Source organism: Peromyscus maniculatus, chromosome 2, assembly GCF_049852395.1.
Source record: "Peromyscus maniculatus bairdii isolate BWxNUB_F1_BW_parent chromosome 2, HU_Pman_BW_mat_3.1, whole genome shotgun sequence".
NCBI lineage: Eukaryota > Metazoa > Chordata > Mammalia > Rodentia > Cricetidae > Peromyscus > Peromyscus maniculatus.
Window position 1 is genome coordinate 119,270,572 of NC_134853.1, and position 144,179 is coordinate 119,414,750.

Genomic DNA, 144,179 nt, shown 5'->3' on the forward strand with positions numbered 1-144,179 from the left:
CTGTGGTCGGAGAGCATGGAGTTGAGAAAATCACTAGGACTGGTGAGATTAGTTTAATTAGTTTGATAGTAGATTCTGAATCAGAAGAAGAAGGAAATGTAAAGACGACTAAGAAAAAGGAGACCTTCCATGGACTTAAAGAACTTGCCTTTAGCTACTTGGTTTGGGACTCTAAAAAGAAAAAACTGGTCAAGTGCCAGCAGGGAGGAGCCACCGCCATGACCAGTCAGGGGATCAGGACGCCCTGCCTAACCTTGTACTTGGCTTCTCCATCAGAATTCCTAGAGGCAGGCAGTGATGGTCCCAAAAGCCATTCACGTACAAACCCCAGTGTCCCGTCACAAGTCACTCCACTGTTAATGAACATGAAGAAAGGGAGATACAAGACCCCGCAAACAGAAGAGCTCACAGCCAAGGAAGCGGACTTGATTCGTGAAACCGAGGAGAACTTCAGAAAAAGTGTGGTCGGTACTATCAGGAAGATGCAAAGGGAGGTGGAAAACATCAAGAAACTTTACTTTTTCGATGTCTTAAATATGAAGAGCTCCATGGATGATCTGTATTCCTTAGCGTGCATGATTGAAGCAAGAGTGAATGAGCAGGAAGATGCAGTGGAGGGGCTGACTAAGGAGACCGTGGAGTTGGCCAAGGAGATTGTGGATAAAGAAAGGTTGAGAGAGAGAGAGGATAGACTGCGGAGCTCCAACCTCCGAGTGATAGGAATCCCAGAGAAAGAAAACCGAGAGAATGGCGCAGAGGACATAATTAAGGAAATAATGGAAGAAAACTTTGCCGAGCTAGAAGACCAGGGTCTCGAGATTGTCTGCGCTCATCGAATCCCTAATGCGGTGGATGAGCACAGACTCACACCTAGACACATCTTGGTGAAGTTTTGGAGTGCTGGTGATAAACAGAAAATCCTAAAAGCTTCTAGAGCAAAAAAAGAAATAACCTACAGAGGGTCAAAAATCAGACTGACAGCCGACTTATCACCTGGCACGATAGATGCGAGAAGTCAGTGGTCCGGGATCATTAAAATTCTGCAAGAGGAAGGCTTTCAACCGAGAATCCTTTATCCTGCCAAGCTGGCATTTGATTTTAAGGGTAAAACCAAGATATTTTTTGATATTGAAGAATTTAAGAAGTTTATTTCTGATATCCCCTTTCTGAAAGAGCTGTTGAACAATATAGTTTAGCAATCTGGAGTACTTTCTATCCACCAGAATACATCCAAAAACCAAGTAAAATTGGATGCTGGACCATCACATCTCCGTCCAAAAGGACAGACAGCTGGCTTTTTTTTTTTTTTTTTCTTTTCCCCAGGGACAGGAGAAAGCAATTCACTATCTGAATGTTGGTTGAGTTAACGTATGTAGCATTTTAAAATGGCTATCCACCCTGGTGAGGAGGCATCTTCTGAGTGTAAACACACATGGGGAAAAGAACTGGAGGCCACGGTGGGGTGGGAAATGGCAGATAGGTTAGACTAGAGTAGCTGTGCAGCCCGGCTGAATCAACACATTACATTACTTTACCATTTGCCATGATGTGGATTTTCATATTAAAACTTGAAGTTTGAATGTGTCGTTTGCTTACGTAATATTCCTACTCACATTTTCAAAAGTGCCTCGCCATTACTGTATATTGTTTAAGAATTTCTACACTTCATTGCTTCAGCCCATCCATTGGTGGAGTCTTTCCCTGAATGTGTGACAGTGTGTGTATGTAGATATAGTCCTTCATTTGAAATTAATCCAAAGTCTTTAGTGGGGAGGCACTAAAATCGGGGAGGGTAAAACAGAAGGCTTGGTTTTGTTTTACAATGAGCTCCAGTGGTCCCAGTTGCCTTTGAATCCTGTGTAGCTAGGACTACCCTCCTGCTTCAGCCTGCCGAATGTTGGAATTACGGACTTTTTTTTTTTTTTTTTTTGTGGGGTGTCATGGGGTGGATTTCTATGCAGTAAAAACTGTGTCTAATCCTGGGCCAAGTTAAGACAAACTGATCGAGTCCTACCATCTCTGTGAGGTTGGGAAGTCAACAGAAGATGGTGCCATTGTCACTCGGGGGATGGGACCAAGGGCTACCAGCTCTCTTACTTTGCCTCCACTCAGACCTGACCTGAATGTCAGGTGTAAGATGGACACAGCCATCCTTGCTGCTGTGTCGGCTCGTCTCTCTCTCTTTAAAATGTTTTATCTTACATGTGGGGATGTGTAGTCTGCGTGTGTGTGTGTGTGTGTGTGTGTGTGTGTGTGTGTGTGTGTGTGTGTGTGTGGGCACCATGTGCATGCCTGGTGCCCTTGGATGCCCTGGGGTTGGGGTTACAAAAGATTGCAAGCCACTGGTCAGGTGCCGGGACTTGAACCGAGGTCCTCTGGAAGAGGCAACCACTGAGCCATCCCTCCTGCCCTGTGTTGTTTCTTGCTATGTTGCTTCACTTTGAGTGGCTGCCAGGAAATTATACATAACAAATTACCACAAAGTTGATGGTGAGTAACAGATTTAGGGACTGGAGAGGATGGCCTCGTGGTTAGAGCACTGGATGCTCTTCCAGAGGACCACTCACATGGCTGTTCACAACCATCTGTTAACTCCAGTTCCAGGAGATCCAGTGCTCTTCCAGAGGTACCGGGCACACGTATGGTGCATAGATGACAAATGCAGGCAAAGCACCCATACATGTTAATACTCTTAAAAACAAGCTTGAGCCCAGGGATCAGAAACCAGCCTGGGTGCCACAAGGAGACTGTCTTACACACAAACCATAGCAGGGCCTTCCAGCTATAAAACTGGACTAAGTGCATAGGCCTGTGGTCCCCAACCTTATGTCCAAAGCCAGTCTGGGCTACAGGTGACACCCCATCTCCCACAACAGTGAAAGGAAACAAGACGTGCTCCAGTGTGAGTCTTTGTTTTGTCCATGAATTGAAAAGCAATTTTATGCTGGGCTTTAAAAGGTATTTAGTTGTATCATCTTGGTGAGAGTTCTACCAGTGTTGGCTCCACCCTGGGCTCCAGGTTTAAAATTGGTGGTAAAGCACCCACTTATATAATGCATACCTGGGACAATCCCAGCACCAGGAAATAGGTGCTCACGAGAGTTCATCCTTGAACCATCAATATGATCTGAACGTGAAAGCAGGAGAAACGCCTTGATCTCCACAGCCTACTGCAATGTCACCCCTGGGGAGTTGGGAGTTGCTTCTGGCGACCTTGGGTTTGCCAGCCACCCTTCCCGTCCTTACTTAGGGCCTTGTTGTCCACAGAAGCCTATGCAGTGCAAGTTGCTTGGCTGTTCTCCCCTCCCCTGAAATCTCGCTGTTTGAGTGAAACTGTAGTCTTTAAAAGCTCTTGGCTCTGTAGATGAAGAAAGGACTTTCTGCAACCCAATCCTAGAAGAGTGGACTCGGTATCTGGCTGCCTTGCTGGCCCAGGACAGGCTATTTGGAACTGACTCACAGTCACACAAGGTAATAAAAGTCACAAAAGGGTGGGCAATGCTCTGAGCTTAGTTTCTGGTGGAAATTCACTGACCCTCTCTGGGGACCAGCCACATGTGCGTTCGAGCCTCCAGAGAGAGACACCTTTCACCCTTGGGGTTTGGAAAATGTGATCTCCCAGACCAGAGCGCATGCAAAGCAAAAGTCAGACTAAAGACCTGCAGACTCCAGTGTAGGAAGTGAGGCTGAGCAGAGATGGTCCCCGGTCCTTGGTCCATGGAGATGTTTTGGGGGCCACAGGAGTGGTATTGGGGACTCCTGTTAGTTTGACCATTTTAGATACTCAGCAAACAACCTTCAGGGGCTTACATGGATAGATAGAAACATTTCAATCTGAATTCTTTTTTTTTTAAACGATTTATTATGTATACAGTGTTCTGTTTGCATGTATGTCTACAAGCCAGGAGAGGGCACCAGATCTCATTACAGATGGTTGTAAGCCACCATGTGGGTACTGGGAATTGAACTCAGGACCTCTGGAAGAGCAGCCAGTGCTCTTAACCGCTGAGCCATCTCTCCACCCCCCTCAATCTGAATTCTTAATGTGGTGCTTTCTTTTAAAGGCCATTAGTTGGAAGACATGGCCATATTTGTTTTCTTTTGGTCTTTTTTGTTTTTAAATCTGCAGTGATCCTCGTCAAACCAGCTTTACCAGTGAGATGCATCTCTAGTCCCAAAGGCCAAGTGTTGAGCTCAAAAGGAAGGCTCCCAGATACGAGAAAGATTTTTAAATTTTTAGTTTTTAGGGTTTTGTTTGTATGAATAATTTTATTATCAACTTGCCACTGATAGAAGTGAAAACCCAACAGGTCCCTTACAAGCAAGTTGAAAAGCATTAAGAAAACAGCTAACTAGGGCAAAGCAGGACCTGAAACTGCCTCAAAGGTGGGGGTAGGACACGGCCCCCACTCCACCCCCACCTCTGCAAAAAAAAAAAAAAAAGTCTCCACACGGGCTGGGAAGAAAAGGCTCCAAATCCCAGGCCAGAAACGAAACGACAAAACAAAAATCCAAAATGGATGTGGTGAGCCGGGCAGTGGTGGCGCACGCCTTTAATCCCAGCACTCGGGAGGCAGAGCCAGGTGGATCTCTGTGAGTTCGAGGCCAGCCTGGGCTACCAAGTGAGTCCCAGGAAGGGCGCAAAGCTACACAGAGAAACCCTGTCTCAAAAAAAAAAAAAAAAAAAAAAGGATGTGGTGGAGGCAGAGGGATTAGGTCTTCCATCTCAGGTGCTATGAGTTGAAGGCAGCCTGGGGCACGTGAGCCCCCTCAGGAAAGAAAACTAAAAGCTGCAACCAAGCACTTGCAGATGTCGCCCTGTGGGGTCTCCAGGAACCTCCCTATGGTTAGGAGCCCTGTGACACGCCATCTCTGCTTCGGTACCCAGGTACCCATTTCTGGAGGTACGTAGTGTAAGCCTCCTCAAGGCTTTCAGAGCTTCAGGGACTGGGGGCGGCGGTGTCCCGGGGGAATTCCTCCGGCGGTGCCAGGTTCTCCAACCTTGCAGTGACGGTAAGCACCATGCATTGGTAGCACGGAGGCTGGCAGGCCGAGAAAGGGGCTTTGCAGGGCGAAGTCCAGCCTGCGCTTGCCGGTGCGCTGCTGCCTTTGCTTCTGCTTGTCCCGGCAGGCACGCGAGGAACCAAGTCCCAACTTCCTCTTTTCATGTGGAGTCTGGCAGCCAGGACCTCACATGCCTCCTGGTTAGGATTGGGGTGCATCTTAAGTGTTTCTGCAGAGCCTAGTGCCCCTCCCTAGGTGTGCAGGTGGAGGAGGCGCTCCCATCCTGACTGCAGCTCCTGCGCTCAGTTCATGAGTTTTTGAGGCTGACCTGGAACTCAGTGAGATCTGCCTGGCTCTGTCTCTTGAGTACTGGGATCAAAGGTGTGCGCCACTGTGCTGGGCCTAATATGTTCAATTAAAAGATGGTTTTCTGTGGTGATATATTGTGTACCCTAATAAACTTATCTGAGGATCAGACGACAGAGCCAGCCACCGAATTAGACATAGAGGTCAGGCAGTGAATGCACACACCTTAAATCTTATCACTCAGGAAAGCAGAGATCCATCTGGATCTCTGTGAGTTCAAGGCCACACTGGGAACAGAGCCAGGTGCGGTGGCACACACCTTTAATCCCAGCACTTGAGAGCTCATGTCTTTGCTTGGGAAGGACACACGACTTTAAATCCCAGGAAGTAATATGGCAGGACACAGAAAGGTATATAAGGCGCGAGGAAACAGGAACTTATGGTCTTTTTAGACTGAGGATTTTGTAGAGGTGAGCTACTGGCTAAAGCTGTTCAACTGAGACCCTCGGGTGAGGACTCAGAGGCTTTCAGTCAGAGGATTTGTGGAGTTGGCGAGGTGAGGTTAGCTGAGGCTTGCTCAGCTTCTCCAGTCTTTCAGCCTTCACCCCAGATTCTGGCTCCGGGTTTTCTATTAATAAGACTGATTAGCAATTCGTGTTACAGTTTTCTTGTGTGTGTGTGTGTGTGTGTGTGTGTGTGTGTGTGTGTGTGTGTGTGCGTGTGCGCACACGCGCGTGCGCACCGTGGTGTGCATGTTGAGGTCAGAGGATAAGTTTAATCTTTCTACTTTCCCATGGGTTCAGGGGCTCGAACTCACGGTCGGGCTCGTACAGTAAACACCATTACTCCTGGGCCATCTCACCAGCAAGTCCTAGGAAAGGCTTTTGATGAATGGCGTTTGTTGCACCTGTATGTATTTCTAAAAGGAGAATGTATTTCTAAAAGCTTTAATTAGCAAAGGGTTAATTAAGGAAAATACCTGAGAACAAAACATGTTGAGATATTTCTAAAACTTTCCATGCAAGCCGGGCGGTGGTGGTGCATGCCTTTGATCCCGGCACTCAGGAAGCAGAGGTAGGTGGATCTTTATGAGTTCAGGCCAGCCTGGGCTACAGAGTGAGATCCAGGACAGGCACCAAAATTACACAGAGAAACCCTGTGTCAAGAAAACAAAACAAAACCTTCCCATGCAACATTGGAAACTCCTAAAACCCTTCTACCAATGCCCTCCTGTGGCCTCTGCAGATGCTCATGCACGTGTACAGCGCACACACACACACACACACACACACACACACACACACACAAGAAAGGTGAGTGTGGGCTTCTCACAAGACAGGATTGAGTTTACACTCCTTACCAATAGCCATATATATGATTTGAGGGTTTGGGAGTGATGTTGCTCTCAATGGATCTTAAAAGATAAAATAAAAAATATGTGCCTTAAAGAAATGATCTTTAATGAGTGAGATGATAAGCTGGCTTATGAGGTGTGTTGCACAAATTCACAGGCTCATAAGATAAAAACGTTGGCCACAGAAGAGGTCAAACGATATCCAATTATACATATCTCAAGGCATGTGTTTTTATTGTGAATTTGTTTATAATCTTGTGAAATTTCCACAGGAAAGTACGAGTTCCCCGATGAGGAAGGAAATGTTAAATTCAAATGTCTGCATTCGGATGTCAGCACGATTCACTCTACTTTCGTGTTCTTATTTGAAATCCCTTTTTTCTATACAAGAAACCACCATAGTGATTTTTGTTAGCTGTGTCAAAAAAAAAGTTTTTTTTTCTTCTCCTTCAGGGGTGTTTATTTACCAGTCAGAAAAGAATCAGGGACAGGCTCCTCTGCCTGTCAAGGCCTGGGCTTGAGGAACATCACATGGTGACCAGGACTATGATTTGGCCCACATGGAGTCAAAAGAATACTGACAGGCCAGATACAAGGTTCCAGGCCACAGGGCCCAGGTGAGACACATAAGACTCTGCCATTGGCTTTGTGTGCAGGAGCTCTCTGTGGGGACCAGGGTTCTGAGTACTGCCTATAAGGACAGAGACGGCAGAGGAGTTAGGCCCCCTATCCTGCCCTCTAGATGGGGCCAGAAGCATTGAGTTTTGGCAATTTGACCCACCCCTAGCTACCAGAGCCACCCTAAGCCCTGGCCATGGCGAAGAGCTGGCCAACCCTGTAGGAAGCAACAGCGGCAGACCCCAGGCCTCCCTGACTGGGCCACTAGGGTGGGGATGTCAGACAAGCCGAGGAGAGGGGACATGACATGCTCGTGCAGACAAGTGAGTAAGCGACGGCCCCCAGTACGTGCTCCACATGCTAAGATATCACGGTTAAACAGTGACTGACGGTGACCTGGCCAGAGAGTGAGGTGCTGAAGGACAGCCCAGTCTTCGGCCCCGTGCTGGGGCAGAGACACAATGGGCTGGGCAACCCCCAATAGTTTACTACCTTCTAGAAGTCAGGGCCCAACCAGGGCCTGAGGAAGGGAAGACAGGGAACCTGGAGGGACCCAGTGGTTTGGAGGCCTGGGCTGGAACCCTTCCTCCATGGCAGAAGCAGCATTGTGACACTAGAGACCACAGGAGCCTGTGGGCGGAAGGAGGAGAAGATCGGGGAGGAGCCTGTCAGCACTTTGGTTTGGGGTGGGGAGAGATATGTTGGCCTTCTGTTTGTCTGTCATCCCCAACTCCCAGCCAGGCCGCCCTTCCATTCTGTTCCCATGGTGACGTTTCATTCCCATGGCAGGTAGTCTGTCTTGTCATCATCTGTGAAGTGGGACTTGATATTGTAGCTGCCCCAAGCAAACATGTCTCTGGGGGCCACCTCCATGGTGGTCAGGAACTCGTGCTCCTCAGCCCGGAGCCCAGAGCCTGGACCACGTAGTCAGTCCTGTCAATCTCACGGCCTGTCCTGTATGTGTGCTGGGTGTACGCCATGCCTGACACAATCTCCGTTCACCTGGGAAGCGATGTTCCCCCTTCTTTTGGCACAAATGACTGTTTCGTGAAGCTCTCCAGACCGTCTGTCCCATGCGGTACCAGAGGACCTGGAGAGGTCGGTTGGGTCGCAGTGATGTTGGAGACGTTGGGGGTCTGCAGAGACAGCTGCTTGGGCCAATAGGGCCTCCGTGTACTCGAGCAGGAGTTCATCATCCTTGTCCAGTTCCTGGATCTCTTGGACTGGGGGCCCTCATCCTCTGCTGCTGTCTGGGCCAGCTGCTCAGTGGGGGGCTCCTGTTCTGTGTTGTTCTCCTCTGGCCTGGGACACCAGAGACTCGGCCACCACACTTGTGCTCCTTCTCCTGTCTCAAAAGTCTTGACTCTCAACTAGCAAGAAATAAAAACCCTAATCCAGGGTGAGGTACCCTTTTTCTTTCCCGTGTCTTAATTTTCCCAGTCTTTCTATTCTACCTCACTTTCCCCATTTGGGACTTTGATTTTAGGGGTTAGTGGTGGCTGAAGTTTCATTTTCTTCTTCTTCTTTTTTTTTAATTTAAGATTTAAATTAAGGTTTGTCTTCTCTTTTTATGTGTATGTGTGCATGTGTGTGTCAGTGCCTTGAGACGCCAGAAGAGGGCATCGGATCCCCTGGTGTTGGTGATATAGGCAGCCACCTGATGTGGGTGCTGGGACGTGAACTCAAATCCTCAGCAAGATCAGCAAGCACTCAATCCTGGAGCCATCCCTCCAGCCTTGAAGTTCCATTTTCTGAATCTTCGTGGTGGACAAGAGTCAAAGTCTGATTCCAGGGGGACCTGAGAGCTCAGAGGATGCTGCGTTCACTTGCTGATGAGAGCCTCCCGTTTTTAACCAAGAATTGTGACTATTCCAATGAAGCTCTTATGCAATTATAACAGAAAACAGATTTATGCTGAGCTGCAGAGGAAGCAACAGCAATAAAAATCCAACGCACTAATGTAGCCTCATTCACGATCTTGTTTTGCTGGAATTTAATACTTGCACACAGCAGGGTATGGTCCTGGCTGTTCTGAATGCTTCCTGCCTCCCAGAGACCCAGTCTCTGCAAGAATTTGTCTCCTGAAAACAATAGGCAGTTCCGGCAGTGGGAAGCAATGCTAGAATATGCCAGCAGTAATACTCTCTTCTCATCCTCCCCAAATTAAAACACACAATTCAGTTGTGTCTGGGAACATATGGGCTCTCCCCAAATCTATTGTTTGAAGTGTTTTTAGTCGTAGCTAATTGCTGAGAAATTACCATGAAAACAACCTAAGACAACACTCACAAATTCCCAAGGCAAGAGCTTGAAGGTCACCCAAGGTGAGGGGGTTGAGATGGATTGAGGTCACTCTCTCCTTCACCCACATATGCCATTGTCAATCAGAGCGCCTCTTACCTCTCTGCCCCAACCTTAGAGGTGGAGGGAGGCCTCTGTGCTCAGAGCAGAGCCCAGGCACACCACGAGCAGAAAACGCAGGAGCTTTTAGGGAGACGGTGATTTGTCCATGTCCATCTAATGCTAAATTGGGGCCATGGGAGAGAAGGGCCTGTTCTTTCCGGAGCCTTCTTCCCAGCAGCACTTGAGTCCTGCTCCTGACATTCTCCCCTGGGTGTCAGGAGTGCAGGACTGTGTTAGAAGGAGGTTTTCACGCATGCTCAGTCTTGCTTTTCCTTCCTCTGCACAGTGATTTCCCCAGCTCAGCACAGCCTTGCCTTGGCTACTTGCCTGGATGTCCTCCATGTCTCTCCTTTCCCAGGGTTCCATCTTCTCCAGGGTTCCAGTCCTTGAGTCTCTTTAAAAGGTTTCTTCTCTCTCTCTCTCTCTCTCTCTCTCTCTCTCTCTCTCTCTCTCTCTCTCTCTCTCTCTCTCTCTCTCTCCTTTCTCTTATACCTAGAACCATCAAGGCTTCTAGGAACCCTTTGATCCCAATAACTTCGACACTTTGTCGCTTAAATCTCCCCACAGATCCAGTGCATGCTGACTTTGTTGTTAAATTCCAACTCAACGACCAACCCAAAACAATTTTTTTTTTTTTTTTTTTTTTTTTTTTTTTTTTTTTTTGGAGCTGAGGATTGAACCCAGGGCCTTGTGCTTGCTAGGCAAATGCTCTACCACTGAGCTAAATCCCCAACCCATCCCAAAACATTTTTAATAGAAGTCTAAATATCACTTAGTCTAAATAATTTGCATGTCAGTATTTATTTGATTTGGGTACACTTTTCTAAATATCAGGGACTGGCAAGAAATAAAAATTTAAATTTGTCGTTATCATCATCATATTTTTTAGTTTTTTGAGACAGGGTCTCACTGTGTAGTTCTGGCTGTCCTGGAACTCCCCATGTAGAGACCAGGTTGGCCTCAAACTCACAGAACTTCTGTGTCTGCCTCGTCTGTGCTGGGATTAAGTGTGCATCACCATGCCCAGCTTATTAATTTTTTTTTCTTTTATGTTCTAGAAAGGCTATCTCCTAAAAGCTAAAAAGTTTAGGTTGCCTTGGTGGGGCACACTCGTAATCCCAGCTGGCAAATGGGAGGTGAAGGATCGAGAGTTCAACATTGGTCGTTCTCAGCTATATTAAGTTCAAGACCAGTCCAACCTGGGGCTCCAGAAGACCCCAGTTCAAACAATAACAAATAAAACATCTGTAAGATAGAACACTTCAGACTGGAGGCAATCAATGGCACATGCTGATGTGGAGAACTCTGTCTCTGTTCTCTCCATCAGCAGCAGGCCCCGGGTTCTGCAAGCTAAGCCATTGTGCTGGAAGCCCTTCCTAACTAACCTCTCATAACCAACTATGGCTAGGCTGCCCCTCTCCCTGAGTCCCTCGGAACTGGACTCCGTGTGTTCTAGTGGCCCGCCGGCTCCCCTTTGGCCCCAGGGTGCTGCACAGCCCACCCTGCCCGACCTCTCTAGTGCACAGGAGCACCCATCCAGTCCACAGTGAGGCTCTCTGCAGCCCTGAGAGGGGCAGGGCTGGGAAAGGCTACCTGTGACTTCCTCTCTCTCCTGAGGCTGCTTCCTTCCTTCCTGAGTTGAAATTGGTGCTAAAGAGGTGATGGTAGAAGCAGGCAGGATCAGGGATCAAAAGCCATCGCTCAAGAGACCGAGCACTCCTGAAACAGGGTTTGCATTTAGATTTCCCTCCCCCGCCACGGGGAAATCAGATTAGGAGTGCAGAGGGGTTGGCTTTTCATTTTCAGAAATCTGATTTCTAAAGTGCTTGTCTAGGACACAGTAGCTTGTCCTTGTCAAATACCGGCTTGACTCAGAGTGTTTCGAGGTGGCAGTCCACTCTCTCCTGCCGCCTCAGCAGTCGGCCAGGAGGGGGCCGGTCCTCACAGACAGCAATGATTATGAAGCTCTGGCCAGTGTGCAGCTGCCTCTGAGGGACTGCCAATCTTCCAGGTCTTACTAATGCAGCTTTTCAGTGACTGAGGGCCTAGCCACCAAGAGGGACAACTTCCTGGAGGAGATGGCAGATGATATGAGCAATTCTCAGATAGATGGAAATCACACACACACACACACACACACACACACACACACACACACACACACACACATATTTTACATATATGGGTATTTTGCCTGTGTATATGTCTGTGTACCATGTATATGTGTGGTGCCCAAGGAAGCCCGAAGATGGCTTAGGATCCCTTGGGACTGGAGTTAGAGTGCTCATACTCTCTGAGCATCTCTCCAGACCCAGGCCCTGGGTTAAACAATCTCCTTTGCCTTGATTTTACAACTTGCTTTGGCTAGGCTTGTGCACACATGACTCTGTGCACTGGAATCTCCCTGGTTGGATCATGACAACTCTTGGTCTTCAGCCTTGTTCTTGCCGGCATTAGGTAATGCACGCACTTCATTCACAGCTAACAGACATTTTTAGAGAACTTTTTTGTTGCTGGGAAGTTCAGTTTCTTTTTAGCTGACTGGCTAGTGCACATTAAGTGAAAAATATTGGCCAATGCCTCCTTCTGAGTAATAGACTTAGTCAGAGGTATCCAGATGTGTGAGAAGCAGGAGCAGAGCCCGTGGGCTTTGTTTTAGAGAGTTGCCACAGGTTTCCTGTAAACAGATGTCTCTCCGAAGTACTAAAAATGTGTTCTACTTGTGAAGATCATGTTTATGCACCTTGACATGGTAGGTGGCACATGCCTGTAATCCCAGCAAGTAGCAGGTTGAGGCAGAACTTTGTGGCTAGCCTGGACTTCAGAGTGAGACCCTATCGTGTCTGAACTTTATAATACAAAGGTCTAAAAATGTCCTTGCAGACTCTCTACAGATCTTAATCTTTAAACTTCCCACTGACCCTGCCCACGGGAAATAGTTTTTAGGCAAATCATTTCATCCCAGGGAGCTTAGTTTATTCTTGATTGGAAATGAGATCATGTCTTTTACAGCTAGTGGCCCTGGGCTCCTGGACATGGTGACCTTTCCCAGTACATCGGTATTCTCCCCTGCTAAGGCTGCTATGATCTTCAACAGTATAACCACTGTGAACTGCAGGGCAAGTGACAGACTAGGAGGGCTAAGAAAAAGTTGCCAGCGTCATCAGACATGACCAGCAAATACCCATTAACTATGGAGGGACCTGGGAGATGAGAGTTCATTTGATCTTGACTGTCTCCTCTAGGCCATCATGGAGGCAAGGCTAGACCAGCATGGGCTATAGAGTGATAACCTGTTTCAAAAATCAAAACAAAACGAACAACAGTTTCTCTGACAAAGCCACTAGGAGCTAGGGCAGAGGCGAGGCTGCAGAGCAGTTCAAGGGCCTGTATCCCTAGAGGTAGGCTTTCTCTCAGAAAGAACCAGTTGCCAGGGAAACAGGTGTAGCGGGCACTGAAGGCCTTCAGTGGTAGAGCCAATGGTTCAACTTGATTCTAGAATTAGTGGCTTCAGAATTTGCAGTTTCCTGAAATGGGGTACAGTGGCTTGTGGGGGTGGTTGTCTGTGCTTTACCCTGAAGCACCGCCCTTAGTAGGCAGCAGGTACCTACTAGGTACCTACCCCCCCCCACCCCTGGGCATGGCCAAAGGGGGACCCCTTAAGACCTGGAATGTGTAAGTGCTCATTCTCTTGGCTACCTCGTGGTCTTGGATGCTGGTACTGCGGACCAAGGCAGAGTTCTCCAGAGAACTGCATTGGACTTCGTCCCACCCCTCCTGGATCCTGCGACCAACTCCCTTATACATATTGTGAGTTAACTCAGAATAAATCCCTTTTGACTATCAGGCAGACTCTCTGGAACTGCCACTTTAGTGGCTCACCTCTGACATCACAGCCCTTGGGAGGTAGAGACAGGAGGATCAGGAGTTCAAGGTCATCCTTGGCTACTTAGAGAGTTCCAGGCCAGCTTTGACTACTCAAAAATTGGTGGTGGTGGTTGGTGTGAGCTAACAAATAAAGCTTGCCTGAAGATCAGAGTGCTGAGCTAAGCCACTAGTTAGCCATAGAGGCCAGGCAGTGGTGGTACACACCTTTAATCCCAGCACTCGGGAGGTAGAGGCAGGAAGTGATATGACTGGGTGGAGAAAAGAATATAAAGTGGGAGGAGACAGGAGCTCAGCCTCCTTTCGGCTGAGGATTTCATAGAGGTAAGAACTAGCGGCTGGCTTGCTCTGCTTCTCTGATCTTTCCGCTTTCACCCTGATATCTGACTCCGGGTTTTTATTATTGAGACCAGTTAGGATTCATGCTACAGAAATTGTCCCTGTCCCCACCCTCAGAGATGTTTCTTGACTAAATGGAATATGCATACAGTTACAAAAAATTCATGAGATCTCAAATAGTGCGCAGTGAAGTCTCTCACTCCCCTCCCCCATTCTCCCTGTCACCTCCTCAGAGAGGACACCATTCCAGCTTGGATGCCTCTCCCCTTGCTTTCCACTGTAGATGTAACCAACCGTCTTATTAAATAAGAAACACAGAAACAATGTAAAAGAGAAAGCCGAGAGGTCAGAGCTCAGAGCTAAAATCTCACCCTTCCTCCTGCTGTCCCAGCTTCTCGAAAAGAGACCTACTTCCTCTCGGTTCGTATTTTTAAAGTATGTTGTTCTGCCTTCTCATTGGTTGTAAACCCAAACACATGACTGCCTCGTCACTGTCTGAATGTACAGCCCCCTAGGTCTTAAAGGCATATGTCTCCAATGCTGGCTGTATCCCTGAACACACAGAGATCTTATGGGATCAAAGGCGTGTGCCACCACCGCCACACTCTTGCTATGGCTCTAATAGCTCTGACCCTGAACACACAGATATCTATGGGATTAAAGGCGTGTGCCACCACCGCCACACTCTTGCTATGGCTCTAATAGCTCTGACCCCCAGACAACTTTATTTATTAACATACAATCAAATTAATATTTCAGTACAAATCAAAATAATATTTCAATACAATTAGATTACCACCACATTTCCCCTTTTCTATTTTAATAAAAAGAAAAAAGCAAAAGGTTATGACTAACAAAAGAAAAACTATATACAAAAGTACAATAACTATATACAATATATACAAGTAATAAATACCTAAACAGGTATTTGACGAATCAGAGAAAATAATTCCATTATCTATCCTATTTTGATAATTCCAAGATGTATCTAATGTACTTTCTATCCTAATTAATTTTCAACTATAACTAACTAATCTTCAACCATAACTAACTAATCTTCAACTCCCTCAGAGACCCAAGAAGGGAATAATATTAGCTAACAAAAATAAAAACAGGAAGTGCATGCAAGCAACTTCCAAAAAAATTTTGTGAGTTGACAGAAACAGCCAGCTGCCTGGGCAGTCACCTGAGGTTTCTCCGCAGTGTTGGGGCATCATCTTCAGCCTATAGGCTTAGTGTATCTGACAGACTCATTTGTGAAGTAGGATGTACACAAGGTCAACAGTTCAACCTCACATTGGGTGAGAGCAGTCCACGTACCAGAAACACCTGAATTCCATTAGTGTCCTGTCATGATTCAGGATTTTAAATTCTGGAAATTGTTGACAGTTTTTTAATTCAGCTGTCCATTCTTCTTGGCTGTGTATATATGGCTTCATCTCAGCATCCCCTTCTTCTCCACATCCCTCTATTAAATGCCAGTCTACTTTTGAGAGGCATGAGCTTTCAGCTGCTGTTCCATTGTACAACAGAATCCATCGGCCCTCTGCCTGTTAAGCTGCCTTCGAAGAAAAGGGCACCGTACCTTTTCCGGATGCGAAGGCCACTTCAGGGATGGGGCCATATTGTCCTGGCCTCAGAAGATGCCTTTTGATAAAGCCATAACCACACTTGTTTTGGCAAGAATCAGTAGTCCCTTGTTTCGTGATCTGTCTGTCCATTTTGTCCTGTTGATTCGAGGATACTTTGTTGTCCAGTGGCTAACTTTTGCCAGAATGAAAGTTGACTCCATATGCAGTTTCTTCAATGCCCATATTTTCTCTAAAGTAGATTGGTACTGCCAGGAGCCGACATGTCTCAAAAAAGAAAAATTTTCTAAGTTATTAAAACATTTTAAATGCCATATTCTGTAGATCTCTGAAGGGTTTGAAGATGACCTGTCTAAAACATCTCTGCTCAATTTTTAAAACATATCCAATATGACTACAAGTTCTATGATAATGTCTAACTACTAGCTTTCATTTCTTTATATCCTAATAGTTGATAATAATAACATTCAAGGATCAGAAATTTGCATTACATTGTTAAATGGATGGAATAAATACAATTAGAAATATACATATAGCATTTTCTAACAATATCAGTTTCAAATTTGTGTACAATATAAAACAATTCAATCCAATGTAAAGTATTTAAAACTAGTAATTGTCTTTCTCTTTTCTTTCTTTTTTTTTCTTTCTTTCTTTCTTTCCTTCTTTCTTTCTTTCTTTTTTTTTTTTAAACAAGAACCTTAAATCTAATCTCCTTTGCTTAGCCTTTTTCCTAACCCTTGACAATAACTTGTAACCAACCCCCCTAAATACTGAAAATTATCCCAGACCCAGAACCCATTAAAAAGACCAAAAAACCACCTGCCCCACACCACCTCTTTGGGAATGTGGGCGTCGTATTCTTAAAATTGCTTCCTGCTGGGTATGGGCGAAGTTTTCTTTATCCTGAAAGAAAAATTTTAGGTTAATTGTCAAATTCTAAGAGAGGTAACTATATCCTTCACTATCCAGTCTGTGTATAATGCCAAAGTTCAGGGTTTATCTCAAGTCCTTATTCAAGTAGTCTTTGAGACTGGATCATCTCAGCTAGTCATCTCAAAATTGCTCTGAGCACCTTGTAGTTCAAAGCTGATCTGTGGATGATGTTTGTCAGCTTAATGATATTATTATTGTCCACGTGGAATTGTTGTTGTTGTGGGGCCCCATCTTCTTTCTGGAGACTTCAGTTGATATTAGGCCTGGCCGTGATTTCCTGCAGAAAACTGATAAGAGACTCGAACACAAAAACATATATATGCAGCTAGCCTTTTTTCTAGAATTAGTTAGTACTCTATGTGACCATTCATATCTTAACAAAGTTTAAAATGTATATATATATATTAATCTTGTAAATTTTGATATAAAATTTATACTTTGAGAAAAGTTTAAAGAATCAGAATAGAATCAAAGAGTTGAGATTAGTAATAGAATAGTCCCTTAATTAATTTTGCTTTTGTCCTGTACCATAGCAGAAGATGGCTCTTATTCTGGCATGATACAGGGAGTTTGCATTTTCCTTTTAACAACATGCTTGATTTTAAAGAAGGAGAGAGCCATTCTCCAACTCCAAAGTCAGCTTTAAATTTTAATTGAACTGGGACTGTTAGAAGACCAATAGTGTTAAATCTTTAGAGAAAAGCAGAAACAAACATTTAGGAAGACATAAAATTTTTTTTTAGATAATATATACCCATACACCGTTTCACTCTGTTTCTTGGGATAGATGATTTGTCCCTTTTCTTCAGTTGTCTCATTTGTCCAGTGTTCTTCAGATTCCTTAACCTTCATTCTCCTAAAAGACAAAAACAAAAACCTTTCCCCAAGACTAATTTTGGGGATGTTCCTTTTTGGCAAGTTATTATCTGATGAAATGAAAAGGCATGTTTTATTGATACAAGTTAGTTTAAATTGGATGTTCATGCTGGTTGATGAACTATCACCTCCTCTAATTAAGAGGTCTCTCTTGTTCAAATCGAACCTTTATCAATTTTGATGGTACCCACAGCTTATCTTCTCCTGTAGAAACAAAAGCAAAACCACGTCCCCAATGTAATACATACCCTGGTTTCCATTCTGAGGTCAGCACATCCTTAAAGTATATAGGCTGATTTAATTCTGTAGTTTTTTCTATTATCCAATGTCTCTCTGCAGCTGTTGTTCCTTTCTCATTGGCATTCAGAAAATTCAAAGTTAGAAGAGCATTATGCAGTCTATTTCTGGGGGTTTTTGTTACCCATTTCTGTTTATTTAGCATATCCTTTAGAGTTCTGTTTGATCTTTCTATAACTGCTTGACCTGTAGGATTATGTGGTATGCCTGTAATATGCTTTATATTGTAATAAGCAAAAAACTGTTTCATTTTAACAGAGACATATGATGGAGCATTGTCAGTTTTGATTTGTGCAGGTATACCCATGATGGCCATAACTTCTAGCAAATGAGTGATTACAGAATCAGCTTTTTCAGAGCTCAAAGCAGTTGCCCATTGAAATCCTGAATAAGTATCGATAGTGTGGTGTACATATTTCAATTTTCCAAATTCTGCAAAGTGAAACACGTCCATCTGCCAGATTTCATTTCTCTGAGTACCCTTTGGGTTACATCCTGCTGGTAATGGTGTCTGATTGTAGAAGGAACAAGTAGGACATTTCTTTATTATTTCTTTGGCTTGTTGCCAGGTTATGGAAAAATCCTTTTTTAAACCTTTACTATTAACGTGATGTTTTTTATGAAATTCTGAGGCCTCCAGCACATTTCCTATCAATAATTTATCAATCTCTTCATTGCCTTGTGCTAGAGGGCCTGGCAGACCAGTATGGGATCGAATGTGAGTTATATATAAAGGATGATTCCTTTTCCTGATTGTATCTTGTAATTGAATAAATAGTGAAGTTAATTCTGAAGCATCAGGGATAAATTCTGCAGTCTCAATATGTAACACCACTCTTTCAGCATACTGAGAGTCAGTTACTATGTTGAGAGGTTCTGAAAAATCCATTAATACCAACAGAATAGCATACAATTCTGATTTTTGCACTGAATTATACGGACTTTGAACCACTTTACTTAAATTTTCTGATTTGTAACCTGCCTTTCCTTCTTTGTTGGCATCTGTATAAAATGTACGAACTCCAGATATGGGTTTTTGCCGTACAATTCGAGGCAAGATCCATTCAGCTCTCTTTATAAGATCAATTCTATTGCTTTTGGGATATTTGCTGTTAATTTCTCCCAAAAAATTACTGCAAGCTCTTTGCCAAGGTTCACTTTCTGTCCATAATTTTTCAATGTCCTCCTTAGTTAATGGTACGACAATTTCTGCTGGGTCTATGCCTGCTAATTGACGAAGTCTCAATTTTCCTTTGTAAATCAAGTCAGAGATTTTTTCCACATAAGTTTTTAATTTTTTATTTGGTTTATTTGGTAAAAATATCCATTCCAATATAATATCTTCCCTCTGCATTAATATTCCAGTAGGAGAACGCCTAGAAGGTAAGATAACCAAAATGCAATCCAGCTTTGGATCAATACGATTCACGTGTCCTTCATGCACTTTCTTTTCTACCAATGCTAATTCTTTCTCAGCTTCAGGTGATAATTCTCTTGGACTATTTAAGTCCTTGTCACCTTCTAAGGTTTTGAACAAATTAGTCAGTTCATCATTTTTTACCCCAACAATAGTTCGTAGATGAGAAATATCTCCAAATAATCTTTGAAAGTCATTAAGAGTCTGTAGTCTATCTCTCCGAATTTGCACCTTTTGGGGTCTAATTTTTTGTAGCTCTATTTTATATCCTAAATAATTAATAGAATCTCCTCTTTGTATCTTTTCAGGAGCAATTTGTAATCCCCAGCGAGGCAAAATTTTCTTTACTTCTTCAAACATTATTTCTAAAGTATCTGCATTTGAGTCAGCTAGTAAAATATCGTCCATATAATGATAAATTATAGATTTAGGAAATTTTTTACGTATCACTTCCAATGGCTGTTGTACAAAATATTGGCACAGAGTTGGGCTATTCAACATTCCCTGTGGGAGGACCCTCCATTGAAATCTTTTAACCGGTTGAGAATTATTATAAGTAGGCACTGTAAAAGCAAATCTTTCTCTGTCTTTTTCTTGTAAGGGTATTGAAAAGAAACAGTCTTTTAAATCAATAACTATGAGAGGCCATCCTTTTGGTAACAGAGTAGGCAAAGGCATCCCAGATTGTAGAGAACCCATTGGCTGAATTACTTTGTTAATTGCCCTAAGGTCTGTTACCATTCTCCATTTACCAGATTTCTTTTTAATAACAAATACAGGAGAATTCCAAGGGCTGGTTGATTCTTCAATATGCTGAGCATTTAACTGTTCTTCTACCAGCTCTTCTAAAGCCTGGAGTTTCTCTGTTGTTAAAGGCCATTGCTGGACCCATACAGGCTTGTCTGTTAACCATTTTAAAGGTAGAGCTGTTGGTGTCTTTGGAAGATCATCAGTTATTGTGCCCTGTTCTTGTATAATATGGATGGCTGGTGACCACTCATTAGAACAATATCTTCTAATATTTCTCTCAGTAACATGTGCTAGTTTATGATTTGTTTCTGAGATTGGAGGGATGTTAATCTGAGTATTCCATTGTTGCAACAAGTCTCGACCCCACAGGTTCATAGTTATGTTAGCCACATATGGTTTTAATTTTCCTCTCTGTCCTTCTGGACCTATACATTCGAGCCATCTTGCACTCTGTTTCACCTGAGATAATGTCCCAATTCCTAACAGTTGAACGTTTACCTCCTGAAGAGGCCAAGTTGGATGCCAAAATTCTGGTGCAATTATGGTAACGTCCGCACCTGTGTCTACCAGACCAGACAACAAAACACCATTTATTTTTATCGTTAATTTTGGTCTTTGTTCATTAATAGAAGTTTGCCAAAAAATTTTCTTTATGTTTTCTCCTGAATTTTCTATTCTCTCTGTATCATTATTCTGACCAGCATGATTTATTCCAATAGGCATTTGGTTATTTAATCGCTCTCCAGAGCAGGCATTTCCTCTATGGCTGCCGGAAAGGTTTGAACTGGATTTGCACTGGGGGCCTGCCTGAGGCCCCTCTGGGAGTTTCCCGAAGACTGAGGCAAAGGATTACCCTGTCTGTCCTTTGTTGATCTACATTCGTTGGTCCAGTGTTTTCCCTTACCACACCTTCTGCATACTCCAGAAGGAAGGGGCATTCTGTTGCCATTGTTCCTTGAAGAAACATTGTTTCTGGAAATGACCTGTCTACAGTCCCTTTTCAAATGTCCTTGCTTTCCACATCCAAAACATCTAACACTCCTCAAACCTTTTGAAATTACTTCTCCTACCCATGTATCATCATGCTCATCAGCTTCAACATTAATTGTTTCTCTAATCCAATCTTCCATAGGTGCAGATCTTGCCCTTAATGGCCTGATTATTCTTTTGCATGCTGCATTCGCATTCTCAAAGGCCAAAGATTCAATTATTGCCTTACCAGCTTCTGAATCCGAGACCGTTCTCTTTACTGCTGAAGCCAGTCTTTGTAAAAAATCTGTAAAAGACTCTTTTGGGCCTTGCTTCACCTTTGTAAATGACTCAGATTTTTTTCCTGGTTCCTCAACTTTGTCCCATGCATTCAAGGCTGCCGTTCGACATAAAATTAGGGTTTGGACATCATATAAACATTGTGCTTGTGCTGAAGCATATTGGCCTTCGCCCATAAGCTGATCCTGGCAAACTTGTACTCCTTTATCCCTCCATTGTTTTTCTATGTTTTTAGCCTCCTCCTTAAACCAAGTCAGAAATTGAAGTCTCTGGCTGGGTTCCAGAACACCTTGTGCGAGGTCCCGCCAGTCCTGTGGTACTATCCTATTATATGTTGACCAAGTGTTTAACATTTGCTTTACATATGGGGAATGCATGCCATAAGATACTATTGCCTCCTTAAACCTTTTTAAATCCAACATTTCAATTGGAGCCCAAGTATTTTGTGTAGCCATTTGATCAGGCATCTGCTGTACTGTTACAGGATAAATTAAGGGTGACTGTGTGAAAACAGGCTTTCTTTCTGCAACCTTATGATCCCGACTTGAAACAACTTCACTGTTAATTTCTTCTGTCTGAATTTTTACAGGTTTAACAAGTTCTTCTAACGCTGTTATCCTGGCACTTAAATTGACTATCTTTTTAAATATTAAAATGTGGATTATTATAGTGATGAGGTGCATAATTCCACCAATACTAATATTATATAGTTGTTCCATTGCCAGACTGCCTAAAATTTCGAACAAAAACCAATTTTCTTCCAATGTACACATAAAACCCATTTGTTTTTTAATGTGGAAAAAAATTCTCTTTTAGATAGTTTCCTTTAAAATATCTGATATATTATGACTTACCAAATCTGCGTAGAACAGTAGAAATCCGAGGGGATTTTCAAAGCAGCCACCTAGTGTCCCAGGTGTAAATCCAGAGAGAGAGAGAGAGAGAGAGAGAGAGAGAGAGAGAGAACGCACAAGAAAGCGTAGCCGGCTAAAGCTTAAATGCAGCCACGTGTTCCCTCTTGTGCCGAGTCAAGGCTTGGGTCTGGCTTCCTTAAGCTCCGACCACGTGCGTTGGCTTTACAGGCAGGGCCCTGTTCGGCAGGGCAGGTCTGAGTTGTTTGTAGCACCAGCTTTAGGCAAGCTGCTCACAGACCTAGGCCCGGGCTAGAAGTTGCTACCCGGACTAGGACGCCAGCAGCTCGGACTAAGAAGCCGATCGCCGCCGGCCGCCGTGTGCCGCCGCTGCCGCCGCCGCCGCCGCCGCCGGGGCCGCCTGCCGCCCTTGCGGGAAAGCGGACCTGCCGCCAAGCCAAGCAGTTTTTAATGGATTCTTGTCACGTTGGGCGCCAGATGTAGATGTAACCAACCGTCTTATTAAATAAGAAACACAGAAACAATGTAAAAGAGAAAGCCGAGAGGTCAGAGCTCAGAGCTAAAATCTCACCCTTCCTCCTGCTGTCCCAGCTTCTCGAAAAGAGACCTACTTCCTCTCGGTTCGTATTTTTAAAGTATGTTGTTCTGCCTTCTCATTGGTTGTAAACCCAAACACATGACTGCCTCGTCACTGTCTGAATGTACAGCCCCCTAGGTCTTAAAGGCATATGTCTCCAATGCTGGCTGTATCCCTGAACACACAGAGATCTTATGGGATCAAAGGCGTGTGCCACCACCGCCACACTCTTGCTATGGCTCTAATAGCTCTGACCCTGAACACACAGATATCTATGGGATTAAAGGCGTGTGCCACCACCGCCACACTCTTGCTATGGCTCTAATAGCTCTGACCCCCAGACAACTTTATTTATTAACATACAATCAAATTAATATTTCAGTACAAATCAAAATAATATTTCAATACAATTAGATTACCACCACATTCCACGGTGAGTTATTCTCCAGCAGCATTGGGAGCTTGCTGGAATGCATCATCTCAAGCCCAATCCAGACTTGAGAACAGGGATCTGCGTTTTAACAAGACTTCCTGATGCTCTATGTGGACATTAGACCTCAAGATGCAGTTACCACCACTGTGGTAGTCAGTGAGGGAGGCCATGCCTGTTAAGATGCCCAAGGACCCAGGAGTGACGGGGCACGTCTATAGTGCCAGCATTTGAGAGGGAGAGGCAAGAAGAGTGCTGTGAGTTTGAGGCGAGCTAGGAGGACCACACAATAAGGGAAAAAAGAAAAGAAAAATAATAATGTATTCTTTAAATGCCTGAGAAATTTTCTGTGGATCTTAAGAGAACCCTGCCCCTTCTGTGGGAAGGCTGCATTGGAGTCCAGGGGTTTGTGTCTAGTTAGTGAAGTCACGGTGCTGAAGATCCAACCCAGGGTCCCAGGAGAAACTCCCTTCCTCCAGCCATTGAGGCAACACAGGGCTCGGACATCTGTGCCCTGAACAGAGGCCCCTTTCTTCCCAGAAATGCTGACACGTAGGCATTCTGACAACACAACTGTCCCAGTCTTAAACGCTCTGTCCTAAGGGGTGGCCCTGACAAACACGCAGGCCAGACACTGTCTTCAGCCCCCGGAGCAGCTTTGTACCTTAAGTCCTGGCCATCTTCTGCAGCCAGGCACCCTATCCCTAGCCTGGGACACTCAGGGGTCAAGAAGGGATCTGAAGGTACAGCGGTGGAATTTTGTCAAAGGGCCTGTCTTAGTCAAGGTTACTATTGCTATGGAGAAACACCATGACCAAAAGCAAGTTGGGAAGGGAAGGGTTCATCGGGCTTACACTTCCATATCATAGCCTGTCATTGAAAGAAGCCAGGGTGGGAACTCAAACGGGGCAAGAACTTTGGAGGCAGGAGCTGATGCACAGGCCAAGGAGGAGTGCTGCTTACTGGCTTGTTCCTCATGGCTCCCTCAGCCTGCTTTCTTTATTGTTGTTGTTTGGTTGGTTTGGGGGTTTTGTTGTTGTTGTTTTGCTTTTCAAGACAGGGTTTCCCTGTGTAGCCTTGGCTGTCCTGGAACTCGGACTTACAGAGATCCACCACCCAAGTAAAGACCTGCACCACCACACCCAGCGCAAGCTGCTGCTGCTGTTGGAGGCAGGGTCCAGAGAGAGCAGTTCATGCTGTTATCGAGGCTGCCCACTGCTGTGGATTACTATTTTAGCTAGGCAAAGATGTGTTACATTTGTTTGTGCTGGAGAACAGTGCTTTAGCTGTGCAAAGGTGTGCTACTTTTGTTTATGTTGTATTTGTTTAATTATGTAAAGATGTGTTGCATTTGTTTCACCTTGCCTGCCCAAGACACACGGTTGGTCTAATAAAGAGCTGAATGGCCAATAGGTAGGCAGAAGAAAGGATAGGTGGGGTTAGTGGTCAGGGAGAATAAATAGGTGGAGAAATCTAGAAAGAGAAAGGGGAGAAAAGAAGGAGGAGAGAATGAGGGACAGGCCCAGGGACAGAAGCCAGGTAGACGCCAGCCGGGCAGATACAAGAAGCAGTGAAAACAAGACATACAGAAGTAAGGGAGGTAAAAGGCCCCAGGGCAAAAGGTAGATAAAGAGAAACAGATTAATTTTTTAATTTTTTGTTTTTAAGATTTATTTATTTATTATGTATACAGTACTCTACCTGCAAGTATGTCTGCATGTCAGAAGAGGGCATCAGGTCTCATTATAGGTGGTTGTGAGCCACCATGTGGTTGCTGGGAATTGAACTCAGGACCTCTGGAAAAGCAGCCATTGCTTTTAACCTCTCCGCCATCTCTCAAGCTTGAAACGGGCTAATTTAAGTTAAAAGAGCTAGCCAAAAAAAAAAAAAAAAAAAAAAAAAAAAACATGCCTAAGCTAGGTTGAGTATTCAAAACACTATAATAAGTCTATGTCATGAGAGCTGGTTGGTGGTCCAAAAGGAAAAGCCTGGTACAGACCCACTGTGTGCCTATGTGACCAGCTGCTTCTAGGACCAAGGGAGTTCCGGTCCCCACGTTGCAGATCATAACCAAGCAGCAAGTGGTCCAGCTAGGATTGAACCACAGATTGTCCCATTGGCACCAGCCTTCCCTGCTTCCTGTCATAGTGCTGTGCACCTACAGGGTGTAGGTGAAGAAATACCAGCAGGAAGTTCCCATATTTGAGGGTAGGTATCTACAGGGATCTTCCCATAGGAGCACAGGTTGTCCTGGCCTTCTTGTGTTGCTAGGCTCTGAACGTCTGCTCCAAGCACACGGCTGATGCTCGACCAGGAGCTTCAGAGCTCTGCATGTTACAACCCAGATACCAGGAGGGCTGGAGCTACACCAGTTTCAGAGTTCTTAGCAGACAGCTGACTGCTCACGTGGTGCCTGGGGTCCATGCTTTACTGGGGAGGAGGGAGTCCCTGTGATGCAGGTTAGGATGACTGGCCTCCTCCTGCCCCCCATCTACACCACCAGCATACTTTGCCTGTCTGTTCTCTGACTATGGCTCCTTGCTCCTCCCTTCAACCCATCTTGACCTCTACTCTTGTAAATTCACCTTCTCCCAGAATCCCACTCGCCTCTGGCTTCCCTCCCTTCTCACAAACTAAACACTACCATTGCAGGAGACTGTGTTCTCTCAAGTTGCTCAAACAATCCAGATTTCCACCGGCAGCTGCCCAGGCATGAACAGCTCATATCCTGGAATCTGCCAGGGTGGCATAGGCTATACTTTCTGCATGGCTGGGCTGGCAATTCCATCATCACTGTGGACCAGGGACTAGTATCATAGACATCCATGACACTCAGTTGGGAGACAAGCTTTTCTTTTTCTTTTCTTTCTCCCGGGACAGGGTTTCTCTGTGTGGCCCTGGCTGTCCTGGAACTCATTCTGTAGACCAGGCTAGACTCAAACTCACAGAGATCCACCTGCCTCTGCTACATCCCGAGTGCTGGGATTAAAGGTATCTGCCCGGCATCAGAAAGGCTTTGCTCTCCTGACACCCTTGGATTGCCGTGAGGTCTCAAGGATGTAGTCTATTTCAGGCGGGGTCCCAGTGGACAATGGTTTACACAAATGAGAAGGCTTTTGTGTAAGCAGATGTGACAGGACCCCCGCCCCTCCTGACTCCTGTCCTGTTTTGGGGGCCATTAGCCTTATCTTTATGGATCAAGCTAGATGGCTACAGCATCCCAGCCAGTGAGAAAGGGTTGGTCCCTTCCCTTTGCCTGAAGTCTGTGTACATCACTTCACACATATCTCATCCACATGTAGTTAAGAAGCCATAGCAAACTGCGAGGGAGGCTGGGAAGGAGAGTCTCTGTCCTTGGTAGTGAGCTGGAGAGCTTAGAAGTCTGGAAGCACAGTAAAGTGGTATTGGGGATAATGGTGACACCAACAAGAGTTTGTGACCATATCCTGGTACACCTCATCCCAGGCGCCTTTGCCAGCAATGCTTAATTTTAGCTCCACTCTTTTTTTTTTTTTTTTTTTTTTTGGTTTTTTGAGACAGGGTTTCTCTGTGTAGCTTTGTGCCTTTCCTGGAACTCACTTTGTAGACCAGGCTGGCCTCGAACTCACAGAGATTCGTCTGCCTCTGCCTCCCGAGTGCTGGGATTAAAGGCATGTGCCACCACTGCCCGGCTAGCTCCACTCTTTATACCTCACAAGAGGCTCCCAACTGACCCCTGGCTTCTAGCCTCACCTCTGATTGGCTGCTTTCAGTGTGTAGAGATTCTCCAGTGGCTCCCATCCCCTATAGTAACGCCTCTTCCTCCCCTGCCGGGATTGAACCCAAGAGCCTCAAACATACACGTGTTTGTCTATCCCTCAGCTACATTTCCAGCCGAGCAGTGCTTAAAAATATTTTAAAATTACATTTATTTATTCCTTCAGTGTGTGCAGTGTTCATGTGGAGGACAACTTGCCAAAACTGGTTCTCATCTTCTACCACGTGAGTCCTGGAGAACAAACTCAGGTCATCGGGCTTGGCAGCAAGCACCTTTACCTGCTGAACCTCCTCCCCACCCCCGCAGTAGGATTTTAAGAGAAGAGCTTAGCACACGTGTGTTTTTCTGAAAGGCATTTGGATCCTTAAAGTAGTCTGTGAGATAGCCCCCTCAAGTTTGGGCTCCAGTCCAAATCTCTAACATCAAAATACAATAAACAAGGCCATATGCCTTCCTCTCTCTCCAATCTCCTCTCCCATGGACTGAAACTGAACTCATCTGAAGTCCCATGGCTGTGGGGCCACAAGCCTTTATTCATGCCACATCTTCAACCCTACTGCTCTCTAGAACACCTTGGCTCACTCCTTAGTTCCGCTCAAAGACTCTTCCATGAGGTTTCTCTGACCCTCTCTGGCTGTGACAGTCTCCACAGCATTTCATTCCCCTACCCCAGTACTGGGAAGTGTTAAGCTTTAAGGGTCAAATGGGGGCACACTGTCACAGTAAGTAAGGTAGGTATCTCTCCTGGGACCCGGATCGGCTGTCACAAGAGGATTGTCCAAAACCCCGACTTCACCTCACTCTTGAGCTTCCTGTATCCAGCTGTAATCCCTTCCTCCTCCTCAACAGGCTCCTGCCATCTGTCATAGGGCCTCCCTAGACCTCAAACCATACTAGATGACTCCCAAACTGGGGGCTAATAAATACCCTCTTTTTCTTCATATCCTTCCTTGGATATTTTTTCATAACAAAAAGAAATGAGCTAATATAGTCCTGTATTGCAAATTCCCAAGAATCAAGAGCAAAGAAATTTTGAGACCCATTGAGAGGCAACGTTTTAATTTATATACAGGAAGGACAGGCCAGAGCTGTGCTACTCCAAGCTTGGTTGTGGCCTGACTGCTTTGGCATCCTCTGGGCCTAGTCGGATACATAGAAACTAGGCCTCATTTCAGACCCACTGCATAACAAGATCCCGGGGGCTGGATACACATGAGCCTTTGCAAAGCATGGAGCTAACCTTTGTTAATGTATGTGTTTGCTTTTACATTGTGTTTTGATGTGGCTTTTTTTTTTTTCTTCTAAAGCTCCTCTTTTCACTGATCTTTCCATCTCTGAGCAGCATCCACACATGGGACTTTGGGCATCTCTCACCAATCGCGCTGTGGGGAGAAGTTTGCTGCAGAGTTTCTGAAGGCCGTCTTTCTGGGTTATATCTGGATTCCGAAACTTCCACATGCAGTTTCTTATGGAGAACCCCAGAGGGAGGGTGTATGATCACCTCCATTCTGAAGATGACAGAGCCATCACCTATGAAGGCTTGGTGACTCACCCAAGGGGTAGCAAGCACATAGGCAGTCTAGCCCAAATGAGAGTTCTTGCTTTGAGTTTTCACTGTTCACATCTCCAATTCTGATACTCTTCCTTTTATAGAAAGATGATTTTTGCATGAGACTTTCAGAGCTTTCATGTACAGGCCCCAGGGGATATGGAAGCCTAGGAAAGAACTGTCCCTGGGAGAGATGTTGGTACAGACAGAGCTCTGTCTTGCCCTGGCTGGCTGCCACTGGAGCCCAGACTGGACTTCTGTGCATCCAGGAGCTCAGAAGTTTATCAGAGCCAGTACCTGCTCATAGAGGCCCTGTGCTTCCAGCAATGACCATGCTGACGTCTACAATGACTCATTCCCAGCAAGAAGCTAGCCAACTCATTTGTTTCTTCATAGGTTGGGAACAGCTGAAATGACCGGACTCCGCCAACATGTACCTAGTGTTACCCATTGGACTGGATTTTCTGCTTGCTTCCGTAGAGGAAACTGGAGCCACTGGAGGACTCCGAAGTGCCATGCCTTGGCATTGACATCACTGGGCTTCGTCCTACCTTGCCTAAATTTAGATTCCTCTCCCATTCTCTCTAGACATGCATATTCAGTGGGATATATTTGTGTATATATACTTGATTCAAAACAAAAAAGACTGCACTTTAAAACTCCATGTGAATAGTATTGCTTTTCTACTGTGTGAGTGTGCCCGTACCCACCTGCTTGCTACACAGGACTGCAAAAGCAGCCACGAGGAATCCAAGGCTGAAGAGGTCTTGAATCTCTGGACAACCCCGCTGCACTGTGCACTCTCTGCACCTCGGACCTGCTCTGAAGCCCGTGTAGTTTGGGGGGCTTGGCCTAAGGCAAAAAAACTACTAAGCATCCTAATGAGCAGCATTAGATGAGGGGAATGTATTGTGCATATTTGACATAGCTGCTTCTTTTGAATGGTGGCCCTCTGCCTGTGACCCCCGGCCCCCTCTAAGGGCAAAGGAGATCAGAAAAGGGGCCTTTTGTTCCTGGCTGCTAGCTCTTCTGTAGCCTCTCCGGCCCCAGGGACCTGCCCTGCTCCGAGTGGGCCTGCAGAAGCTCCGCGATTTCCACGTGGGCAGGTGAATTCAGCACAATGGACAACGCTGTTTGGCCAGCCTGTAGAGAAGAAAGAAAAAGTTCATCCTAGCTGCCTCTTGTCCCAGTGAGAAGGGGGGGGGGGCATGTTGAGAAAGGATGATACAAAGGTCAGGTGATGCAGGAGGGATGTGACCCAAATGGCATGAGGACCATGAGACACAGGATCATGAGACATGAGGGTCCCTTCCCCAGGAGCTGTCCTCAGTCCTGCGGAGTCTGTGCCAGTGGGAACAGAGAAGGGGTTGCCAGAGCCTCAACACTTAAGACAATTGGAAAATATAGGAAAGAAAATAACCTTTCTTATCCCAACACACAGATCTATGTGACAGTTAGCATTTTGGTGTGTTTCCTTTCTCTTTTTGTGCAAGTCTATTGCTGGAGTTCAAGTAGAGAAATGGAAGCATGCATCTGTCTTGAATGACCCTTTTATTGCAACTTCCCATGGTATGCTGGGAGATGTTTCCCCACTGTTAGTCTTCATAACTCATCATATTCTGCTTTAACAGGCCATACTATACTAGCGGTTTCCCACCTGTTGGAAGCTTGTTTGATGCTCTATGCCTACAAGTCATAAACTCACTGAAAAAGCATTGTCTCACGTGCATGTCAGCATGCATGTTCATCTGTGCATGTGCACATGTATGCCTGTGCACATAGAGGCCAGGGCCCAACCCCGGGTGGTGTTCCTCAGGGGCTGCCTGCCTCGTTCATTTTGAGATGTAGTCTCTCAATGGTCTGGACCGAGCAGGCAAGGCTGGCTAGCCAGTGAGCCCTTCTTACAAGCATGTGCAACAATGTCCAGATTTTTTTTTATAGCTGTGGGTTCTGGGGATTGAACTCAGGTCCTCACGATTGCATTGCAAACACTTCATGGACTGAGCTTTCTCCCAGTGAGCGCCCTCCCATCATTAACTGCCTCCTTAGGAGCAGACGTGAGCCCCCAGCACTTGTACATGTTGACGATTCCTGACTTGAAGTCGAGGTAGCACCTTCTCCCCCGCACGGCCCACCCTGCAAAGAGCTGGAGCTGAAGAAGCTGGACCGGTGGCGTCCTCCTTAGGCGGGGCTGCTGCTGACTGTCTAGAGATGGAGGGAAAGCCTACACACCCGGATGTTGGAGGGTGAGCTCCACAGGGCAGCCAGTCTCTAACGAGGGAGCACAGTCCTACAGCCAGAGTTCTGAAAGCTAAAGGGCTTTGAAAACGACACTGACCTTGGTGACTGATTTAGAGGTAAAACCCGGGCTGAGGCTGCCTGTGATGCTTACTATATATTTTGTTCTCACTGGAACTGTAGGTATGCAGAATTAACTTCCTGAAATGTGGCACATCCTTCAGAGGAGCAGGTGGGACGTATTAACATGTCAAGCTCTTTGGGCTTCCCCCTTTGCAGCTGGATGGGACCCAGCTGCCACTGAGGCTCCACAACCAATTGTTCTGCAGCGGAGTGGGAGGGGCTCCGACGGAGGAAGACACTGCTCTTGTTTTGGGGCCGGGTCTCGTGTACAGCCCACATTGGCCAGGAACTAGTTGAGGTCAAGGATAACCCTGGACTCCTGTTCTTCCTGCTTCCACCTCTCGAGTGCTAGGAGTCCAGGCCTACATGCCACCACCCAGTTTAGTGTGTGCTGGGGCTCAAACACAGTGGTGGCTGAGGCTGACCTGCTAGGTCAGTTCTCTACCAACTGAGCTACACGCTCCCCTCTTTTGCTTTCTCTCATTTTTAAGATTTTCAGTGTGTGTGTGTGTGTGTGTGTGTGTGTGTGTGTGTGTGTGTGTGTAGGTGCTCACAGAGAGGGAGCCCCTCGGGCTTATAGGAATTGTGAGACACTTAATGTGAGTCCTAAGAGCTAAACTGAGATCCTTTGCAAGAGAAGTATACGCACTTAGCCTCGAAGCCATCTCTTGCTTTCTTTTGAAACTGTGGTGATAGATTGTGCACCCTAATAAAGCTTGCCCGAGGATCGGAGGACAGAGCCAGCCACTAGATTAGACATAGAGGTCAGGCAGTGGTAGCACACACCCTTAATCCTATTACTGGGAAGCACACAGGCATTTAATCCCAGGAAGTGACCGCAGGGCAGAGAAAGGTACATAAGGCAAGAGGAAACAAGAACTCAGGTAGTTCAGCTGGGACCCTTTCGGGTGAAGACTCAGAAGATTTCAGTCAGAGGATTTGTGGAGTTGGTGATGTGAGGTTGGCTGTGGCTTGCTCTGCTTCTCTGATCTTTCAGCTTTCACCCCAATATCTGGCTCTGGATTTTTATTATAAGACCTTTTAAGATTGGTGTTATTTGAAACAGTGATTTGCTATGTACCCCAGGCTAGCCTTGAATTTGCTGGGCCACCCTCCCTGCACTTTTCTATTTAGGCTGGAATCTAGGTCATCACTTCAGTTCTGGTCTCTGTAAGCTCAAGAGCTCAGTCTGGCCTGCTCACTGCTGCATCCTGACCTTGCTCAGTCCTAAGCATTGTTGAAAGCCGGACTGTGCAGGCAGAGGTGTGTGGTTCAAGTTGATACAGAAGCCAAACAACCCTAAGGGGTCTTCTGCTGAGCAAACCTGGAACAAGGCACAGCTTTTAAACCTCAGAGTCCCCCGCACTGTTGAGGGAGGGGGGTGTTCAGCAGAGAGATCTGCATTGTCCCGGGCCAGGGGGAGGGCTGTCCTCACTCTGTGCTCCACGCTGCCCTTTGCTGTGCAGAGCTTTATGTAAACAGGTTGTGTGATGACTGTTACCATGGGAAAGTGCCACAGGCCCGGTCCCAGAGGCTATGCATTTTCTGACAGACTCCATCTGGAGGTGACAGCCTCCATCTGTGGGCTTCTCAGCTGAAGATGTGGAGGATGGGAAGTGGAGAAAAAGAGACCACCTACGAAGGGAGAGCGTCCCTTAAAAGTAAATGCCTCCTGCAGAGTCTGCTGAAGGAAGGATGCACGGAGGTCCATGCATCATAGCTGGGTCTAGGGAGCCCTACTTATCAACACTACAGGCTGGGCGTGCACTTGACCGTGAGCTGAAGAGTGGAGGGTTTGCACAGACAGCCTGTGTGTGTGTGTGTGTGTGTGTGTGTGTGTGTGTGTGTGTGTGTGTGTGTGTATGTGTGTGTGTGTGTACATGTGCCTTCCTGTGTGTGCTGTGGTATGTCAACCTGCAGGACCCACTACATATCAGGTAAAGATGAGCAAGGCATAATCTCTGTCTCAAAAATGTTCCCATTTGATGGATGTTCTGAAACATCTTCCAAATAAGCCCTTCCCAGGGAAAGGCTGGCAGCTGGTGCTCAGGTTTCACTACCCCAGCTTGTCATGTTCAGGGTCCCCAGAGAAAGCGTAGCAATTCCCCCACCCCAATTTGCCTCCTATGCCTGGGGAAAGCACCTGCAGCTCTGTATTTTTATCAAACTTTGTTGATGAGAGCTGTTAAGTTCAGAACATGATTCTCCCTCCCAGTGAGTCTCCAGGCGATCTGTGCTGTGGACATCTGCATCTCCAAGGAGAGGTAACTGTTGGAACGACAGTGTCACGTGGGAACTGGCACAGGGTACCTGCCTTGGTCCTCGGTGGGTCCCAGCAATAGTTCTCTTCTCACTCTGCTGGAAACCCTGTGCTCCCCCTTGCCCTGAGGAAGCTGTAGTGGGACTCCTCAGTCACGCCTTACTCGGGCAGATGGAATGTGATTGGACCCTGGGGGACTTCTGCCTAAAACCACATTGGCTGGCTTTTCCCTTCAGCTAACCTCTACATCCAGCGCCCAGCCCTGCCATTCCAGACCCTGACCTGCAGTGACCTGCTCCTCAGTGCTGACTTGACCCTCTGCACCAACCCTTGACCAAGCCTTTTGAGATAAGGTTTCTCTGAGTAGCCCTGGGTGTCCTGGAACTCTCTCTGTAGACCAGATTAGCTTTGAACTCAGAGATCTGCCTGCCTCTGCTTCCCAAGTGCTGGGATTAAAGGCGTGCACCACCATGTCTGGCTTGGTCCAGGTAATTCAGAATTCGTTATTGATCCTGTGCACTGCAGATCTTTATCAATATTCCTAGCCTTAGATGACAGGAGCACTCCCTTCTCTACTTGTGACCAATAAAAATGTCTCTAGACACTGCCAGACCTCTTCTGGATGTCAACATCACCTCCCCGAGGAATACAAGACTGAGTCAAGACTGGTGGTCAGTGGGCTTCTCAGTTGGGGGCGGTCTCTCTCCTCTGGCTCCCCCGACTTCAGATCTTCATCCCCCTTGCTCCCTGCAGACACTAGCAAATGCCAAGGCCCCCACCCGATGCTGTACTGGGACTTTGCTCTAGGTGTCACAGTTCCAGCCAGCAGGTATGGCTTATAAACACTAAGCATTCAGGTAGCTCGTCACTCTACCCATTTTACAGGGGTTCACCTACCGGAAGGCACAGAGTCCCTGACCTCAGATTCAAACCCACGAATGCTGGGTTTAAAGCCAGCTCTAACAATTGTATTTGAGCTGTCTCCTCCATCATTTTCCTCCATCTCCAGAAAGCCGGGTAGTTCTCTCTTATTCGTGACCACCGTGTGGGCCCAGGAAGGGATCCCATTCCATGACTTATTTATTATTCTGGCCAGCTAGGGACCTCCAAGGCTCAAGCCTTCTTGGCCTGTCCCATAAGTGTCTCAGGTTTCTTCCAGGCAAGGGCAGTGGTCACTTCTAAGTGGCTCTGGGCTACTATTGTTCAGGCTTCCTCCAGAAAAGGTAGCCCACAGAGGACTCCCCAACACAGAACCTATCTTACTACACTTTTGGAAAAGGAGGCTCCACTCCCAGGTCCCCTACTCCCAATCCCATGGGAAGGCAGGAGGGCCCATGCTCTCTGAAGTGCTCGGAAATGGCCCCGGGAAAGGCAGGGTGTACAGGAACTATGACTGGAGGGTTCAGCCTGACGTGCTGGTGGGATGTTCTCTGTGGCTCCAACAGGGTCCAGGAAGAGGTGCTAGCCCCTGATAGCAATGGGCTCTCTTTGCCTCCCCAGACTTTCATTCCCTTTGAACTGTGGGTTTTAAGTACAAAGATGCCTGTTTATAGCATTAAATTATGATGCCAACATTAATGACGCTAAGTCTGGTCTGGGCTTGAATCTCCGTTCTGAGAACTTAAGGCTGTAACCTTAGGACAGGAGCGTAACCTCCCTTGGCCTGATTCCCTATCTGTAAACCACAGGGTGTGGAGTACGCACGCAGCTTGCTGTACTCTTGAGCAGATCAGGGATAATGTGCAGGTGGAGACTGGCTCCCACAAGTGCTCTAGAAATGCACCCCACCGTAATGATCAGCAATGGGGTCACTTACTTATGACGGAACCCCTAAGTGTAGGGGTCATCCATTCAATTGTTGGTAGGTCACTGACCTGTGGCAAGCGATTCAACAGCAAGGCTGGGCCCCTTCAGTGGGACAGTAGAGAGCTGGTGTGTCCGTCATGGGCATGAGCCTCGGGCTTGATGGAGTGGGATCCTACCAGCTGGGCAATGTGGGCACGTACCTAACCATGTGGTGATTCGACTTCCTCCAGCAAAATGACGGCAGCAGTGGAGCCGACCTTACAGGGTTGTCATGAGATTCACATGCTTCGATCCATGATTAGTTATCTTCTTCTCCTAGTGGCCCTCATCTTACAAGGTGGTTTATTTAAGGGGACTGTCTTTGACTGTGCGACACTGGGCAGGCTCGCTGGGTAGAATGGACCACCCCACAAAGTAGATTTGTGTCATGGAGGTATTGTTAACTCAATGACTACAGAGTTGTTTCTATAAACTTTGTGCCATCATCTGGCTGCCCAGAGTCTCGCCTGGACACAGAGCTCAGCTGCTGCCTCAAAGCCACATACTAGCATCACCAGAGGAGGCTCAGGGCCAAGCCAGGCCTGGACACATTTCCCAAGCATAGTGTTTTAATCTTGTGAGTTTCACAGCACCAAGGGTATGAGCATTTAACATCCATTATCTAATTGAAACCCTACACCAGCCTTACGAGGTCAACTTTATTGCTACGGCCATATGGTTTCTTGAATTCTGACGGCTAGCAAGACACTTTTCCAGACAGGTGTTAAATACTTACTGGTTAACTGCCTGTACGTCTTACCTTGTCAGTCAGGCTGCTGTTGCAGGCCGGGTGTGCCAGGAGTAGTCGTACCAAGTCGGCGTTGCCTTGGTGACAGGCCAGCATGAGGGCCGACGATCCATCATGGTCCTGCAGGTTGACATCCGCCTGGCAGCTCAGCAGCGCTTGGACCATGTCCTCCCGATCATGGCTAACTCCCAACATCAGTGCCGTCTGGCCTCCCTGCACAGAGTGACCAGCAAAGGCTGAAGCTGGGTGTGGCCAGCAAAACTTCTCAAGGAAAGGGCCATTGATCGGATCCTCCCTCTGCCTGTGGCCACATCCTTTTCTTTCTGGCTAACTTCTGCTTTTCATGACTCCAGTTAAATCCTGTAACCTTTCCCAAGCGGTGCTGTGGGCTTCCCAGCACTTACTGATGGCATTTCAATTTCCCTTCATGCTTAGGGGCTAAGAAGTTGACAGCAGAGACTGTTCTTATTTTTTTGATTTTACCTTTTGTAGTACAGAGGATTAACTTCAGGGTCCCACACATGCTAGACAGGTGCTCTGCTACTGGGTTCCCCCTAGGGACCTTGTTTTTGTGCCAGTCTCCCCAAGGCCTAGCACCAAGCATGTGATGGAATGTGTTGGAGTATGAAGGCTGTGGCTTCAGCGGCCGGAGCCGCCTTTCCCTGGGAAGCCTCAGTCTGCTCAGTGACCCCTGGGTTTTGTTGATTGATACCTGGAACCCTCTGGTCTAAACAAGACCTCTTTTTGCAGGTCCCACATCGTTCCTAACCCCTCACCAGTGACAGGGTGGTTATCTTTTGTATCCTCATGGTCCCCAGTGGACACAGCAATGGGTTAGACTCAGAGAACCAACCCAAGTTTTGTCTCTGCTCTTTAATGGTTGATGATGCCAGATTCTCGTTTTCCCTAAATCTTGGGTTTCCTTGGCTTGAAAATTAATCTTACAATTATTTTTTCCTGCCGTGCAGTGGTGGCACATGCCTTTAATCCCAGTACTCGGGAGGTAGAAGCAGGTGGATCTCTGTGAGTTCGAGGCCAGACAGGCCAGGCAGGGCTACACAGAGAAACCCTGTCTCAAAAACAAAACAAAACAAAATTTTTTTCCCCGTGTGCCTTATGTGGCTCTTGTGGAAATCAAATGAGATAAAGAGTATAAATACAGTAACATGAATGGTAATTTTTCTGATTATAAAGTGACAATTATTTCTTATTTACATAGGTCTGCTACATGTTCCTATATTTTCTTATAGCCTTCCCCTATGACTTAATGTATTGTGTCAGCTCTTTTTGGGTTTGAAGATCAGGCTTGTCTCTCCAATGGAATATTAGGTTGCCAAGAATAAGACAAGGTCTATTCCTTCTCTCCCTCCAGAACCCACTGGAGGGTTCTCAACCTCCTCAATCTGCGACCCTTTAATACACTTCCTCATATTGTGGTGACCCCCGACCACATAATTATTTTTGTTGCTACTTTATAACTGTAATCGTGTTACTGTTATGAATCATAATAGAAATATCTGTGTTTTCCAATGGTCTTAGGCAACCCCTGTGTAAGGGTCACTTGACCTTAAAGGGGTGGCGACCCAGAGGTTGAGAGCTGCTGCTCTAAATCATGTCGTTCATGTCAAAAGCACTGAGGACATATTGCTAGTGTAGTTTCAGTAACTACATAAGAAAAGGGATTTGCAGTCAGAAATTTCCTGGCCCTGCCCCTCAGCGCTTGTGTGGACTAGATACTTGCAAGTTCATCTCTGCACCCCTGCCTCCTGGAGCCGCACAGAGACCCAAGGGCGGAGCAAGTTAGTAAGTGTCAGTTGTCATTATCTCTAAGAGGGTTAGGGACCGTACGTGGCAGTTGTTCAGCAGGTGAGTAGGAGTAACTAAGTGCTTTGAGTCCCCACTTTTCTGGAACCCTGGCAGATCTTTCCCAGTTTGCCTTTGAGAGGGTGATTGCTCAGCCTCGAGGTAATGGTTGCTCACTAGATTAACTAGTCCTGGGGTTTCCTCTCCCCCACCACCATGAAAGCCAGGAGAGACGGCAGACAGCCCTCCTGACACCCTGGGGCTCTTCCTCCTTACCTTCCTTCTGGTTTAGATTAATACAACTTAGTTTAGTTCAGTAGTTGGTCATTTCCAGAGTGGCACTGTGCACCAGCCCCTGCAGCAACCTTGGAGACATGCAGATAGATGTATCCCTCAGAGACTCCCAGCTCACTCCCATCCTGCTGGGCATGGCCACCCCTCTCCAGAGTCCCAGGGGAGCCAAGGAGAACAGCTACAGCTGTGGATCCCAGCTTTTTCTTGGTGACCCGGACAAGACTCAGACCCTCCTAGAACCCATTGCACCTCAGGAAAGAGGAGGGACTGGCTTTGATCATGGTGAGCATCCCCTTTTCCTATTTAAAAACAAACCAACATGCTTGTTAGGATAATACTACTTAAAATAAAAATACTGTATAGAGTCTTCTAGAATAGGAGTTGTATGTGGGTGAGAATCCTTTGAAAACCAGAAAGTGAGTTACAAATACCTGTGTGCTGCCATCAGCAGGAAGCTATCAGACAACAGCAACATCTTCCCAAATGATGCTTCCGTGTGTGTGTGTGTGTGTGTGTGTGTGTGTGTGTGTGTGCGTGCGTGCGTGCGTGCGTGTGTGTGTGTGTGTGTGTGTGTGTGTGTGTGTGCAAGTTGTGCATGCAGGTGTATGACAGTCAGGCTCTACAAATGTCCATCTTATTTCTTTGCTGGCAGCCAGCAGCTTCAGAAATCTCCCTGTCTCCGCCACCCACAGACCCGGGGTTACAGATGTGGGCAGATCCACACCTGCCTTTTTAATAGGAGTATGGGGATCCAAATGCTTGCGCAGCAAATGTCCTAACCACTGAACTATCTCCTGAATCCCTGAAAGCTCTTGGATGAGGTATGCAAAGTGACTTCTTTGTAGCCACCCAGGGTACTGTCGGCAATTTTGGAGAGTGCAGAAGAGCGGAGCTCAACACAAATATTTAAATTTTTTAGTTTATTATTTTATGTGTATGTGTGTATATTTGCCTGCACGTATGTCTGGGTTGTGGAATAATCTTTTTGTACACTGTAAAGATGCCATTCTGACTAGTCTAATAAAAAGCTGAATGGCCAATAGCTAGGCAGGATTTCCAGGCACAGAGGATGCTGGGAAGAAGGGCAGCGTTGCAGTCAGGCACAGAGGAAGCAGGAAAGCAGCATGGGCAGCAGTACAGAGTAAAGGTGATAGAGCCAGGAGGCAGAAAGTAAATGAATAGAAATGAGTTCATTTAAATTATAAGAGCTTGTCAGGCAGTGGTGGCACATGCCTTTAATCCCAGTACTTGGGAGGCAGAGGCAGGCTGTGAGTTCGAGGCCAGCCTGGACTACAGAGTGAGTTCCAGGACAGGTTCCAAAGCTACACAGAGAAACCCTGTCTCAAAAAACCAGAAAAAAAAATTATAAGAGCCAGTAGGACAAGCCTAAGCTATAGGCAGAGCTTTCATAATTAATAATAAGTTTCCATGTTGTGATTTGGGAGCTGGCTGGTGGGCCAGAAAAATTCGACTACATGTCTGTGCCCAAGGAGGTCAGAAGAGGGCATCAGATCCCCTGGAACTGGAGTTACAGACAGTTGTGAACAGTCAGGTGAGTGCTGGGAATCGAACCTGGGTCCTCTGGAAGAGCAGCCAGGGCTCTTAACCACTGAACCACATATCAAGTCCCCAGATGAGCTTTCAAAGTATGTTTACACAGCAAACAGCTTTTGAAGAGGCGGTATCTCCTAAGACAGGTCAGTCTTGCTTGTTGCCTATTATAAAAGATTCAGGCTCTCCAAATTCAGGGTTTCTCTTCTATAATACAGCTGCTATGGCTTGCTAACAAGTGTCCTCGTGTGTTAAGGGTTGGCTACCTAGCCTCTCCCCTTCCTTCCTTCCTCCCTCTTCACTTTTTCTCTCAGCAAGAGGCAGCAGATTCCTCTACCGTGAGTTCCTGCCACGACATCCTGTCTCACTGCGGGCAAAAAGGCAACAGGACTAAGCAGTTGGAGATGGGCGCCTCTGAAATCAGGAGACAAACCTTTCCTTTGTGTAAGTCCCTGGGAATGACCCAGACCCAGGCCTTCAAACATAGAAGGCAAGCTCCCACTGCCACTAGCTACACCCTTTCATTAGAAGTGACTATTCTCAGGTGTCACTCACTCTGGTTGGGGGAAGGGGGAAGTGGGTGGGTAAGGAAAGACAGGAGTTTAAGGACCGAAGAAGCATGTCAGCCATATTGCTCAGTTCCAGCAGAATTCTACAGTAACCTTGTGGGTGAGAAGAGGCCTGGGAGGCAGGGATCCTCATAGCCCCTGAGAGTGAGGGACTGGTGACAGTTCCTGCCTGTCCTGCTCTCCACACTCTCTCTCTCCCCGCCCCGTCTAATGGAGATGTGTGACTTCATTAAAATGGCTTTGGGGAGATGGCTGAGAGATGGCTCAGTGACTAAGAGTATGTGTTGCTCAGACATAGGACATGAATTTGGTTTCCAGCACCCATGTGGGGCAGCCCATAACTGCCTGTAAATCCAATTCCTAGGGGATCTGACACCTCTGGCCTCCACAGGCACCTGCATATACCTGGTAGACACACACACCCGTGCACGTGCGTGCGCGTGTGCACACACACACACTTAAAAATAATAAAATAGCTCAGTGTGGTGGCACATGCCTTTATCCCCACTTTCGAGGCAGAGGCAGGCAGATCTCTGAGTTCGAGGCCAGCCTGGTCTATAGAGCAAGTTCCAAGGCAGCCAGGGCTATACACAGAAACCCTGTCTCAAAATAACAACAACAAAATCTTTTTGTAAAAGGCTTTAGAGAGGAGATAATCAGCAATAACTCTAAAGTACTGATCTTCCTAAATGTGTCCTGGGTCAAGCTCTGGTGAGTCACAGAGGTGAGGGGCTGCAGCAGCCAGACAGCAAAGTCCTTCCCAAGAGGCTGACATTAGGAATTTGGTTGGAAAAGTTAAGTCCAGGGGGAATTTTCCCTGTTTTAGTTTGGAACAGAAACCAGATGACTCAGTGACCCCTGAGCCAGCCTGTCGAGGTCCCCAAGAGTCTTTAAGGAAAATCAAATATTAGGGTTTTGGACAGATGCCATCTGATGGCCCCAGCATTTTGGAGGGGAAAAGACTCATGGATCTAAATGGAACCGGTCCCACTGGCAGAATAAAACTAGAGGGTGTCACGTTTGTCAAGAAGCAGAGATCAAGTGCCCTCCACCTACCTGAGTGGCTTGGATGTTTACATTCCCTTCTCGCAAGAGCTTCCAGACCACGGCCATGTCTTCTTTCGTCTCCGCAGAAGCCAAGGGAGTGATCATCACAGCCGTGTAGCCAGCCTTGTTCTGATGATCCACGTCGCAGACGCCTAAAAGGGAAGGTATGGGTGCTGGAACAGCCTGGGCTGGAGCCAGACTGCACTTCAACAGTTCAACAGGACACTGCTGGCTAGCTAAACACCACCGACTAGTGTTTCCACGGTAAAGTCACTGGCTTACATTTTCAGCAGCCATTACAACTGGCGAATTTTCTTTTTTTTTTAAAATTAATTATTTTTTCATTTTACATACCATCCCCAGTTCCCCTTCCCTCCCCTTTCCCCACTCCCCACCCCACCTACCCCCCATTCCACCCCCATCCACTCCTCAGAGGGGTTAAGGCCTCCCTTGGGTTGAGGCGGGGCCTAGCATCCAGCATCAAGGCTGAGCAAGGTATCCCACCATGGAGGATGGGCTCCAAAAAGCCAAGAACTGGCTGGTTTTCTCTACAGGTGTTCTGAGGATCCCCGGCAAGGAAGGACCATCAAAGGGCCAGAGACAGACAAAGGGTCAATGACAATGACTTTATTTCGAAAACCTGGGCATGACAGAGGACACTTGAGGACCTTCAAAGCCAGAGAGGTCACGTAAACTATCCACATGATGGAGGAGGTTCGGCCAGGATTTGGACGGCCTGGCACCAGATCTGATCCCTCTTCCAACCATACCACACTCACAGGTGTGCCCACAGGCTCAGTCTTGCTAGCTCATCTTGTGTGGAGCTCAGAATGGTGGTCAAGCCTGTAGGGCCCACCCAAGGGCTCACGTCCCGTGTTCCAGGGGCATGAAAATAACACAGGACAAACAGAACATCTTTGAGGGAGAGAAAGGACTTGCTAATTCTTGTACTGGAACAATGGAGAATATACCTTTCATGATAAACTAAGATAAATTTTTTAAAGATTTATTTATTTATTATGTATACAGTATGTATGACTGCAGGCCAGAAGAGGGCACCAGATCTTCTTACAGATGGTTGTGAGCCACATGTGGTTGCTGGGGATTGAACTCAGGACCTCTGGAAGAACAGTCAGTGCTCTTAACCTCTGAGCCATCTCCCCAGCCCAAACTAAGATATTTTTAAGATGAGGTGGTAAATGATAATTTAGAAGAAACTCCTGAGCCCCAAGGGTATGCTTTCATGTCCTTCTGCATCAAAGAGGCACACAGACTGAGACCCGGGGTCCAAATGACCCCACGCCAGGACAGTTTTGGGTGTAAATTCAAAGCTGTTGCTCACTGCAGAAAGTTCTGTGGCTGAGGCAAAATTAAACCTGTCTCATTAGATCAGGACAGCACAGCCTTTAATCCTAGTACTCAGGAGGCAGGGGCAGGTGGATCTCTGTGAGTTCAAGGCCAGCCTGGGCTACAGAGTGAGTTCCAGGAAAGGCTCCAAAGCTACACAGAGAAACCCTGTCTCAAAAAACCAAAAAAAAAAAAAAAAAAAAAAAAATAGCCGGGCGGTGGTGGCACATGCCTTTAATTCTAGCACTTGGGAGGCAGAGCCAGGTGAATCTCTGTGAGTTCGAGGCCAGCCTGGTCTACAGAGCGAGATCCAGGACAGCCACCAAAACAACACAGAGAAACCCTGTCTTGAAAAATCAACAAAACAAAACAAACAAACAAACAAAAAAACCCAAAACCAAACATTATGGGTCTTAGGAATCAAACTCAGGCTGTCAGGTTGGCAGCAAGCACCTTTATCCACTGAGCCATCTCCTCAGATCCTTGATCTAGAATTTTTTCTTTTTAATATTTTATTTTTATTTTATGTGTATGAGTATTTTGAGCGTATATTTGTATGTATACCAGGTGCATGCAGTGCCCGTGGCAGCCAGAAGAGGGCATCAGATTCCCCCTGGAACTAGAGTTACAGATGGCTGTGATCCTTCAGGTATGTGCTGGGAACTGAATTTGTGTCTTCTGCAAGAGAATATTTTGTAGTATTCTTAACCACTGAGCCATCAAAATAGCCCCAGATCCAGATAGCAGTAGCTGCTGCCTCTGCCTTTTTTCTCCTCCTCCTCCTCCTCTTCTTCCTCCTTCTATTCTTTTTCTCTGAAAGAAGATCTCACTATGTAGCCTTGGCCAGCCTAGAAGTCATTATGTAGACCAAGCTGGCCTTGAACTCACAGAGAACTCACTTTCTGTCTTCCAAGTGCTGGGATTAAAGGTGCACTCCGCCCTGCGCAGCAGATCTGGATTTCTTAATAGCCTTGTGAACATTCCGCTTGAATGAACCATCGTTACCTTGAAACCCTCTCCAAGTGGAACACGGCCTTTCCCACACTTGGTCCTTCCTGTCTACAGTATCACCACTTTCTCAGGCACCTGAGCTTCACAGGTCATGCCACTCTCCTCACGCCTCACAGCTAACTGGTCCCTTCTACCCTTCGGATGCAATCATCTCCACCTACGGAAGGCCTGCGCTGTCTCTCTGTGGACCCCTTCGACGCACTCCAGTCTGCCTGCCACCTCCTCACCTGTGGCTAATCCGGTCCTACCATGAGGTCACACTTCCTAAAGGATTTATTGGCCATGTGCTTCCTACACAAAAGCCTGCTCCGCTTCCCAGCACCTTCCACAGAGGGTTCAAATACCATCAGTATCCAAGGGCCTGCAAGTGCAGATCCGGCTTAGCTTCCCAACCTCCATCCATCTACTGTGCAAACCAGACACCTTTTGACTCCAGGGGGGTTTCTTTTCTCATGTTCCGTAGTGTTCCCTTCTCCTAGGACATACCACAGGTTGCTCTAATGACTATTTTAGCATTTTATCTGTATAGGTGTTTTGCCTTCATGCATGTATGTGTACCACATGCATCCTTGGTATCTGCAGAGGCCAGAAAAGGGTATCACTGGAGTTACAGACACAGGTGTGGTGGTCTGAAAGAAAAAGGCCCCCCAAAGGGTGTGGCACTATTAGGAGGTGTGGCGTTGTTGGAGTAGGTGTGGTCTTGTTAGAAGAAGTGTGTCACTGCGGAGATGGGCTTTGAGGTCTCAGATATGCTCAAGCCACCCCCAGTGTCACAGTCTACTTCCTGCTGCCTGCATATTGACATGTAGCAGCTACCTCTCCAGCACCATGTCTGCCTGCATGCTGCCATGTCCTGCCATGATGATAATGGACTGAATCTCCGAACTGTAAGTGAGCCACCACAATTAAATGTTTTCTTTGTAAGTGTTGCCGTGGTCGTGGTGTCTCTTCAGAACAATAGAAACCCTAACTCAGAAGAGCTGTGAGCCTCCATGTGGGTGCTGGGAAATGAACCTGGTCCTCTGGAGGTGCAGGCTGTTCTTAACTGATGAGCCATCTTTCTAGGCCCCAACTCTGGTTTAAGCTATAAGTTTCTAGAAACAGAGGGCTCACTCCTGGCTCACCTTTGCACCCCTGATTCATAAGTCATAAGAAATCAACAGATACTTAATGAAAGATACATGAGTCGGTTAATTGGAGCCATGCTTTTGTCAATAGTGTTTTATGGAGACAAGAGACGGTGGCCTTTCCTAAGATGTGGCACAGCTCTGGAGGTGGACAGACCAAATGCAAACCTGCTTTATGACCTGAGCAAATTCTATAACCCCAAGTCTCAGCTGCTCATCTGCAACATGAGAGGGATCATACTGATGACGCCACACCATAGCGGGGAGAAATACTGTGAAGAATAATGGCAGAGGACAGGCAATGGGGACTTGCTTCTGTGGTGCATATACTAAGAGAGGATGCTACAGAGGGTAGCCTGGGCCCTGTGTAAGAAAGACATGCAAACTTGTGAAGATTTCCCGAATTAAGAAACAAAACAACAAAACATGCCTTTAATCCCAGCACTTGGGAGGCAGAGGCAGGTGAAGCTCTATGAGTTCAAAGCCAGCCTGAGCTACCCAGTGAAACACTGCTTTGAAAAACAAACAAACAAACAAACAAACAAACAAACAAACAAACAAGCAGGCAAATGGTCTGGCCCCATTCTTGGACTACAAGAGGAACCAGAAGATGAGAAAGGAGTGTGATACAAGTGGGCCCCTTACTCTAGTCCCAGATACTCAGAAAGCTGAGGTAGGAAGATGATTTAAGTCCAGGATAGCTTGGGCAACATAAAAGATCCCATCTTACAGGAACAAAGGGGTGGCTCTTTAGAGAGAGACACAGATGTCGCGGGGCCGCTTCTGACCTGTGTCCAGCAGCAGCTTCACAATGGCGAAGTTGGAGTGTGACACACTGTAGTGGAGGGCTGTGTTCCCACTTCGGTCAGCCAAGTTGACAAGCAGCTTCAGCAGATGTGAGGAATAAGGCTGGACCTCGAGGAGGTAGGCGGCCACTACTGCAGGGCTAGATAACTTCCGGCTGGACACACGGAACCACTCTTGACTGATGGTATTCAAGCTTTGCCTCTGAGATGGCAGAAATTCTGATTACAAGAGAGTCCCTGGCCTAGGTACCCTAGTTAGAGCCCCAGTGACACTTGGATAGGTCAGCTTTTGGATGCTTCTAACTCTCTCACACTTCCCTGCAGCTTCTCCTGTGTTTTATCTGGGGGATCTGAGACGGCAGGACCAAGAATCCTGCAGCACACTCAATGCCGGTGTGTTTCTCCCCACCCTCTACTTCCTACCCACTGGCAACCACATACAAAACAACCACATACAAAACAAATATCAAGCAGAGGCATCAGCTCTGTGTGTGACAAGCCCAAATGTTTAAGGCCACATGCTTAGAATATTTATCTAAAGGGCAAGAGATACTATTGGGATGTGGTTATTATAAATGATTTTATGTCCATTCTGGAAGGAGCGCCAGGATTTAGTCATTAAATCCACATAACCAGACACAAGCTCTGACTCAGGCAAGTGATTATATACCCTCATGGAATATTTCTTGTCCCTGTGATAAAATGGGGCCAGCTTTCTTGTTTCCATGGTTCTATAGGAGAACCATGAGGTAGTTTTAAAACCTATTCTGTGTCTTGGGCAGGGGTAAGGTGGCAGAGATGAAGGGGATTTGCATCCTACGGTTTGATGGAATGTGGGGTGGTGCCAAGCTTGCCTGCACGTGACCTTGTGCATGCACATTTCCAGAGTGGAAATATCAGAGTCACGTGTGGCTGAACCATTTCTCTATATCAGAGTATCTTCTCTATCTAGGGCATCGAGAAATCCTGGAGGAAAGCCATGGTGTTATGGAATATGGTGGTGGATTTTAAACCAGGAGCTGAAGCTGGTAGAGTCCTTGCTGAGCATGCATCCCATTCTTAGCACCATCTAAAAGCAGGCACAGTGGCAGCTGGAGGCAGCAGGATCAGAAAGTTCAAGGTCACGCTTGGCTATATGATGAGTTTGAGATCAGGCTGGACTGTATGAGACCTTATCTCAAAATGAATGAATGAATGAACAAATAGTTAACACCCCCCCCCCAGCTTAGTTATGTAATCTGAGTATCAGGGGCCTCCATCAACATTCGTCCATCAACATTCGTCTCACGTATCAGCTCCTTAACAATCTGGGGAATGTCATTTGCCAAATCAGCTAAGATTAAAAAGAAAAAAAAAAACCCAAAAAATGGGTTGGGTGAGTAACAAACACTGCTGAATTGATCGTTTTTAATCTCTGGGCTGCTCTGCTGGCGGAGTAAATGAGCTTTGAAAGTGCTTCCAGGTTTTTCCACTTTGGGTCTGACAGCTGTCTCCTGGCTCAGGCCAGTAGCCCTTGATTAAAAATAGAACACAAGAAGTACAGGTTCTAATCTCCATGGGACATAAGCGTGGGCCAGATCAAATGGAGGGATGTTCTTATTTTTGGTCTCCTGACCCATCAATACAAGTTAAGCAAAACAGTGATGCGGTAGAATCAAGTGTGAGGATTCGAGGTGATGGAGACAGGCTACCACCTGTCATTTACTGATGAGGAGACCAGGCCCTGAGCATTGAATTAACTTAACTGCCTTCGGAAGAGATCCCGGAAGTAAAACCCAGGTCACATTCCACATGCCTTTTCTACTTTACCCATGGTTTTTTTTGGACTGCAAGGCACTTTGAAGCCTAGTCACAGAGTTTAGTGGTAGTTACAACTTCTAGAAACACTTGGTACAATGCCTCTGACCCTATGGCTAGCTTTCTTGTGCATTAATCCTTCTGTTCCCTCAGCCTAGCCCATCTCCTGAGGGGACAGCATTTGGGTAAATCACAGAATGCCTGAGGAGTGAGACTCTGTGTGCACACACACTCTGCTGCCTCAGAATAAGGGACCAAAGCCACCCCGTTGGAAACCTCCATGAGACAGTGGAAAGTCCAAGTACCAGGAGCTGCTGGGTGGTGGCACCGGTTTCTGGCAGGTGCTGGCTCAGTGCCCGGCATGCGGTAAGAAATTCCTCTGAGGGTTTACATCTAAAGACAACAGAGAGATTATATCGTTCAATTTGCTGACAAAAAAAGACATTCACTGTCCACCTGCAGCAGCTGAAATGCGCAAAGCTGGGAGACTACTCCACAAGAGGGACATTCCTAAAAAACATGGCTGCTCATAGTTCTATGTGGCTTGGCAGCTGAGTGCTTCTTGCTTTTGGCAGGGGCTGGCGCAGATAAGGAAGGCATGGGGACAAACTCCCACACTAGTCATTGTCATGCCAGGAAGGAAAGCAGTCCCTTCCTGCCTGGGTGCCCAGAAAAGCCAAAGAACCTAATGCATAGGAGCCGACTCTTCTGGTTAGTCCCCCATGAGAAGCTGTGAGGCTGGGGTGTCCCAGTGACAGGCACTTGTCCCATTACTGGGAGGCCCTCCTCTCTCGTGGAGATTTAAAAGAATGGTCTGCTTGGGCTGTTGTAACAGAGCTGCCCCGAGGGTCTGCTCACAGTCAGCTCTGGTCTTCCATCCTCCACACCCAGGCTCAGGGTGGCAGAGGTGACGTCAGTGGTTCTAGCTGGCCTATTTCTATGTATCGAGGGCCGACCCTGTGCTGGGCAGTTGACAGCATTTCTTCATAGAGTCCTCAGATCCAACCTATCCGACTGCTTCTCAGATGAGGACACTGAAGGGGCTGTAGGTTAAAGACCCCGATAGTCAAAGTGTGGAACTACAAGTGTGGCCGCTGTCACCAGCCGCATGAAATCCCAGCCCTCGGGCTATGACAGAAGAGACTGTGTAAGACTCAGAAGGCCCGGGGCCCAAATCCTTGCTCTACTTGGGGCCATCACCTCATCTCCCAATGCCTTTGTTTCCACATCTATAAAGCAAGTGTTGCAGTAAGTTCTAAATTCTAGGACGGCTAAGAGGGTTCCTAAAGTATGTGTCAAGTCTGCCCTATTTACAGTGCCAACGGATGCTGGTTTTCCATGGAGAACCTGGGCCATTTGGAGTGTTCCTCATGGAGGCAGGGGTCACATTTGTTTGGTTCACTCAGCACAGGGGTTGGCACAAAATAGGACCTCCGAAAACACTGCTGAACGGATGGGTAAAAGTGCACACACACAATGGGACTAGATGGAGGAGAAATATGCCCTTATCTCTCTTTAGAGGGACCTGTGTCTCATTTCTACCTATGTGACTCACCTCTCAGGCCTCAGATGAGAGCCTTCCTCCCCAGGCCCACTTGTCTGGCCTGAGTTACTGGTGCCTTCAGGGACACCCTGCTCAGCCTCACAGGCAGCATGCATGTCTCTCTCCTGTGTGGGCTCTGAGCAATCTCGTTTCTTCTCGGTCTCACTGTCAGACACGTCCTCAGGAGAGCTGTCCTCCCCGCTGGTCTCCTCACTGGAAGTGGTCTCATAGCTGGGAAAGGACACAAAGGTCATTTGGTCCATGCTTCGTGACCAGGGCCAGTGGTTCATGTCAACATCAGTACGTGCTTCTGGAACCCTATGCTCAAGAGAGGAGCCCAAGTCTAGGCTAACATCCCTACACCCACCTTCAGTTCCTGAACTGCCTCACTTCTCTGTGTGGCCAGGAATCCTTTAGCCTCCTGCTCCAGCCTGGATTACATCTGACAGTGGTGAACCCCTCAATACCTGCTCCACGCAGGCTCTGATGTGATAACAGCCACAAATTAAATGGCAGTGGAGGGAGGAAGACTTACTTCAAGTTGAACGAAGGTTGGGCATACCTGCAAGTTCATCACTCAGGGGGACTGAGGCAGGAGAACCGAGAGTGTGGCTATCCTGGGCTGCATAGTAGACTCTGTCTCAAAAGTAAAATGTGTGTGTGTGTGTGTGTGTGTGTGTGTGTGTGTGTGTGTGTGTGTGTGTGTGTGTGTGTTATAGGCTCTTAACCTTGGCCGAACAGCAGAACCTTTGGAGTGTTTAGCATTCTCAGTGTGTGAACCCAAGCTAACTACACCAGTCTCCATGATCGCAATCAAGAATTTCCAAAGCTTGGTGTCCCTGGGGTGTAGCCACACTGAGCACCATGGTTCTAGAGCTCCAAATACTGAGAAATGGCCAGGCCAAGACTCTCTGGGCAGGGCAAGCAAAGAGAAGAAAGGAAGGTGGCCAAGCCATCAGGCCCCTTCCAGGGCTGGCCTAGAACCCCTTCAGGCTTCTGTAGCACCCGGTACCTCTTCACCAAGAAAACAGCCAATCAGCAGTTCCCCCTTCCTTATTTTTTAAAAGGATTTATTTATTTATTATGTATACAGTGTTCTGCTTGCATGTATGCCTACAGGTCAGAAGAGGGAAGGAACTAGATCTCATAATAGATGGTTGTGAGCTACCATGTGGTTGCTGGGACTTGAACTCAGGACCTCTGGAAGAGCAGCCAGTGCTCTTAACCTCTGAGCCATCTCTCCAGCGCCACCCCCCCTTTGTCTTTTCAAGACAGAGTTTCTCTGTGTAGCTTTGTGCCTTTCCTGGATCTCGCTCTGTAGACCAGGCTGGCCTCGAACTCACAGAGATCCATCTGGCTCTGCCTCCCAAGTGCTGGGATTAAAGGTGTGCACCACCACAGTCCCCACTTACTTATTTTTTAAAAATTATATTACATCTATGTATTCATTTGTGTTTGTTCTCTCTCTCTCTCTCTCTCTCTCTCTCTCTCTCTCTCTCTCTCTCTCTCTCTCTCACACACACACACACACACAAACACACACACAACATCCGCTCTCTCCTTCCACCTTGCAGGTCCTGGGGATTGAACTCAGGTCCTCAGGCTTGGTGGCAAGCACGTTTACCAGCTGCGCCATCTCACTGGGCTCTCTGATTCTTGACTTACCTGTGAGCTAAAGGTAGCAACCAGGATTTACCTGCCTTTTTTAAAAAAACCCTGTCACCTAGCTTATAGCTGTCTTTTAATGACCATTTGTGAAGTGACCCATTTAGGTATAATTTAAGAGCAAACCACTCAACCACACACTGCATACACCCCAGATTACAGTGCTTCGTGACGTCACCGATGTCTTAGCGTGTGCAGTACTCTGATGTTCACACGGTGATGGAATCCCCAACTATGCCTTTCTCAGAATGCGTTCTTACTGCTTGATGACACGTGACCATACGTAATGCTCAGTCTCCCAGTCTAGAGAAGGCTTGGCTCCTGTTCTCTATCCACAGACTAGTTGTTTTTGGTTTGATTTGCAGAAGGAAAAAAAAATGGATTGGGTTTGGGGGTGTAGTGGTAGATAGAGTACCCACTATTGTGTGCAAGACCTAGGTTCAAGTCCCAGCACCAGAAATAAACAGAGATCAAACTTGAAGTTCAACAAATCAGCCAAGCTCGTGCTAGTTTCAGTGTTGTGTTCAAGTCAGAGGCCTTCCTCAAAGGGCCCAGAGACCCTGAAACTCCCACCATCCCCCTGGAGGTGGGCCCTGAGGAGACCAGGGCAAACCATTAAAAGTAGAGGTTCTAGCAGACCAGCACAGCTGACAAGGAGTCAGACATGGGCCGACCCAACAGTCCACAGGGATGGAATCCCTGCCGAACACTGAGACGCGGCTGTGTCCCCCAGGACAAGGGTGCTAAGGACAGCGGTAGGTTAGGTAGCAGGGAAGGCAGTCTGAGCTTCACAAGCGATGCTTACCCACCGTTAACCCCAACAAACTGAAGGTTCTTTTTGGTCCCATTACCTCCTGCACGGAAGCCATAGTCTTTCTTTTTCATTATGGACTTAAGGCTGGTCGACGGAGAGATCTCTAGGCAGACACAATATCACAGGTTAGAATGACCTTAGGGCAGCCAGACTAGGATTCTTGCTTTAATAGGTATATGAAAAGAAGGAAGGAGGAGCAGGGGGCAGATAACACAGACTGGGTGTTTTAGGGCTGTTAGTCAGAGGCCCTTGGGTTCAATGATTGTAGAACTGTCCCTGGGAATGATGTCACTCTTTGTATGACAGAGTAGCTATTGGAACACTTCTCAGAACATGTGTGTGGTGTCAGCATTGTCTTTATCTCAGGGCTGGGAAATGTGGCGCTCAGATTTGCCCACGGGATGGTATGGCAGAACTCAGGTCTTTGGATGCTGGTCAATACCCATCTCTACTCAAAGGCATCTCAATACTCCTTCCTGGAGAGTGTGCAAGTTACCACCTGGGATGACACTGGACTCGTGACTGATATGGGAACCAGGTCCCAAATCTTGTGCTATGTAATGGCATGGAAGACAGTTCCCCGTAGGCAAATCTAGAAGTAGCTGAAAAGTGAGAAAGTAGCAGGTTTGTGACCTGGGGCAGGGAGCCGACTTGCATTCTGGAAGGCATTCTGTGGTCCAGCGTCGTTCAACCGTGAAGAGTGCGTGTGATGTCTCGGCCATTCCTGCTCAGCTAAGGGGTAACCTCTGTACATGGGCATCCCTTCCTCCCCTCTTCCGTTCCTCCTCCTTGCCCTCACTCCTTCCACCCATTCCTCCCTCTTCCTTATCTCCCTACACCCCAAGTATTAAATGAACAATTTTAGGTCTCTTTATAATGTGCCTTCGAATTGAAGCTAGAGAAAACCTCTGATGTGAAAAGCAAGAAAGGAAGGTGGGGATTGTCAGAGTCCAGGAAGCACAAAGGAAGGCCCAGGAGGAGTGCATAGGTAGTGTTCTTGGTCTTTGACATGGCCTATACATAATGCATCGCAGACAAGGTACCCTCTGGGCAGACTCATTGCTGCAGGCTTATGGCTTGGCAAATGGCTTTCCCTCCATGCTGGGTATCTTGCGGCCTGTGCTATCTCTTTAGCTGTATGTGGAAGTCCTGAAGCTAGACATAGTCCAGCAACAAGGCTTCCACTGATCAGCTTTTATTCCCCTGAGTGCCTGGGTGTGTTAAAATCTTTTTCAAAAACATACTCATAACTAAAACCCCCAGTCCCCACAATTTGTCATGTAAAGGAGAAGTAGGTCGCAGGCATCAGTACTTACCCGGTGGCGGTGGAGGGGTGGATGAGGGCGGGGCAGGTGGCTCCTTCTGCTCTGGGGCCTGGGCTGAGTAGGCAGAGAGCAACAGGTTGAGGGAACTGAGCAGCTGGTTCTGGATGCTGCTGAGCTTGGAGGCAGGCTGCTTGATGGCGCTGGCCAGCTCCGGGTACCCATGCTCCAGGCAGTTCCACTGCTCATGAAGAAGTTCTTGGATCTTCTTAACATACTGGCCGATTGTGGCATCCTGTGGGGAACTGGCGGGCCTTCCAGGTAGCTCAGCCCCTGGGAATTCTGAGCTGGCCTCCTCCCTGATCACTGAGGCAGACTCTCTGCCGCTGCTCCAGGGAGAGGCTCCTGTTACCCTGCCTAAGTCCTCAGCCCCCACCTGTGGGCCTCTCTCCTGCTCAGAGACATCTTCTTTGATCCTGAGCTCCATGGAGAGGCAGCTACATAAGGACGAGGCAAGGACCTGCTCAGGTCCCCTTGACAGGGACAGCTGGGGTGGCAGCACAGGCTCTTCAGGACTCTGATGGCCTTGCTTGTGACTACTTTGGACCCATGGGAAGCCATTCTTCTCTGCTCCAGATGCCCAGCATTCAGGATCTGGGATTCTCATCAGGTTGACTCCAATGTTCTTGTCACACGAGTCCTTGGGGATGAGTTCAAGAAGAGGATCAGTGTTCACTGTGGCATCAGTCTGGTCCAGAGCATTACTGGCCTTCTCTTGACTAAGCTTTTCTTCTAATTGGGCTACAGTGCACTCCAACTCTTGGATCCTCCGTTCCCTTGCCTTGGTCTCCTCTTGCTGCCTCGTGAGGGCAGCTCTGATGTGGGCAAGCTCCTCTGTTCTCCCTGACAACTTGTCCTCAAGGGCCAAGACCTGATTCCTCAGGCTGGAAATACTGTTGGTATCTGTTCCCACCAGGCCCAAGCTCTCCTCTGTTACCCGGATACCAATGCTCCTCACATCCAACTCTATGGGTGGAGGAGGCGGGATCTCACTGATGTTGAGCTCAATTTCCTCCAGGGAGAGTTCACTCTCAGGGATGGGGGATGGCAGAGGGGGTGGGCTGGGTGTGGAAGAGCCAGGAGTTAGCACTGCCTCTGCCTTTCTGGCTTGTTGCTGAATTTCCACATCCCCTACAACCATGGGTACATTCTGGACTGAGGAGGGAGGACCTGGCTGAGAAAGGTGAATGGAAGCCTTTATGGCACCTTCTTCAGGCTCAGCTCCCTCCATGACCAGCTCTGGAATTGCTGGTTCCAGCTCTCCCAACTCCCTGTCTGTTGATTGGGTTGATGCTTGGAAAGCTGTGAACCCTTCCGCAGGGTCAAAGGTATCATCACAAACACTGCCTTCACCCTGGAGCAGTGTGGAAGGAACCGGGGTCAGGCTGGACTCATCGGGGGCCCGGTTTTGTAGCAGCGTAGCAGGCATGCTGGATGCTCTCAAAAGCAGGGGCCGTCCACTCCCACCATCCTCCAGAGCACCAGCCTCTGCCTGCCCGGTATCCTCTGCCAACAGGGCCTTCCTGTGATAGCTCAGCTCACTACCATACACTGAGGCCTGGGGGACGTCAGCCCGTGGCAGTGACCGGGATTGCTCCTGGGTCCCCAGGGATATCTTTCTGGGCACCACAGGAGACCAGTTTTGCTGGGGACGAGCAGCATGGATGCGAGCCCCACTGTCAGGAAGGCTGAAGTTTCGGGGCAAAGTACTAAACTTCGCCTGCTTGGCTCTTCTGTGGATAGGAATCCTTTTGATGGTGTGTCCCTTCTCAATATCATCCACATATTTGAGGAAATCCAGGTCCAAATGAAAGCCATATGGGGTCTCCACAGAGTAAGGGTGGCTCTTTGCAGGATCTTTCTCTTCATCCCCCCGAGAGGACTGGTCCTTGGCTGGGAGACATGAGACATAAAGAAATCAGCACAAAGTTAAAATGAGGCTGAATGTCTGTGACTTTGACCTCACCTTACTGTATGAGCCTTCCCTCTGATGCTCTAGCCTTCGAAGGATGCTGTGGAACCTATATACTTGATTCCTGTGCTGGGATATCGTCTTACCAAACCAATGTGTATTTAGCCAATGTCTGTGCTTTCTTATTTTCAATATGCCATTTCAGTTGTTATCATGAACCTACCCGCAGACCAGGAAAACAAATTTGCCTCACACTGTTTTTCTGGGTTGCATTGCGTAACGGCTGAACTGAAGTCCAGCAATTTGTCAAAGGAGGGTACCAACTGATAATTATAGACTCGGAAGATTCTGCAGGATGAGATACACAATTTTCTCAGCATTCAAAAAGAAACTGGTATGCCTCAAATAGGTTCCAGCAAATCTTGCAAAAGGCTAAGATATTGATAATTTATGACTCCCACATTTCTTAAACTCCTGGGGTACGTAAGCCTCTGGTTACCTAAAGACCAACAGGAACTAGAGCAGGTGATCATGGATGCCCAGTTTTCCTTCCCCCTGAAAACTGAGTAGGATGATAAACATGCTCACTATTATAGTTACTATTTTTGTGGAAGCCCAAAATGTAGAGAACTGAGGTCCCATGATGGAAGTCAACGTATGTGACTCACCACTGGGAATGAAGGAGGGCTTGCACACGTTTGCTGGGACTACTCGATTGCTGGGTTTTAGTGCAAGAATATATAAAACATCAGCAATTCAATCTGTATACCTCAGCTACTATTTACCGAGTGTCAGTTGCTGAGCTATACATTCTAGAGACACAAAGATAAGTCAGTAACAGCCATTTCTCTCATAGGATTTATGATCAGATACCGCAGCAGCAAACACAATGCAATGTGCTGGGTAACTGGACATTGTATACAGTAGTCTTTTTCACTGACTTATTTTCCCCCTTTCTCTGGAAGTCTTTTCTTGGATATGGAGGAAAAAATTTGCCTTGCTAATGGAGGGAGACTTTACAAGAATGACATAAGATGGCAGATTCTATGAACAAATAGAAATTTGCCAGAACAAGACAGCAAAAGACTTTGTAGCAGTTAATCCCCAAGATGGCTCTGTCAACTCTTAGCCCCTTTAGACAAGCAAGCTAATTCCACTAAGAAAGGGAAATCTATTTCTTCACCACTCTGAATCTCTGCTGGCTTGCAATGCTTTGGCCAAAAGAATATGGCAGGGATGATGCTAAGAGAACTCTAAAGTTAGACCATAAGGAGACTGGTAGTTTCTATCAGGGCCTCTCAGAATGCACCTATGTTGGGAAGCTAGCTACCATATAAGAACTCTCTGAGGTTGTCATAATGTGAGGACAGGAAGGACCCAAGCGAGGAGCTCTCAAGCTAAATCTGGACCAGTAATCAATTCCTGTGGGAAGCCATTAAGTTTCAGGGAGGTCCGCCCTGCAGCAGCAGGCGGTCATTCTCTAGGTGGAAGGCAGGGCAATGGCAAAGGCACAGAGTTGTGAGCTCACAAAGCACGCCAGGGCTGGGTAAAAGTTTACATGGCCACAACTTAAAGTGTGGGGTTGAAGAGTTAGGAGAGAAATTCAGGATGGGGAAAGTGAAGAAAAGCCGGATCCTGAAGCAACCTGTATGCATGACAACCATGTGGCTTACTGTCTAGGTCACAGGATTCCCTAACAGGCTTTAAGTAAGTACACTGGTCACATTTCAAGGAGAGGTGTTTTGGGGTTTTTGTTTGTTTGTTTGTTCTTGTAGTTGCTTTGGCTTAGTTTGGTTTTGAGATAGGGTCTCACTGTGTAGCCCAGGCTGGCTCTGAACTGTCAATCTTTCTACCTCACTCAGCCTCTGAATCACTGGGATTATAATTGTGTGACATCCTGCACAGCTCAAAACGAACATTCTTGCAAAGGACTGAAAGAAAGATAAATCAGAGGCCTGGCCTGGGACCAGTAGACAGACTGTTGACATGGCCAAGGTGAGAGAAACTGGAAGTCATTTGGAGGGAAAGAGACGGGCTTTAAGACGGCATAATGGTGAGATCGCTGGGGGCGACAGCCTGGGGCTGTGCACCTGACGGCTCCTCCTCCTAGCAGCGCTACATGCCTGCCCAGTGACTCTGCTTAGGTGTCTCTAGAGAAGGGGATGAAGCCAACTCGACACATGAAGTCTCTGCACCACTATTGCTAAATAGATCTACAGAGCCGTGGGTGATTGTTACAACCACAGCAGAGGGCAGGGTGAGCGTCTCCTGAGTCACACCGTGGTCCCTGTTGGGCTTCAGACTTCCAGTAGACAAGGAGGCAATGTGCCTCCGGCGCCCAAATCTCCACATAACCACATAACTTCCCATCTACCCACACAACTTTCTCTCCCAACTTGCCCACTTGCCAAGGAGACACACTGCAATTACAGTAGTGTGGCTGGCCATTTTCTGTTATTGCCTGTGTTGGTTTCCTAAGCTGTGCTCTGACGCCTACTGGCCCACTCAGCAGAACCCTGGATTAGGAGGACAAGTCAAGTCAGAGAGATGGCTGTCCAAAGTGAAGCGGGGAGATTCACCACCCAGAGCAGAGACTTCTCCTAAAGGAGAGGCCGTACTGTTTATTGCATCCTTCTATTGCCTCTACAGTAGAAATGCTCTGATTTTCCCAGGGGCCTCTGGGAGCAGATCTGGAGCATGAAGACATGGCATCAAGTGTTGAAAGGCAGAGAGAGCCAAGGGGAGCCAAAGGAGCCCGAGACTGAGAAGACATCAAAAGAAAGAGGTTCATGGGTCTGGAGTGATGGCTCAGCAATTAAGAGTACTTGTTGCTCTTCCAGACGACCTGAGTTCCATTCTCAGCACCTTTATCAGGCAGCTCACAACTGCCTGAAACTCTAGCCGGCCTCCAAGCGCACCCAAAGAGCATAGGCAAACCCAGACAGATGCACATAAATAAATATATCATTTTTAAGAGGTGAGACATTTAAGAGGCAGCTTCCTACATATACACACATACCCATACTCACATATCAATTTGGTGGTCCTCATGTTACCCTGCATGCCACCCATCTCCCTGTATTCTTCCTTTTCTCCCAGGGCAAGAGTCATGCTGGAGCTTGAGCATTGTACATAAGACCCAACCTCGCATTAAGATGGGCTCTTGTTAGTTCTGTCTGGCATGCAGGAGCTTGGACAGGGGGTCAAGGCCAGAAGTACTTAGATCAGTCTCTGGTCAAAATAAAAGTTAGATCAGGTAAACCAACCTTTCTACTTATGTGGCTCTGGAAAAAGAATCTCATTTCTTTATGCCTCAGTTTCTCCCTCTGTAAAGTAGAGAAAATATTGCCTGACTTGTAGACTGACTATGTGGGGTCTTACTGAGGCTCTTATAGGCAGAGATGGGGAGGGTCTGATGGGAGAGGACTGGCTGTGGATTCTCTCCCTGGGTTAATTAACTCTGCGAGCATCAGAGCTTGACAGTGTGTGTGTGTGTGTGTGTGTGTGTGTGTGTGTGTGTGTGTGTGTGTGTAAGTCTCCCCAGAAAACTGGAGAAACCGGGGCAATGAATCAGGGGGAGAAGAAAAAGAAAACCATGAGAGATTCAGAGCTACTGGGAACTGTTTTGCTCTAAAAGCAAAGTTGGTTGGTAGGCACTTGGAAAAGCCTGCAAACACAACCATTAGACAGACAGACAGACAGACACACACACACAGCTGAATTTTCTCCAGTCCTGCCAGGGCCCTATAACCCGGTAGTCCTGCAGCCACTCAGACCCAAGTAAACACACAGAGGCTTATATTAATTAAAACTACTTGGCCATTTAGCTCAGGCCTAATGCTGACTAGCTCTTACACTTAAACTCAGCCCATTTCTGCTAATCTATGTGTTTCCACATGTTCCATGGCTTTACCTGTATGCCATTACATGCTGTTCCCTGGACAGCGAACTGGCATCTCCTGACTCAGCCTTCCACTTCCCAGAATCCTCCTTTCTGCTTATCCCACCTATACTATACTTTCTGCCTGGCTACTGGCCAATCAGCCTTTTATTTATCAACCAAATCAAAGCAACACATTCACAGCACACAGAGCCATATCCACAGTACACACACACACACACACACACACACACACACAGGATGGGGGCAGATAGGAAAGGGACAGAGAAGGAAGGAGTGACAGTCCTTGCCTCAAAGGCTAAGTGGATGAAGGCTAGCAGGTGAATGAATGAATCAGAGGTAAAGAGCAAAAGCAAGGCTCCAACGTCTGTCATCAGTTTCTGAAGGAAATGGAGAAAACAGAACTAAGAGAAAGTGACCAAAAGTGATGCCGGGAAGAAAGGATATTAAGTGAACTTCTTTGAAAAGCCAAGCTAGTGCAGGCCTTGTTATTCAGGCTTTGAATCCCAGCCCTCAGGAGGCAGAGGTAGGAGGCAGGCAGATCAGTCTGATCTATATATAGCAAGGTTCCAGCCAGCCAGAGATACATGATGAGACCCTGTCTAAAACAAAAGAAGTCAAGATCCAGAGGATGTACCCAAAAGGAGGGGCACCTTCCTTGAATTCCTGGAGGTGGGTGTCCTTGAATAACTGAAAGGGAGTGATACCGAGGAGGTGGAGCAGGGACCATTTCCAGGAAGCACTGGAAAAGCAGCTCTCTGCAGGAAGTGGAAATGCATTTGGAAACAAGCAGGAGGGAAGAGCAGCTCTCTGCAGGAAGTGGCAGGCTCCTGAAACACAGGGAAATGCGTTTGGAAACAAGCAGGAGTCAGGACTGCAGCTGACATCTAGTCCTAGGTCCTGCCACCAGTAAGGGCCACCAGTAAGGGCCATGTGACTGAAAGATTGGGAGCTCTCCTATTTCCTGATACTGGGGGGTTTGGAAAATGGCATCTCATCAGAGTCGGGAGCCCGGGCTCCAGGCTGTGGCCTGCAGCGTGTTTCCTGGGAGGGAACGTTCACTATGCTCGAGGGCTATTACTCAGTGATTTTATGTGCAGCATTTTGCTTCCTTCCGTATGTGAGAGCCAAAGTCACATTTTAAGTTTTAATTACTATGCCTGAGGGATCCATGAAGCAAAAATGCCTCTGATCTGCAAGCCCCTTGCCCAAGGACAGACAGTTTCTGAAATGCTGGAGGCGATTGTTTATGCACAGGAGATAACAAGCCATGTGTTTTCACTCCACTACACAAGTTTGTTTGACCCATCTGAAACAGTTGTGCTTGAACGCATGTGGGCGGGAGGGCTCATAGGCAGAGCATACATCAGGATGTGTGCTTGCCCCTGATTGGATGTAGGCTGGATGTACATCAGGATGTATGCTTGCCCCTGATTGGACCCAATGGGAAATGCAATGGATTACGGGTTTTCCTTCTTAGGCCTCAGCTAACCATGAACCTGGGTATGGACCTGGCCAGAGCCCATCCACCTGGCCAGGATTTAATTAAAGCTTGCTTCAAATTTGGCTTTAGATTATGGTAGTGGTCTTATTCTTGATCCGTGAGATTAACATGTACCAAGCCTGGGAGATACTTTATTAAAATCCATTTATAGCCGGGCGGTGGTGGCGCACGCCTTTAATCCCAGCACTCGGGAGGCAGAGCCAGGTGGATCTCTGTGAGTTCGAGGCCAGCCTGGACTACCAAGTGAGTCCCAGGAAAGGCGCAAAGCTACACAGAGAAACCCTGTCTCGAAAAACCAAAAAAAAAAAAAAAAAAAAAAAAAATCCATTTATAGATGAGACATGACAGACAGTTTGGAAAAAATGCCCAATATTATACCACCTATGAGTTGCTCTTCTACCACACGGCCAAAGTATCATCCTTGTGACTGGCTTTGGCTCAGGGTTAGGGGCCAACAATCTTGACAGAGACAGAAACATGAACACTGACTGCCTATTGAGATTTGTCTGCTCTTCCTGTGCTTGGCTCCTCTCCCTCCACGTGGGACTCTGCCCTGCTAGCCTCCTGGATGACGAGTGACATGTGGTTAAGTCATTGCTGACGGCCCAGGAGTTAAACGATCAGACACACAAACAGGCCGTTTTAAACCATCCAGCCCCCACCCAGCCATCTAGGAGATCCCATGAACAGGGCCAAGAGAGATCAGCCACACCAGCCTAAACCAGAATGCTGGCCCCCCACACAACTAACTTCCACAATCTTCTGAGAAATAATAAATGTTTTTTAAGTCACAAACCTTTTTATCCCCTCATCTGTTAAAAAAAAAAAAAGGTGACGAGGGAAAAGGAGAACCTATTGTATTCTTGGTAGGTGAATGAGAGGAAAAAAAATTATCCATATTTAATGTTTTTACTTCACAAGACTTCACTATCAACAGGTGGTGGTGGTGGTGGCGCACATCTTTAATCCCAGCACTTGGGAGGCAGTCAGATCTCTGTGAGTTTGAGGCCAGCCTGGTCTACAAAGCGAATTCCAGGACAGCCAGGGCTGTTACAGAGAGAAACCCTGTTTTCAACCCCCCTCCCCCAAAAGACTTCAGTCTCATTCTCTATCCCCCCGCCATGGTTCACTGCTGAAGTAGGTGCTCTGGACCCCCACATTGCCTGTTTGGAGACCGCTTCCTACAGACCTCTCCAAAGTCATTCCAGGTACTGGTGGTGATTAACCCTTTGTAAACCAACTAACCCTTTAAACCGGGGAACAGAACACCGCCTGCCTACCATCAGCCTTCTCCATCATATGAGTACAGCTCTCAGTCTCTCGGGCACCTCTCAGCCACTGAGTCTGTGCAGTCCGTGGGGTGTTCTGAAAGAAAAGGAACAGAAACAGTTAACCCTGCCAGAGCTGGACTAGGTGAAAGCTGAGAAATGGCACAAAGAAAGTGACACTCAGTTCAGCCTTTCTCCCAGGGGTGCTCACACACTAGCTTTCCCAAGTGGGAGGTGAAAAGCCAGACACATTCCAGAGCTCCTCCATTTTGGTTGTGTCCTCATGGAACGCTAACGGTAAAGCTGCCACTGAAGACATTTGGCAAATGAGAGAACTGAGGCTAGATAAACTGTTCCAAGGCCCCCCAGCAGACTAGTGATGGAGATAGAAGAAGCCCAAGGTGTCTGGCAATGAGTATGGGGCTCTTCCTGGACCTGGTAAGAGAATAGAATCCATCTTGTGAAAACTCTAGAATGGAGTACCTATAGATGATGTAAGGCATTCCCATCGAATTCAAGACAAAGATGAGATAACGTCAAGACTGACAAGGAGCTGATACTTGAGGGTGATTTATAACCATGGGCAGAAAGGACAAGGGGAGGGTCAACCCATTGGCCAGGAGACATCAGGGACTTCCCAAGCAGAATGCTGTCCTTACTCTGAACTGGTCAACCTCGAGATCTGACCGTCAGTCCTCAAAGCTTTAATCCATTCCCAGGCCCCTTTCTAGCTCCTATCCCGTTACAATAAATCACCCAGAAACTGGCTTTGTATGATTATCAGTCAGTTTCCATTAGAATAGTGGATTACCTACAGCAGAGGCAGCAGAGTTGTTTTAGGAATTTTAATGTGCCTGGCAATCGCCAGGACAGAGAACCGTGTGCTAGTGAAGAGGGGAGGGTCTGGGAATGAGGAACAACCCTCCAGGACACACACACACACACACACACACACACACACCAGAGGGTGGGAAACTGAAAACCAGTAACATTACTTCCCGCCGGGTAATTCAGGACTGCCCAATATTAAGTGTGACATGAACTCTGTGAGCGCTGTCGTGTCTCCCAAGCCTGGTCCCTGCTTTCTCCCTGGGATCCTTCACACAGTCTACACACACTTGTCACAGGACGTCTCCCTCGGATGTCTAGCTGAGCTTCAAAGGGCATCCACGTTTTGCGGAAGCAGAGGCCTCCCGGCAAAAATGCCTGTGCTGACTGACCACTGCACTTGGTTTGGAGTTCAAGAGCTCTTGACCATCAAGTATTTGACTCTGGAAGGGAAGAGAGCTGGTGCGGTGGGATGTCTTTCTGTGTGCTGTGAACATGTGTGCCTCCCATTGGATAATAAATAAAGCTGTTTTGGCCTATGGCAAGAAAGCTTACAGCCAGGTGGGAAATCCAAGCAGAGATAGAGAGAGAAGGGCGGAGCCGGGAGAGGTACGAGCGTGCGAGCCCACTGCGGAAGGAGCAACAATATGTCAGCAAACTGGTAACACCACGGAACTATGGGAATGGGTTAATTTAAGATGAAATTAGCTAGCAAGAAGCTGAAGCCATAGGCCATATGGTTTGTAATTAGCACAAGCCTCCGTGTGATTATTTTATAAGCGGCTGTGGGGCCACGGGTGGGAGAGAGACTGCTCGGCAAGCAGGGACCTGGGAGACGCCTGGCTACAAGCTGGAGCAGACAGACCAGGGATAAGCCAGGTCACAGCGGTGGCGGGTCTCGGAGCTAAGAGTGGCCTGCAAGGGGAACCATGGAAAAGCATGGAAGGTTCTAACCTGGGGCTGAGGGAGGGCTGGCCCTGTGGTAAAGGGGGGACTCTTCAGCAAAGGACTCTCCTGCCTCGCCCGCCCATGATCCCTTATCCGCAGTCTCTGGGGGTGAGATGGCAAGCAGGGGTGGGTGGGCCATGGGAAGTGACTTTTGACCCTCCACCATCTTAATGTTTCTTTCTTTCTGCCTCCTGCTCGCCTACATCCTGAGGCCCCAAGCCCCAGGTGGGGTCAGAAGCACTTAATACACTGAATTGTCTCATACGGTTCTCGCCTTAACCCCGGAGGATGATTACTCTCCTTGTTCAGATAGGGGAGACTGAGGCTGAGATTGAAGGTCATAACCAGCAGGGGATGCAGCGTGACAGAGGCCCAGCCTAGCCAACCCTGTGCTAGAGCTACCGTGGCCCGAAACACCTGTCCGTCCTGTGGGCCGGCCCAGTTCGCAGCTGTGGCTGTCCCTTGTCCCCCGGGAAGGGGAACCGTTCTGATAACAATTCTTCCTTCCTTACTCAGTTCATGAAAAGGAGGGGGCCTGCTTGAGCCTTCCTGGGGCAGCTTCTCTGAGGCAGGATGCCACCCACCATGTGTAGCCGGACTCGTGGCTGCAAACCCTAACTAACCGGCACCCGGGGACATTAGTTACCGACTTTGGCTGGGATTCTGAATGCGGCCCATCAAACACGGGATCAGATGACTTCAAGGGATTCTTCCACACGCAAAAGGTCCGATTTCAGGATGAAAAACTCCATGGAGGCCTCTAAGGTTTACCTCCACTCGCATTTTACGAAAACTAATCACCTCAAGGCTACAGATATTAAGTGGAGTTGAAAGCCAGCTCTCGGAGGAAGGGCCCCCGTAAAGGGCTCAGAACACGGAAAGGAAATGAAGGAATTTACCCTTTCCTCCCCCACCCCCGACCCGAGCTGGGTCCACTCTCCTCCATGATTCTTCCAGCACCCATGGTGGAGTTTGGCTCAGGAGGCTTCCCTGGAGTTGGGCGGGTGTTTGGAGGTTAGGTAAATAGGAAAGGATAACTACCACACCATCACATGCTACTCTGTGCGAACACAACGTGAATAGAGGATAGCTTTGCCGGATGTAACGCCCCTTTAAATCCCACAACCATCTGGAGCATTTAAAGCTTTGATACCCAGCATTTTAAAACCAGCCTGCGAGGCTGTATCCACAGTCGGAAGACCTTTTAGCATCTGTCGCTGTTGTCCGTGGTCTGCCCCAGTCTCAAGGATCCCCCCTCAGAACCTAGCCTTTCTCGCTAGCTCATTACAGCCCCAACCTTTTGAGAGCACATAGCTTTATCTCTTTCCAGCGCGTCTCTCCTTTATCAGCAAGCCTCTAAAGGTCAGGATTCTCCCAAGGCGCACCCCTGTTATCACCCGACCCTCCACATTTAAAACGTGTTGGACATTGCTGTGCATGGTGTTTAAACAGGTAAGAGGGAGCGAGCTTATCTTCAAACGGAACCCAGGGAGAGAAAGGAACAGGTGCGGAGCCCCGAGTGTCACTTCCCCAATGCAAGCAAGCCTGGGAGCTGGCTCTGCATTATAGATGAGGACAGAGGCAGCCAGAGGCTACATGGCCAACCCGAAGGTCCCTAGTTAATTGGGGGCAGGATGGCAAGTGTCCCTCCAAACGTAAGGGACAGTGAGGGGGGAAGGGGCTAAGACAGTCAGTGTCAGCAACGATGGTCCCTGTGCAGCCAGGCCATGTTAGAAATAGTTTCCTCAGGTCAGCCCGACTCCTGGGCGTCTTCACCCACCCCCTACTCCCTCCCCCATCCACATTTACTCCTTTTAGGATGCCATTTTCAAACCTCATTTAACCTCACGTCGAAGTATAAAGAAAGCCTCTTCCTTCGTCCTGAAACTGAGACTCGTGTCTGCATTTTCGTTCCCCGTCAACCCCCTCTTTCTTCTGCAATAATAAAAATGCCGCTTTTCATCGCAAAATAGGCTGCGTGCCAAAATAAATAGCACCTTGGATTTCCTTGAAAAGAGAGCCTCCCTGCCACAGAATTCTTGGACAATTCAACCTTACCAAGTCAAATATTTAGCATGGGAGCACACCAAAATAGCAGCCCCCTGGGCCCTCCATGATCACCTGGCGGAGACAAAGCCCTCTTTCCGAAAGAGAAAAGAATGCCTCCCATACCTGGGGCGACCCTGCAGATGAGACAAGAGCTTTCATTCTCCATCCTAGGACCCCAGTTTTCCAAGTGGTACTGGAGGCATCTGAAGGCCCAGCTCATCCATGGGGCGCTGAAGCTGGGGCACCAAAGAAGTGTGATGCACTCCTAAAAGATTCTACCTGCTGAGTTCTTAGCCAGGCTCGCTTCCCACTCACCAGGAAATGGGGTGCTAGGGCTCTGGTTTAGCAAGGCGCACATTAACACAATTGCATCAATTCCATTTCCACATGTTTCTTCATGTGTTTCTCTTAGTTAGCTCACATGCAGCTGCTGGATCTGGGCCTTCTTGGAGAAGCCAGGTCAGTTGGGAAGCAAGCTGTGTACACATCACCCTCCTTAAGTACCCCGCCATTCTTCTGCACAGCCCTGGCCGGAAGGACCCGCCTCTCAGGAGGCCGGCTTCAAGCTGCAGAGATGGAGCTGAGCTGGCACAGCCCAGTCCGCTTCCCAGCTGTTTGTTAAAGGACTCGTGGTCAGGTGACCTGTGACCTTGTTGAAGAAGCAAATACTGACTTCCTTTTTGCTCTATGGAATAAGCAAGCTGGCTCAGAAACGAATTTACTGCTCAGTAAGTTAATACTGGATCAGACAGGAAAATGGAGAATGCTCAGGTCCCTCAGGTGCAAATTTGTTCTTGGGGAACCGCCACTGTTTTAGAGGGGTACACCTAAAGACACTTCCCCCCACACACACACAACACACACAACACACACTCTTCTTTTCCGTGATGCCTCCAAATCTGGGAACTCAGGAGAAGGAGCTCCCACCTTCCCACGCCAGCTTCCCACGCCAGCTTCCCACGCCAGCTTCCCACGCCAGCTCGTCAATGAAAATGCCTGTAATAGTGATGCGGCCTCCTAAGGACTGGGAACCTGGTGGGCTTCTTGGCTGTCATCCTGGCTCTGCTTTAGAAGCACCCTCCCCTCCCCCACACCCCAAGGCTGGGATAATTAAGTGAATGAAAGTCAGCTGTCAAGGTCAATAGAGTAATGTCTCGTGAATTCCCGGGGCCAGACTGGCAGTTCCCACTTCCTGCTGCCCACCAGTCTGATGCCCTAGGACCCCAAGATGTGCCCCATCTGGCAGGAAAAAAAAAAAACAAAAAAAAAACCGCAAGTACCTACAGTGACAAGCAAACTCCTCTTCCATGGCTCCTGCCCCCAGCAGGATTTCTAACTGCTGGAAGGTCCAGCAATCTGGAGTCCAACCTGGAGTTGCTACAGCTCTCAAAGCAGAGGCAGGAGTGAGGTGGGGTCCAAGCTCTCCAAACCTGACACTGCTCCTGTTCCTACTGAAGACAGACGGGGTGACCTGCTCCAACAGAGGTCCCAAGAGTCTTATGCTTCGTGTATACAGGCTGAATACAACAGTATTGGAGAGACATGGGCCCCTGTTATCAACCACCAGGGCGCTAACTGGACCTGTAAGACATGTCACAGGCAGCTCTCTGTCATAGACACTAACTATTGAGGTTCTTTCCAGCTCAGCCCAGGCTCATTCACATCAAACTTGCCCTGAACTTGATGCTGGCACTACGTGTCATCTCACCCTGAACTGCTGCTGCCTGCCTCTCCCTAATGCACATAGAAAGCACTTCCTTTCCATTCTGTGCCCCTTTTCTCCCCACACCAGTGCTTAGTGCAGACTGGCCAAGGTCTAGTGTTCCTGTTATACAGGTAAGGAAAAAAAAAAAAAAGACAGACAGTCTAAATGAATTCCCTTGGATCTCCCAGGAGTCAAATTCCTGGGGTGGAATTGTGTTCTTCTCAGTCTTTTTCTTGGAAGATTCCCAAGCATCTTGCTTTACCTCGAGATGAACAGACTTTCTGAAGGGCACAGAGTGATGCGTATGGCTGTAGACAAAGCTATAGGATTGGCATGTATGCTTTTCAATTGTTAGAAGGGTGTGCCACTCAAGAACCAGTCAGCTAGAAAAGGATCCGCAAGGTAGTCTGAATGCTAAGGTTATATGGAAAAGGCACTGAGGAGCAAATCCCCTCTGAGATACATTGGAAAGGCCACTCACTGCCCATGGTTGTAGACTATTAGTTTAAGATGTGTTACATTCGTTTATGCTGTGGAATATTTGTTAAGTGATGCAAAGATGTATGGCATTCTTTTATGTTGCATTTGTTTAACTCTCTGAAGCTGTGTTACTATGCCTGTCTGAAACACCTGATTGGTCTAATAAAGAGCTGAACATCCAATAGCAAGGCAGCAGAAAGAGGAATAGGCAAGGCTGCCAGGCAGAGAGAATAAATAGGAGGAGAAATCTAGGCTTGAAAAAAAAGAGGAGAAAGGAGAGAGAAAAGGAGGAGAGGAGGACGCCAGGGGTCAGCCACTCAGACACACAGTCAGTCACAGAGTAAGAAGTAAAGAAAGATATGTTGAATAGAGAAAGGTAGAAAGCCCAGAGGCAAATCATAGTTAAAGAGAAATGGGATAATTTAAGTTAGAAAAGCTGGCTAGAAGCAATCCAAGCTAGGGCCAGGCATTCATAAGTAAAAATAAATTTCTGTGTACTTATTTGGGAGCTGGGTAGCGGGCCCCAAAGACTAAAAAAAATTTAGCTATAGCCCATTACTTCTGAACTGTCCAGAGGACAGCTAGAAATACAAAACACTTCTGTGGAAGGGGATAAAAAAGGCCCTCCATTTGTCCCATGCCTCTCCAGTTAGATACCCTCCCCTCTGCTCTGGGTGCCTAAGACAGACACAGTCTTTCCCTCTCTCAGGACGGAGTCCTTCATGCCCACCCTTGAGTCTCAAAGGCTCTGCCACCTTCTTGGCCTGTCTGTCCTCTGAGCCTCACACATCTTTCCCCATGCAATGGTCACCATGCCACGGCACTCTGCCCGTCTGTCCTCTGCCACGGTGGCGGCCCCTGGGTCTGTGTCCCTGACCCCCACCACAGTCTCCAGAAAACATGTGAAATGAATTTATCCACGGCTCCTATAGAGAGACATTCCCTACGTGCCTGGAGAGCATCTCTACCTCAGGCCTCTCACCAGAGTAAACCGGTAGATCTCAAAGATAAGGGAGGGCAGAAAGGAGGGGGGAGGTCCCTCAAGGGAGCAATGTCATGGTTAGATGTTCTGTGGTAAAAGTATAATCTGACGGATGGGCTAATCTCCCTGAGTTGACCACTTCCTGATAAATATACAAATCATGCTGGGGCCTTAAGATGGCTGAGTGGGTAAAGGTGCCTGCGGCCAAACCTGACAAACTCTGTTCCATTCCCATCAACCCACGGGATGGAAAGAGGTAACTCCCACAAGGTGTCCTCTGACCACCACCTAGATTGAGTGTGCGTGTACACACACACACACACACACACACACACACACACACACACACACAAGTAAAAATAGAATAAATCACACTGTACTCACAAGTATGTACAAGTACTATGTGTAACTCAAATATGGGGTTTGGCAGTGAAGAACACTTCCTGCTCTTCCAGAGGACCTGAATTTAGTTCCCAGCATCCACATCAGGTGACTCACCATCAACTGTAACTCCAGCCTCACTGTCTTCTGGTCACCAGGAGTGTACGCGCACCAGTGCTCTTGCACGCACGCACGCACGCACGCACGCACGCACGCACAATTTAAATCTCTTTTTAAAAAATCAAATATTAAAAGTTAGAAAAAGGGGGTGCTTAAGAGATGGCTCTCAATGAAACATCTCACTATTAAGATAAGAATACATACTCTATCAAGATGATAATAGAAAAATAAATAAATAGATTAATTTTAAACAAAAAATAAATAAAAATAGAAAAATTTGAGAAAAAAAAAAGAGAGATGGCTCAGCAGTTAAGAGCACTTCTGAGCCATCCTGAGGACTGGAGTTTGCATCCCACACTGAGGTGACAAGCGGGGAGTTATGCAGACGTCTCCAGCCTCACATTAACATCGGCTCTTAAGGATCCGAAGCGCCTCTTGGCCTTTGCATGTACCTGTGCACACCCTTCCATACACCTACATACGACATAAAACTACAATAAAGCTTAAACTAACAAGCAAAAACAAAAACCCAAAACAGAAAACAACAGCAACAAAAGAAAAAACAAACAAACAGTAGGAAGGAAGTACGAGGCCCCTGGCAGTGCCACTAATTGGCTTGCCGTAGACATCAGGATAAAAGACACAGGTAACTGGGCCTGGTGGCACACAGAATGCAATCCAGCATTTGGGAGGAGAATCAGAGCTTGGGAACAGACAAGGCTTAACATCAAAGATACTGTGTATGCACAGGTCCTTCTACTTCCTCTCTGGAGCAAAATGGTACTCAGTTCTGGCCCTGAGAGAGGTACCATCCAGGCAGGCCCTGGGCTGAATGGCTGCAACTCACAAAAGAGAAGTTCTCTGGCATCTCTATAACCCACCAAGTGCCCTCTCTCAAACTCCAAGAGGCAAGGTGTTATGTGTCCGATTGTGTCTCCGCCCCCAGCCCCCCAGATGGGGAAGCTAAGTGTATTGCCAGCGTTCCAGAGCTAAAACAAGACTCAGCAGCTGCAATCCAATCCAGATTTCCTCTTTCCACTAAACAACACAGCCTAAACTGTGTGCCACCTTGAGGGGAGATCTTCCAGGGCACTCCAGCCACTTTCTCACGGTGGTGTGTGTGTGTGTGTGTGTGTGTGTGTGTGTGTGTGAGAGAGAGAGAGAGAGAGAGAGAGAGAGAGAGAGAGAGAGAGAGAGAGAGAGAGAGATCTGGGCTGCTTTGGAAAGATGACTCTACAATCAGGCAGTGTCCCCCACCTCTGGGCTGCACTCTTCAGACTTACAGCTAATCTTGTTACCTCTGAGTCACCAGAGAATCCCCGGGACTGAGCACATTTCTCTTCAATGACTTTTCTGCTGAGAGTTATTACCAAGAGAGAGGTTTGATTCTTTTTGCAATAGAGGAATACTCAACTTCTATGGCCAATGTTCCTTCTATTTCATCATAGAAAAATTGAACTGTCCATCTCCACTGAAATGGGGCTTGGCAACATTCAGCCCCCAGGCTTGTGGCCTAAGGGGTCTCTTAGGCTTCTACACTTTCTTCAAAAAGGGCAACCACTTGTCAGGCCCACTATGACACAGACTGGGAGGAGGCATCTGCCAGTGTACCAGGTACACACTGACCAAAACTGCCTCTCAGAGCAGACTGGTCTTGGCCACAGTCTCCCACGGCATGAAACTAAATGGGAAAGGAAAGAAATCCTCAGTGGGAAGTCATGGGTAGAGCAATCCAGGCAGGTGAGTCACTCAAAAGATGGATTCTCTAAAGCAAGGGAAAGTGTGAAGTCAGTAAGGCGGCATAAGCCACGTGGATTAGGATGGAGGGGGCACAGACTTTCATCTACATCTCTCTTGCCTTCTATAATGAACTTAATCTTTGACTGAAACACACTGTAAAACCAAGATGCAAATAAGCAAGGAAAAGAGACAGAAGAGACAACTCAACAAAGAAAATATGCAAATAGCCCAAATCTTGAAATATTTAATTTTATAAGTTCGTCATGAAAAAGATACTATTGAAAAAAAATTTTTTTTCTACTTCTGGGGATTGAACTTAGGGCCTCATGCATGTAAAGCAAACGCCCTACCATTGAGCTAATGCCCCAGCCTCAGTATCACTCTGGTTTATGCTAGGCACTGTAGGTCCAACCCCAAATACTGTCTGCTGTTATTTTTGCAATAGAAGCACAAAGCTGAGGTTCTGAGACTATCAGACACAAAATTAGAACCTCTGTTTTCCTAATGCTAACACACCGTTGTAAGTCATGAAACGCAGTCTCTTACACATTATATTAAAGCAGATAAACAACAACAGAAACGCTTTCAAGAGAAGATCCTGAGTGTTAGCAAGTATGTGATGAGACATCCTCCCACCTCAGCGGATGACAGCAGAAGCTGCCCCTGGTGGCAGTGCCCAGACACAGTGCGTGGTCTCCTAGCACCTGGCCTGTATGCTTGGGAGCACTGGTTAGCTGGTTTGGGTGTACAGGGAAATTAAAAACCAAATGCAGTGGAAGTGTTCTAAGGGCAAGCAGAACAGAGTCTGGCATACAGTCTCTTCAGGAAATAAGTACACTAGTAATTACTACAATGCAAATTCAATTGTGACTTCAATATTGTGTTTAAAATCTAGTCATATAGGCACTTGAAAATGTAGTTGTGGTTGCTTTACAGTAATCACTGTATGTGCCTTGTTTTGCAAACCTACTCCCTGCTGGAAGATATTCTGTCTCACATTTACTCTGCTTGCACATCAGCCAGCCTGCCGGTGGTCCTCCAGGAAAGTGTCCAGGGAAAACCTCAGTTTCAGAAGGCTGCGGTACAATTGCATGTGCTTTGAAGAAAGATGTGTTACAAGTCCTACTGTATGAACCTCAGACCTGCGACCATTCTCCTGCCTCTGCCTGCTGCATGCTGGGGTTACAGCATTACATGCACCATCATGTCCAGTTTATATTATTCTAAATATTAACTTCTTATCAGATATATTTGAAAATTATTTACAATACTCTGCTGGAATGCTTTCATGCATGCTAGATATACACTGCCATCTTTTCTTTTTTGTCCTTGTACTATTATTTAATTCCTTTTGGTGGGCTGGAAGCTCCTTGATGGCAAGAACTAAGTCTTCTTGCTCATGTGAGTCATCTGTAGTGTCCATGTTTTTGTTTGGTTTTGGACAGGGTCTCGTGCAGCCCAGGCTGACCTCAAAGTTGCTTTGTAGCCAAGGATGACTTGAACACTCAATCTTCCTCCCAAGTGCTGGTATTATAGGCATGTGTGACCACTCTTAACTTCTGGAGCTCTTAAAAAGCATCCTGGAAGTTGGGTGGTAGTGGTGCATGCCTTTAATCCTAGCACTTGAGAAGGAGAGACAGGCAGGTCTCTGAGTTCAAGGCCAGCCTGGTCTACAGAGCAAGTTCCAGGACAGCCAGTAATACACAGAGAAACACTGTCTTGAAAAATCAAAAATTAAAAATATAAAAATAAATGAACAAACAAACAAACAAATATTTTTTTAAAAAGGATCCTGGAAACATCCTACTTCTAAAATCTATAATTTCCACAGCAAAGACCCTGCTCCAATGGAACAGGGTAAGAGTTTCCAAAGAGCTGTAAGTGAACCCAAAATTCTGATTCTTTTTTTTTTTTTTTTTCTTTCCAAGACAGGGTTTCTCTGTGCAGTTTTGCACCTTTCCTGGAACTCACTTGGTAGACCAGGCTGGCCTCAAACTCACAGAGATCTGCCTGCTTCTGCCTCCCAAGTGCTGGGACTAAAGGCATGCGCCACCACCGCCCGGCCCAAAATTCTTATTCTTAAAGGTAAGTAACATAGCAATGTGATTTTATTGTTATAAAGAATTAGGAACAAAACACATTAATTAATTAAATGCTGGCATTAACAAACAAAAATTGTCTGTTACAAGAGTGCTAAGAACACTAATTGCATAGTCTGCAAGGAAGAATGGTTCCCAACACCACCAAACAATACTGCAAAACTCCTGAGCAGTCACCCAGCTGAGGTCTGGCATTCCTGCCATTCTCAAAAAGGGCGTTGTGTTATTAGTGGAGAAGATATTTGTGCTTTTCCCAGCAAGGCAGAACTTTGTGAACGCCCTTCCTATGCCTGGGACTCCCTCCTTAGGAGTCCCAAGTCTCCAAGGTTGGAACTGGAATTTGTAGTACCAACCCACTTCATTCAGGACCCAGCCAAAGAGTATCCGGGGACATGCAGGCCAGACTCCCAAATGAAAGGCAGCACCCCGGAAGAAGACAGATTACTGGGTAGTGACTCTGGGAGGCCAGCAGAGTAACATCCGGCTACTTGACATCCTTTTATGAGCTCCTCCTCTGCAAACTTGCTAGAGTGGGTTAAAAGTTTGCAACTATGACCTTCGCCTGCTCTAAGTCTTGGATGCTATTTATTCTTATTCTTTTAACTTCTATTACTCATAAAATCATTTTTGGAAATTTTTGTTGATTGGTATCTTGAGAATTTACTTTATTACCACTTTATTTTTCTCTTCCCCTTTAATCCTTTATTACCACTCCCACCCCTCCTGGAACCTGGGAGTGAGTGGGCTCAGCAGACCACAAGGATTTGTACTCTAATGCTGTAGGCTGCTGTCTAGATAGTTTGGAAACCACAACTTGGAGTAAATGTTTCCCAGGAATCCAGCTCCCCTCCTCCTTCCTGGGTCCTTCAGTGGAAGCATCCCATGGGCAGAGACTGACATCCTCTGTGTGGTGGGGGGTGGGAGGCACCCCTGCATCTCTATGGGCAGTTGCTATACCAAGCATTATTGTCCTTGGTCAGAATCCAGCTGAAACCTTCTGAGGCACCAGCATGCATGCTTAGCATGAGCCCCAGGTGCAGACTGCTCAGAGCTTTCATGGGCTGTGGCTTCTACCTCCGGGGTTGGGAGGAAGGTTTTTCTTGGATCAAATACACACAGCCTGCCCACTCAGGAATCGGTTTAAACAAAACTAAAGATGAAAAGTGATCCCCAGATATCTGGGTGGAACCAATATTGTTTTTTTTTTCCTTTAATTGCACAATACCCTATCTAGTCTTCTACTAGCCCAGTGTGCAGTGTATCCAGTATGTCATGTGCGCCAAACAAGGATGATGGACACTTAGTCTCAGCAGCGTGCTAGCTGAAGGATGGATGGCTATCCTCCGAGACGAACCAAAGAGATGGGGGCTCTAGAAACATCTATCATCTGAATGTTTTCCGGAAGCAGATGGGACTCTTTGGGTATGCTATCTGGCAGTACACGGGAAAGTTGTGTACTGTTGCGATCTGGGTTGTTTTGTTGTGCTTAATGTGGATGCTATGGTTTCATCTATCTCTCAAAGTTTGTGTGTCGGGATTTAAACCATGGCAACGATGTTGGGAAGTGGGACCTAACAAGAGGTGATGGGGTCACCAGGGGTGTGCCCCATGAGTAGATGAATGAGTGGGTTAGCTGTGGAGAGAGTGGGCTCACTTATAAAAAGCGAGTTGGGTCTTCACTCGCTCAGTTGCTCTTTCCCTTTCTTTCCTCTCTGCTTTCTCCCACAGGGTACGACACAAAGTCCCTCTGCAGAGGCCAGCACCACACTCTTGGACTTTACAGCCTTTGGTACGATGAGTCAAGCAAATTCCTGTTTGTGATACATTACTCAGCTTCAGATATTCTTACCTAGACTTATCTTAGAAAGCAGAGCAAATAGTAGGCAAAATCACTAGGAAAACATGTTTCTGGAAGTCGCACCCCAGGTTTAAACCACCGGACAGCAGCTCAGAGGTATCACACATTGGCTGGGCAAACAGAACGCAGTACAGGCTGACTTTCACTAGGCCTCTCCTTACATCGTCCCTCCAGCCACACTGGGGCCCCTTTCAAGTCAAGACCTGTCTCCCTGCTTCTGCAAACCTTTCACAGCTCCAGCCCAGGGTTTTGCAAGTAGTGAGTGTCCATCCAGTCATTTTCGTTGATTTTACTGCCGAGAGAAGAGAAAGCTAACAGGACCTTGGACATCATCTCCATGTGCTACTGGGGATACTGAGGCCCCATGACGTGTGTTTGTCATACATCACAGCCAAGGTCAGATTTTGCTTTCTCGGTGTCATGACTAGCGCTATTAGGAGCTCATGCTATGGTGCCTGCCTGCCTTACACTTTGGAGGATACTGACTTGATGGCTTCTGGAAAAACAACATGGCTGCTATTCCCAGTTTACATAGAGAATAATGGAGCTTTCATTGCAGTGACTGCTTGCCAGAAAACTGCTCATACTCCCACTGGTGACCTTTGCTGGCAGCCTCTGGCTACAGAGACAGTACCAAACACAATAATAAAAACAGTTGCCAACGTCAATTAAGCACCTTCTCTGTATTCATCCTTTACTCGTCCCTCCTCAGCACCTGGGGCCGACTCCTCTGCAAATGAGATAAAGATGGCTGCCTCGTGACCCAGTCTGAGCTCAGTGCTGTGTTCAAAGAAACAGCAGCTAAGCAGATAAAAAATTAATTGGAAGCAATCCAAACCTTCACTGCGGTCTCCAGAGAAAACACCGAAGGGGAAGAGCGTTCTTAGTGCAAAGCCAAACTTCACCTCTCCTCTCTGCTATTCTGGGCGCCTTGCTCCAGCAGAGCAGCTGCTCCTGCAGCAGAGAGCGTTGTTCCCAGCATGCTTTGCACAGATACATCCCCTGGCGCCTCCACCACCCTCTTCCCCACCTGGCACAATTCACCTCCATCAGATTCTCTCTGCCCTCTCCCCAGGAATTCCAGTGGGTGCTGGTTCCACTGTCCAGGCCTTTATTCTCTCTGGATAACCCAGTCTACATAGAAACAGAGCAATAATGAAGCAGGCTGTGCCTGACGTTTCCTCAGAAAAGAATTACTCAGAAGGCGTCACAGGTAAAGTTATGAATACTCACTAATAGTTTTATTCTCCGTTGTAACTATTTTATGGTGAGAAAACTAGGGCTTACATAAATACAGATACTTACATTGTTACAATAATAGTTGTTATGTGCACACTGCTCTGTGCAAATGCTAAGGATGCTTACTTAACTGGCTGATGGTCATATTAGGTAGTTTATAGCCTTCTCATGGACAACAGGTTCAAGAGCACAGATCTAATAAGAGGGGGTTTGTCCAGCTTCATGGAGTTAAGCACAGAGTGGACCCTTTTCTCTAGTTTCTGCAACTGTCTGTGAAACAAGTTGCTTGGAGCCTAAACAGAAAGAGAAGAAGCCAGACATTAGCAAGGTGGCTGGAGAGATGGCTCAGTGGCTAAGAGCACTGGCTGCTCCTCCAGAGGACCCGGGTTCAATCCCAAGCACCTACATGGAGCTTCCTAATTGTCTGCAACTCCAGTTCCTGGGGAGCTGACATCCTCTTTTGGCCTCCTTGGGCATGTGGTACACTGACATCTGTACAGTCAAAACACCTATACACATAAAATAATAAATTGTTTTTAATTTAAAAAGATCAGCGAAGGAAGGAGTCTAGGCTTGGATGTCGTCATAGCCATGCTCACGGGGTATCAAGTGACTATTAAAATGTAAGTATTTTCAGGGGATGCAATAGGTCCATAAATAAATTTATTTGCCAAGGAATAGAGTTGGAAAAATGCAGTCTTAATCAATAAAAACACAACTAGGTTTCAAATAACCTTCAAGGAGACTCGGGGCGTTTAAGAGCTAGTCAACCGACAGCAGCAGCTGAGTTCCATGCTCATCAATTTTGTATACAATGTTATTTGCAGCTGTCAACATTTCCATTTCATAGACATATTTTTGAGCCAGAAACAAGGGTTTGGGGGTGCCCATTAATTTTGCTTTCCTGTCATTCACTGGGTTGTATAGAACTGGCCTGACAACCATGGATCCTGCCTTGTATAACTAGGGAGATGTAGTATCTCCCTGCCAATGGGGCATTTCCCCACAAAGTCAGAGGGATCCAACTACCGTAGTCCTGGGCAGAGGGCCTGTGTCCAACGCACCCACCCCAAGGGCAGATAAAAACCATGAGCTACCCCAAGGCCAAGACTTGAATTGGAAGCCTGTCCTGGTCCTGCTCTCAACCCTACATCCCCTATGGGAACCTGTGGCATGAGAGTGGTGGGCTTGGGGGATCAAAGGACACAGGATGGGAATCTGTCTGAACCAGCCCTCCAGGTGATGCCCCTGCGCCCTTCGCCTGGCTGGCTTGTTTGTGACAGGGCTTGCTTCATATTCATAGCCCAGGCTGGCCTCAAGTGTTCTATCTTTTCACCTCAGTGTTCTTACTGCTATGATTATAGGCGTACGTCACCATGCCCCCTCTTACCTGCTTTACATCTGTTTTTTTATATAATAAAGAGAATATTTATTTACTGTACTTATATTAATATTTATTTTGTGTAAGTTAAATCTAGGTCCCACATTTGAAAGAAAATAAGGAATTTTGTTTTTCTGAGTCTGCCTTATTTCACTTAACATAATGATTTCCAGGTGCATCCATTTTTCTTCATGATTTCATTTTTATGGCTGTATAAAATCCCATTGTGTATACATGCACATTTTCTTTATTCATTCATCTTTTGATAAGCAACTAGGCTGGTTCTGTTTCTTGAGTACTGAAATTAGTATAGGAACAAACATGTTGTTTATTGCTTTATATTTCTTTGGGTGTATACCCAGAAGTGGTATCGATAGGTCATAATGGTGCATCTATTTTTAGTTTTTGAGAAATTCCACACTGATTTCCACATTGGCTGCACAAGAGGACATTCCCACTTGCAATGAGTAAGTGATCTTTCACTAGACTCTCATTAGCATATACTGTCTGACTGGGGGGAGATAGAACCTTAAAACTTTAAATTTGCATTTCTCTGATAGCTCCCCAAAGAAGAAATAAAAATAGCTAATAAAAACTTGAAAAGGTGTTCAAATTCCTTAGCCATGTATTCAGTTCATTATCCCATTTATTGTCCAGATGGTGCGTCTGTGTTTAATGTTTGTGGTTCTTTATATATACTGGATTGTGGTGATATTTTATCTGTGTACCCCAATAAAACTTATCAGAGGATTGGAGGAAAAAGCCAGCCATTAGAGCAAACATAGAAGTCAGGCAATGGTAACACATGCCTTTAATCCTATCATTTGGGAGGCAGAGATCCATCCGATCTCTGTGAGTTCAAGGACACACTGAGAACAGAGCCAGGCATGTTGGCACATGCCTTTAATCCCAGCACTAACCATGAAGGTCTAGAGGTCTGTACAGACAGACAGGAAGTGATAGAGCTGGGCAGAAAGAGGAAGTGATGTAACTGGGCGGAGAGAGGAAGAGGGCAGGGACAGAAAGGCATATAGGCATGAGTATACAGGAAGTGTCTCTCTCTTTGCCTGAGGATTTCTAAGTGGTAAAAATATGGCTGGCTTCTTTCTGCTTTCCTGATCTCTCAGCTTTTTACCCCAATATCTGGCTCCGGGTTTTTTATTAACAAGACCGTTTAGCAATTTGTCTTACACTGGATATAATTCCCTGTCTAACGAGTAGTTGACAACACTCTGCCCCGTTCTGTAGGATGTCTCTTTACTCTGGTGATTGTTGTCTTTGCTGTACAGAAGTGTCTTGGTTTCCTTTAGTCTCATTTGTCAATCCTCGGGATCATTACACGTAGTATTGGCTTCCTTTTCAGAAAGTTCTTGCCCATACATATATCTTAAAGTCTTTTTCCTTTATTTTCCTCTAGCAATTTCAAAGTTTCAGATCTTACATTAACGTCATTGATCCATTGTGAACTGATTTTTGTGCAGCGTGAGAGATGGATCTGCCTTTGCTTTCCCGGCACCATTTGCCGACTTTAAAAATATTTTATAAACTCCCATTCGGTGCTTTGCAAACCATAGTCTGCTGAGATCTCCTGAAGAGTTGTTGATGTGTACGTGCCGGTTCCATGGACTGGTGTGAGTGTGCAATAAAGGAAGAGACGCTTGTGCCGCAGCACTAAGGAGCACAGGTATGATGGGGTGTCTGCTTTGGAGGTGGCGGGAAGGGGCTCTGCAGACCTCAGCAAAACTCAGTGCCCCAGAGTTAGCAAACTTCTGACCCAGCTCCCCCAGCTATAAAGGGGAGCTATAAATAACTACTTATTACCTGCGACTGTCTGTATGGCTCCACGGCTGTCTGTTCTTGCTGGGTTGTGTATCCACGTGTAAATGTGCGTGTGCACGGGCATGTGGAGGAGAGAGAGCCACGCCAGGTTTCCCTCTGACACGCTCCACCTTGTGTTTGAGACAAGCTGTCTCACTGAACCTGGAGCACACCAATTTGGCAAGACTGGCTGGCCAGCGAACCTCGGGGATCCTCTTGTCTCTGTCTCCCCAGTGCTAAGACTACAGACCTGCATCGCCATACCCAGCTTTTTAGCATGGTGCTTGGGGTCCAGATTCAGGCGTCACACTTGCATAACAGCTACCTTCCCAGCTGAGCCATCTCTCCAGGCTGTTTTTATTGTTTGCTTACTAGACTGACTATCTATCTATCTATCTATCTATCTATCTATCTATCTATCTATCTATCTATCTATCTATCATCTATCTATATCATATGTGTGTGTGTTTACATAGATTCTCAATATGTAACCTAGACTTGCCAGGAACTCACTCTGTAGCCCACACAGACCTCAAATTCAAGGTAACTCCTTGCCTCAGCCTCCCAAGTGCTCGGATTCCAAGCATGAGCTACACGTCTAGCGGCATACCCATTCTTAGCGCTGTATTGGGTGTGTAGAGAACACTGTTCTGGGGAGGGAGGGAAACAGCAGGTGCTCAGCAGGAGTTGGTTGCTTTGCTCTTGTTTATGGAGAGCTGTGCACCGGCCTAGAGATAAACCATCATCCCTTCCATTTGCCTGGCACTCTCCTCTGGGCCAGCACCTTATGTCTTTTTCCTGTTTGGAGATTTGGAAGCCGAAGTGCAGACAGGCTCACTAAGTCAGACGTAGTCATAGTCACAAAGCCCGCATGGGGCGGAACTGGTGTCCCAGTCAGCATTCCTGATGAGGCTTTACCAGCCAAATTGAGGCAGGCTTCAGCCCACAACTGTCCAAAAGGCCTGGGGTGAGGGGAGCTAGTGGCTGAGCATGGAGAGTGGGCAGGAAGCAAACTTCAGATGCAGAAGTGGGAAACAGGCAAGGGCAAGGCTTCAAAGCAGGAATAGCAGTTAAGCCCAAGAGAAGGAACAAGGCTGCGTTCCCAAAGGTCTTCAAACCCCTGGCTACCAGGACTGGAGCTAAAGTAATGCAGTCTGCATCTTCTCCTGTCAACTCCAGGGCTGAACCACAGCCTTGCCCCATAAGGATGCAGCGGTTGGATCAAGTGATTATTCACATGATTCATTTTGAGGGCAGCAAGTGATTTGAAATTTGGTCTGTGGGATGGATTAGAACCTGTGAGAGATTTTCTCTTGGGGGTTGTTCTTCTTTAAAAGAAGGAGCTATGCTCAACACAGAAGAACAACTGAACTACTTCCCTTGGAACTCCGCCAGCACACACAAGGCCTCCTATTCTTTGCAGTCAGCAGACGTTTGGTATGGGCGTGAAGCCTGGAGCCTGCCCAGCATACTTACCCACTTCTGGAGCATGGAGACCTCAGCCTACAAAGCCAAATATAAAGGCTGCCTTCACCATAGGCCCTTGGAGCATGTGGTTTCTGCAAGTCCCTCCACTGAGCCAGGGAGGCCCTAAGGGCCAGGTCTCCCCACCACTGTTGGAGATGGTGACGATCATCATCATCATCATCATCAGGAGCCTGGAGTCACACAGTCTGGAGTCCAGCAGCAGCAGGAGGAGGAAGAGGAGCCTCTTCCTTTCAAAGGCCAATCTCCCAGATGTGCCCATGCACCTGTCCATCTCAAGCAATGGCTCAGACACAGAGCCAGGTTCTGTAGGTTTACAGAAGAATAAGACAGAGTTCTTTCCTTTAATTAACTCACTATCCCAAATGGGAAATAGAGGTCTAAATAAGGACTTCTGGTGTGAGAAAGGAGCAGGTAAAGCTTCAGAGAGATTCAGGAGAGCATACGGACATCACAAACTTGAACTGGCTTTCGAATGATGAGTAAGAGTTCACCAAGCAAATGGGGCAGAGAAGAAAACATGTGATAAGAGAGAGAAGAAAAGAAAGAGAGAGAGAGACAGACAGACAGACAGAGAACAGCAATACATTTAATTTCATTTATTGTTATTGTGTGCATGTATATGTGAATGCAGTTATGAGCCTACCATAGCACATGTGCGGAGGTAACTTTTGGGAGTCAGTTTTCTCCTGCCCCTGTCGGGGCTCTGGGGTGAAACCCAGGTTGTCAGGCTTGTACAGTGAGCACTTTTACCCACCGACCTTCCCAACAACCCAACAGCAGCTACAGTCTGAAATGCAGGCACGGGCATATAACGTCTCGCGCAGTTGGTAGTCTCCCGTGTGTTGGCATTGCCTTCCTGAATTGTGTTGAGCTTTGTGACAGCTAGGAAAATGCCTCCTGTGCTCTCCCTGCCTTGCCAAGCAGCCTTTGTCATGTACAGAGAGCACAGTAGGGCCTGAGTAAGAACAGACAGAATCTGATTCGTGGAGCCTAAGAACTGGGCCAGCCTATGCGGTTAACTGGCCCATCCCCCTCATTCCACTGAAACACAGAGGAAGGGATGATATGCCCAGTCCAAATGTAGCATTGGACACCCACTAAAGAAAAACTTATCTCCTTCTAGTCAAGAGAATGTAACCCACCTCTGAGTGGAGACCTGTCATCGTCCCCTCCATTAAGACCAATCACCTAGCCAAGGGACCACCCCTCAGGAAAGCAGAGTCACCTAGCACTATGCTAGAGAGATGGGAGGAACGTTTATTCCTTTAATGAGATAACGAACTTTTCCTTCCCTGAAACTCTGCCCCTAGAACATACAGTCCCCCCAGAGCTGCTGTGACATTCTGTTCCGTCTGTTCACCTTTCTGTGATCTTTCTCTTTTGGATGCTGGCCAGAGCTTAAGTGTGCTTTCCCTGGTACTTTGGACTTTAAAAAATAATAATTTATTTACTTTTATTTTATTTGCATTGGTATTTTGCCTGTAAAATGTCAGATCTTAGAGTTAGAGACAGTTGTTAGCTGCCATGTGGGTGCTGGGAATTGAACCCGGGTCCTCTGGAAGAACAGTCAGTGTAACCGCTGAGCCATCCTCTCTGTCTTTTAAACTCTTGTCTCTGAAGCTCTCTTCCCCGCCATGTACCCACTTACATATGGTATGCTTTCGCTCTTCTGATTCTCCGTCTTCAACCCCCAGCCCCCACCTCAAGGCAGCTGAGGATTCCATCTTGCCTGCCTTTTATTTTTGAGGTTTTATTTTTAAACACTAATAAAATTGTCTCTGTGCTTTCTTCTGAGTTCACTCTTAAATTCCTTTATTGATTCCCCCCCCCCTCCTTGGTTTTTTCAAGACAGGGTTTCTCTGTATAGCCCTGGCTGTCCGGCAACTCACTCTGTAGACCAGGCTGGCCTTGAACTCACAGAGATCCACCTGCCTCTGCCTCCTGAGTGCTTGGGATTAAAGGCGTGTGCCACCGCCGCCGCCCTGCTAAATTCCTTTATTGAGATGAAGACCCCGCAGCAGCCAGCTGTTTTAGTCAGTTTGTTCCAATTTTTTTCAAAGAAGAAACTACACATGGGGAAAAGGTTGTAGATGAAGGTTTGTGCCCCAGTTCATTTTAAATCCGCCCTGGGTGTGACGGTCTCAGGAATGGAGCTCTGGTGGGCACAGTGACATTAGGTCTCCTACAAGAATTTCCAGAATGCTGCCTTGTCCCTACCACCAGGTCAACACACTAAGATGACGTCTCAGAGCCAGGAAGCGTCCAACCAAACCTTCGATCTAGGGTCCTGGCCTCTTCAGCTGTGAGGAGCAAACTAGTTTTGAAGCTACTCAGTGTATGGCCATCTGGAACAGCAGCCCAAGTGGACCCAGCCAGAGGTTAAGTGATTTCCATACATCAGCAGCTGGAGGAACAAAGGCTTGAAGCCAGAGGCTCTAGTCACTGCGTCCGCGGCTTTTACCCAAAGGCCAGGGAAGGGTTTCTGGAGGTGGGGAAGGAAAATTCTAAAAGTTTGTCTCTGGCAAGGAAAAGCAAGGCGGAGAGACCCCGAGGTGGAGATGAGGGCATCTAAGCCACATGATACCCACTTTCTCTTCTCAGGAGAGCCGAAGGCAGGGTGTGCAGGGGCTGGTAGGATCTGGGAACTTGGGGAAGCAGCTGAGGTTTGTATCAGGCCGTGAGGAGAAGGGCATGAGAGGTCATTGGGACAAACATGGTTGGGGGGTGGGGTGGGGGGTCATCAAGTAGCAGATGCAGCCAGAGGCCGTGGATTCCACGTAGACCTTGTCCTGAGTTAGGGAAATGGGATGGTGAAGTTTAACCTAAAAGGAGTCAAAGCGTTGGGGGGAGGGGGGGTATACAAAAGAGGATACACACGGCAAATGATGGAATTGGGAAAGGGGGTGTTTTAGTATCCTGCCATCCATGTAGCAAGCACAGTGGAAAGGACAAGCATGTAGCTGTGGCGTGTGACAGCTGAGGTCTGTTGACTGGCCCCCCATCCCTCATTAAAAAGGGGCCCCAAGGCTTTCTAACACTCATGGGTTTCCCTGGTTTAATAGTGGAGGCCCATAATTCTCCACCAACTTCCTGTGCCTACCGCACTAGAACAGGGCTAAACAAAACGCTCTGCAGGCGGGCTTCAAAAGCTTGGTGTGAAACATTAACGCAAATCTCTCTTTCTCTCTCTTAATACTGAGTACTTGCTGATGCATCTTGGATATGTTGGCCTAAATAAGATATATTTACAATTAATTCTACCTGCTGTTATTTTGTGTTCTATCAAATGCTTCAAATGAGACCCAAACTATATGGCTATTGGTAAACACTGGTCTTTAAGGCAACAGTGGTATTAAGTTCAGGCTGAAAGTACAAGGTCAGTGTGACCATTTAAGCAAGGAGCTTCTGTGAACAGAACTCTGCTCTTCTGAGAGAGGGGGATAGAGCTGGGAGGGTTTGGTAGGAAATGGAAATGAAGGGCCAAAAAGGCATGGCCTGAATAAAGGAGTCCTCTTTGGGCTATGTGAAGACGATATGACGTGCCACTGAATGGGGCAAGAAAGGCCCCAAACATCTGAAGTAAATTCAAATGTCTAGAAGGTCCACAGACTCCAGTGACCACGAGGACTGACCCTGGATCCACTTCTGATCTAAAATCCCCTTTGGTGTCCTGGCTGTGTACCAGGCTATTCACAACCAACTTCCTCCACCCCATCCCCATTCCCATCCCCATGCGTTCTGCTTCCTCCACTGACCCGAGCGCTGTCCGATCCACCAGTTTCCATCAGCCTCTCCCAGAACACCAATGCCAAACACATCCTGCCTTCCAAAGAGTTTGCCACCAGCCTGAAGACCCGAGTTTGGGTCTCGGAACCCACAGGGTGGAAGGAGCAAACCTGTTCCCTCAAACTGTCCCCTCAACCTCTGCACGTGTGCCGTCCTATACCTCCCTGTGAACACACCTCATGTACACACACAATTAAAACATGTCTCCAGCCTCCCACTGCTGAGGGCTAGGGCTGACCCCCGCCCCCATGCCCTGCAGGGCAAGTCTGGTAGCAATTAGGAAGGCAGCAACAGCAGCCAGCCAGCCAGTGTGGCCTGCAGTCGAGATCCTAACCCAACCTTGCCTGACGTTTGTTGTTGTTGTGTTGTTTGTTTGAGTTTAGGCACATCAAAACTTCTCTGGGCTTTAGCTTCCTCACGTTTTTGGCCTCACAGTCCTGACTTAATCTATAGTCTTGGCGGGTGGTATTAATGAGGTAATGGGAGCAGGGGTGCTTTGCTAAGGGAGGGTCACAGAAAAGAAAGGGGCTGGGCTAGAGAAATGGCCCAGTGCTTCAGAGTCTGTTCTTAAAGAGGGACTGCATGTGGTTCCCACTCATTCAGCTCACAAGCACCTGGAACTCCAGCTCCAGGCGATCATGGCCACCAGGGGCACTTGCGCTCACACGCACATACCCACATCTCCATGCACAAACACTAATTAAACACCATAAAAATAAATCTTAACAGGAAGGAAGGAAGGGTACAGTTGGAATCTAGCTGTGGAAATGAGGGGGTGTGGAAGGAGAAAGTTGGGGTGCAGGACAAGGTGGTGTAGAGACAGCGCATGCGTTCTGTGTTCTGCTAAGGGGCTGACTTCCCCCGCTAGCAGAAAAGCACCCCACCCCCACTCCCGAGGGACAGTAAAGGCAGGACACAGCCTTTCCATCAGAGAACACATACCTGGCTTTGGGACTTTTCCTTCCATTGAATAAAAAAAGGATGTTCTAGGGAAGACACCCCAGACAAAACCTGGATTCTGCTGCTAATGAACTGCTTGAGATTTTAAGACTATCCAGCACCAAAAACAAGATTTTACAGAGTGAAAAGTGATAATTCATCCCAGACTGGCTCTCCCTCCGAGCCCTCCCCCCAATGTGGTGAAGAGTGGAGAATGTGGAATCCCAGGAATGGAGGCTGTAGGCAGGGTTTGTGCTCGTCCATTGTTCAGTGGGCTGCGATCACGGAGCCCCCAGAACTGCACTGAGGGCAGTTCACTGTGGCCCTTTGAATTGCTATCCCCATTTTATAGAGGAGGAAAACCGAGGCTTTGGAGGGGCACAGTTCAAAGTCTGCTCTTCTCAGCCAGAAGTGTTTCCTGGAAGACTCTCTTTATACACGCCTGAACATGAGTGACCTGCCATTTGCTTAAGGTAAAGCATCAAAGGATACATGGACCGGGACAGTAAAGTCCTGTTTCGATTTATAAAATGTCCATTTACAGATCAACAACTACCTTTTTATCCATCCAGCCATTCATCACTTATCTACGTAAAGACATACAGTTTTATACAGAGATCCTATATGGACAGTCCTAAGTCTAGAACAGCACACTCCAAACTTTCCCATACCCCCACCCACCAGCTCTTTATAGTTTGGAATTTTCTCCATTATTTGAAATACTTTTTGTGAACTGATATGAACAAAAGGGTTCCCCCTCGGGCCCCACCGTTTGCATCCTTCCTGGTGTGGTCCACCCTTTCACTTCCTGTCCGCCCAGGCCACAAGGCATCCATCTACCTCGGATGCTTACTTCTTTATTGACAATGAAACTTTCTCCAAAGAGTGGCAGCATTCCGTGCCCAATCTGATAAAGGGATCACAATGCCCATCCTCTGGAATTTCCTTTCTCCTCCCCTGTAATGAACTACTTGGTACTTTCTGGGCTCGTGGCATTGGTTCTGGAGTGATAGTGTGGTGAAGATTTCAGGCAAACTTAAACCACAGCTTCAATTACCTGAAGCCTCACTGCTCACCTCCGGGATACAGTGGCCATCTGGAGATTAACTCAAGGCTGGCATTTCCACACCAGACTTTTCTTTCCTCAGAAGACAGGAGTGTGGACTTATGTAAAATCTGGTTTTTTAAATGTTGACTGAACTCCTCTTTAAAATACCGCAAAGATCAAAATACATTGCATGAGATTCTAAGGGAATTAATAAAAATAGTTTTAAAAATACCATACAGGCAAAACAGACAGACGGCACCATGTGAGGCGGTGTCTGCAGCGAGACAGGGAATGTCTCGGGCCCCAGTTCTGGCCTGACCTCCACCTTCTCTGCCATGAGCACAGCCTGTGCCTCACGTGGACCTGGGCAGCCTCAGCCTCTGCCGGTGTGGTCTCCACGACTCCACTAGGGTATCCTTCAGAGATCTGCCTCAGTAGCCCATCTATTTAACTCCTAATCCCAACCTCAGTTAACCCTGCCTTTCCCAGGGTCCCTTGGAAACTCCTCCTCTGCTCCCGTTTGTACTTCTCACACTCTGACCGCTGCTGTCTCTCCACGTTGAAATCTTTCCGTTAGATCACACATTGGAAGAAAGAAAGACAGGCTCTTGCTGCCAGTTACGACTCTGGGTGAGTCTGGGACATTGTGGCCATCGTCAGCCTTCTGTGTCTGCAAAGCCATAGCTTTGCATGACTTGTAGACCCTCTTCTCAGGAGAATTCCCTCAACTGGAATTCTCCTCCTTTCTTAGTCTGTGACCCCTATCCAGCCCTGTGGACAGCTTTACCTGTCAGCACCTGCTTTACCCCACACATCACACATCACTGGTCCCCTCCCTCTGCCTGTGCCCAACAGCACTTGCAGTCTGTCAGTCCCCACGAGAAGCGGGGTAACTCCGTCTCGATCTATCAGAACAGATTACTCCTCTGAACATCATCGAGAACTCCTTGCCTAGTGGAGTGCCTAGTCCCGTGCCCGTCATCAGGCGACATTTACTGGCTGTTAGGAAGCAAGGAGGAGAGGGGCAGGAAGGAAAAGACACCGAGAGAAAGAGGAAAGAAAGAAAAAATGAAGCCACAGGCCACCGAGAAACGTGAGATCTGGGGTTCAGCAGTTAAGAGGAGACCCAAGTTTGGTTCCCCGTACCCCATGGTGACTCACAACAGCCTGTTACTCCACTTCAAGGGCATCCTACACCTCTTCTATCCCCCTTGGGCACTAGGCACACACATGGTACAACACATACACACACACACACACACACACACACACACACACACACATATTCAGGCAAAATAATCATATATATATACATATATATATATATATGTTAAGAGAGCCAGCTACTAGGCTGACATTAAAGCCACTATACTATGCTGCAGGCGAAAACTCCCAGCCACTGTCCCTACCCCAGCAAGTTCCTCACCCCAGCATAGCAGGAAGCTCTTGGCTTCTGGGCCCGGGAACCAGCATTCACCCCCATGAACTCTTTGCTCCTGGTCTCAAGCTCTAGGGTCAGAGATCTTCCACCTCACTCAGGCCCTGCTTGGGAAAGCCAGCTGCAGTTAAGATTTGGTAGGCAAGAGCCTCCCAACGGCTGATGAGAAGCGAGCCACAGAGGCTCAGAGCGGACCATGTTCATGAAGAACTGGGCACATTCCTGATGCCCAGGCAGCTGTCTGTCCAGAGAGCGGGCTTTCCTGAGTCAGGACAAGTTGGGGACTCTCTCAGACACCCCAAGAAATGAGGCCCCATGGGTCTAGAACAACTCGGAAAGCAACACTCATGCCTTCCTTCCCTTTAACTAGCTGGTGGAGGGCCAGGCTACTCCTCTCCTGGACCCACTCTAGGACCTTGGCAGGAGACAGCCATCCTGTCCCAGGGAACCACAGAGAAACTGGCCCTGCCTGTGTTCTCCCAAGCCCGAGTGTCTCTCAAATCATTGATCCCCATGGATTCTCACCCTGCTATCAATGTGAAGGGAGACTGGTCTCCTCACCCCAGTCACCAGGGAGGAGCAGCAGGGCAGTATACCAGAGAATTCAGAGAAAGGAGGCCAGCCTGCCTCACCCAGACTTCACCTCGGCAGCTAGGAGAAGGAGGAGGAACAGGAGGAAGAAGAAGAGGAGGAGAAAAAGGAGGAAGAGGAGGAGGAAGGAGGAGAGGGAAAGGAGGAGAAAAATGAGGAGGAGGAAGAGCAGGGAGAAAAGGAGGAGGAAAAAGATGAGGAAAAGGAGGAGGAGGAAGAGGAGGAGAAAAGTGAAGAGGAGGAAGAGGAAGAGGAGGAGGAAGAGCAGGAAGAAGAGGAGCAGGAAGAAGAGGAGGAAAAGAAGGAGGAGAAAAATGAGGAGGAGGAAGGGGAGGAGGGAGAGGAGGGTCTATCACTCCAGCTTCTCCCCGCCCGCTTTCCTCTTCCTTGCTGACCACCAGGACTACCTATAGGATAACTCTGAGTACCACTGTAACAGAGACAGGGTGGCTCATATGGTTGACGCTTCCTTCCCACAGTTATGACGCTGGAAGGCTGCACCCAGGATGCCAGCCCGGACTAGCTCTGGCGAGGCCTGCTTCCAGTGCCCAGGCTGGCAACTGCTTGCTGTATGCCCACAAAGGATAAGAAATAAGAAAGCTCTCTGGGTCCTTTGATAAGGAGCAGTCTCCTGCACCAGGGCTCTACCCTCATGCTCTATCTGCCTTCCAGAAGCCTGGATCCTAACGCCATCGCCCTGGGGGGTTGGATCTCAAAATGAACTAGGGAGACAAAAACACCCATATGGCTGCATGAGACCATATTGAGAGTCGTGGGTAGGCCAGGTGTCCACAGGAGGTTCAGCTCAGCAAATCCTCAGTGAAAAGAGTGAGGTATGATTTCAGACCAACCTTACAGGCAAGAAAATGGAGTTCAAGACCATTTTACAATCAGAATTTTAAAAAAATTTTAAAAAGAGCCCCAAATGAAGAGGCCACATCTCTTAAATAGGTAAAATACTTTCTAAAAACCTAGAAGAAAACTGGGCGGTAGTGAAGCACCTGTGTTTAATCCAGCACCCAGGAGGCAAATGCAGGCAGATCTCTGTGAGTTCGAGGCCAGCATGGTCTACAGAGCAAGTTTCAGGACAGCTAGGGCTGTTGCACAGAGAAATCCTGTCTTGAAAAAAACAAAACCACAAACAAACAAACAAACCTAGAAGAGCTCAGCCCGATGGTAGACGCCTTTAATCCCAGCACTCGGGAGGCAGAGGCCAGCCCATCTCTGTGAGTTTGAGGCCAGCCTGGTCCACATAGTAAGTTCCAGACCAGCCAGGGCTACATAATGAGACCCTACCTCAAATAAATAAATAAACACATAACCTAGTAGAATAAGAAACTCACTAACAATCTTGATGGTTTGGAAAAGGTGAGGGAATAGCCAATTTTAATGGCTACATATGGGCCAAACGTCTTGGGTGCCCTGCATAAATCTGTTACCCATTTTACAGGTAGGACCCTGACTAACAGGGGGAGTGCTCTTCCACCCTTCTAGAACCACGCTGTGGTGCTCTGGCAGACTGCATCTGAACAATAGTTCTCTGAAAGGCACAGTAGTCCAAAGGAATGGTCCCAATGTGGGGAATGTCCGGCCTCAGCTCTGGCCGTGGGCGGAGCTACTGGGCAGGAGCCTTTTGGCACCACTGGTCATCATCCATGAGTCTAGCTAACACAGGACTCCATTCAGTGACTGGAAACGCTGAGAGGCAGGGGTAAGGATACGGAAGAAGGTTAGGCCAGAGATGGCTAGCCTTAGGCCAGGGTATAAGGGACATAAGTCTGTTTCTGCGGGGGGGGGGGGGGGGGGGGGGAATGTGTTCCTTGAATGTCCCCCTATCCAAAATATCACTTTACTCCACAGTATGGAAGACACACTGTCACCCCAGAAGGTAGGGCACGGAGCTGGAACCAGAGGCATGGTGCTCTCCTCTAGGTCAGCCACTCAGTCCCTGTGCCACTCAGGCCTATACCTGCCCTCCCTGGTCCTCAGTATCCTCATGGGATGAAGAGGTAGTCTAGGCAACCAGGGAGGTTTGCTGGAGCGCTGTGAGCCCCGAATGTGGATGGCAGCACCTCTGGACAAGAGAGGCAGGACTGTGTGGAGGGAGGAAGAAGCAGAGTTCAAAAGGAGGGAGAAAACGAGCCCTGGGTGAGATAGAGCCCTGACCAGGTGTCTACCTCAGGGAAGGGAGGGTGCAGGTGTGTTCCAGCAATGAGCAGGAGCTCCGTCAAGAGGGGGGAAGGTCACCAGCTAGTCACGTGTATCTACTGGGAGGATGTTTTAGTGAGAAGGCTCCAGGTGAGGCTGAGCACCGGGACCGGGCGAGGAGACAGGAACACACGGTAATACTGACCGGATTCTTCCCAGAGGCCACGGCAGCTGCCGTGAGGTGTGAGGCCCTGCTGCCACGGGCTAGGTTTGAGGGGTTCCCAGAAGCCTTGTCACAGAGCCCGAGTGACCAGGGAGGAGGTAAATGGCCAGTCTAAAAAGAGAGCGGAGTTGCACCCGGATGAAAGAAAGGCCTGGGAGCACTGGAGAGAAATCGCGGATGTGAGGAAGGAAGCATTTGTATTCCCGTCTCTCAGATGGTCAGAGGCAGGGGACCAAGGCGGAATTAGAACCCAGTCCTGCCCAACTCCAGGGCATCGGTAATTTTTGACCTGTCCTTAGTCTCACAAAGTCTACGTGGTTTTGCTTAAGGGTGAGGGAGGAAAGGACGGCGTCTGAAAACAGAGAAAAGACTGAAAAGACAGAAAAAAAGAAAAAAAGACAAAGAGAATGGACAGTAAGCGCTTTCCTACTGAGACAAGATGGCAGCTGGGTTTTCCAAGTGGATTTTCCCCTGGTTGCTTTAAAGAGATTTTGGCTCATTTGGCTCACCAACATCATGTGAACGGTCACAATTCTATCTTGTTAGTTAGCTGGTCAAGACAAATGATTTTTATTTACGGTCTTGGTAGGACGTGTCTGAAACGCATTAACATTCCATAGAAGGGGGCACAAAGTGGGCACCATGGTGATGCCTGGGGCCCAGCCCTCAGGAGGCTGAAACTGGATAACTGAGTGTTTGAGGCTTGCCCGGGTTCCATAGTGAGACCCAGCCTCTAAATAAGTAAATAAAAACTAGCAAAAATCCAACCATTCCTCTAAGGCTGCTGGAGGGAGTCTCCCCTCTCCTGGCCCCTCAAAGTCAACATCTGGCCACTGTCCTGCCCCTCCACGCTGCCTCCTTCATTCCGTCCATTCCGGGACCACTTCCAAGATGCTTCTCCCTTCGCATGTCTTCCTGGGGCTGGAGAGTACCTTTGATCAAGCAGGTTGTTAGTTCCTCTGCACAGAATCTTTAAGGCTCAGGCAGACAGACATCCAGTGGTTGACTGTTTCAATGGCCTGGTTTGCCTGAGATCAGCAGAGCCATCTCAGCTGGTGGGTCTTCGGGTTGCCGGGAATGACCTAACAGGTTTCCCGTGTGTCCAGGAATGACCTAACAGGTTTCCCATGTGTCCAGGAATGACCTAACAGGTTTCCCGTGTGCGCCTGCGTTTTGTAAGTTAACTTCGGGATGTACATCAAAGCCTTCTACCCAAACCACAAACCGAGCCTTTGACAAGTTGCCAACTATCAAGTGGGATTTACTACCACTGAGGAATGCCTCCCACTGACTAGAGAGAGATAGACGAGTCTGTGAAAGCTCAGGATGGGAAACTGCAAATGAAGTGTACTGACTTCCCGTCAGGACTCCTAACTGCTCCTTTACCCCGGTGCTGAAGCCTAGGGACCCTTTCTCGGGATGTTTGAAAATGCATAAAAGAAAAGACATAACTCCCCTACAAAGAAAACCAGTATAAGTAAAATATGATTATTACAATTTGAAAAACCAAGTGTATAATGCAGCAATATGTGTTGTACTTTATTAACACATTAAATTACCTGTTTTGGAAGCTGGTGTAGTAACTACTGGCGCCTCAACACAACCGACATAAGTAACATTTCAAGGTATCTGTAGCAATTAAAATGCAACATGAAGCAATCTATTATTTTGATCGTGACACGATTACTCCACACAAACTGTGGTTTGTTGCCAACACTGACAACTGAAAACAAAACATCAAGCAAAGATGTCACCCCTTACCCCGCCCCCCCAAGTTCACAGATTCCTCTTAAATTCTGTCAAGAGGAGTTTGGGGTTGTTGACCCTGGTTAAACATCCATGTTCGAGCCTACTCTTAACTGTCTTGAAGAGTCTTCGCTGTGCCCTTTCTACCCCAAAGGCCCAGTTCTACAGATACAACCTTTCTAGGCTCTCCCGTGCCCAGGCTGCCTGACCCCTGCCAGGTCCTGGGAAAGAGAAGTCCTCGGTTCCCAGGAAAAAGGATCAGTGACTAGGTGATCTCTGAAACTCAAGGAAGGAGAGGCCAGGGCTGGGGTGCACAGTGCTGGACTGGGCCCATGGTGGGTCCCGCATCACAGCATCACCTGGCTCAAGCCTAGGCTTAGATGTTAACATCGCTGTGCCTGGCTCCTCTCTTTCTCTCTCCGGGCTTACCAGTGTCTCTGCCTTCCGAGTGAGAAGAGCCCTACCTCAGTGTACTCAGCACTGATGGAGGAGTCCGGTTCATAGGCACTGGTAACTGGTAAAGCCATTTGTCCTCTCTTCCCCTCCACACCCCCACAGGTGGGTCATGACTTTCAAAATTTATTTATTGAAAGATCGTATGACTGTAATATGAAAATAATGTGTTAAAAATTCAAACACTAGCAAGGCAAAGGCACCTGCCATCAAGCTTGACAACCTAAGTTTAGGAACCAGGAGTAGGAGGAGAGAACATGCCATGGTACCAGAGAACACACACACACACACTCACTAAATGAGTCAGTTAAAATGGGAACAATAAAATTAATGAAAACTAAATAAAAATTAATTAATTAAAACTAAATAAAGTCAGCTAAAAGTCAAACAATAATGATAAAACTTCATTAACAATAATAAAATGCCCTTCCTCTGCAATGATAAAATGCTCTCCCTCCACATCATAACTGGTAAATGTAGACCCGATCAAACTATCTAGTCAACTGCCACCCTGTTGGAAACTGCATCTAACTTTCTCCCAAGTTGGGGGGTGCTACATCCTCCAGGGTGGAAGGGACTTGAGGCAAGGAACAGACAATGACCAGTGTCCCGTGAGGAACAGTGGATGCTTTCACTCAGAGCTGTTGCTGACGTACAGCCATGAGAGGGAAGTGGCACCAGGGGCTACTCTTCATCTTTAGGGAACAAACTCTCCCCATGCCGCATCTCTCTGCCCGCATGTCACTTGATGTCAGAGCCCCAACCCACAAATACATACCAGAGGAAACCCAGCAGACATAAAGACACACACACACACACACACACATGTTCACACACACGTATATGCACACTCACAATACACTCACACACTCCCATATATAATCGGCAACCAACAAGTTTTATCTATTCTAGGAAAAAATTGAGGAGGGAGCCTCCATTTTTGTTCTTCCCCACATTGCCTATGGCCCCAGAAAGCTCTTTGTGGGCTAGGAGCAGGCAAGACATTGGGGTCCGTGCTCCTGGGGGAAAATCTAGTGGGTACTTCTTCCTTGAAGCAGGAATGTGTTTCTCTAGGATCAATGAGTTACAGCTGTCTGAGTATCACATAGCCCACCTACTTGAAATCCTGGGACCACATTTCCTTTATTGGGAAATGTGACGGGTCTATTTTTAGATGAGGACCCTTCTTCCCTTTCATCTCTAGAGACCAGAAGTCATTTCCAGCTAAGCCTAGCAAAAGCCTTTTTTTTTTTTTTTTTTTTTTTTTTTTTTTTTTTTAGCAAAAGCCTTTTAGTCCAACCTTCATCTATGAGACTAGCGTCCTGAGACCCAGAGAAGTTAGGCTAGCTGTAAATCACACGGCGAGTCCAGGCTCCCATTCCAGACTCCTTGGCCCTCAAGCCTCCTCCCAGGTGCTCTACCCCAAGAAGAGCACAGAGTGGTTCTCTGCCTGAGCTCAGGGCTAGACAGCTCTGTCCAATCCTATCGTTACTTCCAAGATCCCAAGCACAGAGGCAAACTTCCTGCCCTTTCTTTACTCATCTGTGCACTGGAGATTTTGAGTAAGCCACCCAAGCATGGCGGTAAGGACTGAGTGTGCCCGGCTGGACACACATTTGCACTATTCCTTTATCTTACTGCTCCTGTTTCACACCCAGAATTGAGTGGATCTTCAACAGCTGTGCCAGCACCGTCTCCCAGATATAGGAGAGAAAGGGCTATCATCAAATCCATTCACCACAAAGAGAGTCGGGCCCCCTTGAGACAACAGAACAGGCACAAGGTCAGTTTTCCTAGGTCTTATTCTCCATTTCCACGCAGTGCTGGGAATGAACCACTAGGCCGGCCAGCCCTGAGATCTGAGTATTGTAAGTCAGCGTATTTTTGGATCCAGAAGCCCTAACTATCTATCCCATACCTCCTTAGGTATGAAGCAGTGGAGTTACCTCTTCCTCTTGGCTAGAGAGCAGAACCACGTGCCCTGGCACACATTCTTCGAGACTGGAACCAGCACGGTGCCAGGTACATCAGAGAGGCAGGATGCGGTTTTGTTGACGGAATTAAAACAAGTGAAGATGTGCATAGCAATGGGAAAGCCTGAAGCAGGTGTCCTGCTGCAAAATGCATGGGGTGGCAGGCCAGACTCCAGCAGCAGCAAGCAAGCACTCCATCATCATCTTAGCCAGCTCTGTGGGGAAGAAGCCTTTGACAAGGCCAATAGCTGAGCCTCGGTCTAGCCCATCAGATCCAATCCAGGGCTCAGAAGAAACCTGAAGTACGTGTGCTCCTCCTCCAATGGAAACAGTTTCAATAACAAATGATGTGGGCCAGGGGAGGCGAACAGGACAGGGAGATGACTCATCTATCTTCTTAATTGTCAGCTTTGCCCCTAATAAGATTTTTCTCCCTGTTCCACCTTAGGCTGATGCTGAACTAAGACAAACCAAGATATCCATCTTGTAGTCATGAACAGTGGCCTTCACAAAATGCCAGGGATGAAATGAGGCTGCTGTGTGGCTCAGAGAGGCTGAGTACCAATACCAGGAGGAGCCTGATCCCTTATAGTCAGTAGCTTGAAATCTTTGCTCTTAACTAGCTGTGGGAGCTCAGCAGTTAACTGCACCTCTGTTTTCTGGAAAATTACAGCCCAAAGTTTGGGAAATGGGGTGAACCATGTAAGAACAATATGCATGATACTGTAAAGTTATATGCATGGGAGAAGAGTATCCATAATTTTCACCATATTCTCAAAGATAAATGCATGTTACTCTTCCCCATTAAAAAGCTGAGAAATACTGAATGATTTCCATCTAAAAATAATCTGTTGAGTACTTCCTATGTGTCTTTGCTCTGTACCAGGCACTTGAGACTCAAATCTGACAGGAGAGCCCTGCTTATGGGGTACCCAGCGCCACTGATGCTCAGCACTACAGGAACATGTCCCAAGGCCATTGGAAACAAAGAAAAGGCAGCATTTAACTCTATGTTAAACGTCTGTGGAGAAGTTTAAGCTCTGTGTTGAAGTTGACAGCAGAACGTGCATTCACTGGGTAAGGAAGTAGAGAGTATTTTAGACAGGACGCCGGGGCAAAGGCAACGTGTGGTCTAGGAACTGCCTCAATTGTAATCTGGAGTGGAACGCAGCAGTTGCAGAAACTGTGGCAGTGATAGAAGGCAGACATAAGGCTTGAGAGGTTGGCAGGGGGCAGGGCAGGTAATGTCGTGAGGGCATCCCCCCCCCACACACACAACAACCCCCCCACACACACACAACAACCCTCCCCCCCACACAACATGGGTCTAATTGCACAGGACTGGATGAGCCACCACTCCAGCATATTTTTCCTTGAGTGCTGAGCAAAGGCTTTTGTCAGCTGTGAGTTGAATGTGGCAGCAGGAAACAGCAGGGGAAAGAACCGTTACTCCCGACCCCACGGGTTTTTAAACAAAGGTGTAGGTAGAAAGCTCCTGGCAAGCTGTTGTTTCTCCCTGTAAACTTGACCTAGCCAGGGGCTTCTAATAGTCCAACATCATGGCTGAGAAGGGAAGACACGGATTAGCCCAGTCAGTGGAATGCAGGGCTAAGGGGCATGTCCATGGGGTCCTTGGACCTCACCCAGCAAACAAAGGCTTCCAGTTCCTGGGCAGAACGCTGCTGCTGAGCAGGGCCCTTTCACAGGCTGCTTCTGTCTGAAAGTCTTTCTACCGCCTAACCAGTCAGCCTTCAGGATGACACTCAACCCATCACCTGTTCTCAGGGCACCCAAGTTTAGACTCAAAGAACCCAGCTATGCAGAATCCTATGCCCAATCGATGTGATTCACTGCCATCATGGTCATTGGACTGCAAGCCCCTTGAGACTAGTGTACAGTTCTGTTTACTTTTGTATCTGAAAACCTTGCCCAATGCCTGGTTCTGAACTTTTGTGCTTTTGATCTGGACCTTGCATCATTCCCACAACTCATTCATTGTCCCTGGGACACATTACGGCGCCCTGAGGTAGAGGCTGTACTTGCAAGGCAATGTCAGAGTGGACTCGACTTCTGCTTCCGTGGGTAGGTAGCCACATGCTTTTCTATGCCCAGTCCTGAGAGGCTAAGGAACCCTGTTTGGTTTCCTCAGGTAAAAAAAGCCTTTGGGATTGCACTTTAAACTAGAGATGCCTTCTCTCCTGGCTGCAGGAGATCCTGCCACGGCCCTCTTCGGTGTGTAGGGCTTTGCACAAGCCTCAGAGGTCATCCTTGAAATGGAACAGCCTCTCTCTCCTGGAAAACGCCCATCTCATCCTACAAGTCTGCTTCCCAGGGTAGTTGAGAAGTAGTAGACTGTGGATTTCTGCAGCCCAGGCTAGTGCATGAGGCGAGAGTAGGTTCTGACCAGGTGTAGAACACGTGGACTTTCCAGCTCCCGTCTGCAATTGGCCAGTCTGCAGCGACAAAGTACTAGGGTCAAAGATTTGACCTTAAAGGAAATGGGAAGGGGAGGTGAGCTAACCAGGGGGCACGCGGGCTCAACAAAGTATCCTCACCCGGCACCTAGCACACGGATCCAGGGCCACCCTCCTCCCTCTGCCCAAGGTCGCATCCCATCGTAGCTCTAGAAACTTCAGCCAGGAGCAGAGAGGTGCGGACTGGGAACCAGGCGCGATGTTTTGCAAAAGGAAAGAGACTCGGGGTTTTGCAGGTAGTCCCGGAAGCCAGCGGGGAGGCGCCCCCATGTCCCGCAAGCTGCATCCAGTCCGCAGCGTCCCTCTGAGGACAGCTGCGAGGGTCTGCACCATCTGAGTCTCAAGGACGACGCGGCCCCCCTTTTACCATCGCCCCAGTCCCCAGAGCTGAAAAGCGAGAGCGGCTCCCCTCCAGCACTGTCACCGACCCTCCGGACGCCTGGCTCAGGCTGCCGCAGCCTCTGCGGGGACGCGGCGCTCGCAGGGGTCGCGGAGGGCGACCGGCGCAGCCTGGGTCGCACAGGGCGGGTGCCTGGGGCCAGAGGGCGCCCGGCCACTTACCTTGGGGAGCCGCTAGGTTCTGGTTGGAAGCGATCACCGTGCCGGAGCAGCGCGGGCGCCCACCCGACTTCGGGGTGCACGCAGCTGCGGCTGCACGGTCTTCTGTAGCACGATCCTCCCTCCTCTGCACCGTCCGCGTCCTGGCACGCACCGCGCGCCGCCGCACCCTGCCGTCCGGGGCGCGCACACCCTCCGGTCGCCCTCTGGCCGGCGGGCTGGGCCTGGAGCCGGGGCGCACTCGCTGCGGGCACACCCACCGCGCCAGCTGCGGGACTGGGAGCGCGGGAGCCGGATCCCCGCTGCCGCCACCCGAGTCCCCGCCTTCCTGACGCGGCGCGGGCTTTAGTGTGTGGGAAGGGGGCAGAATTGCGACACCGAGGGGGAGGGTCTTAGCCTTGGACAGAGTTAAGGAGAAAAACTTTTTGAAAAGAAACCAGAAAAAGTCCTAGCCTGTATAAGGCGCTTTTCCGATCTCCCCAGGACCCTGTAAGATTCTCTAAGTTTGTCTAGACTCTGGAGTCTAGACGTTTCTGTCCCCACAGTGATGGAGAATCAGTATCAGACAGGGTAATAATGCCAAGTCAGGACTCGAACCAAGGCCTGACAACTGAGATTCTGTGAACAGTGAGGTCCTAGCAGGGGCGTGAGATTGTGAGGGTCATCCATGATGGGGACTTAGATGTTCCCTAAGCCGTTTTCTTTCCAATTTCCTTCCAAATCAATGCCGCAGCCCCACTGAACATCCTCAGTCTCTCTTCATACACCCCTCTCCGCGGCAGCTTTGTATCATTTCAAAGTCACTAACCTTGAGTGGACAGATATCTAAGGACCACCTCGGGCACCAATCCGGAAAGAGAAGTGGGGTGGCTTTTCCTACCCATTACAGAGCGGACCAGCAGAAGAGAGGGGAGATGGCCGCCCGCAGACCCCCAGAGCCCAGCTGTGACCCACCTGGCCCACCTTCCTAGTACCCAGGCCCAGCAAACAGCCAATGGAGTTTTATTTTTGACATTGTGACCCAGATGGGATAGATAATTTGAATCAAGGGACGTTTTAATTTCCGTTTGGGCAGAAACGTTATTAGGATGACTTCATTTCCACGAAGCTTTCAGGATAGCAGTAATATATGGGAGTGGAAACGTGACCTCAGTGCTGGGACCCAAAAAGGAGTTGGGGGCGGGGCTGTAGCCCAAGGGAGAAGAGCCTCAGACTCGTCATCGTCATCGAAGGCGTGGTTAGTTTTTAATTATCCTGTGAAAGGTGCTAATATGAATGTGGAGCGTCTCATTTCCCCAGGGAAGTCAGAAACCTGGGTACTTCAAGCAAGGTCTCTCAGTTTTTTGGCCACTTGTTTTTAAAATGCTAAGCCTGGCCTGCAGAGATGGGCTGGCAGTTAGAAGCACGTGCTGTTTCCCAGCATTGGTTAATAGCTCACAACCGGCAACTCTAGCGTCAGGGTACCCTACCCCTCTTCTGGCCTCCTGGTGCATCAGGCATGTGCGTACATGGAACACATACATAAGATACAAGTAAAATATTCATACATATAAAATTAAAATAATAAATGTATTTTAAAATGCGAAGCCTCATCCCTCTAATCAGGACTTTAAGTTCCTGAACTTGTGCTTTATAAGGTTTTGTTTGGCATCTCTCCATCTTTGTGAGATAGACCCAGTGCAGATCACTTTTTCCTTTTGGGTGGGGGGTGGGGCAGGAATTGAGACAGGGTTTTTCTGTGCAGCCCTGGCTGTCCTGGAACTCACTCTGTAGACCAGGCTGGCCTCGAACTCACAGAGATTCACCTGCCTCTCCTTGTGAGGGAACACAGGTCTGCCTCAGATGTGTTCCTCGACTAGCTCAAGGTCATAAAAGCTTCTTTGCTGAGCTGAAAGAGAACCCCAGGCATTCCAAATCTCCATCTTGGAACCCTTCTGCACTCTCAGATACCTCGAAGAATTTGTTCCTTGATTTCTGGGCATTGTAAGCCTAATTAGGCATGGGGCTGGCACTGGGGTGTAGAGGCACAGCACCTTTCCTGAGAAGATGGAGGGCAGTGCCAGACTGCTATCCTCGAAAGCAGCTCGGCCTGATGACTCAGAGGTGGAACTGTGTCTCTAGGGTAGAGCTGAGTCAGAGCAGCCACAGTCTGAACTGGAGCAGCCCGGGTGTCTGAGACCCACAGACCAAGGCATCAAGAAAGGGAGGAAAATACACTAAACAAACACACTCACCATAGACCTCCCCAAACCCTTCCCTGTGCCATGCAGGAGCCACGGGCACAGAAAAGAAGCTTGAGCTAGAACATTAGCTATTTCCTGTTATGGTAGGAAAGCAACTGAGTCAGACTAGCAAATGGACCCTTGCAGGGTCCTGGGAGGAAGAGACCCCTCCCAGGGAGCAGATCATCTAGAATTTCAGGTTTGGACACCTCCACGGCAGGCAAGCTAACTGGGCCTCTCAGACAGTGAGCGTTCCTGCTGACAGCTGATTTAGGATGACTGGGCACAGCCCTGCTGCAGCCTGGGCCTTGCTGCAGTCAGGACCCAGTGCGGGGGGTGGGGGGGTGGGGGGGGGCGGCTCCCTTCCTAACTCCCTCCGTGCTGGGAAGTGGAGTGCAGGAAGATCAGTGTGTATTCTTCTCTGCCCTGTGCCAGACACTGTGATGGGCGTATCATTTTCATTACCTGTCTCACTTGGAATCCTGACCATAGCTACGAGATGGCTGTCATTCTCTTGCTGGAGGCAACGAGGCAAAAGCAGGAGGTCGGGTTCAAACTTGGGTCTTGGTGACCAGAATACTGACTTTTTCAAACTGAAGGCCTTGTTTCCAAACACTCAGGTCTTGCTCCAAGAGGGGACTGCACAGCTGTATGCAGCATGGGTTAGCAGAGGCATCCACATACGGTAACTCCTACAGTCACCGGGGTGCTGGCAGCAATCACAAAAGAGCTCTCAGAGAGGGGGATTCTGCACATACAGACTGTCAATTCTCATCGTTCTCTCTGATTCTGTAAACCTCGCACATAGACTGAAATAATGAATAATGAATCATTGATCTTAGAGGAAATGCAAAGAGGGACTCCTGTGAGCCTCTGGTCACATTTTCATCAACCCACCAATATCTGCAATAATCCCCCCTTATCCACGAGAGATGCGTTCCAAGACCCTCTTGTGGATGCCTTGGATAGTACAGAATCCTACAGATCTTATGTTTTTTTTTTTTTCCTGTTTCTACATGTCTCCAGTCAAGTTTAATGTATATACCAGGCACCAAATGAACATTAATAATAAAATAGAAGAGCCATAACGACAGAATGAATACTGTGTGAAGTCAGTTTCTCCCTCTCTCAAAACATCTTAGTGTACTCTACTCACCCTATACAGGATGATGTGAGATAAAGTGGGGGGAGTGATCTAAGTGTTGTGAAGCATGTCCTCTCACATAAACACTGTGATACCAGGAGAGCTGATCAGATGACCACAATGGCTACTAAGGACTGGGGAAGGGCGACAATGTGGACATGCCAGACACTGGGACTGTTCTCATGCAGAGCGGGACGGCTCCGTCAGCACACCGAGTCCTCAGGCAATTCAGAATAGTACTTAATTTAAAACTGATAAATTGTTTATTTCTGTCACTTCCCATTTAATATTTTTGGGCTGTGACTGATAAAGGCTAGTTGAAGCTTCAGAAAACAAAGCCAAGGAGGGATACTGTATACTTGTTTTACATGACTTTCTGTCCAAGGACCCTTTTTCAATGTTCGTTGTTGACTCGTTAACATTGCCCTAGAGGCTGGAAAGCACTAGAATTCACACCTAGGCACAGCTTATCTACTAAATGCTTTCTTCATACATGTATCGCAGCCTTCCTGGGCTTAGGAGCACTAGACAGCACTTGACCACTCAAAAATAGTTTGGGGACTATTTTAAAAAGCAGCAGCAACAACAACAAAAGCCCCCGAGGGTTTGAAATCTTGGGCTCTAGATAAGCCAGGAGCAGAGTACGAGAAACAGAGCAAGAATCAAAGTGCTGCTGACCTGTTTAACTCAGCCGGGAGCAAGTGTGCCTGAGAGCTCAAAATCCCACCCCACTTGCACATCCACAAGCGACTGTAAAATTCAACAAGTAGGCATGCTTGAGAAGAAGACTGCAAGATAAAGAATACACACTGTATGTATGTTTCATGTGCGCACACATGCTTTCCAGCTTCCAAGCAATCACCAAACAAAGTACAATCCACACAGCCAATGAAGTCTCTCAGGAAACTACGCTGCTATTTGCCCAGTTCTTGTATCAGAGCTGTAGTCCCCAGCACACCACCGATGAAGTAGGAGTCTAGCATGATTGTTGGCTGACATTTTTGTTTATGTTTAGGAGATGATATTATGAAGCTAAAACCGCAAAGATGCGTGCCGGGAACTGGGCTCAATCTTTGGTGGCGTAGATGATTTCTCTGTGAGTCAGAAAACCATCTTCATATACTGAAAGCACATCCCGAATGTGCTGTGCTTAGTTGTAATGTAACAGCTCCAACCGTGATGCATTTCCAAGTTTCATCTGCCTGATTAAACTTTCTCCTTTACATCCTTGGGTCTGGGACGCTGTTGAAATTTTATGTCAACATAAAATTTCATTTCCTTAGGATAAATATGCAGGAGCAAGAGCCACGTCACATTACCCAGCCCTGCTTAACTTTAGAAGAAACTTTCAAACTACTTCCCAGAGCAGCGGTACCGTCTTCCGCCATCACTCCCAAAGCACAAGTGATCGATCACTTTTCTTGTACCCTTGCCGGCCCTTGGATTTGTATTTCCCTGGTAGCTAATGACCTTGAATCTCTCTAGTCACGTGCTTGCTTGCCATCAGCATTATCTTTTTGCTTGTCTTGAAACATTGTCTTATGTATCCCAGGCTGGTCTCAGACTAGCTTTGTAGCTGAGGATAACTTGAAATTTCTAGTTTTGCCTTGACCTCTTGAGTGCTGTGACTGACAGGCATGTACCACCAAGCCCAGTTTATGCATGCTGGGGACATTGGGCATGCTACTGACTGAACCACATCCCCAGCCTTATATTTGCCTTTAATATATCTTATTTAATTTTAAGTTTGTGTAATTTCATTTTTAATAATAGTCAGGTGTAACTTTGACTCATAAATTTCCTGAAAATTTAATAATCCGTTATTGAGCCAGAAGAGGCTGAATTCAGCACAGCACCACCCAGCTGGGTTTGTAATTCAAGCTCCTCTCCTTGGGACAAGTTCTAAGCAATGGCTGAGCAAAGCGGGTGGGGGGATGGGTGTTGGCCATCCTCTCCCAGAGCCTCCCTTCAGGGGCAGGTGGAGATTGCAGGTTCAGACATTCTCTCTCTCCCTGTTCCTTTTCTGTCACCTCTAACAATCAGCACCTGTTTCCTGGAGAGCCGCTAGCTCTCCATATTTGAAATCTATGTTCTATCACATGGCATTACCTCTCTTCCATCTTACTCTTCCTGTCTCCTCTCCATGTCTAGCTGGCAACTCTGCTTCCCAGAGTCCTCTCTGTCTCTGGAAGTCCCACCTAACCTCTTCCTACCTGACTATTGGCCATTCAGCTCTTTATTAAACAAACCAGAAGGCACCTTGGTAAAGACACATCTTCATAGTGTAAACAAATATTTCCCAACATATATATATATATATATGTGGGTTTGAGGCCAGCCTGGGATACATGAAACTTTGAAGAAGGAGGAGGAGAAGGGAGGGAGGGAGGGAGGGAGGGAGGGAGGGAGGGAGGGAGGAAGGAAGGAAGGAAGGAAGGAGAGTGAATGAGCTGGAAGAGGCCTTAGAGAAATGAGTATATGTATGTATATGTATACCACAGGGCATAATCATGAATGGATTCAACTGTACTATTCCTAATTTCCCTAAACTGAGAGTTATTTAAGCTATTCATTGTAGGATGGACAAATCAACTGAGGCTTAGTTGATTAAAATGACTGCACAGCAGTGGAAATGAACTAATATTATAAACAACATAGGTAATTCTCACGAAAATGAACAATAAGCAGCAGTTACAGAGAGTATAGACCAGCGAATCCATTTATTTAGCGTTCGGACACAGGGAACTCCTCAACAGTGTTTGAAGTGAGAGTACTAGTTACCTCTGGGAAGCAGAGGGCACAAGGGGCTTGGGGGTGGCAGTATTCTCTTTCTGTAATGTGACGATTAGAGACAAGATGTTAGTTTGTGAAAACACATTGAGTTATGCCTTATTGTTTGTGCATTTCTCCTCTGTGTGTTATAGATCAATACATAAAATTGCATTTAAAATTAATCAAATACATTTCAATATTAAAGACTACTCTCTGCCACCCAGAAAACTAGAAATTCTGGCCACCCTCTCATTTATAGTGGTCTACACGTGGTCTACTGGAAAACTGTTCCGATGGGTTTGGGCAGTAATTGTAAAGAAGTTATGTTTATTTATTTTATTTTTTCCTTTTATTTTATTTTACAATACCATTCAGTTCTACATATCAGCCACGGATTCCCTTGTTCTCCCCCCTCCTGCCCCCCTCCCCTTCCCCCCTATGTTTATTTTATCACACAAAGATGTTTTGCTGGGTATGATCCAGTGCTGGTTAATAGGTAAAAGTTGGTTAAAACACAGCGTTTTAACTGACAGGCACACACTGAGCAAGGAATCTGACATTAAGTTGGGAGGTAGAGTGCATGCATCAGATGACAAAATCAGTCGTCAAAGTCACCTTGCTCACAGCTGCACACAGTTGACAGCGCACTGTTCAACCACCCCTACACTTACGATTCCTTCAGCTTCTGGTTCCCTCCGACTTCCAATCACTACAGCAGTCCCTGCATAGGACAGTCCTGCATAGCTCTTTAACTGTTAATAGCCACCCTCTAAGCTGAGTCCAGATGCCAGAGGTAAGAAATCTCCCTTGGATCATGTGATGGTCTCTGAGAGGGCTTCCAGTGATTCCCATCCTGCTTCCTGCTGGTATTCACATCCTGGTGCAATTAATCCCCCACCTCCCCACCCCCCGCACAGGCTGGACCTAGCAATTCCTGTCCAAGAGCAAGACTCCACATGAAGTTGGGTTACAAAAGCTCGGCATCTGTTCTGGGCTCCATCTCTTCTCTGATCACTCTCTGTGTCTCCACATCCTTGCCCTAGAAGGGGGTGGGGCAGGAAGCCAGCTGCCTAGCTGGGGATAGCCCTATCTTTGGCTAACAGCCAATGGGGATTTGATGTCTGTCAATAGTCAAGTGAGTGTGCTCAGGGTGAGTCCTCTTCCAAGTCAAGTGTTGAGACGACAGCAGCCCAGAGTCAGGCACCCATCTGTACTGTACCCAGATTGCTGACCCAAAGAAACCGTGAGCTAATGCAAACTCATCAATTAAACAGCTAGAAGCTAGAGTAATTTGTTACATGGCAAGAACACAGCCCACCTTTGTCCCAACCAAGCCCCAGGTGGGAGTCTTTCCATATTTTACTCAAGGCTTCCTTCCCACAGTCACGGTATTTATACTTGTCTCACACCTTGTAGGGATTGGCTGCTTACATGGCCATCTTTCCCATGAAAGGGTCCAGGAACGATGTCTTGAACTTTTCATTCCAGTTCCTAGAACTAAAGTTGTACTCAGTATGTGTTTGATTAAAACACGAAAGAATAAGCAGTCATTTTAATCTTGGAGGGGGAAAAACGATCTCTTTGATTCTTAATCTTCTAATTCGAAAATGACACAAACAGAAGTTATGGAAACATGTACAACGTAAATGAGTATAACTTGGAAAATGAGATGTGAGAAATAAGAGAAGAGGACGGTCCAAATCTGGGGTAAGTAGGTACCCTTAAAAGAAATAGTGTCAGAGGAAAAAAATCTGTTTATACTGGAAGATGGTGAGTTTAACTTTGGACATGTCTAAGGTGAAGTATCCTTGAGCATGCTCACAAGGCTCATGGGGGGTAAGTCTGGAACTTGGGAAGAAGTTTTTTTCTGGAGTTAGATTTGGGAGCCAAGGCTGTATATTTAGGAATTAAAACTACAAAAGAGGAGTCAAAGTCTAATGTGCCGTGGATTGATAGGCTCACTGGTGGGTATTTTCATTAGGAGGAGGGCAGAGGTCACATGAGGAGGAGGAGGGCATCGTGGACATGAGGTTTTTCTCGAACTGAAAGAATGTGATAACCCAGGTGAACAGATGAAGCTCTTCATGAGACAGGGAATGGTCAACAAACCAAATACACTTAAGTCAAGCTGTTAACTGAAAACACATTTGTGGTGATTTGAATGAGATCGTCCCCCATAGACTCGAGTTTGAGTGTTGGTCTGCAGTTGGTGGAATTATTTAGAAAGGACTAGGGTGGCCTTGTTGAGGGAAGTGTGTCACCGAGGGCAGGCTTTCAGGTCTCAAAAGACTCATGCCATTCCCAGTCCCCCCCGGCCCCGTCTCAGCCACTGCCCCAGCCCCAGGCCTGCATGCCTGCTGCCATGCTCCCTGCCATGATGGTCATGGACTGGAACCCTCTGAAACCACAAACGCAGATAACTCTCTCTTCCTTCAGTTGCCTTGGTCGTGGTGTTTTCTCGCAGCAACAGAAAAGGAACCAAGACTCCATCCTTTAATTTAGTAGCTGGAAGAGCAATGAAGTCTAGAGTTAATTGTACTTTTCAAAGATGCTGCAATGCCATTTCCCATCCCATATGCTCTCTAAAAACTTTTATTAAGTCAGGGTCTCATTTTGTAGCTCTGGCTGGCCTGGAACTCACTATGTAGACTAGTTAGCCTTGAATACACAGAGATTCACGTGCCTCTGCCTCGGTGGTACTGGGATTAAAGGCCTATGTCTCCATGCCTGATCCACAATGTCATCTCTTCACCATCCCATTGAGGGATGGGGGCTCTTCCATCTTTCCTTAATTCTGGGTGTCTTGGGACTTCTTTGGCCAGTGAGGTGTGGGAGAAGTGATTCTGTGGGACTTCTGAGGCCTGAACAGTGATGCCATTTCCACGGTATTCACCGGCAAATTAGAGCATCTCATGGAAGAAGTCAGACTACCCCGAGACTACTCCATAGTGAGAAGGCTAAGCTGCCTAGAGAGGCTGTGAATAGGTCTCTGGCTAAAAACCTAGTCTTTACATCATCAGCCTTACTCACAAGTGAGATGTGGAAACCCTTAGATGATTCTAGGCTACAGTTGTAAAGTCACTCTCAGATTTCAAAGTCCTCCAGATGAGACTCTGGGCTCACAGAGTAGAGACCATCCAACTTCCTGGCTTTAAGAATCCATGTGCGCCGGGCGGTGGTGGCACACGCCTTTAATCCCAGCACTCGGGAGGCAGAGGCAGGCGGATCTTTGTGAGTTCGAGGCCAGCCTGGGCTACCAAGTGAGTTCCAGGAAAGGCGCAAAGCTACACAGAGAAACCCTGTCTCGAAAAAACCAAAAAAAAAAAAAAAAAAGAATCCATGTGCATGATAAGATGGCTGTTTTATGCCAAGAGTTCCTAACACTGTGTGTGGTGGTATTGTGTTCCCTGAAATATTGCGCATGCTAATAAACTTATCTGGGGTCACAGAACAGAACAGCCACAATATTAAACATAGAGGATAGGCAGTGGTAGCACATGCCTTTAATACTAGCATTCCAGAGGCAGAAATCCATCTGGATCTCTGTGAGTTCAAGGCCACATTGGAAACAGCCAGGCATGGTGACTCACGCCTTTAATCCCAGAAGTGAGCCTGTAATCCCAGGGAGTGATGGTAGATAGCAGAAAGATATATAAGGCATGAGGACCAGGAACTAGGTTGGTTAAGCTTTTGGCCTGGTTAAGCTTTCAGGCATTCAAGAGGCAGTTCAGATGAGATCCATTTGGATAAAGACTCAGAGGCTTCCAGTCTGAGGAAACAGGATCGCTGAGGAACTGGCAAGGTGAGGTAGCTGTGGCTCGTTCTGCTTCTCTGATCTTCGAGCATTCACCACAATAACTGGCCTCAGGTTTGATTTTATTGATAAGAACTTTTAAGATTCCTGCTACAACTGTGACTTCAGTGAAGGCAGTGTTTATGGGGTGGTCAGGAGAGATGGCATCACATCGTGGCTTGGGAACATGTACTAGCTGAGGGAGAGGAACAGACAGAGGAAAGTTAGGAAATCCAAAGTGGGGGATGACAAAAGAGGGCTTGGGGAGGTTCTTGATGGGTGGAGTACCCTGGGAAGGCAGATAAAAGAAAAAGCAGCAGGGACAGAGGTGACCTTCAGAAGGTAACAGATGGTAGGGGGCTGAGCAGGGCAAGGGCGAAGGGTCTGGTTTCAGGGGTTTCCACTGAGACTACGAAAAAGTAATGGAATTTGTTGGGAAAGAAAGGCTGAACAATTTAACAGAGTTGTGGCCAGGAGAAGGATGGCCTGACGCAGTGGAAGGTCCAGGGGACTGGGGTTCCTTGCAGGTCAAGGTGCAGGTGTCATGAAAATGAGACTTGAAGAGGCTGAGCAGAAGGAAGAATGAACCAGAGAGTGAGACCCCAGCTCATGGCCAAGATGGCTGACAGAGTGGAGATGAGGTCCCAGGAAGGAAGAAAGTCCCAGAAGTCCAGGCTGATCCTGTCAATCCAGGATGTGAAATCTCCGGGGATGACATGGATTTGAAATGAAGATGGCCACGAGCCAGGCCTTGGTTGGTTACGAAGAGTGCTGGCCAGTTGTCCGTGCCCAGGAGGAGGCTAGGTGGGGGACCAGAGACTTGAAAAAGGAGATATGTGTAGACAAGCAGTAGTGTGGAGGAGGGGGCCAGGACAATCCAGCCACCGCTTCTCCGAGTTTCATGGCTCCAGTCAACATTTTCCCCTTGGTGGCTGCAGAAGAAGTGACAACTTCTGCTAAGACGAGCATGAGAGACCCTTCTGTGAGGATGTGGGGGTGGGAGGCAGAAGGGTAGTGAAAAGAATGGTCATGGGAAGAAGGCCGGGGTTAAGACAGACAGGGGCCTTTTTTGTTCTGGAGCTCCTGTTTTAGTCAGGGTCTATCTTAGAGCATTCAGAGACCACATCCTGTGTTAGGGGGCCCATGAGGGTCAAAGTCTCAGTGCCCCGTGCCTAGGTCTTCTCACTCCAATTCAGTTTTCTTCCCCTAATATTCCTCCACTAGAGTCTGGAGCTGCTCTGACAGTGTGTTCCAAGGCTAGCTGACTGTCTGGCAAGGGCTGTGTTGGAGAGAGAATTCTGGGGGGGGGGGTGCTGCCTGACTCCAGGACCCCTTAGACGGCCCGAGCATCTTGGCTCAGGAAGTCACAGAGAGCAATGGCTCTTCCTGTTATGACTTGTGCTATAAATGAAAAAAGGAAAATATGAGAGAATTCTTGAACTCTCATGAGAGGAAGACAATAAAAAGCCATGTGACCACCCAACTAGAAGCTCATTTTAAATAACTTTCTCCAGCTATTTTAAGACAGAAACAGACAGGCTCCTATTCATAAGCTTGGTAAGTAAGGGCGCCTGTACAGGGTCACTCTAGCTAGCCTCCACCCTCCTGAGCCTCAGGGCGCCAAAGAGAGGAGTATGATCCTGTCCATGGACAGGCCTACACCTGTCACTCCAGTAGGACATTCCACATCTCCATTTCTCAACCTCTGCTTCCACCCTTTGCCTTTCATGGAGTTCACACAAGTCATCGCAGAAGCCAGAGCAGCAGCCTTTCCCGGGGCCAAGCACTGGTCTTCAGTTGCTTCCCCTCAGGAGGTCTGGGCCAGGAGGCCTGTTCCCATCTTCAACTTAGGGATGCAGAACGGTGGCTTAGGAAAGAACACCCTTCCCTGAGTTCTCAGAAAGCGAAGCTGGCATGGGATACAATCAAGCTCCCAAGTGGACCTAAGAAACCATTTCAGTTTTGCCTTTCCGTTAGGAGGCATCGGTCATCCAGAGCCATCAGAGTCTGTCAGCCTAACTCTCTGCCTTCTTCTAGTGCTCCTGGGTGGCCTTGTTGTGACAAGGGGTGGCACTCACCTGCAGCACCGACACTGGAGAGAGGACTAGAGAGCTGCACTATCAGCCTGGGCTACACTGTGTCAAAATGCATAAAGCAGTACAATAAATACAATGCTAAAATGTCCTTGTTTTAACTAAAAAGTAACCAGGTTCCCTTCAGACTCCTGTGGTGGCGTTCGTTCTCCAGAACCTCCTATTCCATCAGACCCTGCTACCTCAAGAGAAAGAGGGTGAGGTGGAGCTGAGGCTGGGCCGGGACTGGGAATCCCTGAGTACGGTTGGTTTCTCCGGGAGCTTGTGCTCATGGGGTCTCTGTCACCGCCTTTCTCCCAACCTTTTCCAAAGTCAGGCTTCTTCCTTCATGTCCTCTGCTAACCAGATTTTGGTTCTCTCTTCATAACATGCTCCGCTCCTTGTTTACATGCTACATACAGAAATTTGCAATGCAATCCTGTGGAATCTGCTTCACTGATGTTTGTTTACAAATCTCAGCAGGTTAGACTCTCATTGACCTGGATCCTTTTTTTTTTTTTTTTTTTTTTTTTTTGAGACAGGGTTTCTCTTTGTAACAGCCTTGGCTGTCCTGGAACTCACTCTGTAGACCAGGCTGGCCTCGGACTCACAGAGATGTGCCTGCTTCTACCTCCGGAGGGCTGGGATCAAAGGTGTGCGCTGCAGCCGCCAGGTTCCTTTCTTGTGCTGAGCCAGAGGCACAGGTCAGCAGCCAAGCGCACACACGTGACTGTGGCTGCCTCTTTCCTTGCCCTGATGAGCAGCCAGAAGCGGAGTGGAGCAAAATCAACTGGGCTGAGAACCAGTTCCCTACCCTCGCTTCACCCAAGGCTGTTTGTCAAATTGTCCTTCTGGAAGGAACAATGCCTAAGTTTTTACATACTTCTGAAATTCCCACTGGCCCTGAGGTCTTTTGGAGTCTTTATAAATGTTTTCACTTTGAGAAATTACCACACACCGGTTCTGACCGTCCGTACTGATACATAGCTGAGTTCCCGCTTGACCTCCTCCCTGTCACCCAAATCTATCTCCTCTGGGGTCCTATCTGGGGGTCCCTCCGCAGCTGCTGCCATCTTCCCTCCTGCCACACACACTGCCCTTCTGACCCTCGTTCTGTGTGCCGCTGCCATGTCTCTTGGCTTCGACTGCCAGCACCCAAGCCCGGCCCAGCATTCCAGACGCAGCCCCGTGGTGCTTCAGGGACCATCCTCAGGGTGGACACCTCCCCGCTGGCTTCCCGCTCAGACAGGTGGTTTCAAGGCTCAGGCTCCTGACAACTCAGAGGATGTGAATGTCTCTGTTCCGTTGTAACTCACAGGCCACCTCTCCCAGGACACAGACACAGGAGCGTGTGAAGTGGGGACTGGAGAAGGACAGCCTGTCCCTCTATACCTGACATGAGCCTCTGTTTGGTGACTGTCCTTCTCCCCCTGGGGAAAGTATGTCCCAGGAAACTCCATGCTCTCTTGGCTAATAGACTTGGGAGAGGCCTGCCCTGTGTGTATGACTCTTAGTGGTAGATATCCCTCTCTCGGCAATTAAAAGACTTCATTTTTCTTAGGATCCGCTGTGAAGAGGGAAACAGTGCACATGGTTGTATGGCCAGGATGGGTCAGGCTAGCTTGTATTCTCATCTGAAGAACACCACTGAGCTGGCCACAGTTTTCTCATCTGTGAAATGGGAGCCATGCTAGTTCCCCTTGGGTGGATCTGATGATGCACACAGTGCTAAAAGTGTGCCCGGCACCTGGCAGCTGAGTTCATGACTGCTATGGGGTTCTGTTACTTTCTCCATCCTGATTGTGAGTTCCTTCAGTTTTTCTCATTTTCTTTTTGTTGTTGACTGTAGGCCAGTGAAATGAATAGGTGTATTAGTGAGTGAGTGTGAAATAAGTATCTTTACAAGTTGCCAATGGAGAAGAGTTTACGAATAGTGCCCAGAGATATGGAATTTTATGCATTTTATGCCCCCTTTCACACGGTGACACAATGTGACACTGACCATAGCTACCGCTCCCTGAACTCTCCTTACCATTCATAGTGTCTCTCCTCTTTCTGCTCTGGAGACATCTTTAGAATACATTCCTCCTCTAATCTTCCTTGAAGTGAATCAGGAAAAGAAGAGAGTCCCTGATGGCTGTATGGATCCTCAGCTTCTAGCCATTTCTACACAGGCGTCATCAGTCCATCCATCATCAATCTACCCATCACCCATCCATCTAACTGTCATCCACCCATCCATCCATCCATCATCCATCTATCTGTCATCTACCAATCCATCCATCCATCATCCATCCACCTATCCATCCATCCATCACCCATCCATCTAACTGTCATCCACCCATCCATCCATCATCCATCCATCCATCCATCACCCATCCATCTAACTGTCATCCATCCATCCATCCATCCATCCATCCATCCATCCATCCATCCATCCAGTTAAAACCTTTCTGAGCCCAAACGTATGCATCTGCAAGATAGGGATAATTGGTGTGAGGTTTAAGTCATGTGAAGCATGTCAAGTTCCTAGAACATCATGAGCTCATTAGTATTTATTCCGTGGACACCTCTTTTCTTCACTAAGGAGCCAACTCCAGGAGAATGTTAATGCTTTGAACTGTCCCATCCCTGTGACTGGATAATGTCCAACAAATCTGTCCTTTGTTTTGATGCTCTGAAAGTCTGGGTGTCAGGAGTACACTGGGTCCCTTTCATTAGCATAAGACTCTCTCTGACCTCCATGGAGAACAACAAGGAAATGCCAGAGAGAAAGGCATCAGAGGCACCATGGGTGATAGAAACACGGGTCGGAAGCCAGGCGTGGCTGCAACAGGAAGGCAGGATCAGCCTCATCACCTCCTTCCAGAGTCTGTTTTTCAAGAAGGGACCCTAGACAAAATCCTCCCCTCTGCCCACTTAGGCCAGAATCTTCCTCCTTCTCCTGCTCCTCCTCCTCCTCCTCCTCTTCCTCACTTAGTCTCTGCTGCTGAGTCACTGTTGTTGGAAGTTACTGACTGGGTAACTGGATGGGGATGTGCTCAGATCAGCCAGTTTCTGATGAGGACCACAAATCTGCAGAAGCAGCTTTGGTATATCTTCTCTGTCGGGGGCCCTAGCCCGATATCGGGGGTGGGGGGTGGGCTGTAAAACACTTAAGGCCTGGGATTAGGCAAATATGGACTCCTGAAGACAATGAAGTAAAACTGACCGGGCCTGCCATTTGTACAACACTTTACAGTTTGCCTTGAGTTCCTGCAATGCCACCCATCACAGTCTTGCATGCCAGGAAGGACTGGCATTTTTATATCCATCCTGCGAATGGAGACACTAACTCAGCCACAGACTGGATACTTAGGAGATCACGTGGGGCTCCCATTCCTGACTCTACATCCAGAACCCTGTCCTCACACTTTTGAAGATCTCTTTTTCATATGACCCCAAGACGCTGGAACAAAGTGACTATACCATGGCTTAGTAGGTCTGTGACCCTGACTAATACACTACTTGGAGAGACCTCTCTTAGTTGTTTGGGAATTAAATATGCAAACTGATTTTTCTAGAGCCCCTGCCACTGTGCTTAGAGCTTGACACTGAGTGGACAGAGGTGACCAGCCACAGGCCATCACACTCCAGGGGATGTGACCATCATTGGAAATGGGCTGTTCTGACTCAGCAGCTGAGACTAAAGCGGGGAGGAGGAGGGAGAGGAGGAAGAGGATTCTGGCCTAAGTGGGCAGAGGGGGGGCATCTTGGGTAGGAAAAAACCTCATCTGTATGCAGCAGGCTTCAAAGAACTGCTGAGGTTCAGTAGCTGGAGAGAGGACCAGATGAGAGGAACAAAGTAGAAAGTGTGGCTTCCCAAGTCACAGGGAAATGATGTTGGAGGACCGGGAGTCTTTTCCTAGGAGCAACGGGAAGCCTGTGGGAAGTATTACGACTGGAGTGTGAAGAATGCACTGGGAGAGGGGAGACAGAAGGCCTAAACTAGGGATTTTTCTCTTTCTACTGAGTTTTCAACAGCTTCAGGAACACCTGGACAGTGCTGGAGCGATGGCTCAGCGGTTAAGAGCACCAGCTGCTCTTCCAGAGGACCTGGGTTCCATCGCTAGCACCTGGATGGTGGCTCACAGCTACCTGTGACTTGATGACTTCTAGAGGGATGGTTAGGAGTTTTCTGGATACCATTTTTTGCTTGTCAATAGCAATGTTGGTAAGAACATCGTTGTCTGGCGGGCACAATCAGTGGCAGAGGTATCAACCCACAACAAGGAGGTCACAGCTGGTGGGCACTCAGTGAATATCCCCATAGCTGGTCCCTGGCTCTTCTGGGTGAGGCTACCTCACCCTGTTCTCTCTGTCCCCGGATACCAACCTGTCCAGTTGCCTGACACCCTGTTAATTTTATTTTATTTTATAAGATTTATTTATTATGTATAGAGCATGTATGACTGCAGGCCGGAAGAGGGCACCAGATCTTCTTACAGATGGTTGTGAGCCACCATGTGGTTGCTGGGAATTGAACTCAGGACCTCTGGAAGAGCAGTCAGTGCTCTTAACCTCTGAGCCATCTCTCCAGCCCCCACCCTGTTAATTTTAAATGGATGGGAATCTGGAATAACTTTGCCATTTAGAGTGGATAGAGCTGACTTCAGACTAGCTCTCCTCCACTTCAACACACGAGGCACACCCCCTTGGCTTTTTAGACTCTCCTTTTCCCGTCTGTATAATGAGATCACAGGAGCCGCACTGCGACACGGCACTGCTGAGGAGTTGTAGCTCTGAAACTCTCCGTCCTGGCCCCCCTGCAGCTGTGTCTGGGCAAACCATATTGGTGCTCAGCCAGCTGACTCCCGAAGAGCCTCTGCTGTGGGCATACTCAGAGAGCTCCATGGCCATACTTGCTCCCTCTTGTCTACTTTCTGTGGGTTTTTTGTTTGTTTGTTTCATGGCGGTAGTGAAGCCAGCGGGTGGCTTTTCCAATGTTAAGTGAATTAGCACATCCAACCCCATCACAATGACCCTGCTCCACATTCTCAGGTAAGTTTACCAGAGTCCCTCTTCTAAACGTCTGACTTTTGAAATTTCGACACTCCCTGTGGTCTCATCCCTGGCTAACTGCTGCTTTCCACAGCTGCTGCTACCTCTGCTCTTGCTTTGCTCTGAAGGTGTCCTCCTAAGGCTTGTTACAGTCCTAACACTCTTGAAGGGTGGGGGTACAACACCTTCACTTCCAGCACTTGGGAGGCAGAGGCAGGAGAATTTCTGTAAGTTTGAGGACAGCCTGGGCTACACATCTAGTTCCAGGCTAGACAGAGCTACATAGTGAGACGCTGTCTCCCTGTCTCAAGACAAACCAACAAAGGATAACCTAACACTCAAGGCGTGGTATTAAGTGGTAGGGTCTTTGAGAAGTGATTAGTTCCTAAAAGCAGAGTTCTCGGGCACAGAATTGTTAGCCTTACAACAGGACCTTGGACGGCCATCTTGCAAGGTGAAGACACAGCAGGGACATATCTCTGTGCCAGGTGAGTCCTGACTACCATGGCACCTGAGCGCTTTTTAAAGGTGCCAACATGGAAGCCAGGCCCTCACCCTGTCGGGCAAGCTCATTGCCACTGCACTCTTGGGAGCCTTGGCTCCAGTACATAGTAAACTCTCAGTTGTGTTGATCGTTATGATCACAAGGGTGAGTTCCTAGCATCATTGACCTACTCACCCACTTACTCAGCATGCGTTATTCTCTATCACACGTCAGGCTCCAACCAAGGCGTTTGAGTCAGTGCTGAGTAAGAGCCAAGCCAGCAGCCCTAGTGGAGCTCACAGTGTGGATGGAGGAGGTGGGGTGCAGGGGCCCCTCCGGGAAAAGCTCCTGGCACCTCTTCTAGGCCACTTTCCTTGCTGACCTCACCAGCATTCTCTAGCAAGCGAATTTCCGAGCACTGTTGACAGACCTCTAGAAGCAATCATTATGGAGAGGTTAACGCAGTATCTCTTTGTGCTACTGTTTATTTGAATTTCCCGTCCTTTTTAGGTATAAACTACTCAGGATTGATTTCCTCAAATGGCTCATTCTGGCATCAGTTTGAACACTATTTAGCACATCCCAAAAAAAGATAACAAAGGAAGTAATCCATCTCTGCAGCAACATTCTCTGAGTTCCCACACCTAAGCAGGTACTGCGCTAAGCACAAGGACACAAGGGTAGGGAAGCCAGCAGGCCCCTGACCTAATAATGAATGGATGTCTGGTTCATTGACTGGAACGGCGTGACCTCTGAGGACCTAGCCTGCACAGGGCTGGAGGTGACACCAGCATCTTGGTATGACACAGGCCCTTCTGGGTGTCCTTTGCTTCCTTCCTGCTGAGCCTCAGAGGGAGGTGGCAGCCACTGTGGTTTACCTTGTCCTGAGTACTCCCAGCTGGTAGCCGGTGGCTGCATTTAAATAGCAAGCATCTGCATTTTTAATGTTGACTGGAATTGGAAGAGCAGCGTTAACCTTTCCAAACCGATATTGGTTTTTCCGCGCTGGCCTCCTGCAATGCTCAGATGGAAAGTTTAAAGTCTTTTCAATATCACGATGGAGAGTGCAGAATCATTCTAGGTGCTGGCACTGCCTTGTCTGAAAGCTTCCCTCCCAGTTCCACAGTTGTTCCCTTTCTTAGTTCTCAGCCTGGAGGGGAGACAATGTGAGGACCATGAGCCCTGTGTCCAAGGAGGGGAAGATGATGCCCAGGAGAGGGAGGGAGCTCCGAGGTTCCGAACCAGAGCCCTGGCCTCAGAACTGCACCAAATGCCTTCCCCCAAAGAAAGCCTACCTCACAAGGTTTGCTGATGCTCAGTGGACAGTGGCTTTTGTCCTTGTCCCCACAATTACATGCTTAAGGTGAGAACGCTGGACTCCTGGGCCAGATCTCTTACTCAGGGGTCCAATGGGAACAGTGTGTGTGTGTGTGTGTGTGTGTGTGTGTATCCCTCTGCGCGCGCTTGTGTGTGTGTGTGCGCGCACGTGTGCGTGCACTGAATCTATGCTAAATACCCACTTTCCCACTGAGTTACGCACCCAGCCCTATAGTTTGGTTAAAGCAAGACTTATTTTCATATTCACTTCATTCTGATGATCATAAGTAAAATGTGCTGTGACAGCCTGTCTGCATACTTCCTGGCATCTATATTTTAGTTCTCTGCTTTTGTGTTTTGTGGTTTTGGATTCTGCCTACCCTGGAGCTAAGGATAGAATGCAGGGTCTTCCACATGTTAGGCAAGTACTCTACTACTGATCTCTATTGTTTGGTTACCTCCAGCTCACCCCTGCCTGCATGATCCAGAAAGTGATTCCTGTCTCTCTCTCTCTCCAAACTCCACCCTCTCAGATAATCTCCAACAAAGGCACCAAAAAGCCCAGTTCCACACTCCTGGCAACTATTGCACCTTCCTCCCCTGTAGCTACCAGCAGCCCAAGTCCATGCCTAAACATTCCAGCTCTTGACCATACTTGCACACAACCCCAGCATGTGGCAGACACATCACCTGGCCTAGAGGCTATATAATCTCCCTGCTTTAGTTTGGATGGGCAGCATCTCTGGCCTCAATCTCTGGGACTGGAGAACCCACACAGGAGTTGCTTTGCTCAAATAAACTTGTAAAACTTTTTCAATTTGGCTTGATCTGGCTTACTGCATGGGGGAGAAACCTATGATCAAGGTACGGAAAACCTTTTCTCTATCCCCTGACCTTTCTCTGTTTTTATTGTAGTAAAATTCATACCATTGTCCATTGGGGTAGCCAACAGACACATGCAGTTATTTAAATAAAAATTAATTAAAATGGTATAAAATTGAAAACCAGCTCCTTAGTTGCAGTAACCATACTTCAAGGGCTCTGTGGTCACACATAACCAATGTCCACTGCAGATAGAGGACATTCTGGTTACCACAGAAATCACCACTGGAGAGAGCTAAGGGAGAGGGCATGAGAATGCAGGAGAGAGGGGGTGTGGCTTGTGGGTTTGCTGTGTCAGAGCAACCTTAGGGGTTAAAACTAAGACGGATTTCTCCCCCCACACTAGCACATCTGTTGCTGTCATCCTCATCCAGGTGATGTTTAGAAAGTCATGTTGATGAGATGCCACAGTGCAGTCTCTGACATTTCTAGGTGACACAGTCTCACACCAAACTTCCTGTTCCTCTGGCTCTTACAGTCTTTCTGTCTACTCTTCAGAAATGATCCCTGAGCCTTAGGTGCAAGAGTTGTGCTGTAGGTGTCTCAGGTGGGGCTGGGAACTACTGATAGTTTCTTGTTGAAAGAATACACTTCCCAGTTTCCCTTTGGGACTATGGAAGTCATTTCCACCCATATAAGGAGCCACATCCCAGCTTCTTCTGTAGGCATTCTGGCCATTTGCACAGATGACAAAGTGCCCCTTGCCATGAATACACATGGTCCTGCCGGACATCAAGCTTCTCTTTCCGCCTTCTGTCTCTCAACAGCTTCTTAAATAATCTAACATCCACAGGCGCACATTCTGATTGGTTGTGGTTTTCTGTAATGGTCTTTGTCTGTTACAAGAGAAGTTTCCTTGATGTAGGGTGAGAACTGATAAGGACAAATACTTCCAGTGTAGTTACGGATTATGCTGATTTGGTATATTGTAGGTTCTCCTCCAAGATCCATGGCTTCCCTAGTCTTGGGTAGGAGGGAAGAGCACACTAACTAGCTATCAATACAGAATGGTCAGTCCTGAAAACATGCATACAATTGACACTATACACAGACTGAACAGGCTGTATTTAAGTATATAGGCATACACACACACACACACACATATGTAATGACAAAGAAAAAGAGGCTGTGAATTTGAAGGAGAGCAAGGGATGGGGTACACTGGAGTGTTTGGAGGGAAAACAGAGAAGGGGGAAATGATGAAATTATTATAATCTCAAAAAAAAAAAACCTTTCTTAAAAATGACAAATTTAGTCCCTCATAGTTCCGGATGTCTAAAGTCCTAAAATCTGCTCTACACGGCCAAAACCAAGGAGCTGGTGTTGGTGAACTGGCCCCTTGTGTAAATCAGAACTTCACACAGGGAGTAGAGGTCACACTCAACTCAAGAGTCCTGTTTAATAACATTTGCAAAGTCTCTTTTGCCATGTTAAGGTGACAGTCAGAGATCCCTGGACTTCCTTGAATGTAGGTATTGTGGGTCTGATCTACTCTAGACAAGCAGAGGAGGGTAAGGGAGGGTGCCAAAAGAAACATACTGCTCTTCCAGAACATTCTTCATTCATGCCTGCCCTTGCACATGTTCACCCAGGTGTGGAAATTGATCTGAACATTTGTACATTCTGATGGAAGAGGGAAATTTTCTTCTCTGAAAGAGACAGTGTGAAGAAAAACTTAAAGTTAATTTGGCATGGTGAACATTACCACTTGAAACTGAGGTGTGAGTATTCCACCCCATTCAGGGTAGATAAAGGGCTCTTTGCAACTCATCGGGGAAAGCGTGGCATCTTCAGCCCCTTCCCTCAGCATCCATAAGCAGCTCTCACCAGTGTTTCTAGGCTCCTTGCCATCTCCACCTGGCCCCGACTCCTCTTGGACTCAAGTATGCACACACACACACACACACACACACACACACACACACACACAGGGCAGCTGTGCTGCAGGGCCAGAGGGCTGTCTTGTCTGTCCGACTTTGCACTCTCCACTCCTTGTCTCCCAGCTTCTACTGCCCAGACTGTGAGTGTGGTGGTGGTGGTGGTGGTGGTGGTGGTGGTGGTGGTGGTGTGTGTGTGTGTGTGCGTGCGTGCGCGCGCGCCCTTCGTGGAGTACCCAAGAGGTACCTTCTCTATGTTGGTCTGAACAGTTCATCACATCCTGCTTCCTAGACCTTCTCCTGTTCCACCAAACCGATGATGGTCTCTTCTTTCTTCGGAATCTTACTCGTCTATTATCCAGAGCACTGCCCTTTCTGAGCCTGTTCTCTGCTTTCTCTCCATTGCCCTCCCCCTGGTGGTGGATCCAAATGCTAAGTGGAAAAAAACCACCAGGACCGTGTGTGTGTGTGTGTGTGTGTGTGTGTGTGTGTGTGTGTGTGTGTGTGTGTAGTCCTTGTTTTAAAATTTTCCAATCCATCAAAGAACACTGATTTTGTAAAATAAAATCTCAACCAGACATTTCCATGTATTAGTTTGTCTCCTCTAATGCAATACCTGAGGAAGGCTAATTAAATAAAGAAAAGAAATTCATGTATCTTGGGGTTCTGGAGGTCCAGGGCACTGTTCCTGGCATCGGTAAGGACCTTGTGCAGATGACATCATCATAATGGGGACATGTACAGGAATGAAGGGTCATTCACAGGACAAGAAGCCAGGGAAGCTGAGGAATAACCACACGAGTGCTTTATTATAGCTTATTATTATATATAATACATTATTATTATAGTTTATTATAGTTATCATAAAAATTAACTGGGGGCTCCCATGAACGCCAACTGCCTTTCGCCTTCTAAGACTTTCTGCAGTGACCTAAGAGCTTCCCACCACCCCTAGTTCTTAGGGGTCCAGCACATGAACCCCTGAGGAGGCCGCATCCAAACCAGAGCGACACACAAGCTGCAAGCCTGTGTTATTACTAGATTCAAGTTGCCATAAGGACTTCCAAGTTCTTCCTCAATTTCTGTCCTTTATTTATCTTCATCCAATAACAATCCGCAGACCATATAAGTCTCTAGACTAAACTTGGAATTGCCATTGTCCAACCCAGCGGTTCTCAACCAGTAGGTCATGACCCCTTTGTCGAACCTCTATCTCCAAAAATATTTACAGTTCTTTTTTTTTTTTTTTTTTTTTTTTGGTTTTTCGAGACAGGGTTTCTCTGTGTAGCTTTGCGCCTTTCCTGGGACTCACTTGGTAGCCCAGGCTGGCCTCGAACTCACAGAGATCCACCTGGCTCTGCCTCCCGAGTGCTGGGATTAAAGGCGTGCGCCACCACCGCCCGGCCCGGCTACAGTTCTTAACAGTAGCAAAATTACAGTTATGAAGTAGCAATGAAAATAATTTTATGGTTGGGAGTCATCACAACATGAGGAACTGTATTAAAGAGTCACCACATTAGGAAGGCTGAGAACTACTGGTCTAGCCCCTGAGAAGATTCTACATATGTTCAACCCTGTACACAGTTTGTAGAGGCCCCTGGAATCTACTTGACCAGGGCTCTTCCAGCTACCTGAGAGGAGGCACAGAGGAGTAGCCTTCATTGAGGAGCCCTTAGAATGACTTAGCTAACAGTGCCCACAGGTAGATTTTGCTCTAGACCCAAATTCTGCCCAAGCAGCTTCATGACCTTGGGCATGTGACCTCAATGCAGATTTGATATCTGCAGCCAGGCTAAACTGCTTTAATTCATTAGTTTTAACACAAGGTCTGACTTGGAACTCACAACAATCCTCCTGCTTCTGCCTTTCAAGTACTGGGATTACAGCAATGAGTCATCACATTCAGCTTAAGGTCCATACATATTTTTGTGCCAGGTACTTCTTTGATAGTCTGGGCAGAACTATGGACCTTTTCTCTGAATGTTTTAATGTGCACTATTAAAAATGCTGAAAACAGAAACCAGGAGTTTTCAAAAGAAGTCAGTTATATTCAATGACCCAAATATGTGGCCCTGCTGGGCAGTGGTGGCACACGCCTTTAATCCCAACACTTGGGAAGCAAAGGCAGGAGGATCTCTGTGAATTTGGGGCCAGCCTGGGCTACAGAGCTTGTTCCAGGACAGGCACCAAAACTACACAGAGAAACCCTGTCTTGAAAAACAAAATAAACAAACAAAAATCTGGCTCAGGGTATTTGATACCCTCTTCTGGCCTCCGGGGCACACACATACACACACACACACACACGATGCACAGACATACATGTAGACAAAACACCAGTACACATGAAACAATAAACTTTAAAAAGAGATACAATCACAAAAACTTAACCAAAAGAGGCATTTTTTAAAAGATCTGTGACTCTGAATTTTTTAATAAGACATTAATGTGATATTCTCTTGTAGTGGGCAAAATGTCTACCATAAACCTTGAAGACCTCATAAACATAAACTGTATTTCAAGTTGTCTACAATGCAACATGATTTGAAAATGCTGTGATTTCTACAGCAAGTCTCAGATACTGCTAAATATGACTGTGATTAGTGTTGCCTAGGTTACGACTGCTCAGTTTCATTTAGAAAATGAAGATGTCTGGGCTGGAGAGATGGCTCAGTGTTAAAGGCTAGGTTCACAACCAAAAGTATAAGAAAGTGAAGATGCCCAAAGTGCCTTCTGATTCATTCATTTGTTCTTCAATCATTCATTCATTTATTTATTGAGAACCTACCACCTCCCTGACGTTACTTCAGCATAGGCAGCTTTGTCCTTCATTAAATTTTCATTCTTGCTTTGAGTCTGATGACAAATTGATTCTCACCATTGGCAATAGTCGTTTTCAATAAAATCACCACAAGCACTGAAGTAAAACGCTGCAGGCTGCTCCTGGGGAAACCGTCACAGGTGAGTTTCCCGTCACAGGGCTTTTAGCAACTGATGAACACGCAACACTGTATTTTGTGCATTTCAGATTAAAGACACCTCTCTCAGTGTACCTTGTTTTATCAGCAGTGAACTCAGAGTCTGAACAAAGCTCGCCTGACACTCGCCTGCTCTCTGGAAGGTGCTCATGACCTCCTAGCACCTCCCAACAGTGCTTCAGCACAACCCCTGGGGCTGTCTCAGTGAAATCGGCGACAAAAAACACAAAAGGCAAAAACCACGCTTCCACACACATCACAAAAAGGCACAGCTCCACAGAGGGGCGCTCCTCCACAGAAGGACTCACCTCCACAGAAGGGCACACCTCCACAGAAGGGCGCTCCTCCACAGAAGGAATCACCTCCACAGAAGGAATCACCTCCACAGGACACACCTCCACAGAAGGAATCACCTCCACAGAAGGACTCACCTCCACAGAAGGGCTCACTTCCACAGAAGGGCGCTTCTCCACAGAAGGACTCACCTCCACAGAAGGAATCACCTCCACAGAAGGGCGCTCCTCCACAGAGGGGCACACCTCCACAGAAGGACTCACCTCCACAGAAGGACACACCTCCACAAAAGGACTCACCTCCACAGAAGGACTCACCTCCACAGAAGAAATCACCTCCACAGAAGGACTCACCTCCACAGAAGGGCACATCTCCACAGAAGGACTTACCTCCACATGCGTGCACCTCCACAGAAGGACTCACCTCCACAGAAGGAATCACCTCCACAGAAGGAGTCACCTCCACAGAAGGACACACCTCCACAGAAGAACACACCTCCATAGAAGGACTCACCTCCACAGAAGGACTCACCTCCATAGAAGGACTCACCTCCACAGAAGGACTCACCTCCATAGAAGGACTCACCTCCATAGAAGGACTCACCTCCACAGAAGGACTCACCTCCACAGAAGGACTCACCTCCATAGAAGGACTCACCTCCACAGAAGGACTCACCTCCACAGAAGGACTCACCTCCACAGAAGGGCACACCTCCACAGAAGGGCACACCTCCACAGAAGGACTCACCTCCACAGAAGGACACACCTCCACAGAAGGGCACACCTCCACAGAAGGGCACACCTCCACAGAAGGACTCACCTCCACAGAAGGACACACCTCCACAGAAGGGCGTACCTCCACAGAAGGACTCACCTCCACAGAAGGGCACACCTCCACAGAAGGGCGTACCTCCACAGAAGGACTCACCTCCACAGAAGGATTCACCTCCACAGTTGGGCACACCTCCACAGAAGGACTCACCTCCACAGTTGGGCACACCTCCACAGAAGGGTGCATCTCCACAGAAGGGCACACCTCCACAGAAGGACTCACCTCCACAGAAGGGTGCATCTCCACAGAAGGGCACACCTCCACAGAAGGACTCACCTCCACAGAAGGGCGCTCCTCCACAGAAGGACTCACTTCCACAGAAGGGCACACTTCCACAGAAGGGTGCACCTCCACAGAAGGGCACACCTCCACAGAAGGACTCACCTCCACAGAGGGGCACACCTCCACAGAAGGACTCACCTCCACAGAAGGACTCACCTCCACAGAAGGGCGCTCCTCCACAGAAGGAATCACCTCCACAGAAGGACACACCTCCACAGAAGGGCGCTCCTCCACAGAAGGACACACCTCCACAGAAGGACTCACCTCCACAGAAGGACACACCTCCACAGAAGGGCGCTCCTCCACAGAAGGACACACCTCCACAGAAGGACTCACCTCCACAGAAGGACACACCTCCACAGAAGGGCGCTCCTCCACAGAAGGACACACCTCCACAGAAGGACTCACCTCCACAGAAGGACTCACCTCCACAGAAGGACACACCTCCACAGAAGGACACACCTCCACAGAAGGACACACCTCCACAGAAGGGCGCTCCTCCACAGAAGGACTCACCTCCACAGAAGGGCACACTTCCACAGAAGGACTCACCTCCACAGAAGGGCGCTCCTCCACAGAAGGACTCACTTCCACAGAAGGGCACACTTCCACAGAAGGGCGCTGTTACATCAGAAAGCTGAGACCCGTCTTGACCTCGGTTGAGAAGGCACAAGCGACTCACACTTGTTGCCACTCTCTGGCTGTGCACATGGAGCTCAATCAAGGCACCGCCATCATTTGTTTGCAGACTGTAAATACACTTTAGAAAGTAGGTAAATTCAGAAACAGGGCCCATGAATAATGTGGGCTGAGTAAGGCTTCCCAGTATCGTAGGCTGGAGTCAGCGGTGTGCAGAAAAGCACAACAGAGTGCCAAGGTCGGAGATCCACGAGGGATGTGTTCTGAAGGACAATGCACACAGGGTCGGTTTAGAAATCAGAGATTGGTGGAGAAGAGAGAGGAGCAGAGTCTTCCGGATGAAGTGGCTGTGCACCTGGGGTAGAGGTTGCAGAGACAGAGAAGAGGCATTGGTAAGCACGAGGTTTGCCCCATTGACCCCAAGCATCAGAAGTGAACACACCGGCCTCTTCTACCCAGAGCTGCCCCTCACAAGTCTTTCATTAAACTGGCTGGTCCTAGGGCAGAAAAGAACTGCTCTGACCTGGGAATGGCCTTCAGGGACCCCAGAGGTGGGTAAGACCTTCTGGCAACTGTGAAGCATTTCCCTTCTTCCACAGGATTTCCATCTCCTGAACTGTTCCAAAACTACTACCCAGAATCGGGATAACTGCGTTTGTTACCTTAGACCACCCCTGAGATGGCTGAGGATGATTGACAGGCAAGCTGGAACAATACAGAAAAGGAAGTTACCCTGGAGGTCCCGTACTCCTCTGACCACGGAACCTGCAACCCACAAACCTGCGTGATGATGGCTGTTGGCTGGAACTTTGGGGCTCTACCCCAAAGCAAGTGGCCAAGGTGAGGCTTTACGTGGGGGGGGGGCAGGGGGGCGGGGGAGGGCGGGGAATGTGGGTTCAAGGAGGGAATACAGTTCTCTTATAACAGTGCTTGGAAGAAAAGAAGCCAATCCAGGGCGAAGGATGCTAGGGATGGGGCAGGGATGCTAACCCGGAGCCTCCTGTGTGAAGGGGCCAAGTCTAAGGACTTCACCCAAGCCCAAGTCCTAAGCTGCTCCGACCTTCTTCTAAAAGATGTCCTTGACGGCTGCACAGCTGTAAGGCCCAAGAAGCTGGTGGTCGAGGGAAGAAGCCTGCCTCCTCAGACTCCTTCCTAGGTCCCATGGGAGTGGCTTCGTTCTGTAAATGACTGTGACTTGGGGTTTTGCAGCATGACCAGAGCAAAGAGGGCGGTCCACGAGGAACCGGGAGCAACGCACAAGATCTACTGCGCGCACACACCGGTGGGAGACAGGGAACCAGACCCGTCAGCTGGAAAACCTGCCCTCTAAGAGAGGAAGCAGATGCCCAATGTCTGGATGTCAGGCTTCTTGTCCCTTCAGCCAGCAAGTGACTCCCTTCGTGAGCATTTTGAAAGCAGAACGGTTCCCTCATGACCCTGAAGGCCAGAAGCCCAGAACCTAGCATGCAGGGGACCCTCATAACTATTTGGAGAAAGGAGGAAAGTACAAGGGACGCGAAGCGACCGTCAGAAATACCAAGCGACCGCATTTTAGAGCGTCCGACACCTTTAAGAACCATGCAAGGCACCCTCCTTGTTTGTGGATAGAACACTGTAAAACTTCCGGCTAATTAGTCAACCCGTGTATCTGGTGGACGTCAGTCACGTGTCTCAGCAGCTAGGACCTGCGCGATGCTGAAATGAGGGAATGGCACTCCTCACTCTCAGCAGTACTCCTCATCGCTAGGGGATGTGGTGTCGCACACACCGCAGGAGCATGATGAGCAGACCACAGGAAAAAAGCGGTTAATTCCGCTCAGGCCTGGGGCTGATCAGGCCTGGATTGGGGAGGGCACCTGTGCTGGCCCTGGAGGCCTGTGGGTGCTCGGAGGTGAGGAAGGGGAAAGTCACTGAGGAGCACCGTAAGGCTCCCTGGAGAGCGGCAGGTGACCGATGAGACTTCAAAGATGGGAGACAGCGATGGCAGAGTGATTGGGGGGGGGGCAGCGGATCTGGAGGGGCTGGAAGGCAAGGGAGGAGTCGGAAAGCTTCTGAGAAAGAAAATGAAACAACCAGGACGACCCTCCAGACAGATCACGTCACCAGGGAGGAGGTGAGAGAGAGTGGGGGGGAAGGGAAGCAGCCCAGTGCACGGCCCAGGCGGTAGTGCGAGCCTGAGCAGGGGCAGAGAGTGGGGATGGCGAACAGGCGAGGAGCTTAGAGAACTCGCTTATACCGGTACAGCGATGCCTGAGAGGCGCATCACCCCGCATTCCCGTCTACCCTTCCTCCTGCATAGGGCTGTGGGTGAGGAACGGAAGGACGCGTCTGAAGTTCATCTGAAGTTTCAAGTCTGGATGATTAAATAGACGTTGACATCACTCACTGAGAGCGTCAACGGGGAAGTCAAGGGCTTTGTTTGTTTGTTTGCTTTTTTATGGATTGAGTTCTGAGCATTCTCAAAGTGGGACAGTGGGAAGAGGCCAGGGGCCTGGAGCCCAGAAGAGTGGGTTGGGAATCTTTTCGGGTGTAGGAGACTGAGGAAGCCATGAAGGCGGACAATCACCCTTCAGCTAATTGGGGATGGGAGGGTGACTCATACCAAGTCACCAGAAACCAGCAAGTAGGCAACAAGATGTCCAAACGGCCAGGAATGTGTCTGAAATAGTCAAGGGCAGGAAGGAAAGAGGAGGGACAGCTGAAAATGCTAAGTGACAAATCAACCACAAAAACATTCCTCCTGCAGGGAGGGGTCTGGAGAGAAGTGAGGGCCGGAGGCGGGAACGGAGGAAGGGCAGGGCAGCGCTGGAAGAGAGCAGGGCATCTATATGTCACATGTAATGTCACAGCCGGGACACTCAGCCAGGGGACAGTCTCCCCAAGGTGCTTAGGGCCAGAGAAAGAGCCCCAGTGATCTGAAACCAGTTTTGACTGCTTCTGGAAGGAGGAGCCCCAATGGTAGGCTGGACGGTGATAACCCCCAACTGCCATTTTGCCCCCTTTGGATATCTCTACAGCAACAGCTCCCCAGCCCCAATGGTTTAAATAAACTATTTGATTTTGGCACACCAATAGGTATGTCCAGCCCAGCAGGGAGTCAAAAGGATCTCAAACCTAAACTCGGACTCTTGGCTTGCCTTTATGGTATACACCCAGGCCCAGTCTCCAGCTGAGGGATCAGGGCTTGGTCTATGCTTCTGGGGATCCTGTCTTCGGAGAAACTGAAGAAGAGAAAGAACCGTCCAGAGAGCCCAGAGAGCAGGGGGTGGGGGGTTGGGGGGGTGGGGGTGTCAGGTGGCCTGGGCACAAAGGCAAGGCAGCTTCCAGCAGCACAGAATGTGCCCCCATCAGACTGGTGAGCTGCATCCAGAGGAAATCGTCCTCCTTGCTCACGTGGCTCAGGGAGGCCATCTGCAGGAACAATCCATACCTCAACTGATGCAACCGACATGGCTTCTCTGGAGTGCTCAGGAGGATTAAAGAGATCAGTCACTAACCGTCATCATCCCCTGACTCGAGTCGGGCATCAGAGTCCATCTATAATCATCATACACCCCCATGAGCTAAGTCCTGCTATTGCCTGCATCTTACAGTGTAAGAAATAAGTCACTGGGAAGTCCCAGGAGAAGTCCCTTACCTTGTCCAATCTCATGCTGTAAGGCAGTAACTAGCCAGCGATGAAACTGCTTCCAAACTCCAACTTCAGTCTCCAGGCTGAAGTTCCAAGCCCAGGCCCCTCACCTGTGGCCAGACAAACTAGGCTAGGAACTGACTGCTGCAGCAACTGGATTCACATTGCAATGGTACCACGCAAAGTTCATTCCTCACCTACAGTACCAGTCTAGCTCAGGCAGCAAGTCTGGTCCCTGCGGTGACAGGGTGGAGGGCCACCAGGTGAGGTGGGGAGGGAGGGGAGGCTGAGAAGGAACTGCACTGTCCGACATGGTGCACACCAGTCTTTTCATTTGCCAGGCTATGGCACTGGGGAATCGAAACTTGACCTTTTGTCTGCAGGGTACAAATGAAACATTGCCTACCACCCCAATCACTGTCCACAGTGCTGGCTGAGTACAATAACCAGTGACCAGATGGAGTGAACTGGGTCTCGCCCAGCTCCACTTACAAGCTTTTCGAGAGTTGCAAGCGTAAGCACTATCCATCGGCCCGAAGCCCCGAGAGCTCTGAGCTGCTCATTCTGCATGTCCGGCTTTTCTTTGTGAGTTCTGCCTGTTGCCAAGAGACCATAAAGGGTTCTAGTTACAGGATCCAAGGCATTCCTGCAAAGTGTAGTGACTATTTTCCCACCACAGCCATCTACCTACCTCAGACCACCCTTTTATGGTGGCTTTTCATTTTTAGCCTTCTTGTGGGCTTTCTTGCTTAGTTCCTCCATAAGGTTGTGTGAGGCACACACAGAAATATGGCAAAACTGTATGATGGGAAATTCTCTAAACCATTTGTAAGTGTACATTTCAGTGCTACCGACTGTACCCCCAGGATATTCATGGTCACAAACACCTACTTCCCAAACATTTCACACCTGAATCAAAGCGGTGCCCGTTGCAGTTCAGTTCTCACATACTTTATGCACATATTTTTGTCTCCACATCAAAGGGTTAAGCACTTAGCCCACATCTGCACAGACATGAGTGACTTGGGCAGGTGCCCCGGCCAGCGGGGTCTTCAACAGGGACTAGGGGAGGGCCGGTGAATGAGAGGGACAAGAGACACAAAGAATGAGAGCAAGACAGGACTTCTGATCAAGCTCCAAAATTTTATTTTCCTCTTAAGGCATATATAGGCGGGGGCAAAAGGGGGTGCAAGCAGGCAGGGGGCTTTAATCATGGGTTGTTCAGCCAGCAGGGAATGTTGCTCTGGGGGTTATCTATCTACTCTTATCTAACTAATTGTCTAACTGCAGCTCGGTCACCTGATATCTGAGAAGAGGTTCTGGTGCTATGGAGACTTAAGCAAGGCCTAGATCTAGAAAAAGAGGAGAGGAGCTCAAATATGGCGGCATGTGTGTCAAGGGTCACTTAGGCTTATGGCTCCCGTCAGGCAGGGAGGGCTGGAGAGACAGCTCAGGGCTTCAGAACATGTACCGCTTTTACAGAGGAACCTAGCATTCAAGTTGAGCAGCTCACAACCCCCCGTGAGATCAGCTCCAAGGACCCATTGTCTCTGGCCTCCATGGGCACCTGCATTCATGTGCACATACCACCCTACCCCCCCATATACATATAGTTAAAAGTAAAATAAATCTTTTAAAAAAAAGGGATGTGTGACAGGCAGGTTTTGTGACTTTAGAACCCATGGCTCTCTTGCTATCTGGGTCCTTTGTATAAGAGCTTTATTTAGGATACAACACACCACCAGAGTAAATAGAGAAGAGAAGCCACATGAGTATCTTGATGGACGCAGAAATGGCATTAGATAAAATTCAACATCTTCTCATCACTAAAATGTGAACAAATTAGATACAGGAAGAAAACACTTCACCAGTGCAGTGACCCATGCTTGTGATCCCAACACTAGGGATGCTGAGGTTGAGGCCAGCTTGGTCTACATAGCAAGTTTCAGGCCAACCTGAGCTGCCTAGTGACATCCTATCTCAAAAACAAGCAAACAAACAAAAAAGACAGGATAGACCTGACATAATGGAAGCCACGTGTGCCACGCCAGCAGCTAACACACTGAACCAGGAAGGGCTGAAATCCCGCTAAGGCCTGGAGAGGGCAAAGACTCTCAATTCCACCTCTCTTATTAAACAGTGTTCTACAAGTCCCAGCCAGGACAAGCAGGTAAAAGAAAGAAAGGAGATCGAATCTAGAAAAGGGAAAGTTGCCTCTCTGCAGATTTCATGCTGTAGGGGTCCCCTGTAACCCCGCCCCCCCCCCCCCCCCCCCCCGTGGCCAGCAGAGTAATGATCCATATGAGGCAAGACAGAAATCCCATTCAACATGATGACAATTATCACAATAAAGCTTAAGGTATGACTACATGGAAACTCTTCTGCAGAGTACATGTGACCTTCTCTGTGAGAATGGGTTCTGTAGCATAAGGGCCTAGGGGAGGATCTGGTGTGCTCTAGGTCATCATAGAGGTCACCAAGCTACAAAGTTCATGTGACATCTCCCCTAGGGATGGGTTCTAGTGACTGAGAAACAGTGCTCAGGATAAAGGTCTAGAGAGGAAGAGGCTGGGATAAACAGTAGTCTGGGGGAGCTCAGGTGTGGCCCAGCCTTACAGGTAGTGCAGATCACCAGACTATTAACTTCATCGCTTCCCAACTTTCCAGAAGGGAAACAGGTGTGCAGCTCCTCCATTGAGGACATAGCCTTGCATGTTTAACATTCCTGGTTTCTCTAGTGCAGTGGTTCTCACCCTGTGGGTTGCAGATATCCTGCGTATCAGGTGTTTACATTATGATTCATAACAGTACCAAAGTTACAGTTATGAAATAGCAACAAATTAATTTTATAGTTGGGAAATGGTATTAAAGGGTCTGAGTATTAAGAAAGGTTGAGAACAACTGCTCCAGTAGTTACCTGTGAGAACAGGACCTCATGCCCTCTACAACATGATCTCACATAAAGAACCCGGAGACTCCATTAAAGCACTATTATTAGAACCAAGTCAGCAAAGCTTTGAAATACAAAATCGACTCACAAAAATCATCACGGCCGTCAAATGCCGATAGTGTATCACCTGAAACAAAAGTCAAAAAGAGCAATGGCATCTACAATAAGCACCAAATGGCTAGGGGTGATGAAAGAGATCAGCGTTTCTGTAGTGAAAACCGAACTGAAAATAATACACCACACACAGTGGAAAGACGGGTTAGAATAATCAACACTTAGAATGGTGTTACAACAGAGCAATCTGCAGATCCAGCGTGTTCCCTATCAAAATACTAGTGGTGTCGTTACACACACACACACCCTAAAATATGTATGAAACTTCAAAGACAGAAACAAAGACACATTTAAAAAAACCTTCAAATCTGGAGTTATTGAGAGGAGGGAACCTCAATTGAGAGATTGCCTCTGTTACATCTAGCTGTAGGCAAGGTTGTAAAGCAGTGGTTCTCAGCCTTCCTAATGCTGAGACCCTTGAATACAGTTCCTCATGTTGTGGTGACCCCCAACCATAAAATTATTTTCACTGCTACCTCATAACTGTAATTTTGCTACCATTATGAATAGTAATGTAAATATCTGTGTTTTCTGATGGTCTTGGGTGACTTCTGTGAAAGGGTCGAGACCCACGAGTTGAGAACTGCTGCTGTAGGGCATTTTCTTAATTAGAGATTGATGTGGAAGGATCCAGCCCAATGTGAGAGGTGCCATCCCTAGGTTCATGGTCCTGGATGCTGTTATAAGAAAGCCGGATGAGCAGGTCATGAGGAACAAGCCAGTAAGCAGCACTCCTCCAAAGCCCCTGCTTCAGTTCCTGCTTCTAATTCCTGCTCTGAGTTCTTTCCTTGAGCTCCGCAGTGGACTGTGACTCAGGATATGTAAGCCAAATTAAACCCTTTGGCCGCAGTGTTTCATCACAACAGTAGTAACTCTAAGACGCCAGTGCTGGAGAGATGGCTCAGCCGTTAAGAACCGAGTTCAGTTCCTAGCACCCACATCAGGCAGCCTGTAACTCCAGCTCCACGAGATCTGACACCCTCTCCTGGTCTTTGTGAACGCGTGTGCGTGCCCCCCCCCCACATGCATGCACACACACACACACACACACACACACACACACACACACACACGCCATAAATTCACAATGACATACATAAATAAATTTTTAAAACAATATAAATTAATGAACTGTAATAGCCACCCGTGATTCCTAAACTGTTGGTATTTGAGAATTTTCTGCCATGTGCCCCAAAATCAGGTCCTTCCTCACACAGGGGGTGAGAAGGCTGAATAACCATTAGACTCCCGCCGACTGGCATAATCATTGAAAATGCAGTTACAGTATATTTCAGTGTCAAAATCTCAATCTCTTGGATCTCCACCCTCTTATTTGTCCTTCTCCACATCTTTTCAATTGTTGAGATTTGTTGAGACTTAATACATGAATGACGGAGACCTACACTTTAGTTTTAAAGCACTGGTAAGAAAACCACGTAAAGATGACAGAGCCCCACCCCCACCCCTGGGATTTAGTTTAGTGTTGATTAAAACCAAGGATATGTTCACAAGAGCCTTGGAAACAGTGCACTCCCACTGAGCACTCTCAAGAAGTCCTCCAGAGGTCCTTGCACGGGGGCCACCAGAGGCCACACAAGACCCCATTTGCTTGCTCCGGCTCCCAGTGGCTGATGATGCTCAGGAAGAGCCTGGAGAGCAGTTGCCCATGATGTCACCAAGGCTCCCGAGACAGGCTGTGCCACGGTCACAGGGAGGAAACCGCTGCTTCCTGCAGCCCCTGCAGCTCGAAACCTGGCTGTCTGCACTGTCTCTAGCATCAGGTAGGGCGAGGCCAGGTAACTGAAATGCCGCTGAGATGGTCACATGCCCCAGATCCAGCCTCTCTCCTTTGCTCCCACTTCCTGTGATGACAGAAACTGGCCCATCAAGGAGGCCACTGGTGCATCAAACAGCCCTGATAGCTCAATTTAACGCAACCGAGAACCATCCCTTTTACAACACTAAGCCATGGCTCTGTGGAAACTACCCACAGCAGTTCACATCACCAACCAGAGCTTCCTCCTACACATCAGCAAGGGGCCCTGTCACAAGTTTCCCACAAGACCCAGGGCTGGGTACCTGGTTCATATTTTTATACATTGCATCTAGAATGTACACACTCTATAGATTCTGCCAAAACAAAAAAAACAAAACCTATAAACTAAGGCTTCCAGAAAAAAGCCACACTTGTGTTAAAGATTCTGCACGCTGATGGACTGGTCATTAACAAATACAACTTTGTGTTTGTGAGAGTTACAATGTTGCAGACCCAGGGCTAGTTAGCTTGTGCTGTCTTTAGGTAAGAGCCATTCATTCACTGTCCATTTCTGTGTCTGACCTGACATCCTGTGACTACCAAGTAAATCCTTTTAGAATGAATAAACTTAATAGACCACTAGCTTTCACTGACCAAAAAGCTAAGAGCGTCATCAGATAGCAACTAAATAAAAGATAAATCTCCAGAGCAGAGATTTCCCTGATTTGTTACAACTTGATTAGTTAGGGTTTCCAATCCTGTGAAGAGACACCATGACCATGGCAACTCTTATAAAGGAAAACATTTAATTAGGGCTCGCTTACAGTTCAGAGGTTTGGTCTATCATCATCATGGCGTGTGGTAGTGGAGGAACCGAGAGCTCCTCATCTGGATTAGCAGGCAGCAGGAAGAGACAGTGAGTCACTAGGCCTAGTTTGAGCTTCTGAAACCTCAAAGCCCACCCCCTAGTGACACACTTCATCCAACAAAGTCACACCCACTCCAACAAGGCCACACCTCATAATAGTGCCACTCCTCATAGATTTATGGGGGCCATTTTTATTCAACTACCATACCTGAATCCCCAATGTTTCCAGTGATACGTTTGAAAGGTGTCTCAGGTCAGGTGTGGTGGAGCATATCTTTAATTCCAACACTCAGGTAGATCTCTGTGAGTTCACGGCCAGCCTGGTCTACATAGTGAGTTCCAGGACAGCCAGGGCTATATAGAGAAAGCCTGTCTTGTAAAATGAAAAAAGAAAGAGAGAAAGAAAGGTGCCTTGGGTTATGATTTTTCTTTCATTCTATGACTATAAAAACTTCGTGAGACTTTCTACAGTGAAGCAGGTTATTTGAGGCAGCCTGAGATTATGTCCCAGGGCCATGATCATGCATCCATATTGGCCTCAAGAATAAGCTATCTCGTGTTCTCTTTAAGCTGTGTTTTATTTCTGCAGAACACACTATTCAAAGGTTCATCCAAATGGTAAGCAGGCCAGCTCTCACTCTCTGGGCCATCTGCTGTGTCTGCTTTTCCAGTGGTCTGTCACAGAAAGGATAGGTGGCCATGACTGGCAGGCATCTCAAAGTTTTTACTTCATGGTGGCATCTAATCCCATTTTCCTTTAGCAAACACAGAGTAGGCATTTCCAGACAGACTGACTCCAGGCACCTGGTGTAGACTTCATTTAGACTAAGGATATTGTAGAAATACAGCAGCCAGAGAGACAAGAACCAAGGTAGCCAGCTGCTTGGGTCCACAAGAATTTCCCATGAACTTTTCCCCCAAACATTTATCTCACATTATGCTGGGGACTGATGTGTCGTAGTAGCTAGGCAGGAACATAAAACTCCTTTAGAATACAGACCAACAGTTACTGACTGTGAGATGTAGACAAAGGTCAGGAGAGCATCTGTGAGATTTCCCCCAACCAACACTGAGGTGCTGCTAGGATTCTGTGAGAGACAAGCAAGGCTTAGCGTTACCCGTGGATCATAACAAGTCCTGGGAAGGTCTGGTCACCACCACAGTATTGTTTTTTTGGGACTCTGGAGCCAGCCAGGGTTTCCAGGGACCTAGTCCCCCATTCATAGTGTGGCTCCAGACACAGAGTGGATGTCACTGTCCCACTAGAAGGGAGTTGAATGCAGTAGGGCTCTGCTGTGATTGCTTTTGTTCAACTTTCCAAAGGCTTAGAAGAGCAGTGCCTTGTAAGAGGGCTCTAGGCACTTCCTATGAATCCATCCGTGTGACAGTTATTTCAGGAGCAATGCTCACCGTTCTAGAATCCAGTGGGTACACTGTGTTAATAAAATGCTTATAGGAATAATCAGTGAGAGGGGAAAAGAATTAAAATTCATAAAGAGAACTGGGCAGTGGGATCATAAAAGAAAAGACAGTGAGGATTTCCAAACCTGCCTGCCTCTGCCTCCTGAGGACTGGGATTAAAGGCGTGCACCACCTCCATTCACCAAGATTTCCAAACTTGACTGAGATGAATGAGGTTTTGCTTTGGTGATTCACAGTCCTGGTCAAAAAGGAATTCTGGTCATTTTAATCCTCATGACCTTAAGATAGAGTTAGGAAAGTGAATCTGAGTCTCTGGCATCAGTTTGGAAATACTGAGTCTCAGGCTGAAACTGTGACTTTGAACTTGAATTTGTACTGTAGAGGGTCTCCAATTCAGCTTGACCACACAGCTGCCATGACAGGCTTAGAGGCCCAGACACAGCTTCTGTGACAGGCTTACTGGCAGGTAACACTCAGACCCAGGAAAAACCATAAGCTGACCCCACAAGGGAGGGCCTACATCTAAGGGGAAATACCTGACATCCCAAACATTCCAATCATTAGATAAGGTGGCCAGATATCCCTGAGTCTAGCACACATCTATTTTTGTTTTACAGATACCCCTAGACAAACGTCAGCCAATCAGGGTCCTGAACCCTGGAAATCCCCTCATCCCAACCTCTGCTATGATAAAAGATCTCTACCCTGCCTGAGCTCAGGGCTCTCTGCTCTCACCACTGCATCTGACAGACAGAGAGACCAAGCTCAGAGCTTGAAAAATGAAGGCTCTTCACTTTTACATACAGGATGGGTATCTGTGGTGGTCTTTTGGGGGTCCCTGTGATCTGGGCATAACAGTACCAGTCACAGCCTGAGACCTTCAACAGCCTCAAATGGTACATTGGCTCCCTGAAGTTAAGGAAATAATTTTACTACTTAACAAAGTTAATAATGATAAAATACAGAGATGATAACTAAATTAAACCCATGGATTAATGTTTCTCTGTGATATTTGGGACCAAGTGTTTAATTAATCATGAATATATATATATACTTGTTATTTAAAATGCTTGATTTTAATTCCTTGGTGTGTGGGACTGGAAAGATGGCTTGCTCCTTGGTTAAGAGCGCTTGCCAGGAGACCTAGTTTCCTAGCAATCTGCACTTGGGTCCTCATGAATCCACAGCAAGTACCAGCTAAGCCATCTTCCAGCTCTCACCTTCATTTCTGGTAGATAGTTTTGCTGGATATAGAATTGTTAAGAATAGTTTTGCAGGGGCTGGAGAGATGGCTCAGAGGTTAAGAGCACTGATTGTTCTTCCAGAGGTCCTGAGTTCAATTCCCAGCAACCACATGGTGACTCACAACCATCTCTAATGAGATCTGGCGCCCTCTTCTGGCCTGCAGGCATACATGCAGGCAGAATACTGTATACTTAATAAATAAACTAATAAAAAAAAAAAAAGAATAGTTTTGTGAAAATTAAATTCTTCACTGACAATTTTTTTTTGCCTCATAAATACATCATCCACTGCTTTCTGACCTTGGACTCAATGCTACAAATAGATGAAAGTGAAGTGATAGAAAAAATGGGGCTGGATGTCCTGATGGTTGGCTGTAGAGGACTCATCTAGTATACCCAAGGCCTCAGATTCAATGTCCAGTAGCAAAGGAATGGAAATATGTGTGCTAAACAAATAATGAGAGGTAACTGTACTGTGCCAGATAAAATCAGCTTTAGATAAGGCATCATAATTAGAAACAATAGTAGTGTTTTTTATTGATAGAAGGAATATTGGGAAGACATCATAATTATGCATAGATTTATCTACTCACAGCCCTAAATTCCTATCTGGCAAGAGCTCTGTGCTTCTAAATATTGTGCCTTTGGGAGGCTAGAGAGGTGGCTCAGTGGTTAAAGAATGCTTGCTGTTCTTCCAAGGACCCAAGTTCAATTCCAAGCACCCATATGACAAGTCACAACTGTCTGTAACTCCAGTTCTGGGCTATCTGATGGCCTCTGAGGACACCAGGCATGCATGTGGTGCACATACATACATGCAGGCAAAACACTTATACACATAAGATAAAAACATGTATTTTTAAAAAGCTAATAAAAGTTAAACCTTTGTAATTTGGGAGTACATTAAGAAAAAAATGACAATTTTAAAATTATAGTTGCAGATTTAAAGTTTCCTCTCTTTGTATTTGAGTGAGATGGGAGACTTGTGTAACACTCCAATGAGCTTGAGTGAACATGTGTGGTAGACCCCAGCTAGTGATAGAAGATTGTATACTGACTATGTGTGGGAAATTATATACTACAGATCATAAAACAATACATTAACATTTGTATTGCATTTGTTTCTTTATGTATTCACAACATGCCATAGTACACATGTAGAGGTCAGAGGACCTCTTATGGTTCTCTCCTCCACCACATGGTTCCACTGATGAAACCCCATCAGACTTGGCAGCAAGTGCACTTACCCATTAAGCGTCTCTCCAGCCCACCTGACCCAAAAAAAAAAAAAAAAAAAAAAAAATTCATGAGAATCTAGTCATGCAAAGAAGGCTTCTGACCACAGTTAAACGTTGTAAGAAATCAACATTAGAAATCTGGAAAGTCCCTAAACCTTAGGAAATACAGCAGATACTTCCAACCAGCTCTGGTCAAAGAGATGGTGAGAGAAACGTCAATGCCTTGAACCACATGACAGCGATGCCATAGTGAGCCAAAATGCCCAGTCCATGCTGCTTCCTGGGGTCTGGGAAGAAGGTTTCACCGGGATGTGGACTGCAAAGGAAAAACATCACTCAAAGCAAGTCCCATTCAAGTCTATGAAAGGAGCAAAAACTATTAAGTAGTGGTGGCACACGCCTTTAATCCCAGCACTCGGGAGGCAGAGGTAGGCAGATCTCTGTGAGTTTAAGGCCAGCCTGGGCTACAGAGCGAGTTCCAGGACAGCCAAGGTTACACAGAGAAACCCTGTCTTGGGGGTAAAAAAAAACAAACAAACGAAAAAGGGGTCAAAATGAAGCACTGGGAGCCGGGCGGTGGTGGCGCACGCCTTTAATCCCAGCACTCGGGAGGCAGAGGCAGCCTGGTCTACAGAGTGAGTTCCAGGAAAAGCACAAAGCTACACAGAGAACCCCTGTCTTGAAACCCCCCCCCCAAAAAAAACAACAACAACAACAACAAAACCCAAAAAACAAAAACTAAACACTGAGGAGAAATTCATACAAGAGGAAGCAGGAGATAATAAGGAAAATTAAATTAATGAAAGCAAAAGCTGATTCTTTGCTGGGATCAGTACAATATATAAACCTTTGTGTTGTGGGGTATTTGTACACTGTGTGAAGGTGTGTTGCTATGGCTGGTGTAATAAAAAGCTGAACGGCCAATAGCTAGACAAGAGGTATAGGCAGGACTTTCAGGCAGAGAGAGGAAGTAGGAGGAAGAATCTACGAGTAAGAGGGAGATGCCAGGAGACACAGGGAGGAAACAGGAGGGGCAAGAGGGAAGAGCAGTAACATTTAAGTTATAAGAGCTAGCTAGGAACTAACCTAAGCTATAGGCTGAGCTTTCATGATTAATAATCTGTCTCCGTGTCATTACTTGTGATCTGGCAGTCCAAAGGAAAGTCTGACTACACCTTTGGCTATGTTGAAAGAAAAACAATAGAAAAGACATATAGTAATAGAGGCAGAAATAACATTAAAGATAACTTAACGGGATTATAAGGGAGTATTACTAAAGTGTTTTTAAACAAAAGATTTCATTGTACACATGCATCTGGGTGTCCTCAGAGGCCAGAAAGGTGTCAGACCCCGTGGAGCTGGAGTTAAAGGTGGTTGTGACCCATCCAGTGTGGGTGCTATCCTCTGGAAGAGAGGCAACCCATCTTAACTGCTGAGCTGACTCTCCAGATCAAATTAAAAATCTTCTATCATAGGCAAAACAGACAACAGGCAGGGCGGGGGTGGAGCATGCCTTTAATCCCAGCCCTCAAGAGGCAGAGGTAGGCAGATCTCTGTGAGTTCAAGGCCAGCTTGGTCTACAGAGTGAGATCCAGGACAGGCACCAAAACAACACAGAGAAGCCCTGTCTTGAAAAACCAAAACCAAACCAAACCAATCAAACAAACAAACAAACAAACAAAACCAGAGGAACTTCCCAGATACTAAAAAAGAGGCAGAAATGATGAATTCAAGAAATTTAGAAAAGTAAACAGTAGAGTTAATAGAAAAACTAAACAAAATATTATAAACGAACTCAAATGGTTTAATAATAAATGCAAATGATCAAACAAAATTATTAAAAGAAACTTCAAATTCAGTTTTAAGAACAAGAATTCTAGTCTCGCGTTACTCATAGGAATATGCAGAATCATGACAACAAAGACAGATGATAGAGGGTTGAGAAAAGACTCAATGGGAATGTCCTGATGACAGTCAAGCTGGTATACACAGGTCACATCAGGTAAGGAAGCTCTAGGGGCAAAGTTGATGCTACTGAGAGGGTTGTTTGAATGCGTCCCCCCCCAAATCTGGATGCTTCCCAAGTGACAGGATGAAGAGGTGGGCCTTTAGGAGGTGTTTAGCCCGGGAGCCTCCTCCTTACTGGCTCCCTGCGGCATCCAGCCAGCTTGCTCTTCTGCCTTCCACTCTGGGAGGGTGCAGCTAGCAGGGCCTTGTCAGTTCCTGTTGGTGGCATGGTCTTGGACTGCCTCACCTCTGGGCGGTGATGGGTAAATTTCTGCTCTGTGTAAATTACTCAGTGCACAGTAGTTTTTATAAACCACAAAGCGAACAAAGATAAGAATCAATGTTAAGAGCAGTCTACCAAGAAGGTGCGGTAATTACAAACCTGTATAAACTTTCAACCTTTGTCTTAATCACTCCATGCTACTATGACAAAATACTTTAGACTGGGGAATTGTTATTTCTCATAGTCCCGGAGTCTGCGAAGTCCAAGACGACGGATGACACCAACACGTTTGCTGTGTGGCCAGTGTTGTTGCTTATGGGAGGTATCTTCTGGTGTTCTCAATGGAAGAAAGGCAGATCAGAGCACTGGGTCCTCACGGGCCAGGGGACACAGAAGGGCAGAGGGTACCAGTGCCTCCTCTGCCTTTCTCACAGTACACTGATGCAAACATGAGGTCAGCCCTGCTGACTCCTGATTCCCTGAAGATCCTCTCAACACCATGATCCTGGATTTCAAGTCCCAACTTGTGTGGTTTGGAGAGACACACGTCAGTCATGGAAGAAATCCTACAGTATCTCTGTATTCTGAACACACTTAAAATTTATTTTCTTCTAATAATTCTGAAACTTCACCTATTAAGTTAAGGTTTTTACATATTGAGTGCTCAGACTTTTGAATGATAAGAGGTAGTGAATGAGTTGTTTTTTTTTTTTAATCATTAATACTGTTCATTGAAAAGTCACCTATGGCATTGTAATGCCACCTAAATGGTATACTCTACAGTCAGATGTGTGCTATCCCTAAGACGTGTTTGTAGGATCTATGCTGATTCACTTTTGTATTTGTATGTAACCCACACCAGCCTTCCTTAATGAATGAAAACGTGTTCATTGATTAACTGATAAGGGCCAAGATGAAGGGTATGTTTTAAGCACTTATTGTAGCTGGAGTTTTCTCCTGTCCCATCCAGGCCAGCAGCCACTCAGACTTAAATGAACACACAGACGCTTATATTGTTTAAACTGTTTGGCCTAATGGCTCAGGCTTCTTGCTATCCAGTTCTTATATCTTAAATTAACCCATTTTTATTAATCTATAAGTTGCTAGGTGGTTTGTGGCTTACCAGAACTTTTACATCTTGCTTCCTCTGTGTCTGGCTGGTGACTTCTGACTCAGCCTTCCTGTTCCCAGAATTCTCCTCTTTCTTTGTCTCGCCTATACTTCCTGCCTGGCTACTGGCCAATCAGCGTTTTATTTATCCATCAATCATAGCAACACATTCACAGCATACAGATATCCACAGCAACTTATTGTATTTACTGAACAGTTATAAATCACATTGAGGCCTATGAAATATATTCAGGCTGACTTCAGGAGTACGTTCATTTTGAGTCCAGAAGACCTTATCTCAGAGAAAGAGATAATACTCAGAAATAATGTATGTGAAAAGCACATAGTAGCCAGGCTTATCTGAGAAAATTTGCATATAAAAATATTAATAGTGACAGATTACATAACCCCAGGGAATAAAATTATAATGCAAATCCATGCTGATATAAACAAATGCATTGACACATTCATGACAGAATGCCAACCATCAAATGTAAATTGCATGGTGCAGTTATACAGTAACTATTTGACAAGCATTACATCAATACTTAATTCAAGTGATGGTTGTCAATGAAGCCAGACATGGTGGTGTACATCTATTATCCTGGCTCGTGGGAGAATTTAGTAGAAAGATGGGGGATTTGGTACCAGTCTAGGCTAAACAGTGCATTCTAGGCCAGCTTGAGTTACAACATGAGATCCTGTCTCAAAAAGCAAAGAGATAAACAATCCATAACAATAACAAAAGAATTGTCTATGGATGCTAAGATGTGTATAAAAAAGATGATTCAGTGGGTGAAAGTACTTGCCTTCATGCCTAAAGAGCTGGGTTCAATTCCCCACAGCCATATTGTTATTTATGTAACTCACATGGGAGAAGGAAAGGGGTGACTCCTACAACTTGTTCTCTGATCTCCACATGAATGCTGTGATGCACTGCCCCATACATAAATAAATGTCAAGAACCAGGATCTTTCCAGTCTCAAGACATCTCTGCATAGCACACTAATCACAAAGAGAAGAACAGTAACAGTAGAGTGGAGGAGCCTGGAGAACACTGGTTTAGCCTAGGGATAGAGATTGGTATCCCAGCAACACAAGAGACCAGTGTACCGTACCTGTGCACAGCATCACTTTCTGGCAATTCCACCGAAGACACAAAATTTGAATCTAATCATGAGGAGACATCAGATAAACCTGAACTGGAGGACATCTTCCAAAATAATTGGCCCATGGTCCATAAAACATCAAGGCCCAAAGGACTAGGAAAGTGTCTCAGACTGAAGGAGATTGAAGAGAAGTGATAAATGCAATGTGTGATTCTGGCTTAGGCCCTAAAATGGCATTCTTACACCGCAGTGCAGGATGTCATTAAGATAACTGACATATGGTGGATGATATCTGTCTTTAGATTAGGTGTAGTTCTCACTATCAACCTCCTGAATTTGACAGTTGCGTGGTAGTTATGTAAGAGACTGTCTTTCTTGTCTACACTGCCAGCTGGGAGGGAAAGGGCATCCTGTCTGGAACTCACCCTCTCATACACAAAAGCCAGTGTGGCAGGGGTTGGTGTTTGTGGAATCTGAGTGAAGAATTTCCATGAATTCCTGATAGAGTTCTTTAAAAAATTATGTGTGGGACATACGTGTGCATGCCTTCATGATTTTGTGTGCGCGCGTGTGTGTGTGTGTGTGTGTGTGTGTGTGTGTGTGTGTGTGTGTGTGTGTGTGTGTGTAGAGGTCAAAGGACAACTTGACTGGAATCGGTTCTCTCTTTCAACCTTGTGGGTCATAGGAATCAAACTCGGGTCATCAGGCTTGGTGGCAAATGCCCTTACCTACAAAGCCATCTCTAGCCCATGCTGTTATGTTTTTTTTTTTAATTTATTTCTATATTTTTATTATTATTTTGTGTTTATAAGTGTCTACATATATATCTGTATATTTGTCCACATATGTATCTGTATACCATGTACATGCGTGGTGTCTGTGGAGGCCAGACGAGAGGGTCAGATCCCTGGAATTAGAGTTACAATAGTTCTGAGCTACCATGTGGGTTCTGGGAATTGAACCCGAGTCCTCTGCAAAAGCAGCAGCTAGTGCTCCTAACCACCGAGCCATCTCTCCAGCCCTGCTGGTACCCAGTTCTTAAAACTGGTTGCTCAGTGTGAAATCATTTTAAAGTAAAAAGTTATCAAAAGTAGTGCATTTGCTTTACTACTAAGAAACTGATTTTTTTTAATGTGGATTTTAAACCAGGCGGTGGTGGCGCACGCCTTTAATCCCAGGCAGAGGCAGGCGGATCTCTGTGAGTTCCACAATAACCAGGCTACACTGAAAAACCCTGTCTTGAAAAACCAAAAAATAAAATAAAATAAAATGTGGGTTTTTACTTATATTTAAATTTAAAATTTAAAATACAGTTATTGATTGTGTGTCCACGTACATGTATGTACGCGTGAGCATTCATGCCATGGTGTGTGTATAGAGGTCAGAGAATAACCTGTAGAGGTCAGAGCTCTCCTATCATGTAAGCTCCAGGGATTGAACACTTACACTTGATCAAGGAGATGAGACAATAATTACATACATGTAACACATGTACTTCACAAAAGCATCACTCATGGGCAGACAGTGCCACAGTTCTCCCAGAAATGGCCTCCCTGCTTCTTTCCTAAGGTGCCTTCCATCCCCACAGTGCACCCTACAACCACAGGAAGCCCCCTAGAGTCCACCCAACTGGTTCACTCATTGGCTATTTCTTCTGAGTAGTGGGAAACAGCGGCGGTGGTGGTTTATTTTTGTTGTCGTTTGTCTGTTTTTTTGATAGCTAAAGCATTTTCCATCTTGAAAAGCAATAAAGCTCACTGCAGAAGCCCAGTACATTTTCAAACAGTACATTTTCAGACCTCCTGCTCATTACAGAGATATGCATCTAAGGAACTTTGGGCCGAGTTCTGGGGCAGCTCTTTTGAAATTCGAACAAAAAGGAACTTGTTTCTGAGCTCATGAGGGCAGGTCTGGAAGCTCCATTAATTTTAATAATAATTTCCAATTAATCCATTAGTCATTTCCTGATTTTCTGAAACAATTTGGTTCCAAAGCGGCCACCCTTAGCATTGGGTGAACTCAGAATGCTGTGACTGATTCTCTGAGCTCAACTTCAGCCATTTGTGCAAAGGCGAACAGAAGCCTGGGCCTTTTTTTTGCATCATTCCCAACAACCGTCTTTTTGTGGTCTTTGGAATGAGGAGGCCCAGGGCTCCCAGGGGATATTAAGCATCTAGTGATACATGGAATCACACCAGGTGCTTCTCCTGGCTGAGGCCCAACACCTGATAACACCAAGGACGTCAGTAAAGCCACAGTGGGAACAAATCCTAATTCTCCAGCTGAGCCGGTTCGTGTAACCACAACTCCTATGTGAGGGGTGGCGGTGGAGTTGGGGAAGATAAGTTGTGATGTGGGATGGGGTAGGGAGAGTGTTCTGGAACTTGCTTTCTTGCCCTCCTGGCCCCTGTCAACTAGTGACCACATCACCAGGGGCCCCTCCCTCGCGGCTGGGAGGCCTCACTCCTTAGGGCACCACCTGCCTGCTTGGGCTTGCCAAGGCTCTGGCACCTTCAAACCTATTCTGGTGCTTGCACTCCCAGCTTCAACTGCCATCACGCAGAGTTTTCAGCTGTTAAATAAGGTGACCATCCATTTTTTAGTAAGTAAGGAAATACCTCAACCCATGGCTAATAAATTGGTCTCCAGTCTGTAAAAGGATTT

At 47.4% G+C, this 144,179-nt stretch overlaps 2 protein-coding genes, 1 non-coding gene and 1 pseudogene across 3 annotated transcripts in view; 1 reads left to right on the forward strand and 3 right to left on the reverse strand.

The window, feature by feature from the left end:
- L1td1 (LINE1 type transposase domain containing 1) overlaps positions 1-1,545 on the forward strand; it is a 22,044-nt gene extending 20,499 nt beyond the window's left edge. Inside the window, exon 4 of the mRNA XM_042272666.2 lies at positions 1-1,545. This exon is cut by the window's left edge and continues 415 nt beyond it. Within this exon, the coding sequence (XP_042128600.1) occupies positions 1-1,196 (1,196 nt within the window). The 3' untranslated portion in view covers positions 1,197-1,545.
- A 6,350-nt stretch (positions 1,546-7,895) lies between these two features.
- LOC121827498 (rho GDP-dissociation inhibitor 1 pseudogene) lies at positions 7,896-13,492 on the reverse strand (annotated as a pseudogene).
- Trnaa-agc (transfer RNA alanine (anticodon AGC)) lies at positions 10,346-10,418 on the reverse strand. The gene has a single exon. It is a non-coding gene; the product is annotated as a tRNA-Ala (tRNA).
- A 14,229-nt stretch (positions 13,493-27,721) lies between the features above and the next one.
- Kank4 (KN motif and ankyrin repeat domains 4) lies at positions 27,722-97,361 on the reverse strand. The gene is made up of 10 exons (XM_006974036.4): positions 97,220-97,361; positions 60,736-60,820; positions 52,133-54,031; positions 50,808-50,919; positions 48,350-48,568; positions 47,100-47,187; positions 44,980-45,199; positions 40,716-40,858; positions 35,455-35,655; positions 27,722-29,371 (listed from the first exon to the last, which is right to left on the reverse strand). The coding sequence occupies exons 2-10, from the start codon at positions 60,752-60,754 to the stop codon at positions 29,249-29,251; spliced, it is 3,024 nt and encodes a 1,007-aa protein (XP_006974098.2). The 5' UTR covers positions 60,755-60,820; positions 97,220-97,361; the 3' UTR covers positions 27,722-29,248.
- Between the last annotated feature and the right edge of the window lie 46,818 nt (positions 97,362-144,179).

Coding starts and splice junctions, on each gene's coding strand:
- Kank4 (XM_006974036.4), bottom strand. Junction 47,188..48,349: donor TCTCATCTGAGGCCTGAGAG/GTGAGTCACATA, acceptor TGTTGTCTTTAG/ATGTAAACCCTCAGAGGAAT. Junction 45,200..47,099: donor CCACCACCCAGCAGCTCCTG/GTACTTGGACTT, acceptor CTGCCATCTCAG/AGGCAAAGCTTGAATACCAT.